At 38.5% G+C, this 131,093-nt stretch overlaps 1 long non-coding RNA gene across 1 annotated transcript; it reads right to left on the minus strand.

The window, feature by feature from the left end:
- On the minus strand, nucleotides 10,832-120,717 carry LOC110400475. The gene is made up of 3 exons (XR_002439875.1): nucleotides 120,591-120,717; nucleotides 26,663-26,743; nucleotides 10,832-11,063 (listed from the first exon to the last, which is right to left on the minus strand). It is a non-coding gene; the product is annotated as an uncharacterized LOC110400475 (long non-coding RNA).

Raw genomic sequence — 131,093 nt, forward strand, 5'->3', positions numbered from 1 at the left:
GACCAAAAGTCTCTTTCTTCAAGATTGTCTTAAATAACTTGCATAGTCTATAAAATTTTAAGGGCTTGGAAAGAATGCATGTGTTAATAAATGCTACTTTGGTTGCTAGAAGGAAATCCCTCTCTGAATACAAGATGTTATACATTTAACGTTGGATAGCTGCAAGAGGATGTGCCATTACAAAGTGGGGAATGAGACTATCTGTGTTACACTGTTGATGGTTAAAACATTATGTTTTGGAAGGTAAAAAAAACATACTTTTTTTTTTATCCAGCTGAAATAACTTTAGGTTAGTTGTTACTTATTCTGTAGCTGTTGTTGGAGGTCCTAGCTGAAATTAGGGTTTTACTTTAATAGATTACTGAATTTACACGTAACAAGAGACGAGACATGCACAGTAGAATTTCCAATGGGCTTTAGAGCAAATTTAAAAAGGGTCAGAGGAAGGAACTATTATCTCAGTTTAATGAATAGAGAACCAAAGCACAGTGAACAGAAGTAGTTTCCATACAATTGCTCAGCAAGTCTACTGCAGGAACGAGAGCAACATCTGCATCTATGAGACCTGATGGCTTGCTTGCAAAATAAGTCAGTCCTCATTCAGATTATTATTATTACTGTTTTTAATGAGATAATTTATTGAAGTTCTTAATAATTCTTACTTGAAAGAAGCTGTAGAAATAGCAATTTTTGTAACTGAGTAACTTTAAGAGCACCTCAGCGTGGCTCTGGATAAAATTTCAAGTGAGAATTCCACTGTAAAAAGTAAATAAATGGTGACTGACTGCTGGCTTAGAGAGGGAAGAGCTGTCCAGAGTGTGATGTGAATGGTATCTCAGAGTTGCCGCATGTTGTCCTGTGGAACTGAGAAGTGGGTGTCTTGGTGCAAAGACTTCCCAGTTTTACAGTTGTCAACAGTTTATGGTCTGGTTCAGCCCGGTTCTGTGACTAGTGGGGCAGAGGGACCCACGGACCCACGCCCCAGGAAAGGGAAAAGGGAAAAAAGGTTAGGGAGATGGGCCTAAGAACAAAACAGCGGCAACAATCTGAGGAGAAACAAACTAATTTACTAATTAAGATATCAAAATGCAAAATAACACACTATAATACAATATAATTGCACTTTAAGCTAATAAATCCAATACAATTAGAGAGAGTGTCCAAAATTAAAGTAGGCCTTACTCTAGTACTGACAGTGAGACAGCTGGGGAGCGAGATGCTGCCAGGACGGGAGACGGGATGAGAAGAAGGAGGGTCTCGTGATCTGCGAGTTTTTATCTTTCCCTCTGACCGGAAAACAGTAACAGGGCAGCAAAGTCCCCTGGGGAATGTTCTTCTCTTCTGAGAACCAGGTACATACGCTACATGATGTTATGATGTGGAATACCAGTAAACAAAAATCATAAAACCATGAGAATAGTTCTTGTGTTTCTTTCAATATGTGAGTGTAGTGATAGTTCTCAAAGCACTGAGGTAACTGTGTAGTGCATGGAAGCAGTAAAGCATGTGTGTGTTGTGGGAGTGATAGAGAAAATCAGTGATGTCTTGTTCTGTTCTTCCAAAATAGTTAAAAAAGAAATTCCTCAGGACTCTCACAACCTCTACATTTGAAATGCTGTTGAGACTACAGGGTCACAGAAGGGCTTGAAGTTGGATGCTTCTAGATGCAGAGCCGTGCCTCAGACTGCCTGGCTGGGACTGTGAGCTTCCCCTTAGACTGTGCTGCTGGTCCCATGCTCACAGGATAGATGTAGACGGGCTCTTGGAGGTGTCTGTTGGGGTAGGAGCACAGAGCCTGGCAGTAATTTTGGAGTAGAAGGATTTTTTGTTGTTCCAATAATACTTGTTTTCTACAGAGTGCAAATAATGTGTATAATGTGGTTATTTATTTTTTTTCAGCAGAGCAGCAGTTCATTTTAGTTAAAATTAAAAAAAAAAAAAATCCCTCCACAAATGTGTCAATGTCTAAAAATAGCTGTCATTTTGGATGTGTTTCCTTTTTTCTTTTTTCTTTTTTTTTGTATTTAATTTTGAGTTTTTTCTTCAAGGTTTCTGATAGCTAATGGCAGATGTTGTTAGCATTAGTCTGACTGACTGCTGAAGATGTGCTGGTCTGTCTTGATCATGTCCTATGTAAATAACGTACAGTAATTATGTTCCCTATATTCCCTATATACTAAAATTGTAGAAGCACTTCATCATGTGCTTTTGCCTTTTTAATTGTGTAGTAGAAGACTTAATAGCGGACAATACCAACAATATTGAAGAGTAATTTTCATTCAAGTATTGTCTTACGGCTTCCCAGGGCTAATGGCTTTTCTTAGAATCACTATTGTTCTCTCTTGAGTACGCAGGGTTGTTTAATGTACAGATACATGTGCTGAGGTACTGTGTGTTTGTACAAGTACCTGTTTTTTCTGCTTAGCGTGCTAAGCATTGCAAAGAAGCTATGAGATTTTTATGGTAAAGCAACCTGGATGCCAGTCACTCCTGACCCTGGATTTTTCCAGACACAATGAAGTCCAAAGAGATGACACATACTCATAGCGGAAAAATTGGCTTTGATGAGTTTCTCTTTTGTTATCGAAGACAATTCCAGTAGCAAGAAATGAGGCAAATGTAAAGTGTGCCTGCCAATTGTCTGACATTTCAGAGCTCCAGAAAGAATGCACTTGAATGGAAAAAAGAGAACCGTGTGCTGAAATACCTGGTGTTCACAGCCCATGCATCTTCTCAGAGAGAAAAGCTCAAGAAACCCATTGTTGCTGTAAACAATTTGTTCTTCAGCGATTTTCTATAATAACACTTCCGTGGGTCTAGCTGGTGTTATTTGAAACTACTCATGAAAAATGTAAGAGATGTCAAGTTGCCTTATGATACTAACGCATGCTAAGCAGCTGAGCAGCGTTTAGGGAAATATTTAGATAAAAACCTACAAAATAATGTTAGAAATAGCATTTGAAGAAGGCAGGCAAAGCCTCCTTACCACGTACTGCGTTGTGCTAACGAATAATGTTTGAGCAAAGTGGATTTTCTCACTGCAATTTAGACAGTGCCCTCAAATAGGGGCTGAACAGAACACCCAGCACCTCTGAAATGCAGAGTTTCATAAGTGATGCAAGTCATGTGTATGTGTTTTGCTGGTTTACTTGGAAGTCTTTATGTGGATAGGATAGGTTGGATATTAGGAAAAATTTCTTCTCCAAGAGAGTGGTCAGGCATTTGAACAGGCTGCCCAGGGAGTTGATCAAGTCACCATCCCTGGAGGTTTTCAAGAAACATTTAGATGTTGTACAGAGGGACATGGTTTAGTGGGGAAATGGTGCTGGTAGGTGGATGGTTGGACTGGCTGTTCTTGTTAATAGCAAGAAATTAATTTAATGGTGTGAATAGAAAGCTTTGAGAATAAAATGGATCCACTTAGGATCTGTTCCTATGTCTGTTGTAGAATAATTGTTCTGGAGCTGATGCCTGCAAACAAATCTACTTGTACTTTCACGTATATTCTCCCTTCTCTCCTGTTTTCTCTTTCTTATCTCCTTCTGTCATTTCACTGCCCAAACTTGTTTGTTATAGGTACATATGTTTACTCTGGTGTTTTCAAGGAGAGTCCTGAGGAGCAAACCTTACTTCATGTAAGTTGCATATCAAAGACATTTAAAACATTAATCAAAAGAGACTGTAGGCATACACTTCTGCCCTGAAAGGTATCATGCGGGGTTTCTTCTTTAAAACTGAGTTTTGTGTTTTTATTAATGTTATTGTAATGGGAGATACCACATAGGGAGATGACATGAAATGGCAGCACGAATTTCTTGGGAGCGGCGAGGAATCATACGTGACGTTTTGTTTCTGGGTAGCTGATGGTATAATGGACAGGCTGCTGGCTCTGGCATTCATCTCAGCTGTATCTGTCAATGAAGTGTCATGCTGAACAAGTCTTCCTTTGTTGGTATTTCATCGAAGCTTTTCCTGATTAAAATTAATGTCCATGTATATGTAAAAACAGGGATAAAAAGATCTGTGTATTACGGATGGCCTGGGATTACTTTCACACACAGAGTGCCCAATTTTAAAGTGCTGATAGAAAAAAAAACCACCACAGAGTAAGTCAGAGCACCTGTTCTTAGCAAACATGACAACCTGCCAACATTTCATCTTGAGATGTGCTTAAGACTATGACACAGATAACCAGAAATTACTGTGCGCTGGGATAGCAAATTAAAATGCAGAAGTCAGCGAGGCCACAGGATATTGGATTTGAAACCATGACGAGATTGTCAGTGCTGATGACATTACGTGGTTGGGAAAGTATATTGGAGTATTCGATGTGTACACTGATAGCATCCAATATTAAGATGCTGAAGCTCGGCAAATTAAGTCAAATCCATGGGAAAAATCGCTGTTTTAAGCAATCCGTGAGTAAGTTAACCACAGGGATCTGAAGCAAGTTTGAATATATGTACTATGAAAGAAATAGAAGAAATATTCTGGAATAATTTCCAATTTCAGACATAAATAAGAAATTATCTGAAACGGTACTTAAATATGGAGTTTGCTACAATTAAATACTCACTGAGATAGCAGCTGGTAAATTTAAACTGTTTTTGACTTTTCATGGGAAATGTGCATTTGAGAATTGTTACTTTGCGTTAATCTGCTGCAATGCTCAATGAAGCATCTGCTTTTCATGAAGTGAAATTCCCTAGCTAATGGTCAAATTCCCAGAAGAAAAATTGATGGAGAGCCATTAAAGGCAGACCCACCAGGTGAAGCTCAGGAAGTTCTTAGCTGCAGACTGGTATGAACTGAGGGGTTTACCTGGTGGTACGACTATATCCTTACTCTGTTCCCGTGTTCCTCCCTGGCACATCCAATCTTTGCTGCTCTCAGAGGCAGAACAGTAATTTTAAAATAGAAACTGAACAACCAGGAAAGTGAACTGGTTTGGAGAAGCCCACAGTCTGCTTTCTGACTCTTAGTTTACCTTGCCATGTCCCTCTTAGTGTTGCCACTGAGGTTTAACGAGGAAAAAAAAAACACCCATAAGCTAGAGCTGTGGGTTTTCTAAGCATTGTAGATTTGTTTCAGTGCTGCTAAGATACAAGTTGATGTTATTTCTCAGAGCACAAGTTAAATACCTAAGTTTTTGACTCATCTGTTTTGGCTTGGCATTTAAGTCAGTTTGAATTTCACTCATTCATATCCACCTCCCAACTTGCTAATCAAGCAGAACATCTTGTATTTTCTAATCTTTTGAAAAGGTGTGGGTTTTCTTTTGTTTGTTTTACTAAACCAGATAATTTTTTGAGTGTTTTGTGGATAACAGTATGAGATGCGATGGACACATTAAAGCATTTTGTCCTTTGCCTCGTCTAACTTAATCTTTTGCCTTAAAAAGGACAATATTTCTGACAAAACTTAATCTCCTATCATTTCTGGCCGCACATCCAACCTATAATGGTATCTGACAGTAAATGCAGAGCTTCATCAAATCACTTATCTTCCCATGTTTCAGCAATAATTTTGAGGGAATCTGAATAAATTACATCTTGAATGGTACAGCTGCTCTCCAGCAGCAGAACTAATGAATTGTCATGACTGGGAGAAAGGGAGAGGTGCCTTGCATCCCTAATCTGAGACAGCTGACAGGATGATGTCTGATCAGCTTTAGTCACCATCTCTAATTACATGCTGAGAAATTAGAGCCACTTTCAAGTTAATGGCTGGTAAACACCTTGTGACAATTATAGCATCTCCGTTTAGGAAGGGGATGGGAAGAATGCCTTGTGCTGCTCTGCTGACCCACCAGCGGTAGGTGCCCAACCCAAAATAGCCTAAATGGCTCACCTTAGAGACTTCTGGGGCTTTGAAAAACTCCTTGTAGTAGTGCCTTTTTACTATCCATAGCCTTCTGGTTCCAAACTCATTCTGAACACAGAAATGATGGGCATTCCCAACACACTTTTGTTTGTACAGACGTATTAACACTTTAAAGGCAAGTCCACTCAGTCATGAGCAAGAATCCCACTATTCTCCTTCATAAAATCTTCTCAGCGAGTAGGCAGTGCTATTATGAAAGTGGCAATGGTGCAATGGTTATACCAACAGTAAAAATCATTTGTGCTCCGTTTATGTCTGAAGATACTAAATCTAGCACACCAGTTGTACCTTCAGAACGAATCTGAGTGAACTGTGAATACCAACTAAAGCTGCAGAGCTTTAAATCAATCCTAGTGCTCTGTAAAAGCGGGAGTACCTTGTCAGGTTTGGAAATGTTAATGGACTAGCTGGCAGGCCTGACTTGAATTAGAATTTGAAAATCAAATTTCACTGTACTCATCTTTATTTTTTTCTTTTTTTTCCTTCCTTTCCCTTCTCCTTAAAAGCAGGTTGCATAAATTGTCTGGTACGGCAGACCAAGTTGTTGAGAGTGCAGATCTCTGATATGCAGACTAAGGTGAAAGCAGAAAGTGGGAAAGGTAGGTAAAGATACTAAAAATTGAATGAATTCAGGTGGGGTTTAAATTTGAAATAGTGCGCACTCTTCTGTGCTGCTTTAACACTGCTCAATATTTATGAACTCTGGAATTTTCCTTTCAGGGCTGTTGCAGTATTCATCCCTGTGCCGTGTAAGAGGCAAAATGTAAAATCAGTGTATTTCATAGAATCATAGAATGGCTTGGGTTGGAAGGGACCTCAAGGATCATCAAACTCTGACCCCCCCTGCTGCAGGCAGGGCCGTCAACTTCCACATCTAATACTAGACCAGGCCCCATCCAACCTGGCCTTGAACACCTCCAGGGACAGGGCATCCATAGCCTCTCTGGGCAGCCTGTTTCAGCACTCTTTTGGTAAACAACTTCCCCCTGATATCCAGCCTAAATCTTCCCTCCTTCAACTTAAAACCATTTCCCCTTGTCCTGCCATTATCTACCCTTTCAAAGAGTTGACTCCCCTCCTGTTTGTAGGCTCCCTTTAGGTACTGGAAGGCTCCAATGAGGTCACCCTGCAGCCTGCTCTTCTCCAGGCTGAACAAGCCCAGCTCCCTCAGCCTGTCTTCATAGGGGAGGTGCTCCAGTCCTCTGATCATCTTAGTGGCTCTCCTCTGGTCCCTCTCTAACAGCTCCCAGTTTTTCTTGTGCTGGGGGCCCCAGACCTGGACACAGTACTCCAGATGGGACCTCACGAGGGCAGAGTAGAGAGGGACAATCACCTCCCTCTCCCTGGTGGCCCCCCCTCTTCTGATGGAGCCCAGGATACCGTTTGCTTTCTGAGCTGCAAGAGCACACTGGTGGTTCATGTTCAGTTCTTCATCCACCAGGACTCCCAGGTCTTTCTCTGCAGGGCCGCTCTCCAAGATTGTTCCTCTCTGTCTTTATATGTGCCTGGGATTCCTCCGGCCCAAGTGCAAAACCTTGCACTTTGCTGTGTTGAACCTCATTAGATTCATCTGGGCCCACCTTTCAAGTCTGTTGAGGTCCCTCTGAATGGCATCCTTTCCTTCCTTCTTCATATTCTGATCCTGGCCTGATGAGGAACTGTTCGTTCTTGGTTTTGATAGACATATTTTGTCAAGGAAAAAAAAGACCTGCATTGATGATTATAAAGCTAAGGAAAATGATTGAATTTATTCATACCCAATAAACTTGAGTAACTCGATTTGTTTAACTTACCAAGAAGACAACCTAGAACAAATCTGATTGCTATTATGTGAATAGTTCGTCATTGACAAAAAGGAGTCGATGGAGGGGCCTCTAATTTTTCAGAGGAAGACATAATGTACTTTGATTTATGGACAAATTCTAATGAGATACTAGGCTCAAATATTTAATCTTCAAAAAATAGTGAGGAGTCAAAAGGCAAATTTTCTATTTCTAGTCATCTTATACCTCAATTTTGGAATTTATACCTTATCAGAAGATTAATGGGAAATAGGGAAACCAGGTGCAGTAGAGGGTTAACTTGCTTGTTTGTAAGTTACCTTTTGATATGCTTGTTTGAATGGAAGGTCTTACAAAGTGAAAACGATCACTGAAAGTTAAGATGCTGTTCTGTTTTTATTAACTATAATTAAATATTGAGGTTAGTGTGATTAAAAAGCCGTAAAAGGTGTTGCAACTGAATTTCTTGTTTCTTCCTGCTCAGCTACAGTCAGTTCTGGTGGCACTGAAAGTGACTTGATATTTGTATTTGAATGCAAAAGAATCTTTGTTATCAGAGAAATATCTAAACCTTATCAGAGTAGTTTTCCCAAATTAGACTCTTGCACAAAGAGTTAGTCTGTACAGAAGTGTGCATAGGAATATAGATAGACATGAAAGCAAAACAAAAAAACTTTTTAATTTAGAAAATAGAAAAATGTAGAGATAAGGTTTGGTTATGCATTCCAATTTCAGAAAGCCGCAGATATGCCTATCACTAGGTTGATATCTGTTTACGTATATGGAAACCTTTTACAGGAAAGCCCTGTTTATTCATTTGGCTTGAAAGGGAAAATCTGATTAAAAGCTTGTAAAATTTCATTTAAGTGAAATCACACCTGTTTGTGAAGGAGAAAAATAATGAGTTCAGAACCATGCAAAATGTTACTATTTTTTTTTCTTCTGGAGGTGCTCATTCATGCTCCCAAAGACTCCAAACTCATAGAAAACACGAGTCAGTAACCAGTCTTATCTATTAGACTGCCTTCTTTCAAAAAATTATGACCACTTTGTTCTTATTTTCCACTGATGCCAGTGAAAACCAAGCCTTTTATTTCCAGACATTTGACTCTTATCTGACTGTCACAACATACTCTTGTAAGATGAAATTCTTCTCCACCAGAACATCTTTCAAAATCACAAATAAGAGGAATTCATAGGCTTTTATCTCCATGATTGTTTCATTAGATAGGGTCAGGCCAAAGTAGTAGCCGAATTTATTAAATCTTGTGAGAGCTTCATGTAAGAAAACTTACCAACAGCACCACGCTAAATATCCATGAAATTGCTTATCCAATTTATGTTTGTTCAGCCTCTTCCTAAAGAGATGGCATTACACTTACAGTTCAGTTGAAATTACCAACAATTATTTTTCACACTGTCACTCCTCACTATCATAGCATTAACCTTCAGCAAAATTAACAGTTTTCCTGAGTACCTTTCTAGGGGGAACTGTACTTTCTTGGAGTAACATACTATTGAAAAAAAGGATTATTCAGAAATGTACTAGCAGCTTCAATTTTGTGTGTGTTTTATGTAGCTATGATCAATAGTTTTGTTAGTTTCTACAGTCCTTCCAGTGAAGAGGCAAAGATTTTACTAAAGTTTTCTGCCCAAGTAAATTTCTATATGGCAGTTGTTTTGCATATTTTTTCCCCTGATTATACAAATAAAATTGAGCAATAGCACTATATCAATAAACCTTTAGTTTTAAAGTTTTTTTTTTTTAATTTGAAAATATTTACACTTAGTGTTTTGATTGTTTTATTCCATGTTTCCCCAGAAGGGACTAGTATATCTATCAGAAAAATGTAATTTGAGTTAGATTAAGAATTGTTCTAATAGGTAATATAGAAAAACTGTTTTCAAGGGGAAAATCGCTATTTGAAGATACTTCTAATGAAGTACTTGAAATGATTACCATCTTTCTGCTGTCCCAAAAAGCCATGAAATTCTGTGATTTTTAAAAAGGGAGCTGCGCTGGCCGAATGCAACACGTTCTAAAGGCTACTTTAAATTGAGGCCTTTATTAACCAGCTTCGGTTCTGGGTCTCAATTAATTAAAACCTTGACAGGTAAAAAACTCTTAATAGCTTTCCATTAGAAGCAGCTACACAACATTGCTACACTTTCATGACATAAAAGCAAAACAGAGGAACACCTGTTAGTGCCCAGGGGTCCACTTGAATTCATTCCGGAACGTCCTGCATAGTTGTGAGATTGTTGTTGTTTTTATTATTTTTTTTTCTTTTTGGAAAATCTTGTGACCTGATTCATGACTGCTCTAGTCTTAGTGTTTGCAGCCGTTCTAGACATGATGGCAGACGACTCATCGTGGCCCAATTTGTTGAGCTGCTTTCCACTGCCGTAACTTCTTGAAGTAGTTTCCTGCGTTTCCAAAGAGGAGGGGCTCCTGGATATTGAGCTGAAGTGACAGACCACTTGCTTCAGAGGAACCTACATGAAAGAGTCAAGGACTTCACTTATCACCTGGCACCTTGTTAGGCTGGTGAGTGGTGAAATGCAGTGTTCATCTTTCAGTAACCGGCAGGATGTTCTTTTTCTGAGAATATAAAAGAAGGGAAAAAAAACAGAGAGACTCTTAGAAGAGAAGCAGCAGCCATAATGAGCTAACTTTAAGTTGTACACATGCTTTCAAATTAGGTTTTCTTGAATATTTCTTAGAAACAAGCTATATAGTTTGAATAATGCCTAAAATCCCAGATATCATTTTGCCACAGACTCCACATGAGAAATTTGTTTTACACTGATAGGATTAAGACTGCTCTGAAGTGGTAATTCATACCTAACTTATCTACACTTGATTTTTATACAGAGAGATCATTTTAAGCAGTGATCATTCATTGTGTTCAACAGCCCAAACTGGAAGGGGCCGTTACAAAATTTACCACTAAAATAACAGTGTTACAGAAAAGTAGTAATTGCTTCAAACAACAACAACAAGAAAAGAAAACAACCCAAAAAACGTTACGTTTCTCCAAAATTCAGATAGCCAGTTTCATGCGGAAGCATATTCTTTGTCATCAGGTGCTTTTCTTATATTCAGTTATAGACTTTTGCTTTAAAAGTGCTTTTCACTTCCATTCCTCTACTTGAAATATACTCACCTAAATGTCTGAACTGCCGTTTCCCAAGAAAGATCAGACCTTGTGGCAGTGCAATGAAGTAGATCTTTGACATTAGGCATCAGGCGTAACACCATGGTGTAGGAATAACGAGCTGTGAGGTTCGTTTTTCCAGGTACTGGTGCTGAGCCAGGAATCCTAGTGCAGGATGAGGGGATGCTGCCTTCTGCTGGATGCATCCACCAGGCTCCAGGATCACCTGCTGCGATGTTGGCTGCAAAGGCATTTTGCATTAATTGACCACATGTGACATATGAAAGATCTCTAATTCTGTGGTGAAAGGTGATAGATAAATGTAGAGTGAACAAACAAAAGCATTTTACCAGTGTTTGTAAGGCAACTGAAATAACTCAGGGTAATGCTGCATATTGGACAAGGAAGCCTCCTGGATGAAGTGAAATCCTGTAGCAGTGCTTGTGAAATCATAGAATCTTTTGAGTTGGAAGGGACACTCAGAGTCCATCTCCCCTGCAATGGACAGGGACATGCACAGCTAGATCAGGGTGCTCAGAGCCCCGTCCAGCCTGGCCTTGAAAGTCTCCAGGGACGGGGCATCCACCACCGCTCTGGGCAACCTGTTCCAGTGCCTCACCACCCTCACCGTAAAATACTTTTTCCTTATATCCAACCTAAATCTATTCTCTTTAAATTTGAAACCATTTTTCCTTGTCTTATCATGACAGAACCTGCTAAAGAGTCTGTCCTCTTCTTTCCTGTAGCTCCCCTTCAGATAATGACAGGCCATTTTTGGGTCATTTTTGTGGCCCTCCTCTGGAGGCACTCCAACAGATTTTCAAGCATTTCACTTCAATTTGCATTTATGTTAGGGTACATTTAGATGTTTCTATTCTCTCTTTTTATAAAAAAAATAATATTTTTTTCAATCTGGACACATAATATGCTTCTAAAGTTTTATGCCCAGGGGATAAAATCCTACTCTGCATACCTTTCAAGCACGTCTCCCACTGCCATCACCTATTTCTCATGTTAAAGCCTCTCTGGTGCAAAGTCCATTTGTAATGATGTGGTTTTGGGGTTGTTTGTTTTTCCCAAGAGCTGATGGGTGGCTGTCATTCCAGGCGTGTCTTAAATGTTCAGCAGGATGATGAGATGAGCACCTGCCTGTTTCCACAGTCTGCGTAATCTGTAGTATTTCTGTAGATGGTGCACTACACAATTCTTTGAGGTACACATGAAACAGTCTTGAATGATGAGGGAGTGCTGGAAAAAACAGAGATGAGAAGTTCCAGCTGTTTTTACTCCCATCTCATTTTTAAACATGGATGGGCAGGGGAGAGCATAGCAAGAGGAGGGAAAAGAAAGGATTTGGGGATTGCAAATGTTTCTGTGCTAGTAACATGCTATTTTTCAGCTCCAAAAGAACTCCTCGTAATGCGGAAATGAAGTGGTTTACCCAGCAGAAAATAAGTGTTGCTGCAGGAGTTGGTGGTTCATCATTTGGACACATCAGGTACTTTCTCTGTGGCTGTAGTATAATTTAAAATGACAATATTGCAAATGTTGACAAAATGATGGAGTACTGATTGGTGGTAGAAATCTAGCAGGGCTGGGAACATTCATCCATGCAGTATTGTCTTGAAAGTGAGATGGAAAAGCACTTTTCTTTTTGCTAATTTATTTGCTGTGCTCTATCTTTGATTCACCAGGAGAGGAACTAGAAATTGTGGACTATCTCTTGAAATCTGTCTCCTTTGTGTTTGGTATTGTATTGGTAGCATTTCCTGTTCCCAGCAATTTTGAAGACTTCAGGATGAGACAAGCTGTTGAGGCTAAACTTAGTACGGAGGAATAATGCCACTTCTTTATTAAGTCCCTTGTATTGCTGTTAAAGACAGGTATCACTTCCATCTATAGTGTCTTTCTAAGACAAAAAAAAATATATGCCTCTAACCTTTCCAGTACTATAGATACATTACAGTGTGGCTGATTTACTTTTTTTCTTACTGATCCTAGGGTTGGTTGTAACGTTGCAAAGCAGTACTCAGTTATTATTGTGAACTATTTGGCAGAAGCAAGTAGATGTAAACAAGCGGAACTCTGTTCTGCCTAACATGATCAGAGTTGTAACATCTTTTTCCTTAATCAGTATCAGTCCAAAGGCTCTTTTTCTAGCGTTGCTGTCCATTTCAACAGTACTAGCTTATTTGGGTCTTATTACTATTTGGTGGTTGTATCATAGTACTGTTTTCTTATAATGAGACTGTTCCTGAACAGATTCCTGTTTTGTCCAGGCAATAATTTCCTAAATCATACGAATTGAGAAGCCAAACTGGTACGAGCAGACTTTGTGTGGGAGATGGATTGCACTAAGTCCCAGGCTGGGACTCTAGAAACTCGATTTCAGTGATCATCTCATGCAATGACTTCTACTGTGATATTGCTTAATCCATTAATCAGTCTGTGAGATGCACATCCTACCAAGATCAGTAAATGTATTTGTTCTGATTTTAGTGAACTTTAGCTTCCTCTAAGTGTGGCCATTGTTATCTTTCTTCTTCTTCATTTTCCGTAACACAGATAGTGGATAGTGTATGCTTAGGCATCTGAGAAGCATCAGAAAGTGTGGCTCTGGTGGCACATGAGTAATGCTACTGACAGTAGAAGAAAACAACCTTTTGAAGGTCAGGTTACCAAACATCCAGAAAATATTTGTCATGCCCGGAGAATTGATCTGAAATTTGATCAATCTGGGAGAATAAATCACAGCAGAAAGCACGCGTTAGAACAATCCCTTACAGAAATTCCCACTGGAATTTATTTTCTGGAAGCAGACATAAATATTTGTATAGTAATAGGCCTAGCATGCTGGAAGGAAGCTTGCTAGAATATGCACAACAGAAAACAAAAATGGTTGTGCAATGCAAGAAGCATAGAAGTGTATTTTCCCTGTTCCCCACTATTATCCTCCCAGACATGGCAACAGTGGAATTACAGAAAAATGGCAGGGGCAGCAGAAAGAGCAACATGTATGTCAGCGGTTCCAGGCAGACTGAAGCTTTTCCTCTGTGCTGTGGAAAGCTGGATGGCTTTAAATGTGAGTAATCATAAACACTAACCAGTATGAAACCCTTAGTTTGAAGGTCTTGGTGGTAGTATTTTATATTACATAACCACAAAGAAATGCTAGCCAACTCTATAAGGACAGTAAAGTAGAAGGGAAAGGACTGACTAACTCCTCAGGGTTGCTACCAGCTGATAGCTCCTTGTAGTGCAAACCTGACCTAAGTTTAAAAAAAAATAATAATAATTAAAAAAAATGTAAGACCATTTGTCATAAAACTAAGCAACCTAACCTTGTCATAAAAGTAAAATAACAAAAAGAAAAAAGATCTCTCTCGAGAAACAATAAAAGTCATTGTAAAAGTATTAGATTTATTCCAGGATTTCTCTGGGTCTAGAACATGTATTTGTTTTCATTGTTTATAGGTCAGGGCAAAGGGGCAAGGAAGCCATCAGTAATTTGTCCTTCAGCTGTGCCAATTCATGTAATGAAGTCAATGTCCTATATAAACTGTGAGAAAGCAAAACCCAAATAAGAAAACTTTGTCTGGTATTACTGGTGATATCTAGGATTACCAGTGAACAAAAAAGGTACTTCTAAAAAATAGTTGAGAGCTTGCACAGGTCTTTTCCCCTGCATAGCGAATGAGACATAACCCTAAATCCTGGCAGATCTGCTCTGTGCCCGTCGAACCATTTTTGGCTTTTGCAGTTTGCTCTAACGTGAGTTGGAACAACTGTAATAGCTGTGGAGTGGAGGAGGAGGAAAAAATCTGCTATAGTGTTCGGTTTGAAATTATTTTCAGCCAGAATGCTGAATTTAATGCACGGTGCAATTCCTGCTGAATGAAGGGGATGGCCTGGGAGGAAGGTGACAAGCAGTGTAGCTTAAGAGAAATTTAAAGTGCAGTTTTATAAACTGCATATTACTCTTGCTCCTGCTGTTTACCTAAAATAATTATTGAAAAAATAAATCTAGATAGTTTCTCCCCCTCTTTCTTTTGCTATTTTTTTCACTTACCTTTATTCAGAGAATTTTGCAATAGCTCTGTTTTGTCTTTCATCCACAGTATTGAAGGGCAGAGTTTCTATGCAAAATTAAAAGTGGTGCAAATCCACAGCAATTGTTAGGAATGGCTGTTGATTACTTGCCCAAGAGTAATGATTTCATTAGCTCCTAGCAGTAGATCATTGTTATTTTGGTGTCAGCCATGGGTAGGTAGTGATCTGTAAGTTCTGTTGTGCCAGCGTAGCCTCAAAATCTCCAAATCAAACATGGCTTTATCCCAATTCCTCTCTTATTTTTTTTAATTAGCTAATACGTATTGGGCTTTTTTCTTTTTCATCCTCTTGCTTTCTCAGATGAGCTAAGATCTTTGATACTTCCACTTGCTTGTTCTGTGATTGGATCAAATGAACCCAAACCCACGGGGCTTTGAAACAAGAGCAGCAACAAAAGATGAAGATTGCAGTCAGGTAGAAAGGACACGCGTTTGTCAATAGATTGCTCTGGTTTTGATGTTGCGAGCATAAAAGTGTAAAGATGAAGTAGCAGTGGCATTTTCAACATCATGCTGCAGAAGTAGACAATGTGAATCTTATTGCTTGATTTATGGTTACGCAATATTGTTTTCAGACATTCACCTGTTGGTCTGTGGTCTGCTGCGGCAGGCATGTCCAACCCACGGCCCAGCACATTTCGCACTGTGGCTGCCCCCTGCCCCGCGCTGTCATGGCAGTGGCACTTCCTGCCTAGTGCCCATCCTGGCCCCTCAGCACCGAACGAACATTGGTGTGCCACGAACCACTTCTGGGCTGAAACCAGGGCATGGGGAGGGTGCAATGCCAACTCAAGCGATGGCAAATAAATTTATGCATTTTGATACTTTGGCTAAGTCCTGTGAGCAGTGAAAAGATGTGCAGCAATGCTTTCCGTTGTGATAAAGGAATTTGAGTTTCAAGATTGCTGAAAAAATCATTAATGTTCTGGTTTATTTGCAACTCCATTTTCAGTCAACATAAATACATTACTTGTGAATTTTCAAACTGAATGTTTAGAGTTGCAAACCAAAATTTGTTCATATCTCTTTACAAGACTTTTACAAGCCCTCTCTTACCAAAGGGAAACATCTGTCACTTCTCAATCACACCTCATTCATTTCATCACTTTCTGGCAGTATGTGCGTTTGTAAACAACCACTTTGAAGGATGAAGCACAAAAAGAGTAAAATTTCATCCAGAATCTCTACTCAGTAAGAATTGCAGCCACTGCCATTGAACCAGCCTGATGCATTAATTTCACAAAAACAAGGTAAAATATCCCACTAGTTTTGTTTGTGTTGCTCTATTTTTTTGTTCTAATAAGAAAATTAAGACTTAAAATAAGTGTTTTTTTCTTACTTTATATACATCTACTATAGTATATATTTGATGAGAGCTGCTCCAAAAGTAATGCCTTCTGTTTTATTCTGTTGGCCCATGACAGAGACAGACGTTGGTGGCATGGCAGTAGAGGTTGAAACTTCCCACCAGTGTTCTGTTATGTTTTGTTGCCATGTGACAGATGGCAGCAGAGGCGCAGTCTGACTGAATGGCATCTGACATGGAAGTGCAGATGAAGCAAAGGTTGAATTCTTCTATGCAGAAAAAAATGTCACCCGTTGATGTTCAATGACGCTTACTGAATGTTTATGGAGATGAAGCAGTGGATGTGAGCACAGTGAGGTGGTGAGTGGTGTGTTTCAGCAGTGACAACAGAGGCAGTGGGTCATCTCTGCTGGTACAGGTTTTTGTAAGTGTGGCATGTAGGCTTTTGTTCATCGCTGGCAAAAATGCACAGCTAATGGTAGTGACAACATGGAAAAATAGTGTTTTGTAGTTGAGAATTTGCTCCATCAAATAGTGTTATTGTGCTTTTTGTATCTGTTTCAGTTTCCATGGAAATAAATAGGAGGCATTACTTTTGGAGTGACCTACGTAGAAGTGGCCCAAGGCAATTCCTCTTCACTCATAGCCCAGGCAAGCCAAAAGGTTGGACACCCGTGTGCTATGGTCTTTACAGCCTCTATTGTTTTCACAGAAGCGGTCTGGGGGCTCTTTTAAGCTGAACGTAATGATTGCTGTAGCTGCTATTCTAGTACCTCATGTTGGCATGGATTGGGATTTCACATTGTTTTCATTTATTTTTGTAAGGGCTTTGGATCTCATTAGAGGAGTTAACTTGGCCTTTCACGTACTATATCTTGATCTAATGATATTAAGATCTTGCACAGCAGTAAGAAAAAAGTCCTAACTTAGATGAAGCAGTTATTCATTCATTTATGAAATCAGTTAACTAACTGGTATGATTGGCTAGCTTCTTGTGGTACAACTGTATATATCACTTGCTTCATACATCAGCTGCATTTACGATACAGTAAATTGTGAAATTTGAAAGCTTTTACTCAGTTTCTCGGCACAAAATGTATCTTTGTACTAAATATCATGGTAAGATTCTGTCTCAAAATATGCATCTGGTTATCATGAAAATGGCAATTGGTGCTGACTAGATTTATTTGCCTTAAAAGGGAACTTACAGCCATGGTGTAAGATCCTTCTTGACTGGCCATCTAGATATACGAAATATAAACTGCGCTTAATTGAAAAGAATAATATTTGAATTATCATATGGATTTCCAGAGGCTCTACCTAAGTGCTAAGCTTCCTTTATAAAAGTGCAGGCAATAATATTGTTGCCACTGCCAGCTTGTACGCCTGAAAGCTCAGTTTTATTGTCCTAACTGTATCAGATTTTTTTAATAAAAAATATTAACTTTCTCCACAAACTTGTCTCACATAGCGAAGAAAAATATCTTTCACTCCAAAGAAAATATCAGTTATATTTAATGATTAAAACAAATCATTGTAAGAGAAGACAGAAGGCAACTGGAAGAAAAGTCTGGGGGGCAGCAGGCTGTAAAGCCCCCTGGTTTCTCACCGTTCTGAAAATGGATCTCAGTTTTCTTGGCAGAACTGAGTTTTGAAGAATATGTGCAAGTAGCAAATTTACTGAATATTCAACAGAGGTTAATGGTAAATGGTTCCCAGCTGAGCAGCGTCTCATCTTTCAAAAGCTGTGATCACTGAAGCCAGAGGAGCTCAATAAGCATCAGCAGATTCTCAGTGGGTACATGGAAACCACAAAACAAAAGGTGGCAAGAAGTATTTTAAGACTCTGCTTTTGAATGCACAAGGGTGGAGCCACTTTGCAATATGTCAGGGGAAGAAGATGGAGCTGTGAGTGATGCTGGCAGTATAACTTGATGGTACTGCACGAGCTCAGCATACTTCTGAGCTTCAAAACCAGTTGTTTTGGTGCTTCCATACTTTGGGATGTCCAAATGAAGAGAAGCTGCCAGTCAGGTAACACGCAGTGGTTGGGATGGAAAACAAGGAGATGCCCAGAGAAGTGGTGGATGCTGCATCCCTGGAGACACTCAAGGTCAGGCTGGACAGGGCTCTGAGCACCCTAATCTAGCTGCAGCTGTCCCTGTTCATTGCCAGGGAGTGCTCGGACTCGATGCCCTTTACAGGCCCTTTCCAACTCAAACAAGTCTATGATTTTAAGGGTTAAGTATGTGACCTGACAAAGATTTGGGTTAGCACTCTAGAAGCAGAAGAGGAGTATGCCAGGCAAAAGTAACACCCTTAAAGATTGTGTTCTTATAAGTTTCAACCATGCATGTTCATAAAGTCGCTCAGAAAGGTCTGGCCAACCACATAAGCTGTCAGCAAGGGTTTCTTTAACTTGAGGTTCTCTCTTGTTGGAAAATTTCTGAACAAAAAATCACAGCCAAGTTCAGCTAGGAGTGTTCAGCCTTGGGAATTATATTTCTCCACATGAATGAAATACATTTTGTTTGAGCATGCCCTAAATTTGCAAATGGTCTTCATCATAAAAATTGATGCTATTTCAAAACATATTGTGGATATACAAAGCACAGAGTGATAATATCTTGTTTCCTGCAGCTCACGCATCATCTTCCCACAAATATATCTGCAACCACCTAAGAGCCCAAGCCTGTAGGATCTGAAACCTGCACAGTATCTGGTTGGCTGAGAGAGCTGGCTGTGCAGCTCAGAGTTTCTCTGCTTCTTCCACTCTCCTTTAGAGTTATGTGCATGAAAAAACTTGCACTCCTTTTTTTGCAGCTGTGAACTAAAAATATTTGGCATAGGTAAAGCTTCTGCCTTACATCTTTCTTTTTCCTAGTTGAGGTGCTTTCTTCCTCCTCTAACTTCAGCTGCTCCAAAGGATGCTTGGAATAAAATGGTCTTCAAATGCTTCTCTCTACTAACACTAGCAAGGTAGGAGGTGAATTATGTGGGACAACTAAAAGGCACTTCCTTAGCTGAGGAGGACTCAGTCTGGCATCTATCAAAGATGGCAGCACTTTATTAATAGAGAGCTTTGCCAGGGAGAGCTGCCTTACGGCTGTGTCTGTTGAGCAGCCAATGCATAGTCTGCCCTCCCTCCTTTAGCCAGGAGTCTGTTTGTGACAGAGATTTTACCTAAGTCCCGTAGCCCAGAACAACAGTCAGGAATCTCCAGCTCAGTTTCTGTAGTAAATACATTTTCTGATCATGTCACAGAGTAGAATTCCAAACATTGAACCTTTAGAACTAGAAAAATTCAGCTTGCTGATCAGCTATCAGTATGCCTTTCAGCTAGCCGCCTATTAGTGAGGCTGGAAGTAAATACGTTATTACTGTTATTTTCAGAAGGGATTTAATATGTTTAAGATGACGCTTGTGCAAGTGGTGTTAAATACTAAATCTTGCTGCCTTATTATGAAGAAATATAATTGCCATGAACAAAGACCAATTGGAGGAAAAAAATGCAGTCCTATAGATTTGGTACTTTACTTTCTGCTTGCTACAGACAGCTTAAATGAAAGAACAAATAACAGGATCACTGCAGAACAAGTCTGCTTCACCTGGTGGTGAATAGCACAGTCCAATGCCTAAAGGAGCACTGAGCACCCAGCCCTGGAAGTCTGAGCCACCATCACGTCCCGGGGATGGTGCAAGGGACAGCTCTCTCCTGGCACTTGCTCTGGTTCATCAGCATTCAGAGAAACATACTCACATGATCAAATCTGCATAGTATAGGCTATTAACACCAGTATTCTATCTGCTGCCTCACTGCAAAGGTTATATTCTTTCCCACTTGTGTTTTATATTAATGCTAAAAAAATTAATTCTGTCAGGTGTGTTTTCTCTAGGGTGTCCTGCCAATTCCTGCATCAGCTCCCCTTGCCCTGGGCCCTGAAAACTCAACAAATCCTGTATCCTGAATCTAGGAGCCATACAGATAGGCATTCTGACTGCTCACTGCCTCCATGCCTAGACGGTATGTACAGTGAACTAGTTATCAGCAATTTGAACGTGTCACATCTGGGCTGTGCTGAGCTCTGCAGACTTTAAATGTACTCTAATGGTTTAAAGTCTTCACTTACACTAACTGCTCCTCATGCGTGTTCCTTACTCTGTCCTAAGAAACAGAGTTCCTTAAGTCAGACACTAACAGTGCAGTCCAACAGGGATTGCAGTATGCTCTGGATCTCAATCTGTATGTACTGAGAAATACGTTAAGCTAAACACAACACTGTTCTCCACAACTGCTACTTAGAAAACATACAGCTGAGAAGGGGGATCCCTGGAGTCACTTCACTACCCCTCTTTTTAACGTGCTGTCCAGCTTGCTTCTCCAGCTGTCCCTTTATCTGCGTTTGTTGTGGCAGCCTTAGCAAACCTTCTGTGTGTGTGGGAGAACTGCGGTCCCCCTCTTGAATTATATCCCAGAGATGCACCAACACTACGCGTTTCTTTTCGAAATGCTGCCAGCAAATTTTGGCGCGGCAATTTTCTGAAAGTGTTTGTGATCCATTTTAATGAATGGTTTCTGTGAATGCTAATTCTGCTTGTATATTGTGAGAAGTCTAATAATGCTTTACTCCAGTCTCTCTTCCACTCTCTGCCTCCATCTCCACTCCCGGCAGTTATAAAGGCAGGGATTTTCCCTCCTCAGTGAAACACTTACTGTCAATAGCAATATTTTAGAGGAACAAGCTTTTATGCGAAGGTCAGGGAATTTTGTAAGGATCATAACTGCCTAAAGGCTTCATTAACCTTTACAAAATACTTGCCGCTGCATCGCACAACATACGATTAAATGACCATTAACATTCAGAGCAATTAATGAATGTAACAACCTCGAGGTATCACAAATAGTGTTGATGCTTTCCAATTCTGATATCCCATCATGAGTCTTATTTCGGAGAACAGACTTGAAATGTGATGCTCTGCCAATGCCAATGGTTTCTGTGGCATGTGTAATCCAGGAAATGTATTTATCTGTGTTAGTGTCTGATGGAACATTACTGTGAGGTGGCACAATAGCATTGCCTTCTTTCTGCAGGTATTCCAGAAATTACCTCACAGATAGCAAACATTGAAAGTAATGAGTCCTGTCCCTTTGAGTAGATACTGAAACTGGAATTCTGTGATTTCCTGAAATTTTTTTTATCCAGGTGCTGGGCTGATGGTTTGTGTTCTATTAAAGAGGCACAGAGAAATCAGATGAACACCTTTTTAAGCTACCCCTCCAAACTCTGTTTGGCCAAAAAGAAATGAAGATTTCTGTGTGCTATTAACCTATACAGGAAAGCTTGTCCAATCTCAGCCTTGTTATTTGTGGTTATCTCTAGCGTTTGTAGCAAGCTGTCAGGAACTCTTCTTTGTGAAGCCAACAACTGTACATGAAATAAAGGAGACAAGTAATGTGTTGAATTGGAAAAAATCCATACTCTGTGAACTAGTGACACATTTACAGACTTGAAAAGAGAAAATATTGATACGCACATTGAAACAGAGGAAAATGCAACCAAGTAACGTTAAAGATAACACACGTATTCAAGTTGGACAAAGCAGAACTGTGGTGCTTTGAATTTTTAATTTAGTACCTTCTTCGGACGTATGTACTGGGGGAGTCCATCTGAGGAGTTCCAAGCTTCATTTATTCAGATTCTCTGAATATGGAACTATAATCATTTTCTTAAATTTTGTCCATGGTGCGCTTATGGCGACAATATCCAAACTTTAAGTAACAAATCTGTGCAGTACCATTTAATTGTACAGAATTATACATAGATGAGAAACCAGGGTAGATACTACTGACTTTATTCTGCTTCTCATAATTTCAGATGTAATGGAAGAAATGTTTTTGGTGGTGTTTTTTTTTTTTTTTTGCATTTGTTTTGAGTGAATTTGGTGTTGTGTTCTTTTTCTTACAATTTCAAGTTTTAAATAATATTTAAAGATGCACATGCAGTTTCTTGTGACTTCAGATAGTTATAAGTAGCAAACACTGAAAATCTGATTTTAGCTGGTGAAGTCTCATATTGCAGGTGGAGAGCAATGCCCACAAAGGTCCCAGGACAGCGTATCATAAACTTTTTTCATGCTGAGAGTATTTCCATAACAAAGAAGGAACTGAGCTATTCTATTTTTGCTTGTTCATTTGTATTCTAGCCAATTTAAGGCCGCTTACATCCGTTTGAATTGGAGGTGTACCATATACATTGCTTTAAAAAAGTCTTTGGTCTCTCTTTCATGGAAAAAATACTCTCTCATTTCCTCATTTTTCTTTTTTCTTGTTCCAGTCCTTCCTTTACTAAGTAAAAATGATAGCCTGAGAGGTGATGGAGAGGGCACAGCAGCGCGTCAGGCAAAAAACCCAGAGGCTGAGGCTATGAAACCTGACTGGGATTAGAGCGGGCAGAAGGAAGCAGGCAGAGGGAGAGGCAGAGAACTAGAAAAGCAAGGTGGTACGGGCTGGCTGAATGCCAGAAATTAGTTACAGTCATGGATTCTGTTATTGCTATATAAAAGAAAGCACAGCAGTGAAGCACCTGATCTATATATACAGTATTATCTTTAAGAGGGAAAAATTCACATGCTAAAAAGATACTGTAGAGTACTGAATGTGAAGAGCAAAGACTCTTACTGAGTCTTGCCAGAGACTTGTGTTATTCTCCATTCTTTTGAGCTGCAAGTCAAATCTTATACAGGTTTTAGTAAATCTCATATACCAGCACTGTAAAAGAGGCGTAAAAATGGTACTGAGGCATTGTCAAATACTTTCATGTAGCCTTTCATTTATTTCCCGTGTTACTTGCCTCTCCTTTTCTATGGTTTATTAAGTAGCTGGATAAGCACATGCATAATGCCTCGCTGAAATGAGATCTTTGATTCTCTCTCCACTAATATCAGGCCTGTGCATATATGCGATTGGGCTTTTCTGCAGAGTTCCTTTCTTTTTGCCTTCTTTGGGTATTTTTTTGTTTCTTTGTAAAACTTTAACTTGACCTTTCTATTTTTTCACAAGTCTGTTTGCCTAAGAGAATACCATGCCACTTGAAAAAAGAATTAAGTTTAGCTGAAATAAGCTCGAACTTATGAAAGCACCAGGAAAACAGTTTTCCACCTATTCTGTTGTTTGCAAGTTTGGTTAAAACATTTACAAGGAATTACCACCTGCTCATCCTCACAAGCAGGGAAAGAAAGGTGAAGCGGTTGCATAGCAACATCACCTCCAAATAACCAGGCATTTTCAGATATTATACAACATTATAAAGAAGAAAGAAATGCAATTTGAACTAAGTTGAATATTTTACGGGAAACTTACTCTTAAGCCTGCTGTTAGAAAAACCATTTCCCTTAAACTTCTTTGCAGCAAAGAAAGGAACCTAAAATTTGACTTCTTTATGGCTTTGAGAGCCTAAACATACTCTGCGTGTATTCAAAAAAGCTATAGTGATTTCTCATTATCCCAACTTGTTCTGCACTGAGCCAAGCACAGACTTGTCTTCAGATGAGGAACTCTGTAGATTTCTGTAGCGTACTTCTATGTAAAACCAGGAGAGGTGTTGGCCTTCTCAATAGCGCATAATAAAGAATCTAACTTTTAATTATAAAGTGAAAAGCAGCACATTGGGTCAGGTAAAAATCATACTTGCAGCACTGTGGGGGCAACATCATTACATTCATGTACAACATCAATCCCCAGCAGTCAGAGTTTATTATATGCCCTGGTCCTGTAGCATATTGGTTATTGCTGCTTTCACTGCAGAGACCTCATCCTGCCTAGACCAGTGGCAATACACTAGAAAAATAATTAGGAAGTGTGTCATACACTCATTTTCCTGACATAGAGAGAAATGTTATCTAAATAAACAGAAACAAAATACACAAAAGAAAACGAGAGTTTTAAATGAGGTGAATTTAAACTGTGCAAATATAACATTAAATTGATATCTATCAAGTTTTCTTTTTGAGGAGATCAGCTTGGTTTAAGTCTTGTTAGTCTGGCAAGCAAGTAGAAGGGAGAAAAAAATAATCTTTTCTGATTTTAAGGTTGTCACAAGTTGTTGTTCTTGGCCTGCTGAAATTTCCTGTTCTGACCTCAGCTTGGCACTTCCCCCCTTGTTATTGTTTTGATAGAGCTGGATGGGTATCTCTTCCTACCATGCTAATCCCATGAAGTACACTTTCTTGTGCGTTTGCCAAAACAACCTAAGAGTCATAAGACGCAGGTAAGGAAGAGCCCAGGAAGAGAAATCCAGGGCGCAGTCTCATACAAGGTCCTGCACACGTGGTGGTGGGCATCCGTGCTATGTCCAGGGTGCGGTGGTGACTGCGTGTTAGTAGTTTTGGAACTGAGTTTGTATATGCATGTGGGAATTTGAGATGGCTGTGATGGAAGTATTTAGGAGACTGAGACCTTGCCAAATAAGTAGAAGCTGATGATACCAAGTAGCATAATCACAATCTTACATTATCCAATACTCCGACATATCAGTGGTTCCATTGAATCAGGTTAGAAGTAATATGCAATAAGCCAACATTACTGTTTAGTCCTTTGCATATAGAATATCTGAAAATCTTTGTAGGAATACACTGGTGCATAAGTCCATGTATTGTGAGAGTCTATACAAAGTTAAATATTTGGTTTTTTCTTGTTTTTTTTCCTCTTACATTCCCCCATTTGTCCTCCTTTTGATAACTATAGAGATTACTATATGAAACTGGCATTTCAGACTTCCAGGATGTTGGTTTTATTATTTTTTTTAATTCCATTTGTGCAATGTTTTATTATGAACAGCTATTTCTTTGTATCACTACAATTTCAGCATGTCACTTGTTACGTGGTACAGTTACTTTTTGCATTTAATTTTTTTTTTCAGTGATTTTCTAAAGAAGCAGGTCTCTAGTCCAAGACAGCCCTCACATTTTTCAACTGCACTTAGACATTTCCTATCTAAACCTGCATTTTTTCTTCATCTGCTTCTTGTCTGGCCAGTCCTTGAAGCCTTTGTTAAAATTCCTTAGCTGTTACAATCTGCACCGTACTCATTTTAGACAGTGGATGAACATGATGCAGTAATGCTGATGGATTATTTTTATATGTTTGCATTTGAATTTCTAATCTGCAAACCATTCATACTTTCTCCTCTTCTTTCATTAAAGAAAATGAATGTACCCAGAAATAGTCAACTTTTTATTCTATCTTTAGAATAGGATTCAACTTTAAGCCATGCCTCAGTGCAGCAGTTCAAGTAAATATTATTACTTTATTTATTTATTTTACAGAGCTGTCATTTGGTATGAGGAGGAGAAACGAGACTGGAAAAAATAAGAGGGATAAAATGACATTATTCTGAGGGAAAGGGTAACAGTCTGGCTTTTTTTTTATTGCTCCATTCTGAGATATCTGCAAATTTCACATGAATGTGCCATGGTGACAGGCATTTTCAATGTTCAAAAAAGTTAATGTTGTCTCAAAGTAATTAACTGGCAGAAAAGCCACTTAGCGCTATCTGGGGTATTGCAGTTATACTGCAGCAGTATCTTTGATTTCACTTTATGTAATATAATTTATTACCATTTTCCTCTACCATTATATAAAGTCTTAACAGGAGAATGCTCTCAGCAGTCCTCTGGGGAGTGAGCTCATAGACCACTAAGCTAAAAATTGTTCTTCCAAGATGTCCAGTATTTCCCAACCTCAAGATGATTTGCCAAGACTGTTGTCACAGTTCTGGATCTGAAATTCATCTCATATTTGGTAGTAGCTTATAAAACAAGTAGCTCCAGTACTTGGAGGCCCTAACTGGGTAACAAGGTGGCTATAGGGATGGGAAGCGTTCCCTGCCCAGTGACCAGCTGCTTTTTGTGTTGTTTGGGAATGAGAAGTTACTGATCCTAAGAACAGTAACTGTGTTTTTAATCTCTTTTGTTTCTAATGTACTGGAAACTAGGAAGAGTAAAAAGAAAGAATGGAGTAACTTTAAGACTTCAGACACAAAATGTTTGGTGATAATTCTTGAAAGCGTAGTTTCTGTATTTATAAATATTTATGCGGTACCACAAACAAATTACAGGAAAAATGTGTCAAAATACTTTATTGAAAGCCTCTTGTCTCCTCAGGAGAAGAAAAAAAAAATTAAAAAACCATTCATTTAAAAGTGTTTGTAGCCTACTGTGAAATATTGTTGTAATCATTATTGATATTTGCAGTCTAGGAGCCATGAGGATTAATCATGCCCCTAATTTCTGAAGCTCTGAATAAGCAAAGTAATTTGGTTGAACTTTCAGTGACATCTTGCCAGCGTATGTGCTCATTAATGTGATTTGTCTGTTAGGCACACAGCTTAGCAGATAATTTAATACTTAAATGCCAATAAAAATTACCTGTATGGTAATCCGTGGAATTCTGTTGCTATGGGAGGAGCATCGTTCATTTACTGCTGTTGTGCCTCAGGATTGCATCCCCTAATAAAAGATACGTAAGAAATACTTTCAGTCAAAGGATGTTAAAAGTTGCAGTAATTTGTCTTTGGAAAAGGCAGAGAAAGAAGTATTTACACCAGTGAGGCAATATGGTTTTACCTCCTGGAGACCACGTATTTATCCACATTTCCCAGTGTAAGAATGGAATAACCAGGTGGACCAAACTGTCCAGACAATTTTCTACTCAGCTGCAATGTGCTTTGCATTGTGTTTTAGTCCTATAGGTCCAGTAGATTGATGATGTCTGACGAAACTTCTGCTTCTTAATGGCAGTGAAAGAGAGAGATCTCTTTTGCTAACAACTGCCAAGATGCAGAGCACGCTCAGACCACATTCAACAAAGCCCTAAGTCCTGGAGATCCTTGGTGTGGGTGCCAGGTTGCTAACATAGATTGCAGCCAAAGAGTGTTGTTTTGAAAGGTCAGTGTGGGTAAGTAGCCTTTGCAGCTGATGTTTTTTTACTTGATGCCAGCCTATACCAAGTCTCGAGGTAGAGTCATATTTGGAAATGTCTCCAGAATGTTATGTAGTTCTAAGCAGCTGGAAGTGATGTGCAGATCAGTGCATCACCATTGGAGAGCCTGAAGAAGAGGGAAATAGATGGGAGGTAGATGAGAGCTTGACACTGTGAGCTATTCAGTGAAGCACAGCTGAATAAATGAGAAATTTTACTTCTCTTGAATGAATGTGCTCTCTCAAAAAACTTGTGCAGTTTTCCCAGGGTGAAGCGACCCAATCAGATGTATTACAACCTAGCAGTCATTGTCTGCATCACAAGCTCTTCTGCTTTGCTGCTTGCCTAGAAGTACTGGTATAAAATAAATTATATTGTCTAATAGCTTTTGTTTTGGCAACTTAAACTAAGTGACCTCTAAGTGTCAAGATGAGTGGATAGCAAAACATTAATTTGCATTTTTTTTTCTTGGATGGGTACTTGCCTCACGGTGTCATGATTTGATTTATGTGCTGGTTTATCGAGAGGGAAGAAGCCCACAGATACAAGTTAATGTCTGCTCCTGCTGCTTGAAAGGAAGTGCTCTACACACGACTAGGTAGTCTTTGGCGAAGTTGAAATATTTAATTTCCCAAGTTAAGATGTGGTTTAAATATGTAAAGGCAACCTCCTCTTAGTGTGAGACATAATGAATTCTTTTCAAGTAGGTGTTGTGATTATCACTTAAATTTAAGTGCATATTACCTTCCCTAATTAATCTGGAGTCCTAATATATTAGTGAGATGCGTGAACATTTATGAAGAGTTGATACATACGTAACAGTAACTTTGGTATGCATTCAGAACATGTTATTGCATGCGTGAAATAAGTCATAGTTCCTTGCCAATAGCCTTGCAACAGGAAAAATGAGAACAGAAGAGAGATGTAGAGGGAATTAATTTGCTCATTTATACTTTTTGGGGGGGGGAGCTTTTAGGAATTAATTAGGAGGACAGTTGAAACCAGATACCTCAGACACTGCAGTATTCTGAAAAAGCCTACAACAGCAAGACTTCAAGAGTGACTCCAAGCCATGCAATGCTGTTACTTAGAGTTAGTGTCATAACTTAGAATATCAGCTGATCCTGGAGCTGGAACATGGATCAGATGTACCAGATAAATACTAATATGCAAACTTTTCCTTGATATCTTTTGCTCCTAGTTTCCAGTGTTGGTTTTACCAGGTGCCATTCCACAACTGTGTTACTGACACTGGATCAGTAGTAAATACAAACTGTGCATACAGATGAAATTGGCAGTCAGTCAAACTATTTCTAAACTTTGTAGCTAATCCTTAGAGCTTACGCAAACGGTGATGAGCAGAGTCTTATTGAGAATTGCACTGAATGGTCACAGCTTTGAGTCCGTGCATTTAGTGGCCAACACTGCATTGGTCAAGGCAAGGTAAGAAGCTATCACTTGTTCTGCATCGAGCCGTCCTTCTCCATACTGACACCTAAATGCTTTGTCCCTCTCTCCCTACCATGCCATGAAATGCTGCTTATGTAGCCGCACTTAGTACTGCTCTCTAACCTACTTCCACCAAAATGATGTAGATAACACATTAGGGTGTGTTATGCACAGTAGGGGAGTGGCAACATTGCCTGGAGAAGATATTTAAAAACAGCTTAAATGGTGGTACGTTCCTGATTTTTTATTTATTTATTTATTTATTTTTACTGAATTTGCTGCTGAAATTGGCTGGCATAGCAGGCTGCCTTATGACAGGTCATTTTTTTCCCCTTGTATTTCATAGAATCATAGAATGGCTTGGGTTGAAAAGGACCTCAAAGATCATCGAGTCTCAACCCCCCTGCCAAGTGCAGGGTTGCCAACCACTAGACCAGGCTGCCCAGAGCCACGTCCAGTCTGGCCTTGAATGCCTCCAGGGACGGGGCATCCACAACCTGCCTGGGCAACCTGTTCCAGTGTGTCACCACCCTCTGTGTGAAAAACTTCCTCCTAATATCTAACCTAAATCTCCCCTGGCTCAGCTTAAAACCATTCCCCCTTGTCCTATCGCTATCCACCCTCACAAACAATCGATCCCCCTCCTGTTTATATGCTCCCTTCAAGTATTGGAAGGCCACAATGAGGTCTCCCTGGAGCCTTCTCTTCTCCAAACTAAACAAGTCCAGTTCCCTCAACCTTTCCTCACAGGAGAGGTGCTCCAGCCCTCTGATCATCTTGGTCGCCCTCCTCTGCACTCGTTCCAAGAGCTCCACGTCCTTCTTGTGCTGGGGGCCCCAGACCTGGATGCAGTACTCCAGATGGGGCCTCACAAAAGCCGAGTAGAGGGGGACCACCACCTCCCTCTCCCTGCTGACTACTCCTCTTTTAATGCAGCACAGAACATAGTTGGCCCTCTAGGCTGCCAGCACACACTGCTGGCTCATGTCCAGCTTCTCATCCACCAGGACCCCCAAGTCCCTCTCCGCAGGGCTGCTTTCAAGTACTTCTTCCCCCAGGTTGTATAAATACCTGGGATTGCCCTGGCCCAAGTGCAGCACCCTGCACTTGGCCTTGTTGAACCTCATTAGGTTCTCGTGGGCCCACTTGTCCAGCCTGTCCAGGTCCCTCTGCATGGCTTCCCTTCCTTCCAATGTATCGACTGCATCGTTCAGCTTGGTGTCATCTGCAAACTTGCTGAGGGTACACTCGATTCCATCATTGACAACTGAACATAGGAAGTTCCATTTCCAACAACTGAACATAGGAAGTTCCACACAAATGCGCGGTAGAATTTGTTCACAATGAGGGTGAAATAGCACTGGAACAGGCTGCCTTGAGAGGTGGTGGAGTCTCCTTCTATGGAGATATTCAATACCCGGTGGACACGTACCTGTGCTACCTATTGCAGGGAACCTGCTTTAGCAGGAGAATTGGAGTAGATGATCTCTAGAAGTTCCTTCCAACCCCTGCAATTCTGTGATTCTGCGATCTTTATTTTATGGAACAGACATGCACTGGATGCAACAAATATTGACCTCATGCAAAAACCTCAGGCTTTAGGTATATATATATGCAATTACTTATGCAAATGTTCTGTCCCCACAGGGAAGAAAATTCTAAGGCAAGCCAGCAAAAACTCTGAATCAAATTTGAAGGAATCCTGACTGGCAATAGGAATTGTTAAATTTCAGCAAGTTTCCATTCAATCAAGACCATGTTTTTGGTAAGGAGTGGCAAATCAGACTTGGAACTGTGTGGAAATTTAAAGCAGGCATAAGAAGGCAGCATTTGACTTGATATGTATGTGTGTGGATTATTTTATTCATGTTTACACCTGAGGTGTGTCTTGTAAATCTTCATTTCTTTGCTGCTTTATCACTGTTACGGCTGCACAGCTTAAGGCTTACAGGAATTTATATCTTAAGCTGAGTTATCTTATGGAAAGTGACAAATCATGTCAGGCTGGGCTGTATCCAGAGCTGAGGAAGCAGAGACTCCCTCCCCATGTGCCTGCTGTGACTCCTTTGCGCTCTGCTGGTCCGAGACCTCTCATGCTATTTAAAGAAGGGAGTGCAGAGGAGAAAAACAGTGAGTTTCCAGGGAAGCAAACCTTTGTTTGACCTTGGCATACTTGCAATCTGGTTTTGCCAGGATGCTAAGCAAGAGGTAACATTCAAGAAGGGTATTTTTGCTTCCTTTCTCTGAAGGGCTATAAACTATCAGGAAAGATACTAGGCTGGGTGAAAATTGTAGAATCATAGAATTTTTTGAGCTGTAAGGGATCTTTAAAGGTCATCTAGACAAACACCCCTGCAATGAACAGGGACCCCTACAGCTAGATCAGGGTGCACAGAGTCCCATCCAGTATGACCTTGAATGCCTCCAAGAATTGGGCTCCCACTACCTCCCTGGGCAACCTGTTCCAGAGCCTTGCCAGCATTATTGTAAAGAACTTCTTCCTTATGTCCAATCTAAATCTTCCCCCTTATAGTTTGAAACCATTTCCCCTTGTCCTGTTCCAACAGACCCTGCTAAAGAGTTTGTCCTGTTCTTTATTACAGCCCTCCTTGAGATACTGAAAGGCCACTCTCAGGTCTCCCCGGAGCCTTCTCTTCTCCAGGCTGCACAGCCCCAGCTCTCTCAGCCTGTCCTTGTAGGAGAGGTGTCCCATCCCTGGGGTCATGTTTGTGACCCTCTTCTGGATGCACTCCAACAGGTCCATGTCTCTCCTGTACTGAGGATTCCACATCTGGACATGGTATTCCAGGTGAGGCCTCACCAGCACAGAGTAGAGGGGCAGACTCACCTCCCTTGACCTGCTGACCATGCTTCTTTCGGATGGCATCCTGTCCCTCAGGTGTGTCAGCTGCACCACAGACCTCAATTCATTGTGATGCATTTTCATGGAGGATGTGTAGGTGAGTATGTTGTGTTCCTACTTGTCATTCAGCTCTGCGGGTATTGGTTCATCCCAATCCTTCCGCAGTGCCTGTCCAGAATATATTAGTCAGTAAAAGGAATATTGGAAGAGCAGGGTGATTGAGTATCTCTTAGCCTTTTGGTGCTTAAAGTAAGTGCCAGCTAGGATTTAGAGCAACTTGTGCATGCCTTTGTAGTAAAGATAAGATTTGTCTCACATTGTGTTATTTATTTATTTTTAAGTAACTTGATGATTGGTGTGATTATTCTGCAGTTATCACAACTGCAAAGTGAAATCACATCTTTAAATTTTAAAAGATAAGCGGGGAAGGTGACACAGGTTACAAATAACCAGACTTGACTGTCTATTAATAAAACCTACTGTTGCTCTAATATTTCTTATGGGCCAAAAATGTTAATGCAAGACATGTCCTGTACTCAACACAGTATTTATTCAGTACTTCCTATGGTGATTTCTCCACTTGTATTTAGCAGTACCAGCTCCCAGAGAAGGGTCAGTTAGTCATCCATGCTTGCTTACTGAATATAAGAATCAGTCAAGGAAGGGATCCACAATGCCACTAGCTGTGAACGTTCATCAGCTACATGTTGTCAAATACGGGAGTTTCTGTTGGAATGACAGACATGTACAGCTAATTCCAGCTTTTTTTTAAACTCAAAATACAGATACCAAATTGTATTTATTATTTAAAAAAAGGAAGTTCAAGTATAGCCAAAATAAGGTCTTAGGCAATTTAAACATAACTAAAGTTACCTTCACCTGCCTCACACTCTGGGAATATAGATAAAGCAGTGATGTTCAAGTAGGACAGGATTCATTCTCAGCTAGGACTGTCTTCTCCATGTGTTCAGCATCCCAATTAGAGAATGAGAGCAGTTACTATGCATCATGTGTTGTATGTTCTGTCAGTGATGATTACTTTATATGTTGTATTTTTCTAACTGATGACTATATTGCATGTAGTATTCCACTGGTCATGATTACTGTACAATTGAATCAAATTATGTGTTTTCCAACACCATCGAAGGAGAGCATTGACTAACAGACTACAGTCACATATGCCTTTCTACTTAAAGTTTGTACTTGACTTAGCAATAATGCAAAGAAAAGAGATTACTTCATATGTGAGCGTGACCTATGTATGTATGGAGCATTTCTCTGCTGGTGATGTTTTTATATTTTAAATTCCTCCCTCTCATCTTGGCAGAACAAGAAGAGGTAAGTCTGCATGTGGTTTACCATCCAGCTACGTTCTACATGATCACTGATTAGCTGTTCAAATGTTTTTGCAGAAACAACATATCAAGTTGTACTCAGGGGATGATCAGTCTTTACGGACCATTTAAGCACATCGCTTTGTTTCGGAATGATATTGACTAGAACAGTTCATAGGCAGTAATAGTCCTGATCCAAATGGAAGAGCAGCAGAGACTTGACCCCAGCATAAAGCAAAGCACATCCTACAGCGAGCAGTGGTAACCACGGCAAAAGACTAAAGGGGTGCCAATTGCCATGCCTGATTAAATGTATCTTATGGGTGTAATTCCATGAAATTTAAAGAGGCTAATTTTTAAATTGACATTTAATTCTGTAATTGTAGTATTTATATTCCCCATGATGAATCAGAGTGTAATTTCAAGCAGTTCTGTGGAAATGAAATTGCCTGAAAGTGCTCATAACAGCTCTGCTGTGTGACACAGCCATGGGGCTTGAGGCTGGCCCTACAGCAGATCAGCAACACTTTGCCTGCGGATTCACAGCCAAATAACTTGACAAATACTATATCCAGCAGATTTTTCATCTTTCAGAGTAGAGTACTTAAATCACCTCCATCCCCCAAAAATAAAATCCCAGAGGTGTTTTGCAGAACAGGCAGGTACCTCAGATTTCTCTTTCCAGCAACCTCATTTGGAGGTGATCAGTGGCCTGAACTGCTCTGCTGTCACTTTCTTTCAAAGGGAGATACATCCAGGCTGGACAGACTGGCTGGACTCTCATGCAAACAATGTACTACTTGATACATATCAAGTAAACTGGTTATTCTCAGTGCTTTTTCCCTGTTTCACTGAAACATGTCATCTGATAAAAACATGCACAACGGAAGTAACTAAAGTCACACTGCTTGGAATGCATTTCAAAGCTAATGACAACACCGAGAAATGATAATGAAAAAATAAATCAGTAACTTTGGGAGAAAGAGCTGGCTGGATAAAAATGGGGTGTTTGTACATTGCTTAGTACAAATGAGCTGATAGGGGAGGCCTTCAGAGAGAGACAAAATGCATTCTGGGCAAAACATAACTATAGGTAGCGGAAGGTAATCTTCAGTTCTTTCATTTCCCCTGTATGGAACTTAGCATATATTTTTCATTGGCAACTAGAAGTCTTCTTCAAGACTATATTCCTTGGACTTATAGTTCTGCTAGAAGTGGAAGAAGGAAAATATTTTAAAATGCAAAAAGCCAAAGCTAACACTAGACAAAAAGATTTATCATGACATACAGCAGCTGGAGTTTTGGTACTAAGCTATGCAAAAAATATTATCAGAACCATCTTCCATCAACATATCTACATGGCCGGAAAAACCCAGTGCTGTTCAGCATCATGGCTCCCTCACACCCAGCAGCAGCTCTCACCCATAAGTCACACTTAATTCAAGGGCCCAGAAACACCCACAGCCGGTAATGCTGAACCACCTCAGTAGCTGAACATTTCAGAGGGGTCATCTCCACTTGGACAGGAGCTGTTCCTGGTGGTGTGAAGGTTTGCTCAGTCCAGTGGTACGATACACATTATTTTTGAGGTGACTGCTAATGGTAATCAAATGGAAGCTGACCCATGCCTTAGTACAGTATTTCTATGCCAGGAAACACCCTGACTGGCATAAGGTAATTGCCCTAAGTTTCTATCAGCCGTGGCTCATACGTGGGTCACAGCCATAGTGGTAAAGCTACAAATACACCTGAGCATGCTTCTGTTTTGTTATCATGAGCTATGGAAGTTATTATCAGGACTTGATTGTATCTTGTGGCATTAGAATACAGAATTAATTTCCTTTTATAATTCATTTAATCTTATTTTTGTTATACCAATTGAAAGGCAGTCAGTTCCCCACTTTTAGGATACAACAATAATTTTTGTTTTCTCTATTTTATCATTACAGCCTGTGTTTTCATAAACACACAGTGAGGTTTTTTTCCCATAATCAATAATATTTTAACCCCAAATCATCTCTTAATATCCCCTATAGTACTTCAGAATCCCCCTTACAATCCTGCCCAAGCCAGAATGCATGATTGATTCCTGAATTCAGAGTCTTCACCTTTGTTTCCCATCACATACAAGCGGCAGAAAGTGCAAATTCTTTTCCACTTAGGGACAATTTTTTAATGGTAACATACTTGGATTAGATTTCATTAAAAAGTAGATGGGCTTCAAAGTTTACATTACGAGTAATCTTTTAAGGAACGCTTTTGATTTCATCAGACACACATTGAGAAGAGCTATTAAAATGTAGGGCATTGTAAGCCATGCTTTACATTCACAGTGCTACCTTGTGTTTGTACAAAGTTAAACATAATCCATTTAGTGTCTGTCCAGATAATTTGAACTGTAAGTTACCATTTTGCTGTATTGTTTTCATGGGTTTTAGCTCCAGCAAGACAGTGTTTTTTGACTGGATACAAACAGGACACATATTATAAGTTATCCATCAGGGATTTAAGGACTCTTTCTTTGCTGTTGAACACAGACCCTGACTGTTTGCATACGTAAATATTATCACTGTGTTTGTCTGAACAAATACAAAGCAAATTTGCTTCTTACTACTAATAACTGGCAATCACTTCTTGCATGAGATTTTTTGTTAGTTACCATCCTCTAAGCTGGTGTGTAAGCATTAATACAACAATGGTGAACATAGCTCACTCACACTGAATCAAGTGACTCTCAAGATTTTGGCAATTACTCAAGAAGTGTCACACAGCACTCCATCTTCCTCAAGAGTATTTAAGTTTCCAAACTAGCATTTGTCTTAATATTTTTAAGGAATTCAGCCTGGAACAACAATGAGACAATTATATGCAGACTATAAGACAAAAACAAAAAAATTGCAAGTTTTTGTTCCTACATTATTGGTTTAGACACTCTCATAAGCTTAACTGATCTGAAAACAGTTTGGAAAATGGAGGAACTTGATCTGTGTAAGCCAAAGAAATAGAATTATTGGTATCAACAGCTCTGTGTTTTCAATATTTTCTAAGATTGAAATACAGTCTCTAATATTAAAATACCAATTTGAGCTGTCAACTATCACTTAAAATCCAGGTAAGACTTTCTCAGACAATTATATATACGTCATACTTTTCTCTGGGTTTTTGTCAGAAGCTGAGTGACAGAACTTATATTGCAGTTATATTAAAAGGTCACCTCCAAAAGCACAGATTTCTCAAAGCTTTTTTTCTACCACATTTTTAGTAAAATAGTTATTCTGAAAGCTTTTAATTTAAAACTGGCACATATAGGACAAAAATAAATTGTTTGAGATAATTTTAATGCCCAGTTAGTTTAAAGGTTTTCACAGAGGAGTGCTAACATAGATTTTATAGTATTCCATGAAATCAGAAAAAAATAACATGGAAGAGAGAGCTGAGATTTTTGTCCTTTGTACATGAAGGATCCTATAAAATTGCCACCATCTACTACTAGAGACAGCTAAATCAATCCAAAACTGTTATATTAAAATAAATAGCAATTCTATCAGAAAGAGAAAACCAACCAAAACAGAACATGTATGGCAATCCTGTAGACTATCTGAATTAGTCCATTCAAATCATAGATTTTCAAAAAGTTACTCCCTCAAACTTAAGATGGAAAAAATCCAGAAATAATAATTAAGCATATAGTACTGCAGTTGCTATCAGGCCTACGCTTTTAATCAAATGTTGCTGTTTTGGTCTGGTTTGAAGTCATACACAGAAGAGAACGAAAGGTAAAAATGCTCACACGCTGCACTGCTGACCCTTATGGTCTCCTCGCTGTGTTCTGTGAAGCCATTATCATCTGAGGGAAAGTGGGCATGCTTGGGTGCTGTCAGCATTATTTCTCACCATACCACTTGATGACATCTTCCTAGTTACAATATTAACATGCTGCTGAGCGTGTTGGTTTTGACATCTATTATAGATAGGTGCTACCACATTTCAAGGATCATGTCATAGACTGACTGTTATAAAGCCCACGGGCCAAACAACTTGAGATGCTTGAGCTTCCCTGTGTGAAATTTTTCACACTTTCAGAATTGTTACTGTCACTGCACCATAATCCCACACAGGTTATTTACAGTATTATATTGAGTTAGCATGGTAACCATTCCACATGCAACACGATTGAATCTAAGGAAAGCTTCCTATCTCTCAATTCCCAGAGCTTTCAGACCATTGGCTATCCAGAACATAACAAATACTGAAAAAATATTTGTTCAGTGGAAAACAACAGCTAAAGAGAGGAAAAAGGGCATTTTTGAGCTTACTTCCACAATGATTTAGAAAGCCAAGGACAGATGAGATAAATGTTTGCCGGTACAATCCATATGGCATAACATAATTCAGACTTTTATATCATATTAGAGACGTTCATTTTGCATTGGATTGTAACTTTGCAATGCACTTGACATTAACTCAACAGCTTCCTGTAATTTCTTTTCTTTCTGTGGACTGCATTAAGTTTCCACACAGAGAAAGCACTAAAAAAAAAAAAAAAAAAAAAAAAAAAAAAGGAAACAGTGGGGGTTAGGGAGTGAATAAATCACAAACCACACACCCCAAGTATTACAGAATGGAATGAAAGGCAGAAGATGTCAAAGAAGGGAAGTGTCTTTTGCCTTGCTACTAATATTTCTGACATTCCTCAACATTATTTCCTACACAAATAAGAACTACTAACCTAAGTAACTATTGCCAAGTTTTATTTTGCAGTGTCAGTGCTAGAGTTACGTTACCTATTCTTATCAGTACCAATAGAGGGACAGATATCATACTAAGCATGTTGGAAGATTGCTTGTCACTGGCTTGCTTTCTGGCACGGAGCATTTGCAGAGATGAACAGATAGTATATTCTATGGGGAAAACATGCTTGCTCCAATTTCTATTAGGAAAGGCTTAGGATGTAATTAAGACCAGTCTAGAATGGCTTATAGTATCACTGTTGGTCTTACACAGGGACCTATCTATCTCAGAGAGCCAGGTTCCTCATATCCCTGCACCCATGGGAGCTACTGCCAATTTTAATGTACTGCATAATTGAGTTACTGAAGCTGTCTTGCTGTCCTATATATCTATCTTATCTTACCCCTTAGTGCTTTCACTATCAACATCAATAGCAAAGAGCTGAGAACACAAGGCTTTCTTTTGGATTAAGACAATACAGTTTAAGTATTGCAGACTCGATTATCAATACATTTGAGTATGAAAAAGATATTTTGAAGGCAGAACCTAGGTAGGCTAAGGGGATGATCTGAACCCACTTCACTCCATTTATTTCAACTGAGCATGCATTTGGGCTGTGGAAACTGGACTTGAATTCCAGTGGTGTTAAGAGTTAGTTAGTGGAAGCTACCTGACTTGCATGCATACAATTACAAGCACTGGGGAAAAAAAACTGAAATACGGAAGTTACCCAAACAGCAGAAAACAAGTAAGAAGTGCAACTTTTACTAAACACAGCCAGGAAACTAACTGAGGGATGCATTGCACCAGATCCTCAATGAGAACCAGCCTGATGTTCAGCATTGCTGTTTGCATCAATTTTTACATCTGATCTCCTCTGCCTTTTTGGGATCATCCATGTCATTTTGGCTCCCTGAATGTACAAGTCACAAAGCAATTGTTTGGACGGTTTTTTACATTGCAGAGCATCTGCTATTTTTCTGCAACTTTTAAGCTCGCACTAATGTGAAAAAGGGTTTCTAGTCTGTCCCTGCAATGTTAAATATAAATAAGCAGACATTCCAAACAGTATGAAATAGAACATCTTTCTCTATTCAGTGTAATAGAACCAATTTGCTACAATTGTGTCATTAAACGCCAAATGCAGCTAGTGTGAAAAATTGGAACAGCCTGGCCATTTTTCTCGTGTCCTGTCATCTGAACATGACTGCCTGCAAGAAGGAATACCTTCATCCATATGCTTTCTGTCAGCCTGCATGACAAATGCAACACGGTCTTTGTGCTTCCAGCAAATATATAGAGAAAATGATATATAAAGCCTCTCTTTGTTCTGATTTTTGGAGAGAAGGCATTACACAAAGAAAAATGTATCATCTGCACATTGATCGGCATATTCAACCATTGCAGCTGGGAGCTCTTTTAGGAAAAGATACTGTTTCATTTCAATTCTGCAGATTTTGAAGCCAAGCAAAATGTGTTTTTCAGTGACTGGGGCTCAGTTGTCCTATGACCTCCATCCACCAACACACGCAGTGTGACCTTTCGATCTGAGTGCACATATACTCTCAGGCCTTGTAGTACCAGCGGTTTCTCCTCCCTGCCACAGCGGAGTCAGCAACAAGTGGTGAACCAAGGCACCAGAGCTGCTTGCTGTCCTAGGCCAGAAACATTCCCTGGAGTTACGGGGGGAATCCGCCTCACGCAGATTGCTTGTTATTTCCATTGACCTTGAAGTGGTGCAGGACTTCCCTGTCACTAAGACTAAAAAGCAAAACTTATTTTCCAGGTGACTCTTTTATCCAAGTGGTAGCTCCAAAAAAAAAAAAAAAATCAGGATGATCAGTTATGCATGATTCAGCTTCCCACATTGCAATGACGATAAACCAAAGACCACATCCAGTAAACTAAGATCTGTGCTCTTGATGATTTCTCCATTCCCCTTTTACTTGCCTCATTCTGCAAGATAAGGTGTCCACAGAAACATATGCTGATTGATAGAAAAATGTTGTATAACAGTAAATATGCCAGAGAAAATTAATAATATTAGGTGCATCTTAAAAAGGAAGGTAGAATTACTGAGAACTCTAGCTAGTTGGAGGGAAAGAAAACAACTCCAAAAGGAAGCTATGTCCCACTAGATGGCTTACTGACCTGTCTTACAACAACTTCCCTAAAGCCCAGGTAGTGATGTATTAACAGGTCTGGTTGACCTGAGAGAGTCTAGATGTCTAGAGGCTCATCCTTATGCTTTTAGGCAACTAAATCTAAAAGATATTAATGCTAATAAAATAATTAAGCTTTTAACTGATACTTCCTGTTTATCACTCAATCACTCTCTCTTCTATCTTCTTACAGATTTTTTATGTAATCTACAACTATTAATATTCAGAAATATTTCACAACTATTAGGTAACTCTGGCAGCAATTATTCTTCCAGAAGAACAATACTGAAATAGGAGGTGCTAGTGGTTATCTTATTAAAGGGACTATTTTTGTAAAACTCCTCTAAAATCCATATGCACAGTAACCCCTATTTGCAGGAGAAAATAGTTTTTATGTGTACAATTGTTTCTCATGAATTCAGAAATAGACATCTGCATAGACAAATGGATGCACATGCCAATTTCCTCCTATGCTTTATAGAGTGAGGATTGATCCAAAAACCACAAGAGCTTTTTGGAATTATTCCCATTCATTTCAGGGATTTTGCCCACAGATGTTATTTCCAATCTTACTCCGTTGCTCTTTTTTAGACTTATAGCATAGTAAACCTGATATTAAATCAAATCAAGCTCAAGTACTCTAAACAGGGATAATCTCAAGAGGAAAGCTTGATAGTCACTAAGGAAACAAGCACAAATCATTAGGTATCTTCTCCCATTGTGGCTATTTCCTAGCAAAAGTCAGAGTCTCACACACATTCATACAGGGCACTGGGAGCAGCCCACCTGCATGTATCACATTCACACCAGTGGTCAGGTCTCAAGCAGAACAAATATGGCTGAACAGGCAGCAGTAACCTCTGGAACTGCTCAGTTCACACAAGAATGGATTTTCCACTAGAGAGCCTCAAGTTTTTCCTTTTTTTTTTTTTTGGCTTAAGTCATCGTAGTTTAGTAAGATGAGTTGTTCTTTCCGGTTTGCTGATTAAGGTGTAAGCATATTTAATTTACATCTGATGACGTGCAATATGGAAGGGAATCTCTGTAGATGGTTCTCTACCATCTATATCTCTACCATCACTAGACCAAAAGGTGTTCATCTACACTCAAAGTCTACAATCTCAAACATTGTTCATGAAGTATTAGATGATAGCTAAAAGGTTTGATTAATAATCTTAGTAGGTCTATGTTTCTAATTTTCAGTTACAGTTTAAGGCAAATATCTACAAATGTCTGTGCTTCCTATCTATTAGAAAGCTGTATCTGGTCAACATAGCAAAATAGTTGATAATCCACCAAAATAGACGTTGCTACATTTGAAACATCATTTTATGGTCACAGAGTGCTGAAAATGTCAACTCTTTCATCTCTCGATTTGATTTCTATCCCTCCTCATAGACAAACCTTTATATTTGTGAGCATTTATACTTATGTATGTAAACCTGTGTACATTACATGTGTACCTCATGCAAGGATTACGTGGTGTACCCTTCCGTTGACTCAGCAAACAGGTTTGATTCAGTATGGTTAAAATATTGACACAGATTCCAAGTTGCCTTCCAATTCCAACAATTTTTGAGGAAATATTCCATTGCAGCTATACAGAATACAACACCATCAAAAAGAAAGATTAAGCAAAATTTTTCTAATATTTCCTGTGAAACTTAAATCACTTTTGTGGTGGTTCCCTACTCCCTTAGCACATCTCACTGGAGTGCTTTATAGCCAGATGCTGTGCCATAGGCTGGCCCACGGCTCATCACTCCTCTGGTGCTTTCTGACACATCCCATCAACCACAGCTGATTATTTCCACTGAGCTTGGCTTTACCATAGTTTTCAATGCTCTCAAGACACCTCAAAAATACTGCATCTTTTGCATTCATGCACATTCACTTTTAATTACAGATTGGCTTAGATCAGAAGCTCATTTTAATCAACAGATATCACTGGGAAGAATTTTGTCTTATTTTAGACAAATGAAGGTGTCTAATTCCACAATGATAAAGCAGGATCAAGGAGAGGGAGGTGCATCTTGCTCTTTCCAGTTTTGGTCAAGAAGCACCAAAAGGATCCAGCACACAGACAACTTGGGCTTGCACTCAAGCTTTTCCACATATTGCAGGAAGTGCTCATTTTGTGCCAGGAGACTGCCACAGCATCTCTCATCAAGAGACACCTGCTTGTTTGGTGTGGTTTTTTTAATAGAAATTAAAATTCCATCCTTTCAAGAATTTATCACAATTATTGCACATACTTTTCCCCAGACTACAGAAGATATTGCATGGAGATCACCTCTGCAGAGTCTAAATTTTATCAGTATTCCTTTCAAAATTCTTTTAAAAGGTTAAAAAAAAAAGTGAAAAATAAAGCTCTGCTGCGCATCAATTTTACAATTCCGGATGAAAATAAGTTTGAAGGAATAGGAAAGGGTTAAGAATGGAAAGAAATACTGAGAGAAGTGAAAAATGAATAGTTCTCCGCAATTTATTCTGTGAGATTTTGGTAGCGAGTTATTAAATGTATATGTTGAGAGTAAGAATCATGTGTCTTTTGGAAAAGCAGTATTTTACTGATGTGATTTTTTTGTCTCAGTAATGTAGGGCTGCGTGTGGGAATTAATTTGTATTAAAAATGTGTCTATGTTTTTATTATACGCTCTTAAAGTATCAAATATATAATACAGGGAGTACAGGGAAATAACTGAATAATCCTAGTTACAACTTGGCTTCATCTTGGTTGAACTGCTAAATTGTGGTTATTGCCTGTATATACTGAAAAATAATGAGATCTTAATCACTTCTTGTAATCTTTTGCTTTCATAGGCAGCAAATACCATAACCTATAACACTGTGTGATTTATGCCTTATCTCCTACTCAGAGCTATTAGATTTTCTCTCAGAGAACAGTGTTTTGTTTCCTTTCTTATTTTTTTTCTAAGTATGCATATAAATCAAAAAAGGAATTTAGGGCTTTGTGTAATGCTTTTGGAAAACTTGTGGTTACTTTTAATAGTTCCCTTATTCTCATGAAATCATAATCATTCCCATTTTCAGTTCAAATTAAGTGGAAAATGTCAAGTCTCATTTTCACTGAAAATTCCTACTTTAATGTGAATGTGACCAAAACAGGCTTCAAGCATAGATAACTGCTTAAACTAGAAAACATTTCAAGTGAAATAGTTAAGTCTTTACTGTAGGCAGAGCCTACAGCATTGCTGTTACTCATTTGTCAGCATGTGTAAAAGTAATGAATATAGGAGAAAAGTTCCTGGCTCAAAATGAGCTCTAGAAAGCATGATTTTATCCTGCCTTTTTGCTCATAACATCCAATTTTTGTTTTTGCTTGCCTGCTATTTTGATCTTACCCAATGAATTCCCAGATTACAATTTTACTAAGTAATTTACTGAGAAAACTTTCAAAACCAGTTACTTTGACCTTGCCAACTTACATGCATATACATTTTAGCAATTAATGTAAAAGTTTAAATTTTATATCGTCCCTTATTGTTGTCCCCCTGCCCCCAGTACTTTTAGTGGTGCTAGTTTTTTTTCACTTGTCTCAGAAGTTAACCTCTAACTTTTGCAGACCAGTGTGGAGTAACTGCATGAGTTGACGCTGTATGGCTGATTTAACAAACAGAATGACCATTTCAGTCTGAGTTCAGGGAAAGAATATTCTGCGTACTGTGGTGAAGAACAGATTATTCCACAGATTAGAGACAATGCCCAAAAGTATAACATGGTGACGGCTACCAATCAACTAATGCATTTTGAGTTTCTGCATAACATTAGGATTTCTCAGCTGATTAATGAAATAAGAAGTTACACAATGTAGATTACGCAGCTACATTTTCAAAGTTGTAAAGGAAATCTTTGCATTCTACATCACTAATACCACTGCAGCGTACCAGCATACTTCCTATTTGGTATGGGGTCCATTCAGTAAATAAAACACCAACAAACAGTATGTACTGAACTAATCTATGGAATTTCATGTAAGTATTTAATAGAAGTGGCCTATATTCCACTTTTTATTATTTTAAACTATGTTTTGCACCCTCAGACAACAAAATCCAGGCTTTTCTCAAGATGATGACAAACCTGCCAACAGTGCTAAGCCTTTCAAAGAAAGTTGATATTGCGCAAAGAAGTCAGAGAGATGGGCAAGACGATTGCATTCTTTGTTTCCTAATTCCATCTACAGCCACTATAGTATGAACGACTCTCATAGTCTCAATTATCTGTGCATTAATTCGCATTATCAGCAAAACCAAGAAGATGACCACCACATTGTCCCATTAAATCACATCCTTCAATAGTTCTTCTAAGTCAAAGACAGTTTTTAACAACATCTAAAACTGCTGGTAGACCTCCACTCCCTCTTTATGAAAAGAACTGGAAAAATCAGGTGGGAAACCTTAAAAATAGCAGTTCAATATCAAAATGAAAGTGATTTTTTTCTGATAGGCTTCCTTATTCTCATTCCTTGACACTTTTACATTAAAAAAACACTATATGTTTCTTTTTATTGGATTATTGCGGTCAATTAATGCTTTTGTAAATCTGCAACTAATGACAAAAAACATCTATTTTGGACCTAGTAATTATTTAAACCAGTAATTTAAGCTGATCTGTGTGATCAACTATTAACGTATTACTTACTGAAATTGCATATAGCTAAGTATTTCTGGATAAACTAAAATATTATTTTCAAGTTTTTCTCAATGTTTATTATTTATTAAAGTATTTGGTTGTCCTTCAAAAAGAGCTATAGTTCTATTCTGTTAAATCTGTTGGCTCAGAGCAGTGTTACGTTAAAACTCCATTGTCCTGATAGTAGAAATGAGAATCTATGTAGATCGCTCCAAAAGTAATGCCTCCTATTTGTTTCCATGGAAACGACAACAGACGCAAAGAGCACAATCATGCTATTTGATAGAGCAAATTCTCAGCTGCAAAACACTCTTTTTCAACATAGACACCACCATTAGCTGTGTATTTTCACCAGCGATGAACAAGAGCCTGCACGCCAGCTTGGAAAAATCTGCATGGCTGTCAGGAATGTGGCTTGTCTTTCATACTGCTGACACCACTGCTGAAACACACCACCCACCACCTCACTGTGCTCACATCCACTGGTTGGCTCCATAAATGTTCAGCAAGTGTCAATGAATGTCAGTGGCTGCCATTTTTTCTGCATGGAGGAATGCAATGACATACCTTTGTTTCATTTGCACTTCCATGTCAGACACCATTCTGTCAGACTGCCCCTCTGCTGCTGTCTGTCACATGGCAACAACACGTAATAATATTTGTAGAAGGTTCAACCTCTACTGCCTTACCACCAACATCTGCCTCTGAAGTCATGGGCCAACGAAATAAAATAGGACACATTTCCTTTGGAGCAGCCCTCATACAGTGCAGGAAGTCAGTATTATATCTAAGGAATCACTGGAGTAACAATCAATTTTTTTCCAGTGCAGCTGGATTCAGTAATTAACTGAATATGCAAAGACATGCTACCTTAGGTAGCATTCATCCCTCATTATACATGGAATGACATTTTGAAATACAAACACCTCACTAAATTAACTACATGTTGGACTTCATCATAGGATAAGGAAAATTCTCTTCTATATTTTCTAAAAGCAAAGTTACATCCTAGAAAACTAACTGAATTTTTGGTCCATATCTTTGGAAAATGATGAATATTTCTCATATTTTCACGATTTATGGTACTTGCAGTAACAAATACAAAGACATGTGGCCCAGACCCTTTAACTATGCAGTAACTTGACCTTGAGACTCCTGCTTTAGCTTTGGACAGACAACTCAGTCCCATCAAAGACTGTTTGCAATATTCTTTTTTTTTTTTTTTGTGCATGTGTGTAGAATTTTAGATTTCACTGCTTTTCCCTACAATTTTTGGAAAATGTCCTTATGAAGATACTACTGAAGGTATACTAAAGTGGGGTGTTCTGGAAAACATCCTTTGACCAGGAATCACTCATACTGCTACCACAAGGTGGTGCATTGGGGTTGTCAGTTTTTTGCTTTGGCGACAGCTTTAGCATAAAGTAGTTGGTCTTTAAGAAAAGGGAGGTACAAAGACCTAGAGAGAGAAAGCCAAATCACATCAGTGGCTGGCAGTACGCTCACACAAAGGGAGATGTTAGATTATCTTAGCTGACTGTTTTATTTACCCTGTGTTTTCCTATCAAAGTCCTATGAGAGAGATTTTTGCATCTAGAAACCTACTTTTCTTCGAAAGAGATTTTAAGTAATTGCTTGCATTTATCAATAAATTCTTAAGCAAAACAAATGTATTTTAAGTTGCAGTAGCAAAGTCTTTTAAGTCAGCTAATAGCAAACTGTTGGGAAAGCAGCTAGGCATAATAGAAGCTATGCATCTTAAGTGAAGATAAAAGCATGCTAGTTTATTCAAAACCATAGCAGAGGGAATTAAAAGGAACATCACAACATACCAAGTGTCATTGCCATGAAGTTAACATTAAACACACCATACATGATCCTGAAATACTGGACTGTGGTGAGTACAATGCTTTCTTCTTTCTAAATATTCAGTTATTTTCTGTCCAGTCACGTATAAAATTCCACTTCATATTAAGCACTTTATGTAGTATGCCAATAAATAACAAATCCCCCTTGGCAATATACATTACCTTACTCTGAATTGCTATAAATTTTTTACGTAATTCAGTTGCTCTCATGTTCTGGGAACATACAGCAAACTGTTCGCTGTACGGTCATTTGCACCTCAGGTCATTTGTTACGCCTGTTCTACTGAGAACTCTTACTCCCCTCCACACACACATCAAGCTTTTGATACATTTCTGGGATTTGTTTTTTCCTGAATTCACTGGACTTCAGTCAAAAGCATCACTTGCTATGTCTGAGTGGTATCGCTTGCTATCTTTAAGTCCTTTAAACTGCCAGGAGGTAGGGAAACATATTTCTGAGAAAGTGGAATCCCTCCAAGTATTTTTGTAATGCAAAACAAACAAAAATCAACAATTCAGAAATGAGCCTCCCTGTTTTTCCAGTAACAGGGATTCCATTGGAAAAAAAAAAAAAAAAAAAAGCAATCTAGAAAAAAAATCTTCCATTACTGGTGCATTTGATATCTCAAAAGCAACACGAAAACAGCTCAGTTATCTGAGTAAACTGAATTCTTTCCTGTAGCGAAGATCACCCTAGCAGAGTTCCTCCAAGAGAATACATCCCATCCTTTTTTCCTTTGCTTTATGTTTGTATCTTGCTCAACAATAGCAATTTTCACTTTCACATCTCTTAGTTTGTTCTTTTTTCTCACAATAAATGCATTCAACACACAAAGCAGCTTCTACTTAGAGTAGAAGTCCTTCAGTGTACTGCTCCAACCATTTATGTCTCAGACATATCGAACACATCACTTACTTATTCTGACAAAGCTGAATTCTCTCACTACAGCCGACATGTTCCTTTGGCATTGGTTTAGAGGAGGAAGCTACAAAGCCTCTGACCCTGTGCAATTTCTCTATTCAACAGCTCTTCCTTGAATATTTTCAATGCCAGTAAACTGGATTCTTTTTGCTCTCTTTTCCTTACGTAAAGGGAAGAAAGGAGAAGATAAAGGTGATTATCAAAAGTGGTGAGAAATCATCAGAGTTGCCTGACTTTAGGTGCTCAGCTGCTTTTAATATCATTGCCAAATTTGTGAGAACCTGAATGGAAAATGCAGATTTGTACACCTGAAAAGCAGGTGCAGAAAGGGCTCACCACGTAGTCTGTATTTATTTATGTCTTGCTTAGTAGTTTTGGCTTCTTAGGAAGTTTCAGTCCACCGAACCACACAGAACAGTCCAAGTACTCCCTAACTCAAGAATGGAAGTTCAGACTATTTACTGTAATCTTCCTGGCCTTCCAAATCCATAAAACACCACATAAATTACTGCACAAGGATGTTGTGAGGGTACTTACAAAAACAAAAGATTTGCAGATCATCTGTAAAAAAGCCAATTCTCATTTGTAGTAACTCTTTTCTTCCCTATTGATTTGTAACCATGGCATGAATACCAGAAGCTTAGCTAAACATTCACTTTCCAAGAGGGGAGGTTACGAACTCGGGAAACAGCATTGTTCACTACATAATTACTTGTGTTCCAAAACCACACATACAAGGTTGACGATGTAGGGTGCATCCTCCAGCATGCTCACAAATTCTTAATATGAACTAAATGTGACAAAGAAAACTAACTTCTTGTGTTGGAACCACATTGGTTGGGCCAGTGAGGTTAATGAGGCCAAGGTCAATATCCAGGTTAGAAAATACCAAAAACCAACATAGGGAGTCTTAATACTAAGACAGTCGGAAAACAAAGTTAATACAATCTTATTTCTGCCCTGTGATTCAACACTTTCCTTAAGAAAAGTCCTAGAGAGGTTAGCAGCTGGCAGCCTTTCAATGGAATGACTAAATAACACCTGTAAGATCTGCTCCTTAAACGTAGATAAATTATATAAATGTAGCATTAAATATGTGTTTTATCCAGATATATCTACATTTTATACATATTTATAAATTAAATTAAATATAGGTAAATATCCTACAGAAGACATCTTATATTCCGCAACTTAATTTCAACTTTACACCTGATTTTAGGAAGAAAAAAGACAAAATAGCAAGCCCTTTTTCCTCATTAGATATAACCCTAAGCTTTGTTTTCGACAGCCAGCTCTGTTATTTCACACCTAGACACTCGCTGTAACTGGGGGCAGGAATGAAGCACAGAGCTGTCGAGCTTAAATGTATTCAGGAATCTTATTTTTTCTAAAAGTCATACAGAGAAATGTAACCTGCCCTTTAGCTTCCAGTTCTGTAAAACTGCTGTCATAACGCTGAATAATAGTATTAAGTAGTCTCCGTGAGATAGTGGAACAGTGATCTTAGGCAATGGGAATATTATGGCTGTAGTTGACTTTCACACCCACACTGCCAGACTTCCACAACAAGCAGTGTGCCCATGATTTAGCATGAAATTCAGAGTGGCTCTCACCCCTACAGTGTGAATGAATAATTCACAGCTCTGAGCCTCTCCAGACCCTGAGAGCATCAGGCGGGAGCCCCAGCAGACCCAGCCTGGCAGACGGACGGCTGTGTGCACAGCTTGGGCTCAGCAGATGGGCGCATGCAGTGTGAGAATTCAGCTCCAGTGCTAAGTGTCACTACTACACTTGTATCAAGAGCAAAGTTATTTTTCTCAAGTCTTGGGGGAACCCCAGCTCCCAAATACATGTGCTTTCACCTGTAATCAATGCCTGTCACGCTGATAACAGACTAGTACTGCTCATCAATGAGGCTAAAGATGTGCTTCTTCTGGTGAAACAAAACCACATATGGCAGACTGCATTTGTGTTTGGCCTTGCCTCATGGCCACCATTTTAATAGATAGCAATACCTTGCAGGGAAATTCATAGAATCATTTGGATTGGAGAAGACCTCCAAGATGATCAAGGTCAACCACCAACCTGACCCACCATGAGACATGTGAACACGGTATTAAGGGACGTAAGGTGAGTTCTTGCACGTTCCACCTTCTTACATACCGTATAGAGCAGAAACTTCTGGAAGTTATTGTAAGCGCTAGTTAGTACAGCAAATCCTTAGTTCAAGTCTGTAGAGCATATTTCACCAACAAGAGAATAAAAAGTACACAACAGAAAAGTATTTTGCAAATAGAAGAGACATGCTCTCCTCTCACTCCAAGACACAGTGATTTTCCATGGAAAAAGTTTCCAAATTACTATAGGAAGGAGACAAAGCTTTATAGTCCTGCAGTTTTGATTTTCACATTAGCAGCCTTTGGAGATTGTTCCTCTAAATAGAAAAAGTTCTAATAAGGACATTCTAAATTTCAGGTGTTCCCTGTTACTGTGGTGAATATCATTACCTGTTGACAGAAAACAATAGATCTGCTGTGACCAGGCTTTTGGTAAAAGGTTCTGGAAATCCTGTAAGAACTTGATTTTATTCTCCCAAGCCACTTATACTTGCCAAAGTCATAAAGTCTGTGACATGATATCTAGAAATACTAGCTGAAGCTTTGCAGTTGCTTTTCAGTGAGTCCACTTTGCAAACAGACTCAGTAGAGGTCAATTTCTGATGAAACAACAGAAGATAGAGTTAATGACTCACATCTGCAATTTTGAATTATTCAGCTAACACTGGAGTACTAACCACAGGCGCAATAAACAGTGGCTAATACAAGTCATGCATGTTTTATAAGGGAAAACCGTACCCTCTGGAGTGCATTATAGTCATTTCTGAAAAGAGCAACAGTGTTTTCAAAAGCATCTAAGACCAGATTTCAACTTTCTGCAGTAAAACTTTCCATTGAGTTAAACAGGAGTTTTATCCAGGTACAGTTGACAGATTCCAATCAAATATATATAATTACTTTTAAGTCTTAAAAACAGGTGGAAAATTCACCATCACGATCAACTTCTGACTAAGAGATTGGACTGTTTTCCCTGCAATTTAGGCAGCTCTCCTTTGCAAGGGCAGCAGATGAACAATTGTAGCCACACTTGCCTCATTCTGCTGGGACATGCAAGAAATTGAGTGCTATCTGTAAGATGTATTCACAAGGAGTAACATGTTGGCTGCACCAGTATGATCACAGTTTTGTACACTGCAGTAAAAGTCATCTTGTTGGATGCCTGGGTCAGCCAGGCACTCCTCAACTGTTTACAGCTTTTGACACTCCTCAGTTGTTCACAACTTTCAACAGGGAGACTATTAGGTTAACAGCAGGGGTTAAATGTGACCAGAGTACCCTTTCCTACTGTTGGGAAGAGAGTCTAGCATGGAAATGCCAAACAAAACCCAGAGGAACTAAGAAAACAGAAAATAGCAATCACTGGACTGTGCATAATTAAACATAATTTCAGGCAAACTCACTGACAGACTGCAATCTTATGAAACCTGGGTCCTTCAAATGCTCCAGTCAGCTACTACCTTCTTCAAAACACTTATAGCTGAAAAAAAAAAATCCCATGTACAAATCTCACCAACTTTGTTCCTTAGTTATCCAGAACTTTCCAGTGAACTTGCGTGGGGTGAAGTCTCTGCTGTTATTGGTCTCTGTGTTATTAATATCAAGCTTGTGAGACAGAGAATAGTAAAGCAAAGTAGGATTAAAAGCTAAGCTCCAAACATCCACAGAAGTGCTTGGCATGAAATTACAGTCTGCAAAGGCATAATATAAGGTGAAAAGAAAATTTCACTTCAAGTAAGTGACTCACGAACACCTCTGATGATGGAGAGAGGCACTTCAAGAGCACAGCCACAGGCTGTTAGCTCCAGACCTGTTTTTATCTAAACCTGGCAAAGTCTGTAACTGATGTGCTACACTGAAAGTGCAGCTCACTGAGCTGTTAGCCATTTCCTTACACTTCTCATCTTTTTCTTTTCTAATTGTTTCCCTGTCCTTAGCTTGGGAAGATAGTACCATGTAACATCGTTCTGCTAGCAGAATATTTGTTCCTCTAAGGAGTAAGTGGCACTGCTTCTAAACAAAAAGGTTTCTGTTGAACCATTACAGCCGCTCTTTTAACTCCATTACAGAGCAGTCAGCCAGGAACAGAAGATGACTTAAGGCAGGAGAACTCATGACCCACCAGGAATGCGACCTTATTTCCAGCTGTGAAGCTGTGACCCCTCAGGAGCTGAACCATTTCAGAAGTGGCCAGCTGTCACAGAATCTGTCATCTGAATGCTGCACTGTCTTCAGAAGAGCTTTCATTCACAAAGATACTAACAGGGAGTTCAAGCGCCATCAGTTTCTCTCTGTTACCTCCTGCATGGCAGTTCCATCTCTTCCAGTTAATAAGGTTAAAATAGAGACTGACAGTGAAGTAACAGTAAATTAAAAGTGAACCTTCAGTTATTACTATTCCAGAGTTTCTGCTAAATGAACCATCTTCTCCTCTAGATTTCACTTCAAGTGAAAGACACTAAATGTTTGGAGAAATAGCATCACTGCATGCACACTATAAATCCCTGTCCTAATCTTTTCATCCAACAAATGAATACAAATACCCATGAAAGAGGCCACAACAATTTTGATAAAGAAATATGTAGAGAACCAGCAATAAATGACAAAGAGGGTCAGTGATGCACAGTACAGGAAGTGTTAATATATTTTATTAAAAATATTATTAGCATGCTACTTTAGGGTTAAAAAGTGTCTCTCAGTAGATTTCTAATGCTCCTAACACTCTCAGATTCCTCTGAGCTCTAAACTTTCCGATCTCACTCATTTTCCCTCTCACTAGTTTTCCTAGCTGTTAATTCTTCCTGCAAGAAGGTTGTCAAGGTTCCCCTTTCAACATGGCCATTTCTGTCTCTGACAGGTTTTCCAAAAAACAACAGTAAGGTCCCTATTTGTGGCCTGTTTATGTGACAATCTATGCATCTATGCAAAAATAAGTTCCCCATAACAGCAACACCACATGACTGGGAGATGTGGAATACCTATCTGTCAGTACGTCACATCTCCTCGCTTTCCCAGGCTGCCTTTTGGGTCTTCTTTCCCTGCCCTCTTCAGGAGGCTCTCAGGTAAATGGGAGGCTTGCAGGGTGATGTTACAGAAGCAACAAATTAAGTTTTCCATTACTCTGACCATGAAGAATGAAAGACTTGGAAGTCAACACATGGATTCAGAGTGAATAACTACGTTCATGATCGACTCTCTGAGTGGTATCGCTCTCTTCGAAGTTTCAGTAGACTCCTACCAGTTTTAAATTCTGTACGTGTAAATAAAACATATACTTTTCCCATAAGTTTCACCAGGGAGTGGGGAGACTATACCATAAAGCTGCGTTTGAACTGATTTTGCTCATGCAGGGCTTGTTTTTCTCTTCTACTGAGGAGCTGAAAAACTGGCTTGCTAGTTTTTCAAACAGCCTGATGGTTCCTTCCCAAATATATAGAACAGAATTTTCTGCAGGATGTCTTTGCTCAATCCTATAGAGCAAAAATAATTAAAACATATGGAGATTACGGAGATTAAAAATAATTAAATAGAGCTCAAATTAAATGAGTCTCTTATTTTTTTTATTTTTAGTAGGTAAGGTGGCATATCAGATCCATGGCAGGTACTACTGGGAGATGAGAATAAAGCCACTGCAACCAAATTATAAAAGAATACGTAAAGAGGTATTCTAGGTAAAATAATTTAGGTCCATGAACCTGGCAGGATCAATAGCACTGGATATGCAAATGTTGTAATGGACATAAAATGAAAAAAACAGCACCTTATTTTTGTTGTTAAATACAAAATTCTCATTTCCAGATCATTTCTTTCTGGAAGGAAAACACACCACCAACTCATATTTCTGACTACAAAAAAATCTAATACAACCATTTTATTTATTTCAAAGTAACCTTCCTATAAAGTATAGGAAAATACTGTCATTTATTCTCCAAGTGTCCCTTCATCACAAAACAAACGCATTGCTGAGACTAATGTAACAGTTTTTACCATCTATTTTGTATTCACATGCAAAAAAAAAAAAGAATCATATATCAGATCTACTGCTGTGACCCACAGCTCACAGGCATATTTTCCCACTTCTGTCCAACACAAACCTTGTAATACTCATCACCATTGTAAACTATTATGGCAGGCCTGCTAAATGCAAAAGTTAGGCTGACTGGAAATTCTACTGGCACACAAAATACCTTTACCATATATTACACCTTCCTATTTCGATTAAACTTATTACTTCATATTTCAAGCAGAGGTAAATATTCCCCTAGTGGGAAAATATCGTCTATTTGTATAAGACTTAATGACATAAAGTAAATTGCACTGTTGGTTTGAGTTAGACATGCAATACACTTCAGTAATGTGCTATTTCCTTCTGTATATGATGCAATTCTAAGGAAAACATGATTAAAAAAAATTGCTTGAGATTTCCGTTTATTGCTTTAAAGGTTATTACTCACATCAGCATTGTACTATTTTTCCCCTCATCAATTTCCATTATCATTTTGATTCAGAGTAATTCTCTCCTTACAGGTTTGCCCAACAGAGTTTAAGTGAATATTGTACTCTGATTAAAAAGAAAGCAAAATAAAACAGAGGCCTGCTGATTCAGAACATTTTGAAAGATAGTTCAGTTAACAAGATCCTTGTTTCACATTTTCATTGGAAGACATTTTCTGTAAGAAAGACATTACCATAAGTTAACTTCTCCCAAGACTTTTTCCTTTTTATTAGAAACTATACAGTGAGATGCAACCAATCTCTCCTCCTTTCCTTTCCATTGCTCATTTTCTCATAGCAAAGAATGTTTGCCTTTCTAACAAAGGAATGTTAGATATGTGAATGCCAAGCAAACTGCAGTACAGGAGAAACACAGAAATGAGGGCTGTTTGCGATTAGTGGCAATTCAGACTTCCAAAACACTTGCTGAAGAACCAGAGAGCGGCTATCCCATGTGTGTCGTACCACTTGTTCACCTAAAACTGGTTCCTGTGAAGTCAAGAAACTGAATGAACTGAAGGCCCTCTGATGAGAAACTATTTTCTATGTAGACATAAAATAGCCTACGATGCTTTTAAAACAAGTCTGTTAAGAATAGCTCTTTACCCTTACTTCCATATTTTCTTAAATACTACTTACTATTCAAGTCAAGATTTTGGTATAACAGTATGTTAAATAGAGATGTCTCATTTTTCACTTGCTGAGTCTTGCCTAGCAGATTTTCACTGAGTTTAGTCTGACTAGAATTAATTTCTTATTCTAGCTGTTTTTTCATGCATTTTTTAGTCCTTTGTGCTTGGCTGCCTAGAGTAAGGAACACTAACATTAGCGAATGTCTGAATGTACAGAAAAGCTAAAGGTGTATTCTTGCCATATCGCTGTATATTGTTCATTACTTGATGGACTAACAACTTTGTGTATGTAATGCAGATACTCTAAGCATATCCAGGCAAAGTTCATTACTGAAAATATAATAAAAGATAATAAAACAATTCTGACAAACAGTTATCAGGAATGCTGTAGATGGGATTGGTCCATCCTCAGGTGAGGTTTACAAACTCCTACCAACGTCAGAAGAAACACCTGTCCTGGGGTAGAACAAGGGACCATCTTAGCCTGTACCCTCTCCCTGCTATTAGCCAGAAAACGATGCATAGGAAAGATGCAGAAGTAAGACTAATAGTTATAATGGCTTTCCCAGTTGTGTACTAAGTATCAATCATTCTCAGCTAAGGCACCAGTTAAAGCTGTCATTCACTTATCCACTACAAAAAGAAAAAAAATGAAAATTTAAAAAAGGCTTCACACAACTGAGAACAAAGGATTCCAGAATAAATAAGTAAATAAATAAGAACCAAGTCATGTAATCATCTCATTCAGTCCATATCTTAAAGTTCTATGTGCTTGTATGTGTGCAGAATTATAATAAACTCATAGTCTAGAATATCTGCTTACAACTCCAGTACCAAGCTGGCCATTTTGGGGCAGAGAGAGGCCACTTAGCAATTCCTGAGAGCTGCAGTTCTCCACAACCAAGCTATTTTCTGACTTACACAGCAAAATCTGTTTGAGCCAACTCACCAGCACTCGCTGTGTACTTGAGGGCCTCCCGTGGAGCCTTCCAAACGCCTGTCCAAGGTTGCTTTCTACCCATCTGAACTGTGAATCATAATTTTCATACAAGTTCCACCTTGATAAACACTACTTTGTAGTCTGCATTAAAGCAGTCTGTTTTGTTAGGATAATGCGGTGCTATTTCTCAGCGTTGAGAGAGTTAGAAAGCTCTCTTATAATTTTGGTGAGCATCTTTGAAACCTCCTAAACTTACAATACGGCTGTGGATTTCTTGCTGGTTGTCTATTTCCAGTCAGAGTTTTCTGTACCTGGCTGCTCCAGGGAGAGTTCCACTTCACACTGCAGAAGCAGTTAATCAGTTCACAGATACAGTTTGAAGGACTAATGCTTCTTCCTAGGAGGCAGTTACATGTGGAGGGGAAAAACACTGATTAACTGAAGATAGCACTTCCCTAAATACATCTTAAAGAATTTAGTCACCTCTGGAAGTCTAGGTGACGCATTCCTTTATTACATGTAGACCTACTTCTGAGTTTCAGTAGAATTATTTCCTATTAGAAATCAGTTTAACCTAAATTCCTTCTTTCCAACTTTATCCTTTGCCTATTGGAAACATACAAGAGTAAATACAGCCTCCTAGTCTAATGCAAAATTCCAAAAGGATTAAAGAAAGATCTGAGCAAACATAATATTGTTGTACGTTTTCTCAAGAAGGCTGATGGATTATTAAGTGCTCTATGGTTTTCTGACTAGGGAAACAAGCTAATTTGGGATATGTCTCAGCTTACATTAGCAGGATTTTTGTACATTTGCCTCATCAACTGGATTATAAGAAAGAGCAATGTCTTTTAGAGAGAATTTTTTAGGTACTGCAACAGCAAAACTAACAAAATCTAAAAATTATTTCTAAAAGCTAAAAAGATTATTTCATATATGAGCAACTGGTAGTATGCAGTAATTTACAGTTAGTAGGTGAGGTTTCTATTATCCATTGGAACTCTCCTAAGACCAAATGAAAAACAGAAGAAATTTATGTTTATTTTAAGATAGAAGGTAAAATGCCTGCCTTAGAAAAAAAAATGAATGTAATATATCAAAACCACAAAAAACATTAGTGGATGTAGCACATACCCACTGATTTATAAAATACTAAATAGTAAAAAAAAACATACTCTTGAGCTTTCTATATTCAGGTATCTCTCACGCTTGGTGCAATTTGAGATGTAACCCAAAAAGCGAGCTTTAGGAACCAACAGATAAATTGTTTTCTGGGATGAAAGGGAACTAATTACTACAGGCACTTCTAGACTGGAGCAGTTTTGGGGCTCCAGGCCTGACCTCTGATAACACAACTGCTAAATATCTTGAATTTTCTTGCTAAGTGCTCACAAAGTATCACATGACCCTACAGTTTTACTGCAAGAGACGTTTATGCCGACATCCATTCCGTTTGTTCACTAGTTGTATGAGATCAAACCTGACTGCTGTGCAGGATATATTCTTTAGGTTACCTGAACATTCTGTTTGTTAAGAAGTTCTTCAGCTTAGCGTTTTTGCAAGTTTGTTTAGGATTATGGTCTTTCCCTTCTTTTAGCAGATGCCAGGAAAAAAACAAGAAGAAAGGCAACTGCTCATTTTTTTCTGGTGTTTTGCTATATGGTTATTCTCTTTTTAGTCTACCTAAAATTCATGACTGCTAGGTAACTCTTCCTAGATGTGAAGGAAAATTTTAGTGATCCATAAAGTCTGGAATTTATATTTGTTTATTTTGATTACCATTAATTCCTAGTGTGACCATCACTGCTCACTGCAATTTAACACATACTGCACACTTTAATACAGCTTAGGCAGTAGGCTCTAACTCCAGTGAACAAATGACCATATTGAATGGTCCGTTCAAGTCACTGACTTTTCCTATTTTTTCTCGGTCACGCAGAGTACCATATGTAAAGGACTGAAGCCTGTTCTTGGACTCGTGAAGCTTGCAATATACAGCATTAAATTAGGTGATGCTCAGAACTTGTTAGTTTTTTTTCACATTACCAAGCTACAGAAGCTGAAGTGTAAACGTTTGTTGGGTTAAGAATTGTATTCATTTTTTCAAAACAGAAACATTATGATGTGCACATTTGTTCAACTTAATGAAAGATTTCTTAAGGCCTCAGGGAAAAACTGCTCTGATCTTGGGGTTCCAACCTGAATTAGGATCGGAGTGGTATGTTGATTCATTAATGATGTAATTAATTAGAATTAGTGAGTTCTAACCTCAAGATCAATTTCAACAATAAAAAAGCTAAACCAAGCTATTCAACATGTACAAGAAGTTAATACCTGTAATTTTCTAAACACTCATGTATAAGTAGCCCAAGAAGTCCAAAACACACTGAGCTACATGCACATACTCAACTGACATGAAGTGATTTCAGATAGAATGCTTCTTATCCCTGATGCCTTCATCCCTAAGCAAAATATAACTGATACTATATTAACCATTATTTTCCATACGTTTCATTTGAAACAGCTACATGCAGCTGTTACTTTTGCAACTCGACATTTTTTACTCAGATTTGAAGATCTGAGTATCAACACGAACTTGATTAATATTTGATAATAAAAAAATTCAGCGTATATCCAGAAAAATAATAAGGTGAATTAATCTTCAAATCAAATACAATGCTTTTAAAGAAAAAGCATAGATGCGTATACCAAAAAAATTATAGTCAGTCTCAGCCAACTTTTTTTCCCTCCTTTCTAAGCTTTTGCAGGCAATCTACATTAAAAAGGACTGAATTTTAAGTTGTTTGCCACAAGTACAAACGGCATTTCTCATCACATTATATCACTGGGGGGAAAACACGTTCAACCTATATATAAAGTTCCAGCACTGCCTGTATTAAGTGAAAATCAAGTATTTGTCTGAGCTGCTGTACTGGACTTCTCTTGCTGCCAGCATCCTTGAGAACAAGGCCAGCATCGCTCACGTTGCCGCAAACAATTGTTTAGTTCTCAGGAAAGTGCAGAGTTGTTTCTAGTACATTAAACATCTTCCCTACTGCATTTTTTAAACTTTTATCCTCCAGTAGCAACAGAACCAGACACCATAGTGTTTATCCATATTACACCTTTTCAGGGTCCCAAAGAACATCTGTTCTTTTATTTCTGTTAAGAAATGAGTCATCATGTAAAGCATCAGTAGGAAGCTATTAAAGTAACGGCAAAGCATTATTGATCTTATTGTCTGGAAATCCATCGTACTCACAAATCCTCTTAGAAGACTGCTTCAATAATAAGATCTCAAATGACCACTGCTGGAAGTCCCACACATATATACATACACAGCCGTACATTTGTGGACCACCATGAATTATACACTGCATAGTGCTTTGCTGTTTATGTTTGCTTCAAACTTTCCCACACCTACTTAAACACCAAAGTTCTGGGGCTACTAAGCATGACTTTACAGCAATCTATAAAGACTACGATCTGTCACTGAAGACTTGATTTTACAATGATTCTAAATATCTCTTTAGCCTATACTGCATGCTAATGTAATAACCTGATGCAGTGTCTGGGTATCAGAATATCCATCAGTTCTGACATTTCAGAATAAATTTGTACAGCTTTTTAGTATTGAAGGACTTGTAATCCTATCTACCTTTAATAAGCAAGAAAGGTACGGATGGCCATGCCACCCCCATGTTCTAGCCCAGGAAGCCTCAAATATGGGGTTAGAGTGGAAGACTGCACCTGAATCAACAGTTGCGATGCATTCTGCTGCCCAGGTGTCTAGAAATGAGATTTTTTTCTTCCCCTTTTAAAAAAACAAGTTTTTTACCATATTTTAATCAATGTTTGCAGGCGATGCACCTATTTTTCTTCAAACAACTTAGTTTTTACACATTTGGATTAGGGTATTTTTTCTGAAGAGAAACAGGCTTATCTTTTGACGCTTACAGAAAGCGTGCTTTCAGCAGAGTTGGAAGAAAGATTCTGAATGGTGTGAGAAAGGACAAAGTTCTTCATTAGCTGCAAGTAACACATTTCAGGTATACTACGTCCCTGTAGTGTTCTGCCATCCATTCATAAAGAATACTTTTTCACTTCCCTTTCATAAAGGATCAAGATGTACTTGAGCTGGTCTGAGGATATACAGAACTCTTCTAATTACTATTATTAGTGCTAAATCCTCATATATAAATACAAGAGCAACCAGATGGAAAGTTACTCAAGTGAGAAGAGAAATTCAATTCTTTTTCTGCATGACTTTTGAAAATAATATAATGGAAGATTACGTTCATTATATTGGTGTGTTTTCCCTTGTTAGTGAGGATTAAAAAAAAATAATTACATCAAAATACAGATGGTGATAGGTTGATGGTTGGACTAGATGATCTTAGTGGTCTTTTCCAACCTTAATGATTCTGTGATTCTGTACAGTTAGACAATACGCAAATATCTTTAGACAATAGCCATTTACGGGTGATTTTTATCAAGAAATTACCTCAAAAAAGAAGCTACCACAGCAGTAAAACCTCTACAAAGGAAGATCTTAAAACTTTTCAGAATATTATACTAAATTAAAACATCTGTAGCCATGTGCCTGTAATTTTACATTTGGACAGATTACTTGAGTGAAATGCAATCAACTTTTAAAGACTTCAGTACAGTTCACAGATGCTAAAGCAATCATAATTAACATCTGAGTTGTCACCCCTTACACACCAAGTTTGTATTCAAATCTGATTTTCAGACTTCAAGGTCAGGCCTTTGGATCCTGAAATCTCTCCTCACAAAATATCTAGCATGATTAAATTAAAATGCTTAAACATCTGGTTACATTAAAACATAGTTGTTCAGTGAGTCTTCAAAAATTTTAAAAATAGAACTGATTACAGATTTGTTAACCTGAGGCAACAATTTGACTGCTTATCCCTATTTCATCAGCATATCTTTATATGTTGAAGAAAGCAGACGCTAGATTACTGCTTTAATCAGCATCATAAAACATCCTGCTTCTCTCTGCTTCCTAACAGCTGGTTTAAGAGGAAAAATAAGGTTTATTTGATGGCTAAATTGGAAGATCTCCAAGGACATTCTGAGCTGCCACATCTGTACAGTTGGACTTTCAAAGCAGGCTGGGACTCTTTATAAATCACTAGCTTATAGTTTTTCAAAGCATGACGTTTTCTATGTAATAAAATAAAAATCATTATCAAGATAAATTTGTTATCTCCAATACTTGCTCATCATTTAACATAATGTGAATTATATCTTGTTTTGCCATCGTGATGGAAAAAAAAGTTACTTCCTTTAGATAAATCAACTTTAAGTCTAATTCCTTGAAACAGAAGCAATATTTCACTGACTATGAATAATGCTGCTAAATTGAGAAAATTGTGTGAAAATTCAGTTTTTTAAAAAGAAAAAAATCCCACTATCTCCATTGCTGCAGAAGAGAGCATGCAAACAGAGCAAACTGAGACTGTATGGCATGACATGGATGTAAAAAGCCTCCTTGTATTGCCCTAATTGCAGTAAGGGACTCAAGACATTTTATATTAGATAGAAAATGAGATTTTTAGAAGCCCTTTGTGTCAGCTAATTACTGCTTTTACTAAAATCTGTATTTAATGATGCTGAGGACCTATAAAATTCCCAAGGTACAAAGTAAAAACAAAAAACAGAAATCACACACAGAAAAGTAGTGTGAAGAAAAAATTCTGATACTTGTAACAGTGTAACTAGAATTACCTCAAATTGTTATTATAATAAGAAGGTATTTCATTTGAATATGTCTTTAAACTTTGTCCTCACCAGCTTAGGTCTAGGAATTTTCTAGTAAGGATTACTGCTAGAAAACTGAGTATCTCTTCTCATGTCACATTACTTTATATCATGCAAATTTCACTGTTATAAATATCCATAATACTGCTGTGCAAAACTATTCTAAATGTCATATTTATAGGTGGAGTGAAGCTCCCAGATTGTAAATGCTCTGAAAAGAGGCCCAGATTTGCTCATGGTGCCTCAGACTGAAGATTCAGCTCCTGTTTGGGAATAGGTTTAGCCCTTGTACTGCCAGAGTTAATTTTTCTCTCAGGGAAATTGAATTACCATTACACTACACATTATCTTCACTTTAGCTATTTGAGTAACTACTACTGAAAAATAAAAATCTCTCAGTGTCCCGGTCATTTCAGCTTGAGTTTTGCAGTCAGTTACAACAAGTAGGCAAAGTAAAGAACAACACAGCAAACTTTGATATTAACATGTCCAGGTTGCAAAATCATCATTTGATATATTGATAAGACTCGATCTTGCACTAAGAAAACCCCTTCCAAGTAGAATCACAGAGGTACGTTAGACTTGGGCACATAGTTCCACGTAATACTGTGAAGTTTTCTTCTGCTGCAGAAGAAGCCAGTAGTAATTGAATTGAATTAAAACAGACTGCCTGAAATCCCCAACGTATGCCTGGGAACTCTCCAGTTCCACCAGGATTATGCTCTTTTGCAGATACCTCTATTCCACCTCCAGCAATATTGATTTTGAAGACATGCTTCATTTGAAGAAAAAAAAATCGGGGGGGGGGAATCTTGTTGTTCAATAAACCCATACTTATTTATTAGCACATTTTGCACAGATATTATAATTCATTTCAAGAGGTTAAGGTCAGGCTTACATGTTTTCCCAAGTGGCAACCTAGGCCTTAGTTCTGTACATACTGACACTCAAATAAGGCTGTGATCAGACAAGAACAACATTTGTCACTTTTCTCTATGTTGTGCTTGTTCCCCTCCCACCAAGTTTTGTCTTACATTACAAGTCTACACTGAGATTACTTACGGTTTATCTACAAAATCATTGAGCTAACTCTGCACTAGCAGCCCAGGCAAGTATTACTCAGCTGGGGTACCTGTGAAACCACAGGCATACATTTTAAGATGTTGTGGACAAACACAGCTCAGACAAGTATGCGTCCTCCTCACTTCTTAAGCTGACATCACTGCTCCTCATCTTCACACCACCAAAGTTAATGCTAATTCAGTATGGCTAAATGCATAAAGTTTCATTACTCCATACAGTAGGGAATACACCCATATATATGAATATATGATTCTGCTTTAATGAGAAAGAATAGAAAACTGAAGACATAAGAAGCTTCATGCAGAGCTTCTAGCAGGACAACAGAAAAGAAAACAAGGCATTTACTACAAGGAAAGAATATACAGGGGCTTCTCTGTAAGTACTGCCTCCTATTTTATGATGTTGGCCCTCAATTTCAGAGGTGGATGTTGGTGGTATGGCAGTAGAGGTTAAACCTTCCCACCAATATTCCATTATGTTTCGTTGCTGTGTGACAGATGGCAGCAGGGGAGCAGTTTGACAAAATTACATCTGACATGGAAGTGTGTAGGAAGCAAAGACGTGTCACGGAATTCTTCCATGCAGAAAAATGGCACCCACTGACATTCATTGATGCTTGCTGAATTCTTATGGAGACCAAACAATGGATGTGCACACAGGGAGGCAGTGGGTGGTGCGTTTCAGCAGTGGCAACAGCAACGTTAAAGACAAGTCACGTTCCAGATGGCCACGCACAGCTGTCACGTCACAAAATGAAGAGTGTCTTGATCTTGGTAGCTGCGTTGAAAAATGAAAATTTGCTCTAAGTGTTACTGTGCTCTTTGTATATGTTGTAGTTTCCATGGAAATAAATAGGAAGCATTACTTTTGGAGTGACCTACATAAAGGAATTCTCATTCCCTAACTATTGTTAACTCTCAGTGAAGAAGCTTCAGAGTCATTTCAAGATAAGAAGTAATTTCTCCTTTAGGACAGTGACACAGGGAAATGAAGAAAGCAGCTAGCCTTCTTTCCTGTAGAGATGCCACTAGGACTGCATGAAACAATAATCTTATTTATCATGCATTCCGTTCCAAATCAGAAAGGAATGAACCAAACCACCAGATGAAATGTTCTCCCTCTGAGAACACGAGGATCCAAACCACCAGCATAAGCATCCCTTCTCTAGGAGCTCAGGTGTCACCAATATGAATTTCACTGTGCTTAGCTAACAGTTGTCCTGCTCGCTAGCTGTGTGCATTACTAGAACCAAGCAGGATACAGCCTCTCTACCATTATATTGCTTTGAGTTTTTTTTATATTCTTTTGCTAAGAAGTAATACTTTGAAGGAAGAAATCCAACAACCTGGTGACCGCAATCTGAGGCAATGTCGGCATTTTTTGTATGTTTAATGATCTACAGCAAATACTTCCATACAGAACTGCTTATGCCATTGTCATCAACACAAAATGACTGTGCAATGTCAGCTAAATACATAAGAAAAAAGGATTTGTAAAAAGAAAAACCACCTCCAAGGCCCTTTATAGAAGGGAGGCAGAGGTGGGAATTGCATCTAGAAGACAAAATGTAATTCCTTTTATTTCTCATATCTCCTCCTTTGAGTGCATTGATAAATTTACATTTTGACATCAGCATTAGCCATTTTATAACAGTACATGCACACATACACATACAGTATATACCCTTAGCAGTATATGCCTAACGTACATGGTATATACCTGTGTTTGTACCCCGGAAAACAAGTGAGAAGCTTTGTATCCATTCTGAGGTGATTTCTATGTTCTGAGAAGACTTACAGAGAGGTTAGTCTGGGAATTGCTTGATTTTATTGCTGGGAACTAGGAATAGATTCTCTTCTCCCATTTACATGAATTGACAGTTCACCAAAAGAAAAGCAATAGAAAAGCTTCTTGGTTTGATGGATGGCCAGGTGAGTTCTGAAAACATTTTTAGACTAGAATAAGCAAAAGGTTTTCTTTGTTTGCTTTTTTTTTTTTTTTTTTTTTAATACTAGAGCACTCTGGAAACAAGCTGCCCCAGAGCTAACAACATTCAGTTATTACTTCACTAGCTAAGAAATCATTGAAATTTCAAGCGCTAGAGACAGATGTTTTCTGTTCTGCCTGACAAAAATTCTGCCAGTACACAATAATTTGGAAACAGTTTTGTTACATTTTGATTAATCATGATATAGTTTTTGCCATTTTCATCTGCAAATGGGAACATTCTAATATGTGGAAAGAGGAAGAACAACTATTTGTGTAGGGAAAGAAAGGAGGAGAAAAAAAAGAACGGTATTTCACAAAGCTTTGTTTTCTTTTCTGCAGCACATGGGAAAAAGGAAAAAACACCTGAATGAAGAACCAGGGACCAGAACTATTCTCAAGGGAAAAGTTTTTTGCCAGATCCAGGAATAGCATTTCCAAGTATAAAGAATTAACATGCAAACTGGGGAACACTTAAAGACACAAAGCTCCTGCTTCCTCAGGAACCTTGGTTCAGCAGGTGCCTACAACAGAAGGTTCCCACACACTATGCAGTTAATCACCAGTCCAGTTCATTATATCCACATCCAAAGCCAACTGTGACATTGTGATAGAACAGCTAACAGATATGTGGTCTAATTGCTAGACTGTAAATGACAAATCTGATAAAGCACCAAACCTGACCTCTTATGGTTCTTTGTCTGCTTTTTAATAACCTCTGTCCACCAGCAGAGTCTAATGCTCTGTGTAGTCAATTGTTCCTCGCAATTAAATATGCTTTGTAATATCAAAAGAAAATAAATCCACCTTTGGAGAGGGAGAAGAGACCAAAATGATATTGGCAAATAAAGCTAAAATAAACTAACAAAATAAAACAAAATGCAATGTATTCAATTACATAAAATTAGTAAATATTCTCCCACACATATGAGGAAAAATGAACATATGATTGAGCTAATAGGATTATGCAAAAGAAGCTCCTAATAATAGGCCTATAATTAATCTCTTTCAGTCTAGGGGCTTGCCTGTAATCATTCTTCATGTGCATAATTTAATTTGGGCAAAAACTAATTTTATTCAAAGGACACATCTTACAACAACCCTCCAATTTGTGAGGACTACTGCTCCTAATCGAGTTATGGTTCGGCAGATAGTACAGAGTCCACACATCTTCCGTGCTTAGTCGTGTTCCATGCTGTGTTTTCTGACAAGAGGGAGAAAGTTCACTGGGACCACTAAAACACAGTTCACCGGGCATGCTGAATGGTAACAGATCAAATACAACCAAAGAGAATTTCTCAGAAAACCTTATGACTTACAAAAGTTGTCCTTATGATAATTATTTTGCTGTCTTAGCTGAGTACTATTTCCCTCTCTCCCCTAGACATTTTATTTTCCAGAGGTTATAAGGTGATTTTTGAGGGGAAAAAAAGTAACAAACCCATAAAAGCACATTATTCAGCATTTTAGTTTGCGCATCTGTGTGTTTATCTAAAGCAACACACACTTGTACAAAAGTTTTCTACATTTAAGAAATAGGTTATATTTGTAACAACTATTGACTATGAATTTAATAAGATATCTCAACATTTTAGTTTCATGGAAGAACAAGAGCTCAAACAAGGGAGAAACCCAGGGAAAGAAGGAAAGAATTTCTGCAGAAATTCTACTTGCACCACTAAGTTTTTTGAAAAAAACATGAAGTAGAGTGAAAATACTTTCCACTTGATAAAATTTTTTAACATCTATAACTGAGTCAGATCTCCACAGAGGACTAACAAAACATTCTCTCCCTCTTTAACCCAATTTATTGTGCCCAGCTACTTAATTAGGGAACACCACTGCTGGAGGTCCAGCATATATTCATTCTCCAGCTTCATAAAGTGCAACGTATTGCAACTAGTAAATAAGGCCAATATCCCTTACAGCTCTTATAAAGAGATCTCTTGGTTATGAACCATGCATGAAAAAAATTTAAGCCTCCAGCTGGTGATCCTGAAGGCCCCGAGCATCATCACTTCAGCCCCTTAAATCTCATCTTTGCTCTTCATTCTTGAGCCTCAAAGAGGCAGTCTTTATCCAACCAATTCCATATGAAAATCTAAGTTTGCTCTGAACAAATGGGATGCATTAATACAGCCTTCTGTAAGATGAGAGATGTTGTGGGTTCCATGTTGATTTATTTTTTCATACAGAAAAAGTGGGCTGATATGACATTGCAGAAACCCCAACTACAAGTCAATTAAAAAACAAAGACCAACAATTCCATATCATGGGCTATTGAGGTCTTACTAAGAGTGAAAGTAAGAGGAAAAGGACTAAAGCTGGAATTCAGAGGAACTAAAGAGATTGGGGAGATCTTAGTAGAACTGGAGCAAAATCTGTGGAGTTGCAGTAAGTGTCATTTGGATCATGATATGAAGAGTTGTATTCCTTTGTTTACAGTTTAAAAGCAGACTGAAAAGGAAAAGCTGCAGTAATAAAGGGCATAGCCATAGATCAACAAAATACACAACCTGTCCCAAGAAATGACGGGAAGCAGAACTAATCACTGGACAAACCCTTTGGAGTTAGAAGAGATGCAAGATACTTCTACAGCTTCCAAAGTTTTATCATAAACCAAACAAGCATAACTACCCAGCAGAAGAAAACTGAAGAGTACTTTGAAAAATAAAGGGGAAAAGTAGCCACCTTGGAAGGTAGAGGGTAGTGAAACCATTGTTTTACATGCAGAAATATGAAAAGAAATGATCCTTCCTACAGGCACAGCATGCACAAATCCATAAAAAAAAGAGTAGGCACCAGCAATGCAAGACATAAGGATATCTATTTCATCTTAACAGAAAAATGAAAATGCTGTTATAATAAAAACATAGAAAATGAAGTCTAGAAAAAATGATCTTAAACTCCAAATCTTTGTTGATTGTATTGCAAAGGCACCATTTAAAAGAAAATTCTGTTTTGCCCACAATCTTTCCAAAGCTCTTCTGGAGAAGAAGCATCATAAAGGAAGCTGCCGTGCCTGGCAGCATGCCAGCTAACTAGGTTAACAACACTGTGCATCTTAGTCTCTCCATGAACTGCACCAGAAGCCGATGGGATGCAAAGCCTGCTTGTACTCTGTTCATCTCAAATGTACTATGTCAGACTCAATACTAGAACAGGTATTTATGGGTTTACGCACTGGAACAGGTTGCCCAAGGAGGTTGTGGATGCCCCATCCCTGGAGGCATTCAAGGCCAGGCTGGATGTGGCTCTGGGCAGCCTGGTCTAGTGGTTGGTGATCCTGAACTCAGCAGGGGGGTTGAAACTAGATGATCTTTGAGGTCCTTTTCAACCCAGGCCATTCCATGATTCTATGTATAATTCACCTTAAATTTTTTTTTTTACTACTCATATGTACATACATAATCTGACCCAAGACAACATACAGATATGCTTCTAAAGCATACTTCTGTTTCATCTCAGTTCTCCCTGTTATTCACGTCTCTTCATAAACATGCCATTGCCCTTCCATACTGTTATCTGCTTGCAGTTTGGCAATGCAACATCAGGCAGAAGTTCTGCAGATTTAATAAGAACACTTATAAAATGTCACAAGCTTCAGTGACTCTGGGGATTAGATGTATTTAGAAATGCTATGTAATCTTCAGTGTGCTGCAAGCAACCATGTCTTGGGATTAAAATATATAAAAACTTGTCATGACTCTGATATAGCTAATATCTGCTTAGTGACATCTCATTTAGAGAAAGGATTCATTAGCCTCAAAATGCTTTTTTTTTTTTTTTTTTTTGTAGCAGCAGCATGAGATTTAAGGTTGAGCTGATGCTTTCTTTTTGAACACACATTTTCAGAGTTACTGTCTGAATGGATTTAGATTGAAGCGGCCTGAAATTTGTCACAATGTGGTATCAGGGGAGAAAAAAATATCGAAATCCATTAAATGAACCTCGTAAAACATGACTGCAACTTGATGTCCAGTTGTTTCAGCTTCCTAAAGAAGGGAAGCCTTATATCAAAATGATTAGATTTTGTCTGCTACGCCAGTCTTAGGGTGCTATGGTGAAAACTGAATTGAGCTAGGTATTTTTATGCAAGAAGGAATATTAAATCCTGAGCAGGTGCAGTGGTTAATTTTCATAATGTTCTTGGTTACGCAGCAAATATAGCATTACAAGTTTCATTACAAGGTAAAATAGATTCTAACAAATTTTATTTTGACACCAACTGCCATTCAAATGAATGTAAAAGCACCCTCATTTATTTTAATGACAGCTGACTTCAAAATACTTGCAAATAAGACAATATTATATAAAGAAAAAATAGTCAATCAATCACACTATATAAATAAAATGCTAAAAATAATGATGCTATGGTCTTCACCATGCTTGAACATCAAAGAAGAGAGTGAGTGAGCATAGCCAGAAAAATAATAGATAATGCGTGTGTTATATTTACACCCAACATATCTGTCATTCCAACAAAAGAGCACTAATGCTGAAAGTAGCTGAGGGAGCGAAACAATGCCAAAACCAAATAAAACTTCCAGGTACCCAAAGAAAGACAGCCTCTTAGGGACTTTTGCTCAAGCAATTAACTGCCTCCGAACAACTGGAGGTTCTGAAATAATAGATCTCCCAGTTCTTAATTCAGCGACCTCAGGTTTATATCCAAACCCACCAATCAATACATACAACCAAAAAAAAAAGGATGCTGTTATCCTAGGCAGGAGCTAGACAGAACCATTTCATTAATTAAAAAGAATGAACACATATTTTAACTTGTATGCTCTTATTTTTATTTTAGGACATCCTTACTTTCAATGTTGACTGAATCCCAAATGAAAGCTCCAAGAGAAGGCAATCTGTCATATTTTCTATCTATATTTTCTGTATTTCCAAGCATTTTTACAATTTCATGCAAGTAACAGCATAATTGTATTAAGCAGTGCAACTGAAATGCAATTCATTTCAATACCTGTAATCACAACCTATAATTATCACATAACTGGAGGACTATAATCAAGGAGCATAGCTGAGCATAGCTCAGTCTCATATTTGATACATTTCACAGGGAGAGCTCTATGGTAGTGCACCTAAATAGGAGAAAAGTCTACAACCCAAAAGGTTAGCTCTCTGAGTTCACTTTTAAAAGTCATTGTTATTAGAGATGGTCAACCAAATAGAAAGAAGAAAAATGCTGTTTTTCTGGTGAGAGAAATAACTAGCTTCTGACATTTTCTCACCTTTTAAATGAAATTGTGAGGTGAGTACATAAGAAGCACTACAGACATTACAAAGATGTCTTTTATAGATCTGCTTTAGACATACTGAACTCTCTATGCTATCATGCTTCCACAATAGAAAAGTGGAATTTCAATTATTTATTAATTAATGACCCATATATCACCCTAATTCTGAGAGTTTGTATTCTCAGGTAGAGTCCTTATACTGCCAGTAGAACTAAAAATTCTGCTTTTAAGTGAGCAGATGGAATTCTTAAAATATCCTAAAACAAGTAACCACAAAACTATTTGATATTTGTTCATACTTGCATAAAGCAGATAATTTTAGTGTCTACACTATTGCTGACAGTTACAGAGGGGATAATCAATGGCAAAATTCCTATCACAATGGCATCTAAACTTTATTTCAAAAAACATATTGTGCCATTTTTATTACGGTCGTTTTTGGTTTGTTTGGTTTTGATTTGCTTCTCTGCCCAATACATTGCCTCATCCAAGTCTCAGGATCTTGCACTACCCATTTTTCTAATTCATTAGAAATAAATGCTTCATTAATTGGCAGTGTAATCCAGGTTGTACTTCTGATTTTCCCTTTTCCCTTTAGATGATCAGCTAAGGTTCCTCAAATTATGGTGATAAAAAAAAATCAATGATCTTGAGAAGTTACTGGAGAATTAAGTTTTAAATAATAACTTATCCTTCCCACAACAACAGATTATGAAGAAGGGCTGTAAACAAATCATGCCCAGTGATACGGTAGTGGATCAGCTATGTTTAATGCATGTTCAACGTGAGATTATACAATACTGAAATTAGACACTATCGCATCACTGAAATAAAGAAGTATTTTTAAAATAAACAGGTTTTTATAGTAAAATGGGTCAACACATTACAGTGTTGACTTTTCCTTAAATGATGTGACAACAATAACTTTGTAATATATGATGTGTCATTTTCTCTTACTCATGTTTAACATACATGAGCCAAAGGAAGGTGTAGCTTCACAGGATGTAAAAGCATTCTAAGAAAACATGCTCACGTAATAAATGACTGTCAAAGGAATAGTAACACTGGCAACAAAGTGTGGATGCAGTCTTGTGAGTATATGAGTCGCTCTGAAAGTAATGCCTCCTATTTATTTCCACGGAAACTACAACAGCTGCAAAGAGCACAACACTATTTGATAGCGCAAATTCTCAGCTATAAAACACTATTTCTCAGCATAGTCACCACCAATAGCTATGCATGTTTGCCAATGTTGAACAAGAGCCTGCATGCCACGCTCTTAAAAATCTGTACCAGTGGAAGTGACCTGCTTGCAACAGTGACCTCCTCCCTACCCAAGTCCTATCAGAAAAAACCTGAATTAAATAAAAATTGGTATAAACTTGAATCCATAAGATTTCCATCTATCTTGCACAAGCACCTGATAATTTTTCTTTTGCTGCACATGGTAAATCCATACTGACATTTCACATATCAACACAAGCACTGAGATCTGGGTCACCAGAACCAGAACAAATTTTGAGGCTTTCATAATATTCACTTTGAATATCGCAGCAACATTGTGGCAACAAAGCTAAACTACTGAAATTAATAATTATAACAGTAATTACACATTTTCTCATACCCACGCATTTGTAGGCACCAACACACATGCACTGAAGTAGTCTATCCATTATAACTTGTATTCTTATTGAGCAGAAGAGATACTGCCTACCAAGATTTCACATCTCCAGGGCTGTTCTTGGAATGGAGACAAAATATGGATATGCTTTGCATGCCTTTGGGGAGCTGTTGGTGATTCTTACCTTTACACCCCCATTCACAGAATCATAGAATCACCAAGGTTGGAAAAGACCTACAATATCATCCACTCCAACCATCCACCTATCACCAACAGTTCTCACTAAACCAAGTCCCTCAACACAACATCTAAACGTTCCTTGAACACCTCCAGGGTCAGTGAGTCCACCACCTCCCTAAGCAGCCCATTCCAGTGCCTGACCACTCTTTCGGAGTAGTAGTATTTCCTAAAGTCCAGCCTGAATCTCCCCTGGCACAACTTGAGGCCATTCCCCCTCATCCTGTCACTAGTTACAAGAGAGAAGAGGCCAATGCCCAGCTCACTACAACCTCCCTTCAGGTGGTTATAGAGAGCTATAAGGTCTCCCTTGAGGCTCCTTTTCTCCAGACTGAACAATCCCAGCTCCCTCAGCCGCTCCTCATAAGGCCTGTGCTTCAGACCCCTCACCAGCTTCATTGCTGTTCTCTGAACACGCTCTGGGGCCTTAATGTCTTTCTTGCAGTGAGGGGCCCAAAACTGGACACAGTAATCGAGGTGGGGCCTCACCAGGGCTGAGTACAGAGGGACAATTACTTCCCTACTCTTACTGACAACACTATTTCTGATACAAGCCAGGATGCCATTGGCCCTCTTGGCCATCTGGGCACACTGCTGACTCATGCTCAGCTGAGCATCGACCAATACCCCCAGGTCCGTTTCCTCTACACAATCTTCCAGCCACTCTGTCCCGACCCTGCAGCGTTGCCTGGGGTTGCTGTGGCCGAAGTGCAGGACCCGGCACTTTGTCTTATTGATCATCATCCCACTGGCTTCAGCCCAGCGATCCAGCCTGTCCAGATCTCTCTGTAGGGCTTTGCTACCCCCCGGCAGATCGACACTTCCTGCCAACTTGGTGTCATCTGCAAACTTACTGAGAGTACACTCAATGCCCTCATCCGGGTCATCAATAAAGATATTGAAGAGGACAGGCCCCAGCACCGACCCCTGGGGAACACCACTCGTGACCGGTCGCCAGCTGGATTTCACTCTATTCACCACCACTCTCTGGGCCCAGCCCTCCAGCCAGTTCTTTACCCAGCAAAGAGTGTACCTGTCCATGCCATGGGCTGTGAGCTTCTCCAGGAGAAAACTGTGGGAGACACAGTGCCACCCCTGATGGAATAAGACAGTATCACTGATTTACACAGTGACTTTTGTCTCTTTAATTTTTTGTCTCTCTATTTGAGTGTATGATGGTTGCAGTCCTGGTGTTTACTTCCATGTTCTCTCTCTTAACAGATTCTGTCTGCATATCATTTCAGCATTTTTTTTTTTTTTTTTTCCCCAGTCCTAGGATCTTGAAAACCTTTTTGCAACTGAGCTGTGACCTTGTTGATCTAGGTGCCATCAAACCCTGCTTCATCTACCCTTCTATCATTTTTTTCTTCTGGTGCTTCCATATCCTTATGTTCCTATTCATATTTCATTCACACAAATCTTCTAATTTCTATTACAGATCTCTACAATGTGTTTCACAAGGGTCCAACGTTCAAACTTTCAGCTACCCTATTTCCTTCTACATGAAATAGTTCCTAGAAAGGCCTGAAAATGAGATGCAGAGTCAGATGAACTGAAAACTGATCTCTCAATTCACCCACAGGATCTGGGCCCACAAAATCATTTGTATTCTTTTAATTGCACAAGTTGCCCAGTTGTTGTTTTTTTTTTTTTTTAAAGTTCAAATGACTGAACCAAAGTGAAAATCTGCAGATGTGGCCAAGTTCCCTCCTACACAAACAAGAATTCAATTTGTTCCAGCACTTGGGTGATCTGTGCTGTGATGAACTTTTCCATTATCTTCCTATTCTGCGATTGTGTAATTATCTTGAGAGATATTCATGTAAAACTGACATTTTATCCGGTGAATAATGTACAGGTTGGCAAAGTTTAAATACATACAAATGACACAGTTATTATTAATGTCAGTTAGACCCAAGAGAACAAGTAGGAACCCAAGGAGATTACTCACTGTTCTTTCACCACCTCATGCAAGCAAGACTCATGGGGACCCTTAGTACAATATTCTCCATCTCACCTGCACTTCCCAAAGTTATCTCAAATATGAGCTAGGCATGGATTTATTTTAGTTCAGTAAGACCAGCGAACGAATTGCACAGGTAACATACACAGTGCAAAGCTCTGATGTCAAGATCTGCCACACCAAAATACATTTTAGCTCTATGTGATATACAAGAAACATGATTTTAGTTAAAGATGGAAAACTGAAACAAGACTTCCAGCGTTCAGGTAAATTAGCAATGCCAGAACATGTGAAAATCTCAGCTGTCCACCTCAGGGGGTTTGGGAGAATACTTGCATTAAGGATGCACTGTAAAAAGCAATATGTGCTTTTCAGTGTCATGATCCAATGAGAGTAAACCAATCTTGTATAAAGGGGTCTTTTTTCCTTCCTCTATCATGCTTATCCTTTCTTTACTAGCTGATCTAAAAGATAGATTCCTTTTTTTTTTTTTATCTTTTTTCTATCACAGAGCAAATATTGATTTGGTGAAGGGCAAAAGAAAGATGCGGAGGTCAAGACTACAAGATGATATATGGTGAATGAACTAGATGACAGGCACTCTCCCAAGCAGAAGGGTGATCTGGCTAAAAAGAACAGGAAGTCTGAAAGAAGCAGATCAAAGCTCACATTCTGATACAGACACTGATCAAAACGAAAAAGGACAAGTATTAGATAGTACTTCAAAAGCTGAACTGACTGAAAATAATTTGTACAAGCTCCAGGTACTAAAGATGTACTTAATAAAAATTACATAAAAATTGCAAAATATGCCTTAGCTGAGTTTCAGGTTACTAAAAAAAAAAAAAAAAAACCCTCAGCGTACTATGTCAGAATGTCATGGATTTGATTTATCCTTTATCTCTCTAGTGGGCAATCTAATACGTCTGTACCCGTCTCCTAAACACTTAACACATGAGTATACACTATCAATCTCAAAAACCAAATCATTTTATTTAAATTTCAGGCAACAGAATTTCTTAGTAAAAAAGCAAGAAACAGGATTAACAGAAAAGAAATCTCTGCAGAAATCCCATTTCATACTTGTCTTGTGAACCTGATGGATGGATGGAGGAAGCAACTAATTATTATGACAGCTAGTGACTGAAGATAAACTTCTCTTTTTAAGAATTCCCTCTGTAACCATTTCTCCCAGTGAATGCAGCCCAAAACATAATGAAAAGATTTCCATTACATCCAAAAGAGGGATTAAACAGCCATAAGTTTTCAATAACGTGCTGCCTGGAATGCTAATTATGAAGTTCCTTTTATGAATAATTTTGCATTGGATCTTATGTCCTTGAGCTAAAGCCCATGACTTCTATCAGTATTAATGAAAATTATACATTCAGATCCATAGAGATCAGAGAGGTTTGCAAAAAATCTTAATACAGCCAGTCTTGTTTAACCATATGAATTTTCAACTTGATTTTTAGCAGGTGCTCCATGACAAGGATATATATACATATTTTCATTGCTTTCCAAAATTCATGTAAATAAGAATGGCAACATAAACAGAGTAATTTTTAATTAACATCTGAGTTAACTGGTTAATTAATTCAAAACCAGGTTTTAACTGATATCCTTAAAAGACAGCAAACTTAGAAACATGTCAGCAAAGGTGGTGCAGAAAACCTAGACCTCAAAGGTAAGAAAGACTAGTGATGGGAGCCAAGAGTCTAATGAAAACCATTCAGTAGCAGGGTGTTATGCTGTGAGCACAAAACAGGATCTACTATTCTGATTTATAAACTCTCTTTCCATAAGGAAAAAGACTAGTAATGCATACATCATCATAGAATATCCCAAGCTGGAAGGGATCAACAAGAATCATCAAGTCCAATTCCTGGCTCCACACAAGACCATCCAAAAACCAGTCTGTGTTTAAGAGCTTTATTCAAACACCTCTTGAGCTCCTGCAGCTTGGGGCCATGCCCACTGCCCTTTGGTGAAAAATCTTTTCCCAACACTCAGCTGACCCTCCCCTGATGCATCTTCATGCTGTTCATAGAATGACAGAATGGCTTGGATTGGAGGGGGCCTCAAGGATCACCAAGTTCCAACCCTCCTGCTGAAGGCAAGATTGCCAAGCGCTAGATTGAGTACTACGTTAGGTTGCCCAGGGCACCATCCAGCCTGGCCTTGAACACCTCCAGGAACACGGCATTCACAATCTCTCTGGGCAACCTGTGCCAGCACCTCACCACTCTCTCAATGAAAAACTTCCCCTTGAAATCTAATCTAAATCTTCCCTCCTTTAGTTTGAAACCATTCCACCTTGTTCTATCGCTATCTACCCATGCAAAAAGTTGATTTCCTTCCTGTTTATAATCTCCCTTTAAATATTGGAAGGCCATAATGAGATCTCCCCTCAGCCTCCTCTTCTCCAGACTGAACAAGCCCAATTCCTTAAGCCTGTCTTCATAGGAGAAGTGGTCCAGCCCTAACACAGTTATGGAAAAACCTTAACTATGATCCTATGTCAAAGATAATTGCAAGTAGTATATTATGTGTTACAAAACTGATTATCTGGAATTATCTTACAGTGATAATAATAAAAAAATCAAAAAATAAAACAGACAACCCACTAGACTCTGGACACTCCATCAGGCCCATATCTGAAATACTTGGTGTAGGCAGGTAGATTAACAGCACATATGTTTACAAGAAAGAATAGGCTTGTACCTTGAGTCTGGTAGGAAAGGAAACAGAATGACAATTCCTCTTCAGAAATGTTATTGTTTCAATACTGCTAATAATAGGTGTGTTGTTTATTAACATATTAAGGTGGCATCAATTTATTAGAAAAGTGTTTATTCATAAATATTATAACTACCTTTTTCACTTATGTTTTATGTCTCCCATCTAAAAGGGAAAAGCCAGACTTCAACTAACAAAACTACAGTGACTTTGCTCCAAGTTTTAAATTAAGTCCATCAGCTTTATTACGCTACACTGTGCAGTGGTGTCAGGAAAGAAACACTGAAGCATATAACAATTTTGCTGAAAAATAGGCTTTTAAAGATACAGGAATAGGAAGACATTCTGCACACTGAGTCAGTCAGCTTGTAGGTCTATAAGTTTGAAATCAAAAAGAAAAAAGAAAATTAGAGAAAAGAGGAGTGGTAGGAAAAAATAAAAAGATTAACTACAAAAATGAGTCATACTTTAGTATCTGTCAAAATTTAAGGAGAAACATTTATGGCTTATACCCTACTCACTCCTATACTGGACAGTCTAACAAAGATAGTCAGGCAAAAAATCCATAATCCACTATGGAATCTGTTTTAGAAATTCCTGGAACTGGAGAAATTTGATTCTATGCTAAACAATTTCACTGTAAGTGAGCAAACAAGCACACCAATCATGGTTAGTAAGAAAGCTATTTTAGCAAGTGAGCACATTTCGACCTTACCTGGTGGCTACTCTCATTTCAAAATTAGTGAATTTTGTTTTTACAGTGGTAGTATATCATGTCATTCCCTCAAATCTCTTAGCACAGATTCTCCAAGTCATCCCCAGATTTCAGTAGACTATAAGGAGATTACTTAAAAGACACATCAATTTTAGAAAGCTTTACTTAGCTGCAATAATTCCAAAGACAGATGAATTGTAGATCTACAAGCGGTATGCACAAGATCATTGTCCTGAACTTAACCTTACTCATGCAGCACAAAATCTCCCTATTCTCTCATTTTATACCCCTGAACAAAGACTTTCAGTGTCCAACTCTTCTAATACTACTCTCTGCCAGTTGCCGAGACTTTCAGAAATTCCCTGAGTTTGAGAAATATTGACTCTGAATGCCATTATACGCATTACATTCAGCAATCAGTTGCGTTCCCTCCACTTGCACTCCTCCTAAAACAGATTAAGAAAGCTTTTAGGAAAAAAGATTGTTTCACCTTTTTTATTCATGTCGAAGAACTTTTCTATTGACCTCATTCTGACTTTCAGTGCAGTAAGAAAAAAATGTGACAGATTTTCCTTTTTGGGGAAAGAAAAACAATGTGTTTTTCTCCCACATTGCTTCTCAGGAGTTCACTTCTACAGAAACATACAGAAAAATACAATCTTCATAAATTCCTGAAAGCTTTACTTTGAAATTATTACTTAATTTGACCAAACTGAAGTACTCCATACATTTACAGATCTCTACTACTGAGAACTTCCTAGTCTGAATAAGTTATTAGAAGATCTCATGCTGTGCTATATCAAGCTCTTCATATTCCCCTCTACAGCTGAAAGTTTTTACTTTTGAGGAGCACAAAAAAAGTGCTTTTCCAAGTGAAATTAGTTTTGAATGACAAATCGCAAGCATAAAGAGCAACTTAAAATTCAGACTGGAATTCTATCAGCATAGTTTTTATACTTATCTACCTAAACTATCAATTTTTTCCTCCTGAAAATTACCATGGATACCTATTTTTATCCTATATTCTCATACAAATGTATTTCAAGGAATGCAGTTTTTCAACAATTTTCTTCTGCATGTGGGAGATTGAGGGCTGCATTTTACTAAGAGCATTGCAGCAAAACTCTTATCAGCTGATCAGGAGGGATGTGAAAAATATTGTTAGAAGGGATTCTACAGGTACATTGGTCAGAAGAGACAGATCAAGAAGAGCGTATCTACAACCCCCCCCCCGATAAATGAAAACAGAGAACTCGCTAACAGAGAGATGGAGAAGGCTGAGTTACTCAGTGAGTTCTTTGCCTTAGTCTTCATGGGCAGTCTGAGTTCCCATGCCTCTCACATGCTTGAAACTTTAGCTGGGGGTCAGGAGAGCAAAATCCCTCCCACTGTAAAAGAGGAGCAAATACAAGACTGCCTCATAAGTCAAAATGTGTATAAGTCAATGGGGCCAGATGACATAAAATGGCTTAGGTTGGAAGGGACGTTGAATATCATCCAGTTTCGCCCCACCCGCGACAGGCGGGGTTGCCAATCTCTAGATGAGACTGCCCATGGCCCCCATCCAGCCTGGTCTTGAATGCTTCCAAGGATGGGGCATCCACAAGTTCTCTGGGCAGTGAGTTCTCTGGTGAGTGCCTCACCACCTTCTGAGTAAAGAATTTCTTGCTCCTAACATCTAACCTAAATCTGTCCTCTTCCAGTTTAAAGCCATTCCTCCTTCTCCTTGTTCAGCAAGGCCAACAGCAAGGTATTGTACTTGGATTGTGGCAATCCCAGATATGAGTACAGACTGGGAAAAAAACTCACTGAGAGCAGGCCTGCAGATATGAACTTGGGGGGGTTCTTATAGAAAAGCTGGACATGAGCCAGCAGTGTGCACTTGCAGACCAGAAGACCAACAGTATACTAGGTTGCATCCAGAGAGGGGTGGCAGCAGGGCAAGAGAGGTGATTGCCCCCCTCTACTCTGGACTCATGTGGCCCCATCTACTGTACTGCGTAGTAGCCTGGTCCCCCGGCACAAGAAGGATGCAGAGATTTTAGAGTGGGTCCAGAGACAGGCCACAAAGATCATCAGAGGGCTGGAGCACCTCTCCTCTGAAAAAAAGGCTCAGGGGAGCTGGGCTTGTTTAGCTTGAAGATGAGGAGGCTCAGGGGGGACGACCCCACCGTGGCCTTCCAGTACTTAAAGGGAGCTTATAAAACAGGAGGGAGACTGACTTTTTACGTGGGCAGATAGTGATATGAGGAAGGGGACTGGCTTTAAACTAAAAGAGGGGAGATTTTGATTAGATGTTAGGAAGAAATTTTTCACTGAGAAGGTGGTGAGGCACATGCAGGTCGGACAAGGCCTTAGCTATGCTTCTGTCACTCCACTTGCCTTACCTATGCCTAATCATATGTGGCCCAGTACTCACATCAAGATCCTGAGCTTTGACCAGAAACAAACAAGGAAAAGAGAGAATAACACCTTTGGCAAAGACACAGAAAATATAAAACCATGTGATGATGATTAACACAGAAACAATCCCTCATGTTTTTGGAAACTAAAAGTGAAGTCTTAAGGAAACAACAGAAGTTTCTCATCCTTTTTGCAAGTCGTGTTTTCCATACGCATGCTTATATCTCAGTTTGCAGACCTTGTAACTTAATACCTCCTGCTTATCATAAGAAATCATATGTGAAGTGAGTATATAGTCAGGATGCTGGAGGATAGCTTTTGGATCTCCTTCTCAGCTGGCCTGAGATCTGCCCAGAGTGCAATGCCTTGGACCCAAACCTGCAACTGATGCGTCAATAAGACAGGTTGTATAACCTTACATACCCTACTTTACCTTCCTCAGAATTCTGATTAGTTATGGACTGTAAGTGTAACAGCTTGCTCAGAATACACTTAATAAAACTATTTGAGTACACCTGATCTGTATCAGTGAAGTGTGCAGTAGTAACTGTCTTCCCACTGGACATCAAGGGTTTCATCTGTGCACATGCATGTGTTCTTAGGAAATGGGAAAAACGGGAAGAAACAGCATTTATGGAAAAGAACAAGTAAATACCTTTGAACTACAACATACAAAAAACATGTCTGCCAAAACATCTATTAAGTTATCAGGTTGTCCATTAATCTCAGCAGACTGATGATAACAGACAACATAAGTCAAAGCTCTCAATGAATAATACAGGGCCAAACAGAAAACATATTTATATTTAAAGAAAAACACCAGTATGAAAAATACCAGAAGCTTGGCCAGGAAGCTACCGACTAAAACAAAGCATAGTGTCTGAAAATGGATGAGTAGCTTTTTATTGATTTCTTTCCACTTCCTTAGTAATCAAATTACTTTAAGACTCTGGAGCTCCTAAGTTCTTGTTCATGAGATTTAGCTTTGACTCAGTAATCCTAACCTGTGACACATGTTCTAATTTATTATATTCAAGTCCAAAAATAGGATTCATGCCTCCTTCATGTCCTCTCATTGATTTGATATTCTCTGGCTACAAGAAGAGTCATTAGGCTTAATTTGGTCATCAGGATGCATTCTGATTTTTAAGTGAATGTAATGCAAAGTGATATTAAGTGTTAAAAAAAAAAAAAAACCACACAGCTAAAACATGGGGCACTGTAGAGATGGTCAAAGATTGACATTAATACTCTTCGGAGGGAGAAAGTAACTGCAGGGCACAGAGAATGCAACAAAAGTTACATTCTGCTATCCAAAAATGAACTCCTCTGTGTAGTAATAAATATACAAATAAAGGTTACAGTTGAGAACAGTGGTTACAGGTGAATGCACAAGGAGTCTAAGGATGAAGACCCAGCCCAAAGGTGATGCTGAAACTTTTCATCAGTGGAATCTCTGAGCTCACTGTGGTCTTGGTAGAGTGTAAAATGACCAAGTATTCCTGTGAACCTGGATCTCTAACGTTGCAATTAGCAGTCACTAATTTGTTACTGCCTTGAGGTGTTTGAGCACTACAAAAATAATACTGTAATGTCTCTGTTTAGGTCAGGAGTTTTCTAAAATCTCATTTCTTATCTGTTATTTTAGCCAGAGGTTGTGCAGCAAGATTTGATAATTAATGAGTTTTATTCCATATTCCTGGCCAAAGCCCAGTAAACACTCTCTCATTTTTTCTACCTAAATCCTTCTTGAACTTTTACATATAAAAATCTTTCTTTGAGCTTTTGCAAAAGCCACGCATCCAATACAACATCAAGTCACATAGAGCCTCCCACATCACAGCTGATTGGTGTTCGTTATGGAGATAAATCAAACATGCAAACTTTGTAGTCATTTTGTGTAACCTCCTATGTACTTCTATACTTTTAGATAAAATATGAACTTTACATGTATTAGTTACACTAGCTGCTATTTTAATGGTGATCATTTTGCCAACTGGGGGAAAAGTGATATCATGCCAGGTCAGGTCAAATCTAAGAAACAACTCAGAAGAGAATAAAAAAAATATATAAAATCAATGTGTGTGTATTCATAGAAACACTTGCTCCAGTACAGATAGAATCATAGAATGGCTTGGGTTGAAAAGGACCTCAAAGGTCATCAAGTCTCAACCCCCCTGCCAAGTGCAGGGTCGCCAACCACTAGACCAGGCTGCCCAGAGCCACGTCCAGCCTGGCCTTGAATGCCTCCAGGGACGGGGCATCCACAACCTCCCTGGGCAACCTTTTTCACTCAGAGGGTGGTGACGCACTGGAACAGGTTGCCCAAGGAGGTTGTGGATGCCCCGTCCCTGGAGGCATTCAAGGCCAGGCTGGACGTGGCTCTGGGCAGCCTGGTCTAGTGGTTGGCGACTTTGCACCAGATAGACCTATAAGAAGTTGTCAGCAGTGAGATAAGTAACCTATAGTCATATCCAACAAGAGGATTAGAAAGGAGATAAAAACAACTCAGACTGTGTATTTGAATAATTTCATGATAAGGGGAGATTAGACCAGAATCCAGAAATTCTTGTGTCACTCCTGACAGCAGGAAGAGTCTGTAACATCATTTCAGTATGTTACAAATGGATTTCTTGAAAAAGAGAATGCAGAACTCTGCTTATGTATAGAAGGGCTTATACAGTTAGGGCTTACAGTTGTGTGTGCTTGCAGCCTGGAAGGCCAACAGTATCCTGGGCTGCATCAACAGAGGGATGGCAGCAGGGTGAGGGAGGGGACTGTCCCCCCTACTCTGCCCTTGTGAGCCCCCATCAGGAGTACTGCATCCAGGCCTGGGGCCCCCAGCACAGAAGGGATGTGGAGCTGTTGGGAGTGAGTCCAGAGGAGGGCCATGAAGATGATCAGAGGGCTGGAGCACCTCTCCTATGAACAAAGGCTGAGGGAGCTGGGCTTATTCAGCCTGGAGTAGAGAAGGCTGCAGGGAGATCTCGCTGTGGACTTCCAGTACTTGAGGGCAGGCTATAAAATCAGGAGGGGGACCGACTTTTTACATGGTCTGATAATGACAGGAACAAGGTGGAATGGCTTTAAACTAAAAAAAGAGGACATTTTGATTAGATATTAGGGAGAAATTATTTAATTGGAGAGTGGTGCGGCCCTGCCATTGCTGCCCAGAGAAGCTGTGGATGCACCATCCCTGGAGGAGTTCAAGGCCAGGTTGGATGGGGCTCTGGGCAGCCAGATCTGGTGGGAGCAATCCCATCTGCAGTAGAGGGGTTAGAACTAGATTATCTTTAAGATTCCTTCCAACCTAATCCATTCTGTGATTCTCTGACATTTAAGATAGTGAAATGGTATTCAGTCATTCTTATTTTCCAGTACTGACTGTCACAGACCAGCAAATGACGTCAAGAGAGTCCTTAATTTTTCTGTTTCTCACTGCATTATCTGTAAATAGGGGAATAATTTTTTTTTTCATCACGACATGGTGACAGGATAAATTACTGCTTGTAGCATACACATCCACTATGTATGCAGAAACACAGAATATCAAAGATGGAAATCACGGAAATCACTGCAGTACTTATGTAATTTCTTTGTGCTAGAATGTTCTTCTGGGGGCCAAAGACATCCAACCACAACATTACAACATTTTATATATGTAAACATGCATGTATCGTATACTTGTATGTGCATATGTATGTGCATATATATTTGTGTGGGGGTGTGCATGAATAGATCCCCTGCAATAAGGCACAAATTACAGCAATCTCATTTCAGCACTGTGGCCCAGACTAGAAAATTCAAGTCGAATTCTGTTATCAAATAATCATTACAGCTGTGGAAGCACTGGGAAATGCACTCTCAGAAAACTCCAAACTACCTTACATGAGACACGTCATTACTGGATCATTCTGATAATTGAACCGGGAGAAGAAAGCATCCGTTTATTTTTGTTATGTCACCCAAAGTTCACAGCCACAGGGCAGTGTGTTCTGCTTACCTTAACAAGTTTCATTTATGCAATACTGAAAACACGTAATCAGCTCAGCGTTTTTAAGCCATTTCAAGAATTACAGATTTGACTTTTCCTCCCTCCTTGTCACGTGCACTTTTTACAAACAAAATCATCCTATCTGCTGTTAATAAGGGAAGGCAAATCCCATGAGGATCACGAGCACTCAGCACATCTTAATGCTGATTCCAAAATTAAAAGCCAGAGGGACTTATTTTCCCTCTCTCTGAGGTCTTCCAGCAAATTATTGATTCTTGCTGATCTCTTCCCATTAATATATTTCTTTCCTACAGCCTGAATGATTGCGTTGAAGTGCTTAGTAACTCTCTAATCATGTACATCTCCCGGGGCTGAAAAGAGCTTTGGTTTTAAAAGTAATTTGTTTCAAATGAGACCTTATGAATCCTAATGTGAGGGTCAGGGGCTTGGGGAAAAAAGAAAAAGTAAATTTTCAGGGATAGCATGTGTGAGAAACTGGAACATTTTAAGCCATTTAGGGTTTGACAGAATAAACATTCAAGTAAAGAACTTCTGAAAATCACCTACCCTTAATAACCTCCTATGAAAACCTAATACTATTAAAGAGTGTCTTTGAACCCTTCTGTTCACAAAAATATGGACTACTAGAACAACAAGAAAAGAAGTTAGTAAGGTTACCACAGGTTGCAGTCCAAAGTGAGACAATGTCAATACAAAGGAGGAAAAAAAAAATTGAGCCACAATACCTAAGAAGACTTATTTCCAAAATCTTGTCAAGGCAGTACCGTCTCATCCAGGCTGCATGATGCCCAGGGTTTTCCCCTATTTTAGTTACCCCACCTGGCAGAGACCTCAGTGCTACCATTTTATGAAATAATCACCAGCCATCTGCAAGACATGTTTTGACTACGTTATGTTTTGGATCAAATCCAGTTCCCTTACCATTAAAATCCAACCAAGATAATGAAACATGACCGTACATGAGTACCACAGAGTACATCAGCACAAAACAGATCCACTTACAGGGAAGAAAGCACAGGATTGTACATTTTGGCCACATAAGTTGACAAAGGATGACTCCCCTAAAGTATCCTATTTAGCTTAAGTGAAATCTTGAAGCTCTTTTTTTCTTTATTTTTAATTTCAATGAGATATATGTTGAATGCCTTTAGTGCAAAGCCCTTCATACCACTTAAGCTGGAATTAAGGTACCAACTAAGCCTCAAAGAGATGGGGAACTCAGTGTTCCAGTGAGATGAGTAAATGGTTTCACTTCCAATGATATGATCTTTATGTTGTTTTGCACGAGTTCTTTAAAAACTACCAGTGGTTACAAGCTGTCTGGAAAGCCCTGGTATGCCCATTCACAATCATAAGCAGTCACAAAATCCTATGCAGCACGGTCACCTGCAGCAGAAGTAGCTAACACTGAAGGAATGGGGCTGAAGGAGAACATACTCTAGATGTTCTCTAGAAATGGATTGGACACTTTCCCACTCCTGAACTGCACTGCAGTCCATCTAGAGAAAGCCAGATATGCAGACTATTACTACAAATGCATAGAATTTGGATGTCATTTTAAGATCTGTCCTCTCCCTGACTATCCTTAAGAGAATCGTTCAGTTATCAGATCTCTCAGACTATAAGGCCTTCAAGTTTTTCTACAATAGCTAAACCAACCAAGTCTGCAAAACAAGGATTTGGGTATTAAATTTGGAATCTACTCAGTGACAGGCTCCCCAGGGCAGTGGTCACAGCACTGAGCTGCTGGAGCTCAAGAAGCATCTGGACACCACTCTCAGACATACTGTCTGATTTTTGGGTGGTCCTGTGTGAAGTCAGGAGACGGACTCAATGTTTGGTATGGGTCTCTTCCAACTTGGGATATTCTATGTTAAGTATCAGTCAGATTCCGGCCTTTTGTCAGCAGAATGAAGTAGATCAGATGGTACATCCCTCACCCTAACAAATCATACCAGGTGAAACCTTACAGAAGTTTCAAAGGAAGCAAAACATTTCCTTTTTCATTTTATGCAAGTGAAATAATTTTCAATACAAAATAAAAGATTCAACCTGAGATTTGTGGACTGTTGTCTGTTCTGCTTCATCCATCACACCTGCTGAGCAGCATAATGCCATTTGTTGGTGCAGGCAGAGGAGGGGGCAGCCAGAGGTTTCTCCACAACAGTTGCTAAAGATAAAAGAAGCTTATATTTGTACATTGATGGAGTGGGCCTGTCAGAGAAAACACATTTCCCCTCCTAAGAGGATTTGGTTCCCCAAATAAATAGGGCATGCTATCAAACTATTTTTGCTTATCCAGGGGATATGCTGCAACATCCAAAGTGCAAAATTTGATGGATTGGAAAAATTGCCAGCTGTCCACCCTGTAACATGGTTTGTTACATCTCAGAAGAGGTCCTATCTCTACAACATAAGAAGCCTGGACACAACTGCAGCTAAGCATAAATTTCTTAGCAGGGACCCTAAGCTTTTACAGATAGGCTTAGCTCCAATTTGAATCTAAAAACTGAAAGCAAAACTGAGCAAACTGAACTGGACCCCAAATTTAAAAATGTGGAAATGTGAGTCATTGACAACCAAATTGCTTGCTTTCAGAAGGCTTTCATTTTCCAGATCTGGTTGTTTTCCATTTAGTTCTCTCTACTCACATAATCAGTATCTAAAATAGACAAAACTTCATAACATTCATCATCTTTTGTCAATAACTGTTAATTTTGCGACCTTGCCAATCCCCAAATCATCCAATAATGCAAAATTAGTTCTTGAATTTTCACTTCATACATCATCATTGTCTTCAGGGAACTTGCTACAACCTGAAGATGTGGGAATTTCTTTTTTTTTTTGCAGAAAGAACACAAGCCACAACAAACTATTAATTAAAGCAAACAAGCAAACAAAAAATACATTGTACCACTTCTGTTAGTTGCTAAAATTACTATTAAATGAAATTAGAGGGTAGCTTTTAGTTACCTTCATATTTTATTTTTTGTATTGTTAAAGTCAATTTGATTCCACACATAGACTAGGTATCACATTACTTGACACACTTTTCACCAAGCACTATGCTAAGAAGCAGATGTTTTAGATGTTATTGCCATCCAGAGGAAGATGCCTTAAGCACATGGGTGCGTGCACACATACACACGCCTAGAGACCCCTGCTGTAGCCTTATGTATGTACCAAGTAATATAAAATAGGACTGTGATGCTTAAATTGGTGAAAATAAACCTTCTGGTTCAACATGAAAGTAATTAAATAGAGCATGGCTGAATGTGAAAGGGGTAGGTTAGGTGCAGAAGTTAATATACTCTTGATATTTATGACATTACTGCATCTTCCCTCCTGCTCTCACTGAGGCACAGATATTTCTCCCCATTTCAACAACAGTACAACCTACCAGCATGACCTGATCATCATAATTCCCATCTGCCACCACAAACACGAGATTGCCAGAAATGATACGTTCCACTTCATTTGACCTTTTCTTGTAGAAATACATTAAACATGTATAAAGACTGTACATTTTCTTTCATTGATTTCAGAAGGTATTCAACCTGAAAGCAACAGAACATGGATTTCAGGACCTGTCAGACACTCAATTTACTGCTGTTCTGGGTACCAAAGCATGCAGGGCTCAGAGAACATAAAAAACAAAGCTACAGTTACATGCTCAGAATACAGAGGATCCAAAAGAGAATTCAAATATTTGCCAAGTTTCCCAAGCCTGATTTTCATTTATTTGCATGTTTGCTATGCAGGCTACTTCGGGACAGTATATTTTCTGCTTGCTCTCTCTTTTGAATATTAAATATTAATACATTCTGTAGCTATTGCTGCATAAAACTTTATACGTGTATGTGCACGAATATGAGTAAAAATATTTATACACACACCTACCTAATTATTAGGGCTTTTCTCCTGCACATTTACATACAGGCTTAGAGGCAGAAATGTCCTTATTGACTTCCAACTGGACTACTCTCACATTTAAAATCATGTATCCTGACATTAACGTTATCCTGGACAGAGCAGGAACAGACTTTCAGGCTTCGCAGATCACCTTGTTGCAGAAAGTGATATCAGTACCACAAGGCACAAAAAAAATAACCTATGTGCAACTTGTTATTATATGGACAATAGATATGTCAGTTTTGAGATATGTCAAATGACTTGCCTTGCAAATACTGGGAAGCCTAGCTCTGTGCTTATCTTAGTTAACTAAATTAATCAGAGGACCTGGCAGCCAACCAACATTCATGTCACTAAGAAAAATTCCGGTGTGCAGAGTAAATAAATAATTATTGATAGTAATGATCTTCCTAGAGAGTTCAACAAGCCATGTGGCACACAAACAAATGGAAGAGCGCTGACCTCCAGCCACTCACCCACAGTAACACAGATTTCACAGCCTGCTGGTGTGTGCTGCAGCTTGGTACCCAAGGACTGCGGATTATAAGATAGTAATTAAAAAAAAATAGAATTTATCATGAGATTTGAATAGGTGGTTTAGGAATTTACTGTTACTATTTCATCTCATCAGCCCATGGTGGCCCCAATCAGGATTTCTCTCACATTGCCTGTAATTCATGTAATTAAACTCTCTTGTGTTTCTGAAAGAGTTTCGGCAATTTTAGTATTCTGAAAGGAAACTTTTAAGTCTTCCAAATGAGGAACCAGCCATATCAGCAGGCACAGAACTTGAATTCTTCTCATTTGAGACTTCGTGTTTAATGTCAGTGGCCTTTGTCCTGCATGCAGGTGAGCTTTGACTCTGCAGTCCTCTGCTCCCCAACATGAATGCACTCTGGGGATGGTCCTTCTGTAGAAGACCTCCATAGTGTAGAAGGCAGCACAATAAGTATGGGAGTTTTTTTTTTTTTTTTGGTCAAAAAAGACATTTATAGACTTTTTTTTTTGTTGCAACAGATCCACAGATTTTATGGGCTTCTAGTTGATTCCCATTTCCTTCATTTTGTAATAAGGAGTTGCTAGACTGGTTTGGAGAACCATTACTATTTGTATATCCTCACTTCATATTGCATTACTTATCATAGGTGTAAATCAAGACTTCTCTTCCTTATAAATTGATAGCTGGCACATTTAAGAGCACAAGCATGTGCTTCAGTCCAGATGAGGCCACTAAGTGCTCTCAGTAATCACACTGCACAGGGAATACCTCTGGTCACTAGATAGTCTCAAACCATTCTTTGTGATCCACACCAGTTTTCTTGGTCACATAATTACTGGGTGGTCTGGACAGAAGTAAGTAATACTGATTATTTAAATTTTGGCTCTTTCTTTCATCTAATTTTTATACTTGTTCCTGGTAGTTCGAGGAAGACAAAAAAGCCTATTCTTTCATTCAAATAAATTTATCATTAAGCTTATTGTTAACTTTATTTGTGAAAACAAGCCTCAGATGAAATTAGAAATCCCAAATTATTCATGATGAGGTCTACTAATTTTACAGCATTACTTCGTATGTGAAACTTCAGTGTGCCAGACCAGAAGCTTTTTTTTTCTGGTAGGGAAAAAATGTTTCAAAACACTCCCCAGAGAACAAAATGTAGCTGTCACATTGAAGATAACGCATTTCATCTCTTTGTTATATTACAGCAACTTTAATAAGCTTTATTGTACTCTGCTTCCATATAGCAATCCTCAGAAAAAAAACATTCATTTACTAAGTAAGCAGCACGATGGTCTGTACGTTTCTACCCACTTACCAATTAGATTAGTACTTTCAAAATAGTCAAAGGCAGCAGTAAATTCCTTTCATAAAGGCTGGCAAACACAGCAAGCACATCAGTCATTCCTGAAAGCACAGATGACAGCTACTTTCCAATTTTCAGTGATTCCATTCAATTTAGATTCAAATTAAATATGATTTCAATCTTTCTATTGTAAACCTTGAACCACTCAAGACCCACTATACTGGTATTTCATCTTTATTTATTATAATGTCTCACTGAAACACATTCCATTACAGACATGAAATTCTTAAAGAACGCTGATTATGCACAAAATGTGTTCCAGTCTTTAAACAATTATTTTAAGACTTTCACCTGGAGACCAGAAATAAATTATGCAGCTACATCTAGATGTATCATAACAGCGCTCAGCCTCATTCTTCTCTCCTGTCTGAAGTGGCTGGTGCAAACTCAGTCTCAATTTGCCACATGCTCAAAATCAACAGCAAAATACCTCACACATAGCACAATGCTGTAATGAGTAGCACTGAAGCACAGAACCCCTGTGTGCGTGGATCATGCAGCTAACTCAGTAACATCTGTAAGCCCAAGCAGCTTCTGTTTTGTAACAAGGGGTGCAAACACACACTGTAGCTTGGACCTTTCTATTTTTTGGTAGTGTGAACTGCTGAAATCTTCCATTCTCATATGAGCAGGGCAGAAAATACCTTGTATATTATCTATAACTGCAGAAGTGAATGAAGGTGTTCAGAACTTCATAATCTGTGCAACAAAAGTAATGCTAGGGATGATTATCTGGGATAAAATATTTCAGTATAAGAGGTGACCAGACAAAACAGAGCCAGGTGTTGTCATGATCATAGCTCTAGAAGTGAGACATCCAAGATAAACCAGTATCAACTCAATCAATTAAAAGTCAAAGAAGAGTTAACAAATAGTTAAGTGGAATCATATGGATGAAATCCAAAGAAAAAAACCACAAATACTATAAAACTACCCAATTAAAAATAAATGGAGAGACAAGCAAGTTATCTATAAGCAGTTAAATTCATTCACAAACTCATTGTGCTAATAAAACTCCTCTCAGGCAGAGAACACTGCTCATCTTGGAAAAGACTGCTGAGAAAGATGAGCTTTGAAATATTCCCCTGAGGATGAGCAAAACAGAAGTTTTGGTGTGTGCTGGAAAAAAAAGCTAATTTAGATATTTGAGACTCGAAATGCTTCACGGCTTCTTTTCCATCTATAGGTCCACAATTAAAGACAGATGTTAAACATATGCTTCAGTCTATTTCAATTTAGGAAGTCAGTCAAGCATGCGCTCCAAGCTTACATTCTGCACAGGAATCATTGTTGAAGTGGGGAGTTTAGTAATAAGTAATACTTAACTCTTAAATAATGGCTTGGATTAGCGATCTGAAGGTGTTTAATGGAGGAAATCACTATCATTAGCTTCATTTTCACTTCTGGGAGACAGATGTGATTTGTCTCCAGACATACAAAAAGCCAATAAAAATCCTAGAAATAAAACCCACATCATCCAGGTCTAAATTCAAACTTCAAGTCTCTGCAGTTGTCCAATAATACAATGACCCCAAATGTTGTATTTGGCATAAAAATGGCACTATGTCAATACGGTAAATCATTAAATGGTGCTCTGAAAACAAGGTAGTTAACTATCAGATCCTCATCTGTTCTGTAATACATAGCCAAATTGAATCTCTTCCAATGATGTAGACAGATACACAAATTGATTACTCTAAGCAATTCAAATCCTGACCTGTAAAAAGTTGGCAGTCCATACTGTCTCAAGAAGTAGCCAGTAAAACAGCTCAAGCAATACCAGTTTTAATCATTAGCAACAGTCATTAAAATAAGAGAATTTCAGATATCATCAGAGTAAAGCTGGTTGAACAGACATAGGTGATCACAAAGTAGGTGGTTTATATTCAGTATTCATGGGTGTTTTAACACAAGAGTCAGTGTTTCTGCAACCGTTATTTTAGTATATTCTTGAAAACAGCATGTTAACAAGATTACAGTAACGCTCATGTTTGGAAAAATAAGACCCTCAGAGTTTCATTACTTATCTTGTAATTATTTTAACTATTCCCTCAGCAAGAGTGTTGTTGCTTACTTCTTTAGTTTTCACAGTTTCTGTACAGAATTGCCTTTTAACAGCCTCTCTCTGGGCTCCCACAACCTTAATTCACTTGAAAACTGTATACAAATCTCTGTGCCATCTGGTAACTTTTTGCAATGTAATTATCCTGATAAATGTATGCAGGATATTAGACATTTTCCATTACAGAGGTGACTAATGTTGCTTCCATATTTACAAATCTGTCTGCAGAATTCTGTTGCAGGTCCGTTTGAGGCAGCTAACACACTTGTTCATTTAAATTTATAACTTACGGAAACCTGACGCCAAGGTTTTGAGCCAAATGCTACTTAAATTATGTACTACTATTTAATAAAATCAATTTCCTGCCTTGTAAATTAGACACACAAAGTAATAAAAATATCATAGAATGTGTTTGCACATTTTTAGTATGTTGCTGAATGAAATTTTGGATAAAGTTATTCTTGTGCAACAGGAGGAAAAATAACACTGCAATTCATTTATTTTTCTTCCTCATTTGGGAATTTTAAGAAGATCAGTAATTGTGTGTCTAGAACTTCAACTAGGAGAGCAGATTCTGAAGTTTATGTCTAAGTATTGTAAGTGATCTGCTGTTACATAAGACTACTTGAATGTATAATGAAAGCACATTCAGCACAAAGCTTCCTACCCAAACATTCAGTGAAATGATATATGTATGGTATGTTACAACATCCTTTCACTCATTGCAAAGAGCAGTGACATTGCTGACTTGAGCTATGCTTATTGTTTGTACAAAGTTATGGAGGCAGCAGGGGATGGGCTTTTCAGAAAAAGGTACAGCACCTCTGCTTGAGTACAGCCCTGCCTAACAAGCTCTACTTTCTCAGCTTTAGTCCCATGGCATTTAACACAGTGGCACATCACATCCTTCTTGTTTGGGTTCCCCTGGGGAAATGGCCTTCCAATGGCTTTATTTTTTTATTCATGTATTTATTTTCAAGATACTACTGCAAACTGTGACAACCCAGGATGCCAACAAACCAAATCACCAAATTTCTTATTTAAGACTCAACATTTTCGTTTTTACTGAACTGAACACCAGTGAATAGAAAACTAATATCCACAATTAGATGCACCAGTGCAGAAAGTACATCAGTTACAGTTAAACATCCCTCTGTTGCAGAACCTTTCCCTGACCCCCACTTGACCCTCTTTGTTATACATTTATATAACAAACTAATCCAGAGATATTTGGAGTTAGTGAAATTTAAATCCAGTGTCACTGAATTATATTCTATTTTAGTGATGCACAGAATATAATTTCTCAAAGAGAAGGAACCCCAAAATAAGTTACCCCCATATAAATTAGCATCATTTAATGCACAGGCTCCCTACTTATTTTTCAATTTATAAACATCTTCCAGTTTTCAAACTGCCCACCTTAAGTGCTATAAAGAGCATAATTTACCGAGAGTAAACTTAAGTGGGCAAAGTATAGTGTGACAGTAAATTACTAAATCATGTAATAGTTGCTGTAAAGGTTTAAAAAGTCATAAGAACATAGAAATGCAGTAGTCCAATGATAAAGCAACCACTGTTTTATAAATATCTCTACATTCAAGCAAATCGGGACATCCCATTAGGAAAAAAAAACAGAATGTGCTTTTAAAAGACTTCAGCAAACACCTTGAACAATCTGGCTAACTTGACTCATTTTTTGAACTGTAAATCTTATTTATCTTTCTCTAAAATACACATTGTTAAGAATTACAAAACAAGATATGCTCTGCATAGCAATTTGTGCCATACCAAGTAAATAACGACATTTGAATGATCAGCAATCAAAGAAGACAAGCTTTTAGAGACAACTAAAGAGAAATTTTTAAGAGGAGAGCTACCCAGATTCAAAAAGCAAGAACACTGCCCCAGGACCTGAAGCAATAACTACAAGCATTCACCAGGGCACTGCATCTGGCAGTGTTCCTTGCACGCTAGGTTGCACTGCTCTCCACCAAGAACACTGGGTCTCAACACGTATCTGCTGACCATAGGAGAAAAAAAAAAAAAAAAAAGCACGTCATGGATGGCTTCTAGTCCAACAACAGTGACAGTCAACTGAAAAGAGTGTTACAAAATATGAAGAAAAGCCAATACAATCCAAATATTTAGCAACACCAAACAACTCTGGGAAACAACTGGAAATCAATCGAAAATTTTTAAAAACACAAACTTGCCACCAAGCAGCTCAGGACTATGCTCTAGTGTATTAATCATTTACCTAAAAGTTTGAATATGGTATGTCAAAAGGTTCAACTTCTGTCTCCAAGCTCAACCTTCCTCTAAGTATTCCGTCTTCGCTTCTGAACTCCAGAAAACATGCATCGTAACAATCGAAATTCAAGAATGCCTCAGAACACACAAGTTGTAAGGGTCTACTTTTGAAGCCTTCTAAAAGCCACAGAAATACAGGTGAAAATAAGGATGCAGCTCATCTGCACATAGCCACTGCTTTGACACAGAGCACATCAAGCTTCTTCATCACAAAAGAAGTCATTAAGGTGTTGTATTTTCCTTGCTGGAGTGTTTTGATTATTCCGTTTCAAACACTAAATTGCTGATTATTTACTGCCATTTCTTGGGAAGGTTTCAAAAATAACAATTATCCACAGATGCGTTATATAAAACTAAGTACTTTTAACACTAGAACCGTGCAAGTAATTGATTATTTTTGAAGTTTTTCAGAGAAAAGGAGTCAAGGGAAATAATTTTTCTTCAAGTTTTGCAGGAATTTTTAAGTAAGTCTTCTAAAGAAAGTGACATTTAGAACAAAAAGAAATGCTTTTTAAAAGAAGACAGAGCGAGTGTTTTCTTTGCTCTCCCCAAAATCTTCAGAAAATAACTGACAAGAATTTTTAAACATCTCAGTTAACACTGAACGTACTGTTTTAGTTATTTTCATTTTTTTTTTAAACCTGGATATTTAATGTCAGTACAAATCCTCCCACAGATGCCATCACGAGTACAGAAATGCTTTTTATTGGAATCCTTATTTCCCCTTCCATTTCAGTGCTGCGTTGTGCTATAATGACAACGTTGTGCTATAATGACAACTTCCAACAGTATCCAAATCAGTAGCTGGAAGGGGGGAGCTCAGGGAGACATAATGGATAAGAGAGAGCGATTTACCACCACAGTGAGGCAGTTATAGTAAAGACTGGTGGAAAAAAATGCAATAGGTGTGCAGCAGGTAAATTCTTAGGGCACCTTATGCATGAAGAAATCTCTCACTAGGGCACAGTGAGGCATGCAAATGTTTGAAGTACATAAAAAAGCCCAGCATTCTGGTGCAATCAGGAAACAGGGAATGGGAACATTTCTAAATGATTTGTACATTAGGAATGGTACATCTTCCTCGTTAGATTAATTGAGAAGTAGGCAAGATAGCAATTGTGCAGATGTCACCGAATGCTGCACCAATATGCACAGCTGTCAGCATCAGGTACTGTGCCATTGTGCTTAATGCTTACATGGCCTGCATGTGACAGCCTCAATAATGAAACACTAGTTAGGAAGAGAGAAGAAGTATAGCTGCTTGCTCCAAAGAAATTAGATGGCTCCAAATCGCCTGGAAACAGCTGCCAGAAGACTGTTTGAGTTATACAACTTGAGATTTTCAGAGCAGTAGGAATAGATAATTTGCCAGAGCTCAGCAAAAACAGTACAACGGTGCCAGAGGAACCTGAGCTGGGTTTACTTAATGCTCTAAGGGGAGACAGAGTAGACTGATTTTCACAACTGAAATGTATTCATTTATATTCATTTGCAGTTTCAATGAAACACAATTAGCCATGGGAAATAAGGTTGATTCACAGAAAAGGACAAATTATTGGAAGTCGGATGGAAAACTTCAGACTCGCTCTTTTCTGCAAGACCAAACAGAGCAAGTCTGATTTCTAATTACAAGTCTACAAGAAATGATACAAAATGTGGACTGGAAGCTACACAGCTTCCTCAGTAGTTTACTGAGAGCTATGTGAGCAAATGCACTTAAGTAAGAGAAAAACAATTAAAATAAAGAACAACAAAAAACCAACACACTGAGCTGTCAGATGCCACAGTCACTCACAAATTATTTCAGTAATAATTTTTATAAGTCTTCTCATGCAAGAGATATTCCTGTGTTTACAACTATCTTTAACCTGCTGCACAAATCTCACAGCTTCTTCATCTAACAGCTGAACTGCCCCAGTGAGCAAAGCCACAGGAGTGAGTAATGATGTTCAGCTCATCATGCTCATGTCTCAGTGAGAAATGTTTAAGTTGACCATGACCCTTGGTAGCAGTAAAATAATTTTAAAAATATATTCAAATATATACTCAGACTCTAATTAAACATAACAATTTAGGAGTCTAGACCAAAGTATTTGCATCATGATTCATATTGTGGCATTGCCCGCAGAAACCAATTCCCTGCCATTCAAGAATATAAAAAAAACAACCCTATTTGTCAGTATACAAAAGTCCCTTTACTTTCATGTTGTGAAAGTCCTGTTGAAGCTTTCTTATGTATTGCATATACTTGAAACTTGTCGACCTTTGCTAGAAATATATATTTTTTAAAATAGAAAATCTAGGAGTTGAAAGGAAAGAAAAGGACTATTTTTCTACTAATCAGATTGTATTCAGCCACTGAGATCATTACCACAATTAACTTAGAATTTCTCCTAAACTTAACACTCATAATCAAAGACAACAGTGAAGGTGACCCTCTAAGACCTCACAGTTATGTTGCTGTTTTTTATAGCTTCAAGTATTTCTGCAAACTTCAAAGACAGACCTAACTTCATAATTTTTTCCACTAAAGCCTAATATCTCATCACATATCTCCTGAGGAATGCAGTTTATTTATCATGTCACAAATCATTCTTCTTGTTTTGATGACAGTTATTAAAATGTTTTGAAGAATTCTTTGTTAAAAAGAAAAAAAGCTGTCTAAAACACACAGATGTTCAGCACTGATTCCCAAACATTCATTTACTGATTATTTCATTATCAATCTAAAAGCAAATATTAAGAAAAGTTAGCATAGCCTGTTGTCAAGCTAATTACTTTTTCTATGCCATTGTTTAAATTATGTAGGAATGTGTTGACAACACCATTCTCTTTCATTGACTTGCTATTTGATGCTGCTTTCCAAGACTAATTGTGCATTATTAAACATTCTAATGAAATAGTGACACCCAAGTACCACCATATTCACATAGACTTGCATTGATTAACTTGCAGTAAAGCAAAATATATATCTCCATAGGCAGTGAATACAATTCCTTCTAAGAAAATAGTTAAAAATACTCTATTTAGCTTACTGCCTTGCTGAATTTGCTTAAATGCTTCCTTTAAATTTTATTGGCAATATAACGCTGGTCCTTCTGTATATTAACAGAGCTCATAAACGAATATAAAATATGAAAGAAGGTTGGAATTCATCTCTGATAAAACTAACTATATGCTCTGAATTCTAATGCACTGGTTTGCAACCCTCTCATGGACAGCAGCAGGGACATCCACATGCAAAGCAGGTCATGGTCTGTATTTGCATAAACACATTTTTTTAAATAATTGTAATAAACGTATAATACTGTCCTCAAATCTCTCGTATAAATGAGACAGATTATTTTTCAAGTAGTATTTCAAGTGAATCATTTCATCCACTCCTCAGACTAACTTAGCCCTATAATCATGGTGGAGAATTCAGTTCTCAAGTCTTGCTTTTAAAACAGCATTCATATGAAGACAAACACATGCTATCAATTACATCAATATACTTTAAAAAGCCCCATATAGCTATGGAAACAATCTTATCAGATATGTGATTTGATGTGATATATCAAAGCACAGTTTGCAGTTTAAAAAGAAAGCATAGCCAAGATTACCTTTTTTTTTTAGGCTCACTGAATCTGGGTAGCAATGCCTTTGAAAATGTTAGCGTGCCATTTCAGGCGCTTCATATCCTTAACGTTTCCTTAATTCTTTCTTTTACTCTTGACAAACTGGTACAAGGATTTATTCTGCTGTACAGCAACATTTTTCCCCCTGCTCTGTAATCACTTTCATGTAGAAATAAACTACTGGATTAAATAGCAGCATATTGTCTTCCCTATAAAAAGCTTACAGTGATAAGAAGCCTCACTTCTCAGAAATTTCAGCTAAGAACTAACTTGGGGGTCCTTTACTCCCTCAGAAACCCCACAAAACAAACATGACAGTTATCTCTGTCAGGTGTTTTTCTACCAAGTTTTACTAGCCAATCCTTCTGAAATGCAGTTCATGTTGAGGCAATAAAGCTTTTGCTCATAAGCATATGGCTTCATATGTACACCTCCCTCCATACTTCCATGGCAGGCAACAATAGCAGCTGCTTTGCTGTGTAGTATTCAAGGTAATGCATTTTACAACAGCTCACAAAACAGGGGAAGTACACAGTCCCCCAGGGTATTTGCAGCTATTTAGGGTGAGGAAAAGGAAAGGAATCACGCACTGTTCTTTGAAATCAGTATTGCAAACAAAAATTAGTGAGGAAAAGTAATAGGGCACAGAGGTAAACAAATGAAAACCTTTGCTGTTTTGGCTTTACCTTTTGATGTGTTCTTTTTACCCGATTCTAAGAGAAGCCAACAAGCAGACTTTACCCAGGATGTCAGTGACAGCAGTTCAATGACAAGATGTATTTTTATCACGAAAGAGAGAAGGAGTTATTAAGACAAAATTTGAGAATTAAAGTGGAGAAGGCCATATAGAAGGGTTGTCCAACAGGTCAAGATCCACTTCAGATTTAAAAAAGTTAAGATGTGAAAGTAAGGTAAAGAAATACAGAAGACTGTTTCAACTTGTTACTAGTGTAACTTATTTTAGTAAACATCCATAAAAGCAACGAAGGGTGAAAACAAGGATTTTACCTAACGTTCTCTGCAGTACTGAAGTTAAACCCAAATCAAACCTATGGCCTAAGGAGATTTTTTTCTCAGTAGCATCACAGTCATAGGACTGTTTGTTACCAACTTGCTATCTTATCCAGTCTCTCTAGCAAGCCGTCATAATCTTGAATTGTTTTGCTTGTCAGGAAAACAGCAAGAGGAGAAATACACTTTGGGCAAGATGACTACAGTAAAAGAAACAAATATTTGGAGAATGAAAAGGGACATCTTGACTATTTGAGTCAAGGATCTCTAGGTGAGAAAAACAGGAGCATATTTTGCAGGTTCAGGGTGATATTTCCCTATGCTTACTTTTTGTAATGCCTATTTAGCTTCTAATTTTGTGCAGGTCAGAATGATTCATAGGTCATATGTTTTACCAATGTCTTTGTATCATCTTGGAGTGCAAATCCGAAAAGAAAAATCTGTTGACATCAACAAAAATAATAAAAATAGTGTATTTCTCATTTCAACACAATTATAAACCAAATAAAAGTAGAAGCAGGATGATGCTTTTATTCATGTTCTAGTTATTCATCAAACAAAAGCTAACTACTGTACTCTAAGTTTGTTTGTTCTTTTGCCATAATGAAATACGTCAAACCACAAAACAAAAATCCCTCAGCCTCCAGAAATGCTACTGAGCAGTGCTTTGTGTATCTGCTTTCTCTCCTGAAACCTTTCTTACCTTCAGTTTCACAAAACAGCTAAGTACTCAATGGTCTGATTTTGCACTGGGTCAGCGTTGCCCAATTTATATCTTCTGACCTGTTCTTTCTTGAGAGCAAAGTGACTTTGGTATTGATTTCTCCAATAGGACACAGAGTGCATACTACTGAAGAACGTGAAGCTGTGGCATTCTGATCTTCAACACTGACCATCAAATGCCTGCAGCTATAAAAAGACTTTCACACTGACACTTAAATTGCAGTAATTTTCAGTGACTTCAATGACTACTTTGTGATTCACATGCTGCAAGTGTATGAAAAACAGCTGAGAGGCCAGAGCAGAGAATAGAACTGAAGCTTTTTTCCCCCCGCTCTCTCTGCCCTGCAAAGCACAGGAGAACAATTTAAGCTCTCCAGCTTACCGTCACAAAGAAGCTGGCAGCATCAGAAATAGAAGCCAACAGGGTGAAATGGTGGGGACTTGATGAGAAAGGAACATGTACGCTGTGAAGGAAGCTGCTTTCAGTAGGCTTCACAAAAGGGAATACATACAGTAAAATGTACATAATTCATATATCTGACATTCTTGATAAATCTGACATTCCTGATATCCTTTTTTTGTCATGATGGTAGAGGTGCTTCCAGTGATTTCACAGAACTTCAGCAGCTCTTCTATATGTCTGCAGGTAAGTTATTAGCCTGGATCGTGAGGCTAATAAAAAACACAGATATTTTCCTGCCCTCAATAAAATGAAATCTAGCTTAATTATAACACCTTAGCACAAGTTGCACAGTATTAGTGTCACAACAAGCACTTTCAGAAGTTGTTCTGAATGGCATTTTCATGTAAAAGATTTGGGGAAGGTGACTAATTTTTTATAAAATGTTACTCAATTATGTCTCTAGTGTTCGCAATTACAGAGTTTTGAGAAGCTGAAGCAATAACATATTCTCATTAATTTATACAGCAATAGCAATTTTGGCATGAGGTTAGCATCATGGGCCAATAGAACAGATGAGCAGGCAAAACTGTCTCTCACTCAAAAGACAATAAGGCCTCGGTAGGCTTTCCTGCGAAGTCCATAACTAATAAGTATTTACACAGAATGATTGATGGGAAGACCTTTGCCAATCTTTTGGGATGCATGTGTGGGAGGCAAGCATCCAAGAACAGGACAAGAAAAGAATTCCATATGGTTACACATACCTCTTGCTTTCACTACAGTTAATGAGATACTAGTGAAGTGATGAAAAAAGATACAAATACTTTATCATGATTTAAGTCAGTATTTACCACATTCCAGACTTCTATCATAGCCAGTATTGGTCTTGCAAAACTTAAAATATTTTGCAAATATTAACTACAGCTAAGCCTGCAAAAATCAAGTTTGCAACTGAGTACTCTAATGATCACTTCATTCAAGAACACTCTGGCATAGGAAACATTTTTTTATTTTTCAATAATGTTAAACATGTAAAAGATGAACAATGAAACATTTTGACATCAAAGCCCACTGACAGGTTTTTTTTTGTCAAATGGAGATATTTTTCTCTTTTTGGTGACCAAATATTTCACTGTTCATCTTACAGATTTAACCTGCACAACTAGTCACCCTAGGAATTACTGTTATCATACTTATTCCTGTTGGCTTACTTACGCTTAAGTTGGTAAGACATACACAACACTAAATGAAAAATAGTACACCCCTAGTTTGTGATAAGTGCGGAAAACAAGATTTTTAGAAATAATGGCATACTTTCATATTTATTGTAGGTGAGCCCCATACAACAAAGTGTCTTGACACAAAGCTTAAGGTTGCTAACTTAAAAATACAAGCAATATGATTTCTGCATGCATCATTTACTTGGTTTCTAAGTCACAGTTTGCTTGCTTATACCTGTTGCCATTTTCAGCCAATTTGTAAATATATTGTTCATTCCTCATTCACAAAAGCCTGATTGTTCTTAATAGAGAAATAGCAGTATGAAAATGCAGTCTTTACTTTTTCACTTGCTCTGGGACCAGGATTTCTACTGCCTCTTCTTATCCCCTGCTCTGGGACCAGAATTTCTACTGTCAAAAGGCAAAATTCTCCTCTGCAGTAACTTCCACAACCCTCTGCTCCCAGATGATGCCTAACCACCACTTCACCACAGAATGAGTTACCCAGACCATGAAGGCACTGCTCTTTGGGCCAGGGACCCCTTCTCATGTCAAAGCAGACCACAGTCACAAGGAGATGGGAGGGAGCAGCCTGCTGTCACCTTCGTTTGCCTCCTGGAAGTCAAGGATTTCAGCCATATTGATTTATGCAGAGAGTTATCACAGTGGACTATTTAAATGCAGATTAATTATTACCATTAATTACTTTTACAATTCAATTAACAAATAACTTTCATTGAATGAGCATAGATACTGAGACACATTTCAAAATTGATTTCGCATGGACCACTCCTATTGATACTCACTGAAGTTTAACATACAAAGTGACAGCAGCAAACTCAGCTGTAAGCAACAGGGCTTTGCAATGTGGACTAAAGCAGTTAACTTAGCTCCTGGCTTTCCCATCACCTCTCAGAAGGCACCATCAACACAGAGAAGAACCAGCGGTGCTGGCACAGCAGCCTCAGTATAAAGTATTTATTTATTCCAAACACTGAAGAAACAGTAACATTGGAGGTGCTGAATAAAAACAGTGTTACAAGGATGGAGGAGAAGAAAAAAGGAGGGAAACACAACCACAGGCTCAGCTTAGTACAGATGTTTGTGTACAGAGGTGCTAACATCCTAATGCATTTCTTTCCTACTCCTGGAATAAACATGTAAGAAGGGAGATGATTAAGAAGGAAAACAGTTCCTCAAGGCAATGGTATCTTGACTTACTTTTCTGCTGTCAGTTAGACCAAGGCAATCGGCTTTGGAAAGATTCTTGAATTATAATTTCACTTCAACAAGTTACTCTTTGTCTGAGGAATGGATGACTGGACACAAGGTATGTTAAAGTGAAAGGCTAAGAATACCAGGTGATGACTTGCTACAAGACTTCAACATATAAACTGTCCCCTTAGAGTGAATCTTGATTCCTAATCTTCCCAGGTTGGCTCCTCACCAGTCATTGCACAGGCAGCAAGGTGATCCATCTCTGCCTCCAGCTCAAGTGCCAGATGCTTTTCACAGAGTTAATTAAGGTTACTTGCTAATTACATGTCCTTAAAATGTATAGATAGCTATATGTAATTGCCTTTGTTTCTCTGTGCTGTCAGTCCTTATAATAGCTTTAAGAAGGTGAAGACTATGCACTGTAGCTATGTGCTGCATGACTGAGTCTGTGGGAACCTACCCTGGTGACGCTTAGCCATCTGCCACACAAAGCTCCTCGGTGAGCATTTTGCAAGCACTATTTCCATTGACAAGTGTATTCCCCTCCTCAAGCATTTCTCCCCATTTTGTCAATGCTTAGTACACAGGTTACAAACCAGCCCCTCAATCACATATTAGGAAAGAATTCACATTAAAAAAAATATATATTTTTTTTACTAATATAATTTGAGATTTTTTTCCCATATACTGATGCCACTCTCCTTCATACTGGATAAAGTTACAAGTAGTGAATAAGTAAGTAGGGTGAATAATTGAAAGAGAAAAAAAATATACTGTTATAACTATCAAGCTTTTCAGAATAGATATGTGGGTTATGACAACACTGCTAATAATGCAACAGGATGCTCCCAGCAGGCACACAGCATCTTCCAGCCTGTTGTTAACACAAAAACTGAATTTGAATTCTATTAAAGAAATCAGCATTGCTGGCCCCTGGTCCTTCTGTCACAGTCTTGTACAGCAGATAGTCAGCACACCAGGGACTTCGTCACACACAAAAGTGCTTTCTGTGTTTTTCACGATGACATTTTGATACCTGACATGTTTTGAAGACCTCAATGTTCTTCTCCTCCCATGTCCCCATTACTGGAAATGCGGGCTATCAAGAAACAGCAAGCTTTTTTTTTTTTTTTTTTTTTTTTTTTTACACTAACCTCATTTCATGTTCTTTCTTACTTCATCTGGATTTGCAATTTTGATGGAGGAAAGACAACTGTAACCTCATACATGAAATCTGAATGACATTTCCCCTTCCCTGCAAGCTAGATGTCACAAATACAATTAAAAGAAATCACTTTGAACAATCTGCCCACGGTGCTTATGTCCTGCCTGTAGCCAGAGTACATAAGAACTGAAGTGAAAAATGAGAAAACGCTGCAGAAACAGAATGGATTTTAGCTTCTCTAAATGAAAATATAGAAAAGATGTGGTAACTTACAACAAATGCTTTAGGAAGATAAACACCAGGGAGTTGAAAAGAATGTCAAGACAAGAACAAATGACTGCAAGAGGAACATCAATATGTTTAGGCTGAAACAGTAGTCAATTGAGCACCAAAGTTCTAGAACGACCTCTGACTTGGAAAGGTAAAGTACATCATCTAATACAATGTTGATGATGATGGGTGATTTGAGACTTCTTTTAATTGTGTTCTCATCTCCTTAGGCCTTGGTCTCTTACTCTTCTTGAGATGTTGTCACTCAGCATAACTGCAGTGTTTAAGGCATAAAACAGCACAGGCATCTTTCTGTTTGGGACTATGCAAATGGATATACTCTATCGTTTTATGTTAAAGATGGAATCTGCTCTGATTGTTCAAAGCTGTTAATGTAAATGTACAAAAAATACACCAACAATAGATCTAAAGCTATTCACTTTTACCTCATATAGACTCAGAAAATAGAAACAGCATTGACCTTTAAAGTCGTGCTTTTGCAGTGGGATCTGCCTGCTAATATTTCAATTATTTGTTCTTAACTAGCTTCTTGTTTCTGAGCATACATAGCTGACACCGTGGCTTAATTTGTGACAATTCAATTCTCAGGTGATGAAGCACAAATCACAGCAGCTGGGTACACAAACTGCCAGAATCTCATACTCAATAGAAGGTGGTAAAAGGGTATTTGGGACATTTGCTGTTATCTGCACCTCTAATAGCAGCTGGGAATGTAGCCAAAACCCTATGATGCTGGTGACAAGCTGACAAATCCCTCTTATCAAAGTGACTGATAAACTCTTTTCCAAATTAGTAATTGTTTTCCACAGCCTCTAAGTATTATTTTTTCTACCCAACCTCCGATAGCTGTCCACCAACCACATCCCAGCTCCTCATAGTTAAACAAGCAACTTCTTCAGAAGCACTGAGGACAGAAGATGAATGGAACCTGCTGTCACCCCACACCCAGCAGCTCCTCCATCATTTCTTCTTAACAAGATGACTGAGTTCAAAGGATGGGATGTAAAAAAATTAAGCCAAGTAGAAGGAGAAGGACAGAAGAGAGGACTAGAGGAGAAAATCTGCACACTGGATACAGAAAATAACTGTCTCTTTACTAAAACAATGTATAATTTTCAGATTTACCCAACCTCCCTCCCAGAACTTATTCTGCACAGTGTCATAGGATCTAACCTGTTTTACAAGCATTTACTTCAGAAGCCAGTGTGAGCACCAAACATACCAGCCTTGGGGCTGCTCAGCTCCTCACTGCAATTCATGTACCACGAAAGTATCATTCTTAGAGAAAAATGTGTATTTTCCAACATTAAGATCCGGTATATCTTTCTACACAAATTTTAAGTGACATCTAAATTAAGATTACAGAATCATTTTGGTATGGTTCTACCTGAGAAGTGTTACTGCCAGTATTACCATCATATAAAATAATTATATCCCAATTGATGTATCTATCAATAATTGGCAAATCAGGTCACCTCACTATCTCTCAGCCAGGATCGCGCTGGGATGGCAGCATTTACTGTATGCCTCTGAGCTGCTCTCCTTCATTTTAATTTAGACTTGCAGAACAGCAGGTGAATCATGACAACAACATTCAGAAAGGAAGTATTTATAAAGAAGGACAGTAAAAAAGCCAGACTATTCTGGTGCTATAAAACAGTTACACCTTGTATTTTACTTTGGGGCAGTGTTGTCATCCTGTTATTTCAATTAAAAAAAAGCTTCTGTATTGGCTCCAGACTTCTTTGAAAGATATTACATGGTATGAAAGCTGCAGCTTTGGCCATGATCTGGACATGCAATCTTTGTTTTAAAAGTTTCAGTTACCTTTGAAGAACAGAGGGTTTTCTTGGTAGTTTTTATTCACGCTTTTCAATATCAACTCAGAAGATCAGTGTCTCTAGATGAAACTCCTAATTAAAATGCTTAACGGAAATACAGTATATATTTTTAAAAAATTACTTGATGGTTCAGTTACTTGTTATTTAATGCCCCAAACAATTACTGACTTTCCCTCAATGATGTCTTATATGCAGAGATTATAGTGGTGTTGAAGAATTATAAGTCATTTCTATGCATTTCTTTCCTTGACAAAACATGACCTTTACTAAAATTTTACTTGAAATTGTGTTAAAAGGAAAAAAAAAACATTTGGAAGTTATAACAAATGTGATAAGTAAAACTCAATGAACTAATTGAAATGTTAAAAAATATGATTAGAATGCCTACGAAAATAAACACAGTGCAAGACAGTAATAAAACTACATTTATGGAGAATTAATAAATCAGTTCCTGCTTGTGAAGAAATCTTCTGTACACAGCATGTTGCGAAGAAGCCAGTCCGACCATCCCAGTTATCAGGATAATATTTACCAAACACAAACAGTCAAAATGTCTGAAAATTCCGCTAGATGATTTGGGAATTATCTGATATAAGGACTGATTTAGTACTATAGGATCAAAGCATGGTGACCATCAGATTCTGTGGGCAGGGAGGAGGGGAAGTACTACTGTCAGAAATAGCAGGTTTTCATTCCTCCTCAGTGAAGTCATACTTAAATAAATTGTATTGCTGTTTTAAATGAATGACACTTCAGATAATAGTAAAGATAAAGATGTATTTTTTTCTTATTTTTGCCTTTCTTCCAGTTTTGGATAAAATACTTTTATTTCTGATACTTATCTTCCATATGAAGCTTCAAGTTATATTTATGGCTAAATCATAAAGCAGAAAGACAACAGTGAAATTTCAGGATGCATTTATCTCACAGTGTTTAGATCTAAGCAAGCTGTAGTGAGGTTGGTTGGCACCCCTGTTGAGTTTGTTGGCAGCTGTAGTGCTACCACTGACTCTGGAGTCATTCTCCTCATTTAACATTGTGAAAAGATGACACCTAGTACTAAATTTACTCTTGTTATGAATAATACGTTGTCTGTTAACATAAAAGAACAAACAGCTACTTTTATGAGGAAAAGTATGTATCTTGTTATCTTTTCCAAATCTACTCAGCATCTAGAACTGACACTATGTCTGGATGTGTAAGACAGCAACAGGGAACTAAACATACATCAGAACAAAATCCTGGCTTCAGGACAGCTTTTGGGAACTGCTCTGAGACGCATTTTTTTATTTTTATTTTTTAAGGATGATCAGTCTCTGTCTAGAAGCATCAGGGGCTCACTATGCTCAGCCACTCTTAGCTTCATTCCCCACCACAATGAAGAAACAAAACAGACAAAACACAAGGAACCATGATAAGATGGATATGCCCATGACAGGGCTTCAGCTTCATGCCTATGCACCCAAAACTCCTCCTCAGCTTTGCCATATATATGAAAGATGAAACATAGAACTTCCATAAGGCAACACTACTTTCATAAATGAATTGCATTATCACAAATACAACTGAGTCATAAAATATAGATATAATTAAATCTCAGCATTTTGGTCTACCTCTCACCACCGCTGTATGAAGAGACATATTCTGGGAGAGCTAATACAAATGACTACCCAGGATTTAAGAATACTCACTATGGGTTACTTAATTTCAAGAACTTTTCCTGTAGATTAAATTATCTTTCAGTTAATATGTCTGCAAAAACATAAAGCATTTTTTTCTCCTCAGTGCTTAAACACATTGTAGACAAATCACATGACTTTCACCCAGCAAATCCTACAGAAAATTCATGCATCTGATACTGATAACAATAACACAACCTGACCCATTTGTAACAGACAATCCATCACACTTCTTAAATGTTTGTTCCTGGCAACAGGTGACATAGGGAATCTTATTCTGATAGCAGAGATGCATAGATTTCAGAAAGTCACAAATGCATCCACTTCATCAACATTTACATCACTGTACAGTCTTAGAATTTGATGCAGTCACATTATATAGTCACTTACATATTTGTGTGGTCAAATAAACCAGAAAAAAATCACATGTGCCATGACATACCAGATCAAGATAAAACATTCTCTATACTGGTCAATAAAAACTACTCTGAGAACATTTTTCCTTTGTTTACAACAGAGTTTATCTTAACTAGTAAAAATTCTTCTGTACATGCAGGTGATAGCTTTCCCATGTCAGAATTCAGACTTGGCACCTATACTTACGTGTGGTCATTGGGAGCACTGAGTTGTTCAGTTTCTGACTCTGCATTTGAATACTCTTTATGAAGGTAATGCAATTGAATAAGTTTTTCTGTTGGTGTTTTTTTTTTTGTTTGTTTATTTAAATAATATCACATGTTCATACAAATAATATATTTACTTTCACCTAAATAGCTCATGTGCACAGTATCTAGTTTAAAACTTCCCTGAAAATTAAGAGTGAAGATATTCCTTCACTCCCATATGGAGGATGAAGAAACAGATTTGCATAATAAGTTTTTTACTCCCATAAAATTTACCAACCAGACATCACCTACCTTCTAGATGATACCACGCCCTTTTCTGATCTGATACTGACCCAGTGTTTAAAAGCCTCATTTTGTGCAGAACGCTCAGAAAGGACAAAATCAGGTTTGTCTTATAAATACATACACATAACCACTTACAGCATGCCTGCCAGGAAGCATGATTTTCACTAATTCTCAAGTGATGGCCTTTAATCCCCAAGCTAGTCACTGCTGACTACTTTGAAGATTATGCAAACTAACTCTGCTTAGTCAAGCAGAGAAAGGAAAAACTGCTTATGTACAGTTGTTGCATGCATGCATGCACTGTCTTTCTGAGATCATTCAAAAGAATGAAAACTTCACAGCAATAACAAACATCCCTGCTTTTAAAGGCTTAAACATGGATATATAGGACCAAGTTTTCTGATGATGTCAGATCTCATTCATGTGTCACAAAATGTGTATTTTCAGAGCATTTTTAAAAAGCTTGAAAGAACTGCCATGGTTTCGTGCTGGCAAATTGACACTTATTACAAACCCCAGAACTACATAATCATCAAAAGATATTATTGGTAAAACAAGAGATTCTTGTAGCTGATAAGCTTTAATCTAGGATACAGTTAAAAAAAAAAAAAAACAGTCCCAAACAAAACTTAGATTTAAGGATTGTAATAATGCTTCAATTTATGTGGGTTCAGACGGCAAAGAATGTAAAAATGTAGTACGTTTGTTAATTAAGAATACATTAAGAATAGACATTTCACAATGAGAATAGAGCATTTCTTCTGGCTTATAGTACAGGGCTTTTTTTCAGAAATTTCTCCTTACTCAACAACATGACACACATTATTTCTAACAATGACAGGACTGGATTCCTAAAAACCAAGCAATGTTTTTTGAACTTCACACTTACTCTTGAGTAAAGCACCTGTCCTGCAGCAGTCATATTGACCAACCCTGAACACCTAAGGCAATTCTCTCTCAAAAGAGGAATTACATCAGAAATCAAACTGAACAGGGCAATTAGCTAAACAAGATGCTTATGTAAACATAACAAACAAAATAATAACAAATGTAAGGCAAAAAAAAACCCCCACAACGACCACCTACCAAATGAGACAGTATTTATGTGGGTGAACAAAAAGCTCTAGGTATATTAGGACACTGCGAGCTGCCTGACTGCTGAAGGTCAGTCATATTTCTCCCTGAAAGCCCATAACTGTCCCAGCAAGTAATGAGGAAATTCCACTTCCTCTCAGGTAGGTGTGATCAGAAAGATATATAGTACAAAAAAAAAAAAAAAAAGCAACCAGAAAACCCACAAGTGTCATGCATACATTTTACGGTACTGCTAGCTTTCTATCTTTTATGGGAGCTACTTCTTTTATCTATGGGTAGCTACTGTTTCAGGCTACAGGAGGCTAGAATTAATTTGCAAGCAGTTTACTCCAATATCGATTTCTTCAGTGCCCAAGCATACTTCATTTCCCATCTCCTTGAAAAACTACCTTTTTATCCACATTGTGAGCGTGCCATTTGAAACATGCTCTGCAGAGGTTCCCTAAACACTGTACAATAAAATGCTTAAAAGTAGTAACTACTATCATGATGTCTTGGTCCATCCAATAGCTATCACAGATGCACATGGACTGCAGGCTTCTGAGCAAAAATGTTGTGAGATATTTTACTCTCCTGTACCATGTGCATTTACCAGGGTGGTAAACAACATATAGGACACTAAGAATAACAAGAATTGCTGATTAGTCTTACCAAATGACTCACAAAAAGGAGCAGTTTGGAAGCACATTGCCTTCCTGCATGTTAGTGTTCTGCAGGTTACTGGCTCATACAACCTCTTCTGTGACTGCACCAGCTCTGTGGTCTCTTGATCCTTAGTCTGAAAACCTTAGCTCACAGAGTCTATCAGAAGTAGGTCACATACAGCCTTCCTTTTATTTACCATACTAATACTGGCAATAACTTCAAGGTCCTGACCTTAATTTTCCAAGCCTGCAATGCAACTCCTCAGTCCCCTCTCTCCCCACAGCCTGCCTTGGCTATTAAATGGAGGAGGAGAAAGGCTGGAGAAGGAAGTTCTTAAGACAATACTGTTGTAATTTGATCTATATGGTGCATGCTGCTTGGCAGAACCTAGAATAAGCTTCACGGCTTTTGGTGTTAAAGTGTGCAAGGAAAACCAGCTGAACTGAAGAGCAATCACCATGTACTTAACACTGCAAGTCTCTTACAGAATCTGATCACTGATTAGAAAAACCTGAAAACCACTTGAAAAAGAATCGAGGCACTGGACACCACAATTTGCATATGAAAGAGCAAGTTCACAAATCCTTAAAAAAATCAGGTCTTGAATGTTAAGTTTCACTATTATGCATTGCAAGTTGAATGGCAAGGTGGGAGAAAATTATATGCAACTATTTTAGGAGTGATCTTTGCATTCAGCAAATTATTTTAATAGTAACATAACACATCAAAGTTTGCAAGCAGTTTTGAAGACAAAAATTACCGAGTGAGAAAAGAGAGCATCATTGGGCAAGCTTTACAAGCCTTAAAAGAAACTTTGGTAGGCAATGTAATATATAACTAATTTAGCCAACTTCTGGACACACCTTTCTGTAATTTTATTTGTCTGTATGTAACCAAGTGGTAACCAGCTACAAAAATTACAGGGGATTTGTCTTCCTCTGCTTTCTATGACTGTGCAAAACAAAATAAAACAAAAAACAAACAGTAGTTCTACTCAGCAGAGCTTTGCTAGGGGATAATCACAGCTATTCCAAGTTTGTTAACAGGTTTCTTCTTTGATGACAAGCAAAGAAGCTGATTTCAAACGGTTCCTTGGAAAAAGCAGGGCAGATTATGCATTTCTTCAGCTTTCTTTTTGTTTACCCTCTTTTTCTAGATTTGATTTGGCTTCAGGAAAACAAGGCTATACAACAATTAAAATCTGTTAAATTATTAATATGGTGGGTTTCATTTGGGGTGACACTTCAGTATACCAATGACATAAAATACTTGGGAAACAAGTCAATAATGGGATAAAGAGAAAAGGTTTTAGTTAATCTGACTGGACTCTCAGGAATGAGATAACAAAACAGAAAAGGAAACTAAAGGAAGATTTTGAACAGAATGAGGAAATTAGACAAAATGGATGAAATCAACATAAACACCAGGAAGTAATTATTTTTGAAGCAAGCCATAAGAAATATGAAACCCAGAAAGAATAACATCAGGCCCATGTCTTGCAGGCCTCAACCTGTTTTGTGCTGGCCAGGCAGAGCTTTTAAGGGAGACTATTAGATAAAGGAGCAAGAGTGAGGCACCTTTATATGCTACTCTGAAGTCAGTTCTGCTCCTTCCAGGTGAAACCACATCAACTTGCTATCTAGAATGCTCTTTGCCTGGGTGACCTTAAAAATTTGTAAGTACACAATAAACAAAACAATTCTAGCAGAATTATATGTAGGAAGACCCTGCCAGGTCAGTCCATGGACATCTAAATCTAAATCTGTAAAGGGACATACTATTTCTCAGCTGCATTTATTTATTGCAGGAGAAAATCCGGTACTACTAATACAGAAAAGGTGATCCACTTAAGCCAAAGAAAAATCATTTCATTTAAGTCTAATAACTGAACACTAATGCAGCTCAAGCACTGTGTGGTTGGAAACTACATTTCACTTCTGAGAGAGAAGTGGAAATATATTTATTGATATAATATAGTGATTTAACAAAGACAACTGACTTAAAAAGGTATGCAGTGACAAGGTACCCTTGATTGTTTACAACAAAGGGGTAGGGTTAAACACACTCATCTATGAGAGGCCCCACTGAGTTACAAGGTTCAGAGTGGACCCCCTTTCTTTCTAAACTCCTTCTCAGAGGAACTTGGGTGCAGCTGAATCCAGTCTGAGTCTCAGACTTGTTCAATGGTTTATGTCTAAGTGATTATATGTGCACAAAGATATAACCTTAGAAAAGCTAAGAAACTTTAAAGCTATTAATCACTGAATGAGGATCTGTATCTGCAAGGCATCAAGATATAGGGGACCTCTGTGCAGGCATAGCCTGAAAAGGCATCCCTACAGTGTGCAGCTTGCTGCCATGCCAGAGGGCCTTGGGGGCTACTCACTCTTATTGATCTAACATGGCTGACTCATAGTCATAGTAAGCTCAATTGCGTACTAGCACATGTTCAAATGGTCCTCAGTTGCTGAACCTTGTGTCTGATTGTCATTTTTTTCAGCCCTCCAATTTGAGACAGATTTATGGTCGCTGTCTCTCTTAGCAAGACAGTGTTATCAGTCCTGAACGAGGCCTTGGGTTTCTCATTGCCTGTCTGAGCAAGGCCTTGTTCATAACAGCCAGGACAACGGAGAAACTTGAAGGACAACACGCAAGGACACCGTTACACAGTTCACAACCCTTTTCATGCATTCTTGGAAAATAAACTCTTTTTTTACTTAACAGTTTTAAATGAGGGATCGTGATTTTGATGTTTGAACAAGCCTAGCTTGTTTGCGTAGTCCAAAATTCCTAAGAAGACTGGGAAAACATACAATGAAAAATGTTGAGAAAGTGTATTCTAGACTTGATTTGTTTTGTGGTTTAGTTCTTGAAAAAGAACTTAAATATTTCAAGGCTAATGAACAGCATAATCTCAAGAGACAATATCAGTGGATAGATGCAGTAGAACCACTAGAAATGATTGCATTATACTGCCAACACTAATACAAATCTTAAAATAGCAATTCTTGTAGAGACTGTTTTTGCACACCCTGTTATAACCCAATTATATCTTAACCTATCATCAGATTTAGTTGTTATCAATTTAGAAAGCAAGATAAAAATTTAAATTATTGCTCCTGTGGAGCTCCAAAAGCTCTCCTAACACTTGTGTGGTTCTGTTGATTGTTCGGAATAGACTGCACTGACATGAACTGGAACTGAACTGATTACTAAACATGCTACTCCTACTGCTGTCCTTCCTAAGACCATCACATAATTTCTTCTTTTAATTACATTCCATTTCTGGAGAGAGACTGATTCCACTTCTGGGAAGAAAAAAAGATTTTAAAGAGCATCATGAGCTGCCCTGTTCTCTGAATTGATATTGCATCCCAGAGAATACTATAAATGTGCTCGTTTAGACATTAAATTATTCTCCCTACTAGCAGAGCAGCTCAAGTAGTGAGTCAAAGCTGAGTATATTTGCTCCTTTGTTATTTACAGCTGCCCTTCCAGAAACACATGAGCAGACTGTCGCCTTTAAGTGAAGGAACCAATGAAAAAGACAAAGCTATGAGGTATGCACTATACTGTGTACTCTCACCATCACTTAGAAACATCTGTGCCTTTAAAAGAAAATAGTAAAAAGAATAATAATAATAATAAAAACAATCAACAATCCAACAAGTCACCACAAACCAATTACCTTCTCCTGATCAAATCCAGCCAATGGACTGAAATATTTAGGAAGGGGATGACAAAGAACACATAGAGTAAGAGACTGCATAAAAATTAAAAATTGTTTCCATAGAAATCTTGTCCCCTAAAACAGTGATAGAAATCACCATGGTAACTAACTTGGAGAGTTATGATGCAGATTTAAAATTCTTCCTGGTTTAAGGACCACTGCACTAGCAGCTGCAGCCCCCTTGAGGAAAAGTTCAAGACGTATGCTTACATATATATACGCACACACATGCAGACATTACATAACATTTCTTAGTAAATTTCTGTCTGAAACAAGAAAGTTTAATACAGGATTAAATGATTTTAGAGCTTTTGTTTCAGTTAAGAGCATGAACTGCAAACCAAACCAAATCAAAATAAAAAACACACACACACCAAGATATGCCAGATATTGTTTGAGAGTGCTCTATAAAAATAAAATCAAGAATTTGGTAGAAGAGAAAGAAATTTCAGTCGTTCTATTCTCAACAATAGCCATAAATATTTTGGTGCATCCATCTTTTTTAAAGGAATCACTTTTACAATTTTTCCCTATCCTTATGAACGAAACAACATATTCTCTGTGACATACAAATTATGTTTTGAGTCTCAGCTTCCTTTACATCCTAACTCTACAAGCACTTTTGTCCTGTTTATTCATATTCATACTATTTTAGAAATAAAAGCAATCAGACAGTGACCTCCAGCTGCTGACCACATTTGGGAGGAAAAAAAGGCAGCTGATAAGAATGATTAAATGACTCTCTTATCTGAATAATACTTAATTTCTCACAGGAGGTTGTGAAGCCTTAAGGTCTAAACAAATAGTTCTTCATTTTACCCTCATTTTCACAGAATAATTTTGCTGTTGCCATCAGTTTCAAGCACTGACATTCACTCAGAAATCCTATTCTGAGGAAATTTGCAATGGAAGCTAATTTAGATAATTGAAATGGTGAAAGTTATCATGATGAAGAGCTGTCTTGGCCTTCCTTAACTCCATCCTCACTTCTGTGTTTAGGTCAGAGACAGGTGAATAACTCCCTATCAAATATTAACCTGTTTAAACTATGAATTTATTTCAAATACAAGGGCTATTTTTGAAGAACAGGCAATATACTACTATGAAGCTTTAACATGTTCAAATCTTCCTGCTGTATTATTCTGTAAGTAGTGTGCTAAAGACTGTAAATAAGAATTCTAGTACTTAAATGTAATCATAAAACAGAAGATATGTGTGAACTATTAAATGTGGTGAAACTTAGCATAATGCATTTGCTGATCCAGTTTCCTTCCTTAACTGAAGGGTGGCCACCCTTTAATGTCAGAATTTGGGAGCTCTAACTAATAAGCTAATAGGAGTCTTTACAGCTTTCTAACAGCTGGCTTGTATAGAAACAAGATGTCTTGGCACTGAGAATTATTTACACCCATGTAATTTCAGCATGACAGATGATTTTCTGCATAACAATAGAAATCTGCAAAATAAGTGATTTGAGAAAAAATGATTATCCCAGTTTTGGCTGAAGTTCTCTTCCATCATTAACTCAACAATCAAGATTGCTGATATGGAGAGGTAGTATTTCAGTAGTTCAAGAAAACCTCCATACTTGGCATGCTATCAGCAACAACAGAAACAATACAAAGCCAAACCTACTCATCCCACAACCACTGTGAATCACGTTCATTCTCTAAAGTATATGAATTAATTTTTATTTTACATAGTTGTATTCCACTAGACTGCTTTTACAGGGCATCTTAAATGGGCTGGACATTTTTCTTCATGTCACAGAGATTTCTACATTTTATCCTCTTGTTAAATGTGACTACTTGCTAAAATGCCATTAGATATTTATACAACATAGTTAAATTTCTCTTGCCCTGTGAATTAATTATAATCAAGAAGAGAGAAAATGCAACTGGAAACTTTTTGTTTCTACTGAAAATAGTTGTTTTGCCTTTCAGTGATATACAGTTTTTTTCTGCTTTACAAAGCCACTTGAAACGCTCATGAAATACTTCTGCAAGTTAATAGTAAAAGGACAACCACCTTCAGAAGAGTACTTCTGCTTCCTTCTATAACTCTAGCTCAGATCAATATCAGGAAGTTTGATAGCAAGACTTATGCCATAAAGATGTACAAAGAAAGCAGAGGATTTCTAGCCATGTCATTATGAGTTACAGCCATATTACAACAATAGATAAAAAACGAATCAATTTTTTTAAATAACTTCACTGATTAAGGCAGCTGGTTCCTTTTGTTTTGTTGCTTTTGTGGAACACCTCATGCCTTTGCTGTAGTAGAGACAGACTTGCTCACGATTAATGCCTAGGACAGAAGCATCTAACTGCAGGTTGATCAACTGCAACAAATTCTTAAAAAGTTGCAGATTATCTCCAGGAAGTCTGGATTGTTCTGTGCCTGTCTTCAGCTTACAGCCTTTGAGAGCTCAAGTCTGGACTGAATCTGAAGCAACAGGGAAACCTTCACCACCAGTCAGCTTTTCTCTCCTTACTACCTCCTTGATTTTTCCCCCGTGATAAAGCTGAGGATTCATTTATCTCTGCAGACCTATGCAGCCACCATCATATGCTTCCCCTTGATGCACTTCTGATACTGTTGATGGCAACCTCCCTCACCTAGTATAAAACAAATGATCTTTAAATTATAAAGAAAGGAAACAGATTTGGGCCACACTAGACAGAAAAAAACATGCCCATCCTTCCACTTCACCTGAAGGGTGGTAGGTGTTATTTGCTAATGCATAAGGGAACAGCAAAGAATCATAGAATGGCTTGGTTTGGAAGAGACCTCAAGGATCATTAGTGCTAGCTTCCCTGCCTAGCAGACATTCAGGTGGTCGAGATCCTTCATCAAGATGAGACGCTGTGAGTGCAATGCTTCTTGTAGTTGAAGCAAGAATGCTCATCTGTGAGCCTCTCTTGCTCTGTAAAGCTGGAGCTGCCACTGTGGGAGCCCAAGGACTGACATATATGAGTCCTTAGCTTACAAGAAACCTTCTTAACTAGGACTTGCACCAAGCAATGTGATTTTTCTTTGAGAGATGTGCCATTCTCAAAGACCTTTCTAGAGAGAGCTCGAAACCAGAAAGACCACATGAGCTTTTTCAGTGCAGGACCTGTATGTGCCTTCATAAAAATCCATCATTTTTCACCCTCAGATTAACAAATGAACAGAGATAGAAAAGAAACTCTCTTAGCCTCCATAGAATGGTTGCTTCTGGTTAAGTGTCTGAGAAAGAAAATCCACTGCCCACAGTGCACATCCATAATCATCTGTTTAGCCAACTGCCATCTCTTCAGTATGGTACATGAATAAAATAAAAAAACAGCAAACATCACTGCTAGGACAAAACAAAAAAACACACCTACTCTACCAACATAACAATAAACCAATAAATAATGATATCAGCATAGAAAAAAATAAATAAAAATCTACCGAACAAGGCTAAAACACATTGGCAGAATATCAGAAGCAATACATTCAAGAGTATTTTCTTGCGGTAATACACTTATGATTAAATATTCTTTGGATGTACCTTCTGAATTCATTAACAGCTCCTTAGGGAGCTATTCAGAGAATAAAAGTTACTACATATTTGGAATTACCCAGATGATTTGTCGCCTCACCTTTATGTGACTAAGCTCATCACAGGAACGAATACACATTTAACATCATTTCACTAAAGGCTTAATGATATCGCTATGTCATATCCTTTAGAGGAGGTCACATCAAATTTGAAGCCAGCCTTTCACATCCACTGTATGAGACTATTAAATCCAAGTGTTTGAAACAAGATCTTATTAAGATTACACAGCAAGGCTGGGAATACTACCAAGCATCTCAGAGTCAGCTTCACACTGATGCCGATTGCAAAGATTCACTACTTGAGCATCTTAATTAGTTATCCATAGTCTAATAGACTGTCCAGCCTCCTCTCAGCTCAAATGTCCTGAAAGGGTTGACAATTGCAATATTTTGTTCTTTCTATATGCTTAGTTTTAGTACATCAGTCTAGTTCACAGCTGACCTGAAATACGCCATGTATACGAAAAACGCCCTTGAAGTCATTTACTTTTTGGTAGTTGAAAAGAAGAATAGAAAAAAGTATCTGTTGTAGACAATTGTTGGCAACAATTAAATGGTTGTATTATGCAGCTACATTAATATCTTCAGTCTGAAGTCTCCAGTCATACCTCATCATAAGTATGAGATTCACCACCTAGCCCTCTCCAGAATTCATTAGACAAGGAGTTTCCTTCAGTACTGCTTCTCATGGTTTGTTTGTTTTTTTTTTTTGTTTAATATCTTGATTGCAACTCTGATAAAGAGACAGTTCCACAAATACCAAACCTAATTTTCCTTAAGCTGACCTAAACAGCAGCAAAATACATTGTCCATAAGAATGACACTTTTGAGGCCAAATTAGAATCAAAAGCAAAATAAAGCCTCAAATGCTACAAGCATAAGTCTTGTTTTATCTACGTGGTCAATGTTATTTGCAGCAAACCATTTCAAATGAAAATCCCAATGACTCAGCGAATGAAGACACACAGGAAGCAGTTTTCATTTGTAATACACAGAGTTCAATTTACAAAAGGAGTCTACTCCCAGGTATACATTTTCAAACTCAACTCATTACACCTGTAACTTCTAACTGTACTTTGTTCTTCATTCCAGTACATACCTTAGCAAAATCCTTCAAAATGAAAGATGTTACTTGCTATTCAATACCTTGAAGAGTTGCCACTTTCAGTGATTTAGTTCTCAAAAGAGAAAAAACAACATGTAAAATTCATGAAGTGAAAAAGATAAAGCAACTCTTCTCCTCTTATTAACCAAAACCCCAGGATTTGTCTTTTTGTCTTAAGATACTATTCCCAGAACCTCTATATTGTCTGAAGGATCTGCAAGGACAGTGCTCTGATTTCTATACCTTATTCTGGTGATAAATATTCTCAGCGATATCTCTTTTGGTTCATCCCCTCTGGTTAAGTACTAAATACCCTCTGGAACCTTAAGGTCTCACTTGCTGGGGACCTACTTCTGGGGCTCCATTTCCATAATCATCCCATTGCATTAATTCATTCTTTCCAACAGAGTGAATATTTACATTTCTTATGGAAACCCAAGAGGTTAGAACAGGTTCATTAGGAGAGATTAAAAAATTCATTTCTCCCTAGTCCAAAATAGCTCAACATTAAAGGATGAATTAAGTGTCTTTAGAAATTGAGTATGTCTCAGTTTCTTCAAAGTGGGAATTCAATTCTTCATTTAAATTCCCTGTCAGCACCATAATTAGTTGTTGGTGAAGAGGTTGGAAGGCAGCACAGCCTTTTGCCGTGTATCTTGTTTTATCTTTTATTGCCTTGCTTTACTTTAAGAACACAATCCAAAATACTACTTCAAGAGGAGGATGTTCATTTACAAAAAATACATTTTCTATTTTACAAAAAAAAAAAAAAAAATCAAAACAAACAGCAAAGAAATCCAGGAGAATCCATTTCCAATTGTAATTTTGTTTTGACCAACTAGTCCTTTCTTCCAACTTATTCCCAGATGTGGAGAAGGAACAAAACACTTCAAAACAGACCAGTACTTATAAGAAAAACATGCTTCTACAGATGCTGTATGCTCACATTACGGAGCGACTATCCAAATTAGACACACCAAATTAGACAAACCAAGTAGACGCCAATCAAATGCGTCTGAAAGACATTAAATTTTTCTTTGATCAAGCTACACTGACTATCTAATTGCACAGAAAAAATATTGCTGTCTAATGGAGAAAAAAAAAAGAAAAAAGTTAATCTAGGTTCCCAGTTAAATGTTTCTCTTGGGATTCAAGAAAGCAATTATGTTAGTTTTATTTGAAAGTTGTACGTAAATGCCAGGCTTTTTTACCTGAGCAGCTGGAGATGATTCCAACAAAACCCAGCAGCATACTACTTCACCTCTTGTCATTTTGAACTAGCTTGTGAAAGTCTGGTAGTCTTCCCAGAAGCACTTTCTATGGGGATGGAATTTAACAAGGCAAGCATTCTTCTTGAACTTTCTCAAGAATGGGCAGGCACATTTTGGATTTAAGAGCTTCTGATCAACTCTCCAGTTGGAGGGATGCATCCTGACCAGAAAGCTGAAACACTATTTGCTGCATGGCCCCAAGGCTAAATATGTTCTTATCTAGTATGAAGGAAGAAAAATCTTTCTTGCATGATCAAAAGATGTAATGCTTCCAAAAGATGTCTTGATGGACCATTAGTTCCTCATCACAACTTTTGGTTACAAATTCTGTTAGAGGGCGTGAGGGGGAATATTCTTTTCTATATATTCTGTATCTGTTGAACAGGTAAAATAGCACAAGAAAAAAAATCCATAGGATGTAGTAATAATGTGAAATAACTTTAGCTTGATACCCATTCATATATAACAGTTGTGAGATACTAGCACAATATGTTGTGTTTGGTGGTGTGTTCTATACAGTTATGAGTAAGAAAAGAAAAGAAAGCACAGTTGCATAAATGACAGAAAGAATTTCATACTGATTATAACAAGGCCTGAATCTTCTCTCTGAGTGCAAGCCTTTTGTATCCTGTACTGGACAATTAATGTCATTAAAGAAAGTACAATTAATAGCTCTCATTAAAAGCATCAGGAGAATTTCAGAGCTACAATAATTGCGATCAATCCAGAATGCTCAAGTAAAAGTCAAGGTTGCATCCTTTACTCCTGCCTTCATCTTTTGCTGTATTAGCTTTTATTTATTAAGGTACAAAGTCACTGCGTCACACACAGAACCATAGAATGACTTGGGTTGGAAAGAACCTAAGGGATCATCAAAGTTCCAACTCCCTGCCACCGGCAGGATTACCGACCACTACATCACGTACTAGATCAGATTGCCCAGGGCACCATCCAACCTGGCCTTGAACACCTCCATGGATGGGGCACATGCAGACACTCTGGGCAACCTGTGCCAGCACCTCACCACCCTCTCAGTGAAAAACTTTGCCTTGAAATCTAATCTAAATCTTCCCTCCTTTAGTTTAAAACAATTCCCCTTTGTCTTATCACTATCTACCCATGAATTAAGTTGATTTCCCTCCTGTTTATAATCTCCCTTTAAATATTGGAAGGACATAATGAGGTCTCTGTGCAGCCTTGTCCAGACTGAAGAAGTCCAGCTCCTTTAGTCTCTCTTCGTAGAAGAGGTGCTCCAGCCCTAACACAGTTATAGAAAAACGTTAACTTTGAATTAACGTTCCTTGTCAAAGATAATCACAAGCAGTATATTACATGTTAGAATACTGATTACTTGGAATTATCTTACAGTGATAATCATAGAACAGAATATCCTGAATTAGAAGAGACCCTCAAAGATGGAGTCCAACTCCTGTCTCCACACAGGATCACCCAAAATTCAAACCTTATGTCTGAGAACATTGTCCAAACACTCCTTGAGCTTCAGCAGCTCATGGCCGTGCTCACCGCCCTAGGCAGCCTATTCCATGCCCACCGCCCTCTGGTGTAGAACCCTTTCCTCACAACCAGCCTCACCCTCCCTGATGCAGCTCCGTGCTGTTCCCTTGGCACGCGTAATCTCGAAGAGCTCTAATTGGTAAGGTATATAAGAGTTTTTAAAAATGGCAGCAACAGGCAGCACATAAAAACTTCAGAGAACACTTAAACTTTCCAACAAAAGTAGCTGTCTTACCTTTTGAAATAACAGTCTGAGCCTCTTGACCAGCAGAATTTATGCAGTGCTCAAAGTTTTAAAGGGAAGACTCACACAGTGCTTGCATATAGAGAGATCCTACATCAAGAAGCGAAGGAGCAGCGGTTCAGATCTTCCATATCTGAAAACAAACAGATTAACAGAACCTGCATCATCTTTACCACGACTTTTTGTAAACCTCTTGCCAGGAGCAAAGGTTAGTTTTTATACATCTCAGCAGCTCAAACTTGTTTTGGATATGTGAGAGTATTGCTAAGTTGTAAAAAAGACTTGTGAGAAACTTGAGAGAGTTAAGCAGGGCAGAAAGGTAAAACTACAGGGAGAGGTGAGACTGCTCTGACCGTGATAGCTAGCACCTCCTGAATTCAAGAGACAAAACAACAGTATGAGAAGGTGTAAAACCGTATGGGGGAAAAAACATCAAGTTGGAAGACAGCAATTCACTAACTGTGAGATTCAGCCCATTTCAAGTACATCAGTGAGAAAAAAATAGCTTCTCTTCATATATATGTGAAGATACACGTATCAGCTGAGAGAGAGAAAGAGACTGCTGCAACAGCCTCATACCCTGGATATTTCCTTTCTATAGCTGGCAGAAAATATTAAGCTATATCAAACATTCTGCAAATAAAGTTTCTGACATTGAATCACCAAGAGAGCACTAGCTTTGATTTAATAACAAAATCCAGTGACATTATTTAAAAGTAAGAGAGTAAGACTTGAGCTTAACATCCATTAGAGCAGAAAGTCAAATATCTTCTATTTTCTTTAATTATTTAAAATCTTCATTCTGCAGTGCACTGTTTTAGAAAATTCTGAGTTTTCCTTCATTTTATTGTAAACAATACTCATCTAGTAGAAGAATTTGTATGTTAATTAAAAAAAGGGAACATTTCCTATAAAACTATTTGCCACCAAAATTCCAAAAGGCATCTTAAATCTATCATTTGTATGCCTATTAACTCATTCATGGTGACATAGCAATTTAAGCAGTTCAGGAATGGGAAAGCGCCTAAGAGACTGGAAAGACAGTCTTGTGAAATTTCCAGAAGTAGATGCAAAATAGATGATGCATCTACTAGAGAATCTTGTGGGAGAAGATAGAGTATTGAATACTGAATACAAACTGTGCCTTAAGATTATGTTTCTCAAGGTGATTAAAAAACAGTCAATTTATTTTCACAGATCAAGCACTCTACAACTACACTTCACCAAAATGGCAAAAAAAAAAAAAAAAAAAAAACAACCAAAAACCAACCAGACGAATTATCTCCTCTAGACCAAATATTACTGGACATGAAATATCATCCATGGTATAAAATAGCATGAGCATTTCAAACATTATTTCTTAATAATTTAGAGGAAACATCTATATACATAAAACATTGGAGCAAAACCTCAAACCTGATGCCCAAGCAAAGCAGCATTGATTAAACATTCTGTCTAGACCTCTTTCCCCTACAAAGGTACAGTATCATCTCCAATTAACAGGCAGAACAAGTCATGACTGTCAAATAAGTTTTAGGTGCAACTTTGCAAAGATCAAGCCTTCACATCTTCTTTTGTATATATAACCATTTTTATCTCCTTTAATATATACATACACACACTAAATATATATACACTAATTATTAATACTAATATATATTGTATACATATTAATATCAAAGAAGTGCTCTACTGTGCAGGTGTCAGAGAACTGGAAGATGTTGCTTAGAAAGGTTGTAAAGTCTTCTCCTTGGATATGTTCAAAATCTGCCTGGACAACTGTTCTAGTTGTCCTTGTCTGAGCAGGGGGATCTGATGACCTCCAGATGTCCCTGCCAACATCAGTCATTCTGCAATTCCAAAATGGAATCCAACATCTTCACATAAACATGAGAAATCTTTGTAGTTCATTAAGTTCAACAATAATATTTAATTTCTTTACCCAGAAAATGGAAGCTATATTGATGTGTTTCCCATCAGGTAGCAGGAAATGGAAGAAGGGAAGAAGTGCAAGAAATTTTCCCGTAAATTCACAAATACAAGCTAGGAAGAGCTGGAGCATGTATCCCCAACAAAGTTCACCTCTTCATATGAAACCATCCTCCCTTGCCTTACTGTTTCTCAAGTTAGAGTGATCACATTCCCTAACTTCCAAGGCTCTCATTAAGGTGCACACGTGATCCTGACTTGCTGCCAGGCAACCACTTGTCCTGCGCAGAGCTGCGAAGAGCCCATGTAAGAAATGGCTTATGCTCACCTAACAAACATACTTGTGCATTATCTTCCATCTGTTATCACTGCAAACAAGTGGCTACAAATGTTAGAAGAAAATTAAGTGGATGCTTCTAACAGCTTTCCTTACTGTTTCTCAAACAAAAATGCAAACTTGAACTCCCTGGATTTAATGCCAGATCCTGGGGAAGAACCACTCTCTCTTCTTGTCATGCTTCTCCTTACTGCCTGCTTTCTCCAGACCAACAACCACAAAGAACTTCCACATCTCAACCAGCCAACGTTCAAGGCAATAGGCCTTTTTGGGGAAAAACTAGGAGCACATAACAGGAAATATAGAGGAAAAAACCTTTTCTTTAAAAGCGTTTTAGCTTTAGGGTTTAACGACATTTAGGTTGAGCCCTAAAGCATGAGTTCAGTTGTAGCATTTAATTTATGCTGCAAATACCATAATTAAGGAGCAAGCTAGAGGTTATCCTAATTTAACTTGGTCACTCAGGAATTATCTATGCAATATGGGCCTTGTAACTGGCCATGAGTTGCTTAGTCAATCATTAGAAGGGAAGTGCCTGAAGTGCTGTTTAAACCCGAGTGCTGCCCTCCCATAAACCCTGTGACAGGTTTATGAATGATGCTTAGTCTATTGTTTCCAGATCAAGTAATCAGCAGTACATAGCGAGGTTAAATCTAAGGCTGTTGGTCCTCCAGTTAATAGAGTATGTATGTTTATCATGCTTGTGAATAGGTCAAATGTTTAGCTCTATTTCAGTTAAAATATGATAATTAAAATCTGCAGAATAGTGCGTCCTTTTTTTTTCATGGAACGGTCTAATCTATAACAGGCTTTAGGAAACAAAACGACAACATTATAAATTATTGATATTCAACCAGTTGCTTTCCAGTTTTAATGTTGTTTGCTTCCTTGTCTTGTCAATAAATTCAGCAGAAGGTTACATATACTGAAGTTGTGTTGAAAACAAAGCTGCAGCCTGCTTCCCAGGATGTGTTTACATGCATTATTATAGTTTAATCTTCTTTCTAATTTCCCAAGCAATGCATTTTCCCTCCTCTGTCATTTATTTTGAATGCATCATGTTCAAAAATGCTGATTACTTTTCTGCTAGGGATTTTCACCATCTGTGCTAACACAGTTTTGAAAGAGTTGTATACAATAGGAAGAAGAGATAATAGTCATTAGCATGAAACAACAGTAAGAGACCTAAATTTGTAAGCTCCAACTTTGCCTACAGTTTATGATTAATGGAAACGAGTGCTTACTGAAAGCTGATTATGTGCTTCATTTTGTGTGAAGCCTGAGGGGCTGAGGCTTAGAAGACTAAAATCCCTCAAATTCCACCCAATTTAACGTCCCTCTAAAATTAACTTAGTTGGTTCAAACACTGAGTCAGCACAATCTATGCAATAAAAGTCATTAGAATAAACTTTCTTTTGCCTTTTTAAGTAAAGTATCAGCTGATGATCACTGCTGATGAAGCAGCACAAGACAGCACAGCATCCCCTGAAAATTACATTTTCTTTGAGCTCAAAATTAATGATTTATGAATTGTTACTTGAACTCTAAGCTTAACTTTGAGTTTAGACAAAGGCTGTATTTCAGTTCTCTAGCTAAATGTAGAGGACAACCACAAAATTGTGAGAGCTGAGATCATTAGTGCTTTGGGAGTTGGGGTGCACAGCAAGGAGCTGCTGGGGATAGAGAAAGAGAGGATGTCCCCAAGCCCACGCCGCCCTTCTCCAGCCTCTCAGCTCCCCTCACTCCATCACTTTCAGGTATGTGAATTTTTACCTGACCTTCACACACCACTACAGAAACAAATTGACTGGTCTTGAGTAACTTTTGTACTTATGTTTCGTAATTTATTCTCAGTGCTTCCCCCTGCCAAATGAACAGAACTAAGAAAACTGATGCAAACATAAGCTGTGCAATTAGAAGCAACAAAGGAAACACATGGTGAACATAAAACAACAAAAGCCGACAAAACATAAATATCCACTACCATCTCATCCCTCCCCCCAAAAAATCACAACCTCCAGCTTTGAGAAAGTCCTCATTCAGAGAAAGAAAAGATACCTCTGCATTAATAGCAATCAGTAAGGTTTTTATTTGACATTTCCGAATAAGGATATTGAAGATGCCTATGCTATTTTCAAGAATATTATTTGGAATCATCAGGAAATGGACAACATCACCCCCTTTTCTTTGTCCCCTATGTTAAAGACTTTGATTACTCCAACTTTAAAACTCAGACAGAGGATAAATGAAACATTAGGCTCTACATGAGCACTGATAATATTTCTGTAGCTGTCCATTGTGCATCTCAGAGAGAAACCAGCACAAACCGTGTAGCAATTGAATTGCTTTTTTGCTTGTTTGTTTTAAAGAAATAGCTAACAATTGTTTCTCATCCCACTGTTCATTAGTTCTCATAGCTTTCTTGGCATTCATGTCTTCCGTTCTCCTCCTCCTACCTCTCAAGCACACTCATACTGGTGCACCCACTTGATTTCTATGCAGCTGTTCCCAGCTTCAAAAGACAGAGCTTCAGCTGCCACAAGTCAGCAACACCGTTTTTTTTCCTTTAAAATCTAATCTACCAACACCTTGCAAAGTAGCCCATGAAGGCAAATATTATAGTGTCCTTTACACATGTGATCAATACTACTGAATCTAAGTTGTTCAATTTTGGACTGTGTTTAAATTTCTAGAGTGCATAAGAGTCAAGGACAGGAAAAGGAAGAACAGAAAACAGCTAATTTACCCTTCCTTTTTTTTCCTCTCAGTAGCTGCCTCAAGGCAGCTGACATTCATGGCAAGTAAATTACCAGATTAAACTGAAATACTGCTTATTTATACAATCAAGGCCACAACTGGAGAAAAACTCTTCCAGAACATCCAGCTTCATGTTCTCATTGCTATGAGTGGTGTGAGCTCACGCGTTTTCTTAGATACATCTAAGGAGATGATACAGGAGAGAGAGTTTGTATGAAAGAGGCATGGTAAAACAACCGTCTCTAAAAAGTAGTCATCCCTCCACCCCCCTGAGCCTCATTCCCAGTCTTTCTGTTCCCTTTGCTGTGCTGGTTTCTGACCTTATGCTCACTGCAATGAGCCAGAACGAGATAAGAATAGTTTCTAGCTCGTGCAGTGAAAGACTGGGCACAGGGAGAATACTCTGAAAGAAGCGCAGTCAGCTGCTTTGCCTGACACCTGAAACTGTACCCCTGGGATAACAGATAAGTTTGGTTGTTGTTGCTGTCTGGAACTTTTTGAAAGAAGTAATCAAGTATGCCACTTTATTTAATTCCTATTCATTTACCTACCACGTCCTTAACTAATAATGACCGTGTGACTGGCAACCACACAATAGCTCCATATTTCAGTAATTTATTCCAATACACGCTTTTTAAAAAAAAATTATTCCACTATTTGATAGAAGATAAGAGTACTTTTGAGGAGATGTCTATCCTAGAGAAAAAATTAATAACCCTAAAAAAATATTCCTTTTCTGATCCTCTGAAAAGAGACAGGCTATAATCCCAACATAAAGGATCTAAATTAGAGCTAAAATAAAGCCTTAAAATTATTTAATGATTAGGGTATTTAATATAATTATTTTCAAATGGCAAAAATAATCAGAACATTCAGCATTATCTATATAAAATACGTAATAAATAGCACACCACAGTCTCAGTAGTGCAGCAACTAAATTTAAAAACAACGTTAAAATGCAGGTTCCCTTTTCAAAGCCTATCCCCCTTGCCTTAAACCAAATCAATTCATCAATTTGTTTCTAATTAAATATAGAGGTTGTTCCAAAAGTAATGCCTCACATTTATTTACATGGAAACTACAACTGATACAAAAAGCACAATAACACTATTTGATAGAGGAAATTCTCACCTACAAAGCACTCTTTTTCAACATAACTACCACCATTAGCTGTGCTTTTCACCAGCAATGAACAAGAGCCTGCATGCTGCACTTTATAAAAATCTGCACCAGCAGAAGTGACCCACTGTAACCACTGCTGAAACACACCACCCACCACCTCCCTGTGCGCACATCCATTGTTTGGTCTCCAAAAACATTCAGCAAGCATCTACGTACATCAGTGGGTACCATTTTTTCCTACATGGAGGAACTCAAGGACACACCTTTGCTTCATTTGCACTTCCATGTCAGATGCCATTCTTCCAGACTGCTCCTCTGCTGCCATCTGTTACATGGCAACACAATATAACAGGAGATTTGTAGGAAGGTTCAACCTTGATGTTGTGGGCCAACATCATAAAATAGGAGGCAGTACTTACAGAGAAGCCTTCATAAAATGGACATAAAACAAGTTGTATGGGAACTGCTGAGTCATGGCCTGAACCACTGATTGAGCACCTGGAGGAAAGACCCAGTCAGCCCTGGGAGCACAGGTGAAGGCAATTCACCTGTGCAACCAGAAGGGGTGGAGCCTGGCCCCACCCCTCTTAGGCCTCATTTAAGGGCTGACTGCCCCTGAGGAAGGATCTCTTCCTGGAGATCCCTCCTTGGTGGGAGCCTTTTCCTGCAAACCCAAAATCTTCCGATCTGGGTGAGTGCTGTATTTTCCTTCCATCTTTTGTAACGCTATTGCCATCGCATTAGTCCTGCTTATTGCTACGTTTGGCGAGCCAGGCAGGCCGTAATATTGAAATGGCTTTCCTTTTGAATGTCTTTAAGTGGGCCAAGGGGGAGAGCATCATCCCTCTAGATAAAACCTTGCCGGGGCACATCCCAGGGTTTCTGGGTTCACCCTTTTATGAACTGGCAGCCATAATTGAAAACTGGGGTCCCTTACGGGATAGTGGAAATATTTCCCAATCACCATCTGGCATGGCAAAATATTTTTATGGATTAGGTAAAGATATCCTGATTACGAAGGAACGCCGACTGGCTGCATCCACTGTGGCATGGCCCCTCTTAATGGCTCTAAATCGTGCATAACTTTCAAATAATACTTTAGAAAATGAGAACCAGCTACTGTGTGATTGCATTGAGAAACTCGAGCAAGAGCTTGGCCTATTGACAGGGAAAAAATCAAGTCTAACTTTCCCCTTAAAGAAATTATGGAATATTGCATTGGAAAATACTCAGGGCCCTGAACCAGTAGACCTGGGTAATCCAACAGGGAAAATCTCTAGATCGGATCTCGAAGCCCCACTTGAGGTGGATCCCTTCGAGATCTGACCTGTAGTGACTCAAAAAACAAAAAAAGATACAGGACAGACAAGCAGGGGTGCCCCTGACCAGTGGCCCCCTGCCCAAACCCATCTCCGTGTAACAGCTCGTCCCTATACGGCGTCTGAATTGATGGATTCGGTGCAATGATTTCAGCAGAAACCAAGGGAAAGTGTGCCAGCTTGGTTACTCCGATTATGGGACATGGGGGCAGAGAGTGTTGTGGTCAGTGGTTTCCAAGGTTTCCAAGCTCACATCCATTACCTCGCCCCCTGCCCTTAGACAAAGGCTGTATGCCACTGTGCAACATAATGAGGAGAATCATACCTTAATGGATTGGTTGATGGCGGCATGCCGTATCACTTGGCCTAATAAGACCGATATTCCGGTGCATGCAGGTTTATCCTCCTCCATGGAGGACCTCCAAACGTATATTCGTGAGCTAGGAATGAAAGAGGCCATTTATGAGGATGCCTTTGAAAGTCCTGACTTAGTAAAATTCTTGGCTGGAATGAGGGACCTAATTTTACAGCAGGCACCCTCCCACCATTACAGCACACTGTTATCTATATTGAACCCCTTGGTGGCCTCAGAGGCCATTGTTCAGCAGGCTGCCCAGTTGGTGGCTGATCTGGGGGAGACGGAGCGTTTAAGGGCAAGGCGTAATATTAGGACAGTGGAAGGGGCTGAGGTATATCCAGTAATTAAAACTGGAAAAGCTGCCCCACAGACACCCCGATCGGGCCCCATACGGGTATCCTGTAAACAGATGTTTAATGACCTCATACGGGCCAGGGTGGCTTTTGCTAAAATCGATCGCCAACCTAATCATGTTTTGCTTCAATTATGGAAACAACTAAGGGACAATCAGAAATTTCAAAGTACCTCCAAAAGAACAGGGGTACGAATTATTGAACGAATACCAGAAAATACTTGGAACCTAGAGGACTTTATAGTTCCTAATAAAAGGAAAAAGCTGCCCCAGGTGACTCGGGCTATGATGCCCGAGCCACCTGAGGAAAAAGACTTGGCTCTCGCCCAATTCATGGCTTGATAGGGGACATTAGTCCCCATGTAACTAGGGCCTCCAGATGGGACCGGAGGCCCTATGTTGAGCTGACCATTTTTTGGTCCCGAAAGAACATACAAAGGGTTATGGCATTGGTTGACACAGGCGTGGAAACGTCAATTATTTATGGGGATCCGACTAAGTTTAATGGGGATAGAGCGATGATCGGTGGCTTTGGGGGACAGACCATTCCAGTTAACCAGACATGGTTGAAACTGGGGGTTGGGTGTCTCCCTCCCCGGGAGTATAAGGTGCCTATTGCCCCAGTCCCAGAGTACATCTTGGGCATAGACATTTTATGGGGTCTGGCTCTCTAGACAACTGTTGGAGAGTTCAGACTCCGACAGACGTGTATTAGTATCTGGGCGGTGCAGGTGATATTGAGAGGCCATGCGAAGCATGAGCCTATTCGCCTGACGGAACTGCGCCGGATCACTAATGTGTGGCAGTATAGACTCCCGGGGGGGCAAGATGAAATATTAAGGACTGTGCAGGAATTAGGAAAAGCTGGGATCATAAGACCTGCACATAGCCCATGTAATTCCCCCATATGGCCAGTGCGGAAGTCAGATGGCACATGGAGAATGACGGTAGACTACAGAGAATTAAATAAGGTCACGCTGCCTGTTCACACAGCCGTACCCAATATTGCCTCCCTAATGGACACATGGAGTAGGGAAATAAAAACCTACCATTGTGTCCTAGACTTGGCAAATGCATTCTTCAGTATTCCAGTTGCTGAAGAATCACAAGACCAGTCCCCATTTACATGGGGAGGCAGGCAGTGGACCTTTCAGGTCCTGCCACAGGGGTACGTGCATTCACCAACATACTGCCATAACCTAGTGGCGCGTGACCTGGCAAATTGGGAAAAACCAACACTGTTAGCTTGTATCATTATATTGATGATCTCATGTTGACATCTGACTCACTGGAGGCAGTAGGGCAGGCAGCAGATTCATTAACTACCTATCTGCAGGAAAAAGGATGGGCTATAAACTCTCAGAAGGTGCAGGGTCCAGGCCTATCTGTGAAATTCCTGGGGGTAGTTTGGTCAGGAAAGACTAAAGTACTACCCAGTGCTGTCATAGATAAGGTTCAGGCATTCCCAGTCCCTACAACACCAAAGCAGCTGCAGGAGTTCTTGTGTATATTGGGATATTGGTGTTCCTTTATACCTCATTTAGCGCAGCTGCTGAGGCCATTATATAGACTCACAAAGAAGGGGCAACTATGGGACTGGGGGAGAACAGAACATGAGGCTTTCCAGCAGGCAAAACTGGCTGTTAAACAAGCCCAGGCACTGGGTATACTTGATCCTACCCTCCCAGCTGAATTGTACGTTCATGTCACTCAGGACGGCTTTGGCTGGGGCCTGTGGCAATGCCAGAGTTCTGTTCAGACCCTGATCGGGTTCTGGTCTCAGGTCTGGCACGGAGTGGAGGAAAGATACAGCATGATCGAGAAACAGTTATTGGCTGCCTACTTTGCATTACCGGTGGTAAAGCCAATAACCCAAACATCTGAGGTCACAGTTAAGACCACCTTGCCAATTCAGGGGTGGGTGAAAGATCTGACCCACCTTCCTAAGACAGGGGTGGCCCAAGCACAGACAGTGGCACGATGGGTCGCCTATCTCAGCCAGAGGAGCAGTTTGTCTTCATCACCGTTGAAAGAAGAACTTCAAAAGATCTTAGGCCCAGTGACGTATCACTGCGATGCACCGAAAGAAACAACGGTCGCTCCACCGGAGAAGAGTCCTGTTCAGGGGGGGAAATATCCCATTCCTGAAGACGCCTGGTATACAGATGGGTCCAGCAAAGGCAACCTGAGCAAGTGGAGAGCAGTGGCATACCATCCCTCCACTGACACAATCTGGTTTGAAGAGGGGGATGGTCAAAGTAGCCAATGGAAGAGCTGCGAGCTGTGTGGATGGTTATCACCAAGGAACCTGGTGACAGTG

Source organism: Numida meleagris, chromosome 5, assembly GCF_002078875.1.
Source record: "Numida meleagris isolate 19003 breed g44 Domestic line chromosome 5, NumMel1.0, whole genome shotgun sequence".
Lineage (NCBI taxonomy): Eukaryota > Metazoa > Chordata > Aves > Galliformes > Numididae > Numida > Numida meleagris.